Source organism: Folsomia candida, unplaced genomic scaffold, assembly GCF_002217175.1.
Source record: "Folsomia candida strain VU population unplaced genomic scaffold, ASM221717v1 Fcan01_Sc003, whole genome shotgun sequence".
Taxonomy (NCBI): domain Eukaryota; kingdom Metazoa; phylum Arthropoda; class Collembola; order Entomobryomorpha; family Isotomidae; genus Folsomia; species Folsomia candida.
The window spans coordinates 10,577,830-10,685,830 of NW_019091195.1; the positions used below are offsets into that span (position 1 = coordinate 10,577,830).

Consider the following 108,001-nt stretch of genomic DNA (forward strand, 5'->3'; position numbering starts at 1 on the left):
AATGTAATCCAAGTTTTTCTGTTGCATCAATCCAAGTAATAATAATGGTTCTGGATTGTTATGGGGTTTCAACCAGCAAAGAAATTGAAAACGAAATGTGATTGTAGGTGTCGTGGAGAATTTTTTTGTTCCGTTGTTGTTGTTGGTCTCTCTCTTACTGAGCGAGCCAACTTTATGGGGGAAAGTAGAGAAAGTCACTTTCCGTAATAGATTCTAAATTGGTTAGCAAGTTTTTGGGGTTGGAACATTGAAATGGGAGCTGCTGTGGAAAATGAGAATTTCTTTTGAGATGAATTATTTACTCGCATTTATCAACCCAACATCTTCCCCAATTTACCACTAACTTTGTCCTCTCTTGTAGGAGCAACTTCACAAATTGTGGTTACATGTTCCACGATGACTTTAGCCCTTCCCCACCTAAATTCTCAATTTTCTGAATTTTTCTCTGAATCACTACTTCGGGTTCACCTAACAAACTTTCGAAGCTTAATGGCAAAATAAGGATACCCAAAGAGTTGAAGATTTGCGGACTTTTATATCCTTTGGCTGCCGGAGTTTTGTGTATGTGTATACATGTATACATATTATGTCAGAAATATGTACATATAGTAAAAGTTGAGGAACATTTTTCAACATTTTCATGATATATATCCTCATGCTGTCTCATCTCACCCCCTGAACTCTTCGCCATTTATTCATTCCGATGAGTATAATCCTATATTATAATTATATATTACATATTATTATATATAACTAACTAACCAAACGGCGACTGTAATTTTTGTGGCAATTCTTATCTGTTTTTCCTCTTCCTTTGTGTTTCCAACACTTTAAGGCTGTTTTCAATTTTTTCCATAATGAAGTGTTGAGTAAGGAATACGAAATGGCTGATTACGTGGACTTTTCGGCTTGATTTCCATTTCCTTTTCACTATATTGGCCGTTAGAGTCCATTATCAAGTGAAATCAACTCAAATGGATAGGCTGGGTTTGGGAATCTGTAGAATTTAATTGTGCAGAAACAATCGTCCTCCTTTCGACTCCTTTTCTTGCCTCACCTTCTTCCTTCACAATGTCCCATACTCACTCGTCCAAGTGGAAAGAGTAACCAATGGTCCATTGTTTTCCAAAAGTTAAATACTTATTAAAGTTGACTCATGTAGAAAGACATGACTGATTCCGTGGTTGGGGGAGAGATGAGATCGGTCATTCTCGTGGTATAATTATTACGGAATAAGATTCCATCACCATTCACTTTATTGCACAAGTTGTTCCAGCAGAGCACTTCTTCCACCGTCAAAGCGATGTTCTCATGGTGAAAGAATTCTTACGTTGACAATGGAAGAACATTGTACATTATCACAGTTAGCAGTTGAAATGGAGGCTTTGAGGGAGCATGAGATGGATAGGAATCCAAGAGAAGGGAAGGAGGAGAGGGATAGACTGCGAAATCAAGCGAATCTTGGCTGCTGACATTTACAGGTCCCTTTTGTTTAACTGACTAGATAGGAATTCGACTGCCCACTTCAAGAAAAACTATCCTCAATATACTGAGAAAACACAGAATAAGAAAACATGCAAAAAGGACGTGCAAGTGGTGTTGTAAGATATTGGTGATGAGCATTGGACCTCAGAATTCCAAGGGAATGAGGTGGCAATGCAAAATGCGATGTGAATATGCGCTCTTTGGTACTTGTCAATGCTTCGGACATTTAGTCCTCTTTCCCAAATTGGTCGATGTCATCCTCTTGGGTTGAGGCACAGAATTAGAGGAGTAATACTATACTATCGGGTTGAGGATATACAACAATTCAGGGTGCTTTCTCAATGACGGAACAATACAATTGAGAAAAGGAATGTTCTCGACGGTCAAAATATGTAAAGAATGTTTCTTTGCGATGATGTCTGGCTACTAATGACATATAGTCATGTGACATATACATGTATATGTATACTTGTTAATATGAAATAGCTTTCCTCGTGTGTATGAATCTGTGTTGATATTATTATTGAGCATTATTCTGAATCAAAGTAATGCACCAAATTTCGAACGGAGTAACGATTGTTAACAAAATCCAGAAATCCAAGTAATACATCACACGTACGTATACGTTTTTGAACATTGTTCGCACTTATTATTAGTTCAAACTTTTGAGACTTTTCAGGCTGTGAACATACAAAGTAAAATATTTTCTTTGGATTTAATTCAAACAACTTGAGCAAAAGTATAGATTCGACAAGCTATTGGTTCTGGGGAGAAAAATGGATTAAGCTAAGCATGAATGAGATAAAGGTTGTTGGACTAAGGAAAGCTAAAGCTGATCTCAGCATATTTTCTCAGACAGAACTGAAGCTAAACTCGTGCTTGTCATCTCTCCGCCTTTCACCACCACCACGACGACGACGACCAACAATATCACCAGACCTACGCACATTTTCCCTTCGTTATTCTTTTAATAATAACCGTGGCAGAGGTTGACGACGATAGTTTGGCCGAGATCTATCGACATCAGATCAGACGTCGTGAGTAGGAGATGCAATAATACCTTTGAAGTTTCACTCTATTTTAGGCTCTACTCGCTTATTCCCTTGAGACACGGCTCATGTGATGTTAAAATGGGGCTGGTGAGATAACCATGCAGTGACAATGGCCATCAACACTCGGAAACTCTATATAATCCTTTCACAATCCATGGTTGACAGTGTTGACAGTAAACCAAATAATAAAGAGAAAGTCTTCATCGTCTCTTTATGCAATCATGATATCAAAGAGAATTTCAATATAAAGTAAAGTAAACAGAAATCAGACAAAATGGATTATGATGCAGAAATAATAATTTTATGGAGTGGAAACTTCAGGTCAAAATTGTTCACAAAGAAAGAGGGAGAAAAAAAAACTCTTCAAAGCCAATTCAATTTGAAAATGGCAACTTTGCAATACGAGAATTTCAACGGGAAGTGTGGGGTGTCGAGTTCTTTACGCTGTGTGGAGCCTTGCATCATATTTGCTATATCACAGGCTGAACATTATTTGAAGAATGATCTAAAAATGTGAAACCTTTTACAAAAATGAAGCAGCAACTACTGCGCAGAAAACATGACAGGAAGTGAACATTGGCACATACAAGAATTGAAATTATAAGAATTTATCAGGTGGACGTGGGAAGGTTGGGAAGAGGAAAGTCACCGGTGGTTGGCCAAATACGTCGAGTCTCACCGCGGATTCAGATGCGAGAATCATGCCACTACTGCCCTCTTATTACATATTCTCATGATGAGAATCTCATCGTCTCATAACTGGAAGGGGTTTGTGGCCAGTCTCACATAATTTTATGTACAAGCTGCGCAGTTAATTTTAAAAGTAACAGGTGTAAGAAATGATAGAAGATTAGGATGCAAATCTTACGAAGTCCCTGAAATATTACTTTCCATTTACACGATGAAATTGAGTTATAGACAGTCGGTATTCTGTGGGCAGCACTAGACTAACATTAGACTAGGTCTTCAGTCTCCTGGCAAACATAAAGGCTCTCGTGGCAGAGCAGAATTGCAAAATTGTCACTTTCTGTTGAGAGAAAATAGGTTTTGATTGGGATATCTATCTGCATTCCTATTATCTATGTGTGCACTGATTTGCAATTCCAGAAGAATGTGAGCCTACCGCTTAGGAGGAGAGCGTCACCACCTGCCCTTCACAGATCTCGATGCCCTTTGCATATGTGGCGGGGTCCTATGAGTGTACTAAAACCCTGAAGTGGTTTGACTCCATGGCCACATTTACGACCGCCACTCAAAGGGATGAAAACAACAAAAGTTACCAACTTCAAAAATCCACCAAAAATCCAATTTTGCGCGGATTTTGATAAAATTTGCATTTTTGTGATCCCAGATACTTGCCTGATAATATTCAATAGCAATCTCAACTTTTTTGAAATTTTCGAAATTTTCGAGCTGATTGATGAGCTGATTCGAAAAAATTCAAAATTTCAAAAAAGTTGGGATATCTAGTGGATATGATCACACAAGTATCTGGGATCACAAAAATGTAAATTTTATCAAAATCCGAGCAAAATTGGATTTTTGGTGACATTTAAAGTACATGAAAACAGGGCTTTTTCGTGTTTTTGGCGCCTTTGAGTGGGTGTGGCGGACGCAAATGTGGCCATGGAGTCAAATCACTTCAGGGTTTTAGTACACTCATAGGACCCTACCACATATCCAAAGGGCATCGAGATCTGTGAAGGGCAGGTGGTGAAGCTCCCCTCCTTAGTGCAGTGGAAGGAGAAAGCACTTAGTCAGGAGGAAGACGATATATTTTCAGTCTCGTAAATCTGCCCAACAAACCAGTTCAGTTTGTCATTTATGACGAATTGGTTTACTGAGATTTCTTTAAATTGAACCTCAATGGTTTATTTTATAACAAATATTCCAGTTGAAGGTGAAGTAGCAGTTTGTAATCTACTGAAAAACTACGTACATACGTATCTTACAATTACAATGCCAGGTTTATAATAAAATGGGAAACTTGGGCTACAATGGAAGGACAATCTAATCACCTATCTAAACAAAAAGAAGAAATCAATCTCAGATTCTCCGAGGTAAAATAATGTTCCATTGTTCCAACACCACCTTTCTTCTAGAAACCAATATCGCGAGAGTGGGAATGCGTTACGAGAGCAACACGAATTTGTTCCGGATTGGGAATCTCTGTGGATTTGGATGGTCAACTTAAGCCCAACCACCCTGGACGACAGAAAACATCCATACTTACACTTACATAAGTACACACACACTCTCATCTACTCTCACCTAGGCCAGAAAATCGGTTTACATAGTTCTCTCAGGCTATGTAGCAGCGGTAACGTAGGGAACGGTCCTTTCCTTCCGTCAAAGTCCCACTCACGATAACAGGGTGACAGAAAGCATATAACTATTATCGTCCAAGTCCAATATTTTCCTCTCTTTTCTTTCACGAAGGTTGCGAATTGTGGAGACCAAATCTAGACGAAAGTGTTTTGCTTGTATCGATTCTTTCATTGGTCTCACGTATGTAGCATGGGCCGATTCAACAGCTTGGTTGCTTTCCCGATCTCCATGTGTTCCATCCCATCCGCATGTATCACTTTTTCTTGTTACATCACATTTTCTTTTAAGTGCTTGCCTTCTTCTTTGTCGCCAGTGTTTTTGTGCTCATGTCCTCATAATGTAATGAGGCAGTGGCAGCTTATTGGTGGCGGTGGTTTGGTGTGGCAACACATTTCCGGTTTGAAAAGAGTTCGTAAGAAACGAGGGTCGAATAACACAAAGTACTTACAACCTTCCTCATTTTACCTTCTGCGCCCACAATTACTTTCGCTTTCACCACCACCCGAGTGCCCAGCAGTAAATTCTTGCTAGGCTTCCTCTCGACTTCAACTCAAGGAGATGAGAAGACTTTGGCTAGCGTCGGTGTTTTTTGTCATTTTTCCTGACCGGGAGTTAGTTGACGATTTATTGCTCTTTGTGTGTATGTACATGTGTACTGTATGCGTATATACTGGTCCATGTTCCAGTTTCTTGATGGCGAGGAGCTCGTAATGTTAAAATTAAAATCGTTAAAATGTACATCGCCAGTATACACTTTCTTAGGTTGCATGTCAAATCCAATTATATTGTAATCAAGAAAAAATTGTATGCAAAATATTGTTCATAAAATCACCTACTTAATTTTATTGTGTATTGATCCAATTATATGTAAGTATTTATCTTGTACGAATAAATTAAATCAAACTTGAACTCTGTATATATTAATTAATACATTAATTGAGATTATGGAACTAAATTCAATCATTATGTTCATCATTAAACGAGAATAACCTTTACAATAATCTGTGGTAGTAATGACTATGGTATTTGAAGCACTGTTGAGCAAGAATTCGTACAAGTTATTTCAAAATTTAGTAATCCTAACAGTAAGACCAGAAAAACTGACTCCGTGGAAGCTCTTGATGAAGAACCTGAAACAGATGAATTAAAGGCTGTTACATATGTACATCCTTATTTATCAGTATTCCATTCAACGCGAGGTGGATTTATGATAAATAATAAATTTGAATTGAACGTATACCATGCAATCGACGACATTAAAATATCAAATACATGAGTTTATTGGTATTTCAACTAATTAAGTTACTTCATAAAATAGAGGAATTTGCATATGTATTTTATGTCTCACCAGAACGCAAGAGCGTTTCCGTTCCCGTCAACCGTCGCGGGATAGGATGTATCATTGTAACGTTGGACTTTTTGTCGTAAACGTTTAACACCGTCGCATGACAATAAATTCGGACAGGTGTTACTTTCTCAGGAAGATTAAATGAGATACTGGACAGTGTGGTTTTCGTCAACGGATCTTTCTCATCTTTTCTCGTTTCAGTCTTCAAAACACTTCCATGATCCTGAAAAATATTATTGTTTTTTTGCATTCGATTAATTCAGGAGAATGATACCAAGTTATGCACCAAAGTCCATTGTGTTGTACACATATGTAACTTTTATATTTCCATGCAAGGAGTATAAAAACGATCCAGAATATTAATAATATAACACTGCATTAATAATGCTTCATTGAAATGTCGCAATATGGCCTATTGAATTAAGTTATAATACTTTTCATCAGATATGTACTTAGAAAATTTGAGCAGTAATTGGGACATGAGAAAAAATAGTTGATTTCCCAGTGAAGTCATGATCTTGATTGCTTCACGTCTCTGCGTTATGAGACGCTTTGATAAATGAGACATAGTTTTCTATTGTACTGAAGACTTGATGAGATACCTTGATATCGTTGATGTACCAGGTAATATTAGACGAGGGAAAGGATGGCGGACTTCGGCATTCGGCTGAGACCAGGTCTCCAGGGTGGTATTGAGGTCGGCTGTCCAGTCGCATTATTGGCGCACTCTCTCCAATCACTATATACATCATACTAATATAAAATAAAAGATTAATCCCGTCACAGACGACGTAGAATTAATCACGAAATATTGTCCCTCTCGATTTCTTAATTCCGTTCTGGATTTCTTAATTCCGTATCGGGAATCGAGCCACAAAGTTAGATGATGAAGTCATTTGATATGTTTTAATAGCAGCAATTTGATAAAGTGTGGTTCAATAGATGGAATTAATTGTTGCAAGAGTGTTAAATAATGCGCCATATTGACGCATTGTCAACTTTTCTTAGGTGATGCTATTTTTAAGAGTCAGTTTGACAAACCTCTTGTACAGTACAAGTTGAATATGAAATCCATCTAATTTACGGAAAGAATGAACAACGTTTGCTTAACTATGTGCTTGAAAATTTATATTCAAAGTTCAAAAGGCTTTGCGTATCATCGCTCCTGTCGATGCATACATCTCGTCTGATACCTTATGTAGTCCTCTTTCTATTCTTTGTCATTCTAGTCATTACGCATTACTGTCATCATACTTTTCTACGTATATAAATTCTTTATGACGACTTCCTCAAAAATAGGAAGTGTGATCCCACCGCAGCCAAGTCATTAGTATTTTGCTGCGAAAAGTGCGGAAAAAGTCTCCAGTAAAGATTGCTTTTTAGATCAAATGTGGCTTTCTTGGCTTTGTGGTTCCGATGCTCTGCTACTTACACTTGGCAACGCTACTGAAAATTACTAGATTGCGTAGTAACTTTCGTCTTTTGCTTTGAGATGTCGATATAAAATAAAATGTAATGAAAATTCATACCAATAACTCGTATTTCGCGTGAGTCGTCACGCGTCTCGAAAGGGAACTCTGCCGCAACGCTACATTTGTACAACCCCGACGTTTGAAAAGAAGCGTTTTTGAGGACGACGTCGTGGTCGTTGGAAATTGTCACCTATACAGACAAAAGGCATCACATAAATAAATATGACATAATGCTCCTCCATAAATCGATTCTTGGTGCAAGCAACGGAAGTGCAGGGGGTTTTGATTTTGATGGGTGAACTCTGCAACTATACCGTAGGAACATTATAGATTCGCCATAGCTTTGCTCGGAAACTCATAACTGCATTTTGTCAAGGTTAGGTGTAACTTTTTCTGTCATTTGGTATTTAGACCTTTCACATATGTACATATAACATATAAGAACCATTTAAACGGTTGCATTAAAATCCATGTAATTATGACACTGCGAAAAAATAAATTATCCAGAAGCGTAGCAGTAGAACCACTCAAGATCCAGATCGAAAAGAAGGGCATTATTGCATCTCTTTTCGGGGACAGCAGAGTTGGTCGTCGTTGCGATCGAGATGGTATGGGAAGAAACCTCCCAACGAATGATGATGCTGCATCTTGAGCAGAGTTGAATTCTAAAAGCCAACTTAATATATTATCGAAGAAGGTTTTATTGATACTCGATTTCTTTCTGCAAGACGCTTTTATACACAAGATTAATAGCCCAATAAATTTAAGTTGGGAAATATTTCTTTCAATTGTTCCTACGGATTCTGTGTACCACCTTTTCTGCACTTCTCTCATCCCAATCGTGGTGTGGCCATTCACTCGACTACTTACTACACGAAGCCTAAGTACATTGACAATACGAAGGAAGAGATATTTTCAAAGCTGACAACATTTTCCACCGTTGTTGTTAATTCCTCATTTTGGCAAGGACCTAGACCATTTCGGATCGCAGGGGATAAATATTTCTATGCATAAGAACACTAAATACGAGGCATAGACATAGGAGAAAGCAATTCTTACATCTACATAAACACCAGGAAGGTTGAAGGCCAAGGCTGGTGGTGTCTCTTTGGGGAGGAAGCGGAAAAATTCCTTGAATGGAGGGGGGCCTTTGTACCACTTTGTGGCATATAGAGTTTCTTTCTCCAGGTCGTAGTGGCAAGACAGACGGACGTCAGCCCCACGCCGGACATATTTTGGTGCTATGACCTCCACATGCTTTAGTCCAAGCAGTCCTGAAATAGCAAAATGACAATTACGAAATGTGAAATGTACAAAATAAGAGACAGAGATACATATGCACACACTGGCTTATATTTTGGAAAGTTTTAAAGCAAATAAGTTTGCATCTGAAAGATTTTCAACTGACTAATTGTATTCAAGAGAAACGATAGTCATCGTCATCGCCTACAATATGTAGTACATATTTGTGCACCATGCCCTAAGTAGCACAGTAGGGTCGTGTTAATTTTCAAAGGTAGGCACATCTCTTTGAGGCGTTGGTAACTATTTTAGATAAGTACAAGTATAGATGAGGAAAGATAAGTATAACCCTGGTTCACGTTGAAGCAATATTGAATACAGAGCGGTATGTCAGATTTTTAGCATGATGAATCGCACCTGTCACTCTTAATTCCTGGATTTGCATACTCGAGCTTGTCCTCCCCTCTTTTTACTACCTGCCGCATGTCATGAACCATTTAAATGTTCGAGAGGAAGTTGAGAGCGTCATGCCTGACAAATGCTCCATCTTCTCCCCCTCACCTCGAATTATTGGAACTCAACCAGAACCACTCTCGCCCCACTAAACTGCTTTTAAACCGACTGGGATTATATTTATGAATTGCTCCGTGATTTATTGACACTCTTTCCCCTTATTCTGCCCCTCAATTTGTGCCATCGCCATTCATACAAATTCCAACTAAAACCTCCGTCGACTGCGGTACACAAACACTCTAATTCATTTTTTGTGTGTAAAATATATGTCGAATCGACCTGAGCGCGTAGCCCATATTTTATGTATTCTAATTCTATCTCAATATTATGTAATCGAACGGAAAACGAAGTACAATATGCAAAATTAGACAATCCTAAAATATCAATGGGCTACAGTTTATCAATATTACCAGAGTCCATAATTATGGATATTCGAAATTTTCAATCATATTAGATCATATAATTGCACATACAGTTGGCAAAAAAATTGAAGGGACCTTTACGTATTTTTAAGTGCAATCTAATCTCTAAGTACACATGCATATGATCCACTGTTCAAATATAAACTTGTAGCGACATTCAGAACGTCATGTATGCTGTACTCCATTTCCTGATTCACTGCTCGTTTCTCACAAGTTTTAGTTGACAAAACCAGTATGAAATGAAGTATGAAAATAAATTAGGGACAAGGCCACAATGATTGACTCGAGCAAATTAATCAGAAGTTCCTGACTGTCGGTTTGTGATGTCTGAATCAGCTTCCGTTTAATTCTAGGTGTTATATAAAGTTAGGAAATTATTGCATCCAGAACATGGATAAGAAATATTTTAATAGAAACTTTGCTGATTTCTTTTATTTTGGTCAAATAAATACAATTGAAATTGTGAGAAAGTTGCGCAATCAATGGCTACAAAAATTTTAATTGGCTCAACCAGTTGGGCACATAAAAGGAAGTTGATAGTTAACACAAAAACACAACCATTCTCTTGTTAATTCTTATCAATAAAGCTATATTTCTATCACATAAATACTTATCAACTAAATATTTATTAACATTTGCACAAGAGAATCATGTAAAAATACCTCGGTGTAACGCCCGGACTTTGACAATAAGCTCACCTGGTATAATGTTGAGGGTGAATAAAGCTATTGTTAAAGCCACACATGATGGCAACCACTGATCACGACTCATATTGTTTCGCTAACTCGAGCAGATTTTTTGCACTGTGAACATTATAATTTTTCAGTTGATGACTTTCGACAGGCAGTGGAGTCGAGACACGTAATGGTAAAAAAATCGTAGTAGAGACACATGTGTATCCTATTCCTTTTCTGGATAATCAAAACTTTTTCCGGTCACGGTGGTGCACAAAGTTTGAGGAGGCAGTGCGAGCGAGTGAATGGTTATCTGCTGTCAAATTAAGGACGATTGTATGCAAAAATAGGAAAAAAGACGGGGAAAGTCAACTTGGATTTCTTGTAGCAGTGAAGCCGAGTTTGAGGTGGACTTCCGTCTCAGGTGACAAGCAGCTGTCCTCCACTGTCTTAAAAGAGTTTAAAACTTTTGTCGTACAACTTAACTCATTAAATGATAATTTCCTCCTTTTTCTCTTCACCCTGATGTCAAGTAAAGTCAAGTAAAGTGCTCATTTGTTCAATACACTTTTGTATTCACTTGGATTCTTTGTGAGCTTCTCTCTAAAAGTTTTAATTAGCTTCCCTTTGTGCCCTCTTTATTTTTATGCTAAGATGACGTCCAAAAGTCTTTCTTTGTTCGAAGGAGGAGAATTTATTATTATTCCACTTTTAGATTCCTTCCTCTTTGCCAGTCAACGATCCTGGTCCAATCCGAGTGTCGAAAATGACAGTTAAAAATATGACTTCAGCTGTGTCGCACACTACGACGCATATTTTTTAATGAAGTAAATGTTTCAGTTCCAGACATGAGAAGATGAATCATTTACACGTGTCTTGTAATAAAGTAGGACAGTCACGCTGTTCTCATTTTTATTCTCCTTAATTATGGATCACAGTTGAGCTATTTATTAGCAGAATCAGATTTATTGGGGAAAATGAGACGATGTGGTTATGACAGATACATTGTAATATTTTATTTGCCCTGTTGACTTGACATTGCAGATTATTCACTTTGTGATAACTATTCTAGGAACAAGTGTAAGTTAGTTATTTACAAATATTGATCCCTGCTTATTCATGAAAAAGTTCAATCTTCGTCGTAATGCGAATGACTGATTGTGAGTGAACCATATTTCTCTTCCAGTGAGACTGCCAATATTTTTATAGCACTGCGATAACTTGTGGGGCGAAAGGAGACGAGTGTGTGGATGATACAACTGAGGATGAGACAATACCACCAAGTCAGAGCTCTGTCGACAACTAACTCTCGGGTGAAAACTCTGCGATGAAGGTGCGTTTCGTTGGATTTGAGGAGACTATGCGCTGCAGGAGCAGTAGGAAACTGAGACTGACGATGAGACTGAACGAAATAACACGTTTTATGAGATTTTGGGATCGGGTCTTACACTTTTCATTCCTTCTTCTTTCGTGCTCTCGCTTTCTTCCTTGTTATGTATTCTCAAACTATACGACTTTCGACTGCTGTGGGTCGTCTTTTTGGGATGGATGTGATTGTCTGGTTGGGGAAAGTGCCGAGTGCTGATGGGGTGGTTAGAGGACGGAGGAGTGGCGATGATACGCTATAATTGGATTCCGGTATGTAGAAAGATCAACAGCGGGCGATGGCAGTTTGACTTCATGCCTAAACCCATTTTGTAGACCGAGTCTCAAAACTGACCCCCTCATTTAATGACTCTTATCTGACCGAATATAGGAACGCAATAGTCATAAATACTAATATCAGCACCATGGATGAAACCAATTCTGGAAAGCTTGATGTTTTCTCAATAAGGGTGGAAATACCCACCAGCTATTAACTTTTGAGATTCGGCCTTTTATCCCAACCTGATTTTTTACGATACGTCCTCTTTCGCCACAAACGGCATCATATTTTCATCCATCATGTGATTTGGTATTGAGTGGACATATATAGCCCTAGCATTATACATAAGTTATAGGGCTTAATATCAACTCACTTTGACGAAATATTTGTATACGTATGGAAGTAGGTGCACACTACATACTTACGTACATGACGTTTTAATGTGCTATTGTATTCATTTAATTAACTTTAAATAAGGTCGACAAAGATTGTCAGTGGAATTTTTAATTTTGAAATTGTAAAGTTTTATTTACTGAAATATTTCCCGGTTTATCACAATCTGATTTGTGTTTAGGACATGTTTTTAAAGGAAGTACTAATATTTTCTGTTCAAACTATTTGGGAAAAGGTTAAAAAAGTGTATCCTTAAATTATTTGGTAATTTTGTCATAACTTAAAACTCACTAAATTGTACATTGACGATTCTAAAAGTTGGGATTTAAATCCTTAAAATTTGCCCTAAGCAATAGCAGTTAAAAAAGTTGTTTCACAATACAAATATATATACGCTAATAAAATTGGCAAGATGAATATAATAAATTTAAAAGATTAATTTTTAGACTTTGAGTCATCCACTGGCTGTTTATAAGCTTCAGAAATCACAAAGTCAATGGCTTCAACTGCTGCTTTCTCTGCAGATGGATACTCAGCCTCTGCTTCCTGACTTTCTCCATCATCAAACTCGACACTCTTTTCGATTGTCTCAGTTTCGACTTGTTTCGATATTGGTGAAGGTGGCTCATTTTTTTCCACATCTCGTCGGATCTCTGTCTTTGTACGATTTTGAGCACTGGCCAAAGAAACTGTGTCCTTTCCCGTCCCTGTGTCGCAACTTCCGTTGGGATATCCAGCCATTTCTGTCTCATTGTGGCCGTGTTGCTCATCCACCAACTTCCCATTCCTAAAGTGCATCAAGCCTTTGTTGTGAAATCCTGATGCGGACACTTTGGAGTACTTCCGTTTGTTCTTGTTCTTGTTCTCCAACGAGAGTGCGTATGCTTTATCCGTCGTTCCGTTCAAAAGACAAATAGCGTAAATAAGAAATCCTAGACCCATCCAGACCGAGAAACGAATCCAAGTCATCCCGGAAAGTTTCATGATCAGATAAGTATTCGCCAATATGCTGAGGCCAGGGATTAAAGGAACACAAGGCACCTATGTATACCACGAATGCAAATTATGTGCATGCAATATTTATGTATCACTTTAATCACATATTATTTTTATGCAGTGATACTTTTTGCATGATGTTGAGCAAGACAAAACGTACCTTAAAGGAAATTTTAACCCTTGAAACTGGTTGTGATGCTAAAGAAATTAGAATCAAAATTAATGCAATGCCCAAAATTGCCAAAGCACACACAGGTCCAACACTGCCTTGAATAATTCGATCTTCAGCAAATATTGCAACAGCACAAAATGAGCCTGTGATTACACCTGAAATATATTTAAAATTATTACATATTAGGATAGTAATACATAAATATGTGTATGCTGTTCACTAACAATACATCGCCACTGCATAGTTTGTATAGGCAGAAGATAATTCAGTGGGACGCGTTGATCTCATCGAGTTGAAAATTTGTCCAAAATAGTTGCAAGACGTCATTTTAATTAGTGTTTGTGATGAATCTATAGTACAATCAATGTCGTCAGCGCCATCGACATCTTTCCGGTATCTGCAAAGACGCGTGTGTTAGACACAAAATAAAACGATGCATTTATAAAAGCATATTTACCTCAGGCAAAGAACGCACACAGCCACTAACGTATAAGCAGTCAAAGTTCCAATACTCATCATGTCAATGAGTGCCTGGAAATTATCAATTCAATATTTCACTTGGCGGACAACTAATAAAAACTAACTTAATAAAAAATGTATTACCTCCAGTCGAAAAATGGCAGCCATTAAACCTATAACGAATACATGTATGTGCATATGTGTTTATGTATCATTGGATTAATCTACTCGCATTATGAACCCTTCAATATCGCCTCACCTCCAAACGTGCCAGCTATCAGAGTTGCAATTAAGGGAGTATGAAATCTGTCAAAATATTGGATCGCTGATAATAAACTTTTTGTTTAACAAATATATAGTTTTCATTAAATTTACCTGGGATGGACTTTAGCCAAAAATTTGAATAAAACTCCATCGCTGGCCTTAAATGCATAAATCATATGAAAAAATCATAAATTTTCCAATATTACAATTTTACAAACCATTGCATAGATAACTCGTGGCATGGGGAACATTGCGCCCAGTAAACTAAAAAAAACAAGTAGAATATGTTCCTTTCTTGTTTATGTTCAATAATATATTAAACAAAATCATTAATTCACAGCCAAAATATACCTTGTCGATAACCCAAATAAGGCCCCTGCCGTTACAACCTAAGTCATAAACACCATTCTTAATATTTTTTGTACTATTTAATATTGGCTTATATGTATCAGTTACCCATTGTCCAAATGTAAAATCCACACGTAGGAAAGCCTGTGGCAATGGAGCTTCAGAGTCCTGCGTAAAAAGTATTTATAAAAACCTACGTAACAGGACCTCGAATTTAAGTTTAAATACTTAAATAATTGCAAACTTGAAAGTGATACCTGCAGGTAGTAGGGGACCATCATGGTCAGAACGACCGATATTCCAAAATACGCAAGGAAAATAAATAGCAAAGACTACAAAATAACAGAGGAAAATCATATGCATTTGTACATCAGTATTGGTTTAGATTACATACAAATATGATCGCAATTGGAATTGATCGCTGAGGGTTCTTGGCCTCCTACAAATACATTAAACCACAAAACAAGCGTATTTAGTCCCGTGCTCATATTATTATTTGGCAATTAAAAATTGGTAAAATTCTACCTCTCCAGTGGTGGCAATGCAATCGAACCCCACAAACCCATAAAAGCAGGTAGCTTTAAATGGAAATAAAGAAATAGTAATTAATATAGCTTGATAATCCTTGTGATCGTAAATTTGCACGAAACTGGACTAAAACTAACCAGCGCCTTTCATTCTGTAATTAACATAATCATTTTATTCATGCGTATTAGTTATGCTTTTAAAATTAACTTCCATACATTCCGTGAAAACCGAAGGGAGCGAAGCCCCCATCACCCACTTTCTCTGATGTCATATTTGCAGTTGAATTCAAAATGTCTTCTTTTCGCAAAGCCCAATTCTTCGGATCGGCTAAATTTGATTGTAATAAGTACAGATTATACTGCTTACACATACATACATACGTACATATACAGCCAGCCATACGCGGTCGAAAAATACGTCATCGAATTGTGTCAGTCAAAGAATATGATTAGCTTAATTTCGCACTCTAATACGTTTCATGCATTTCATAAGAAATATTAAAAAATCAAAAATTATCGCCACAAATTGTAGATTCCGCTAATATTATTTAATTACGCGTTTTTCGACCTGTATGACCACGAACGTAGACATATTTATGTCAAACCCACCATAGAAGGAGCCAGCAACAATCACAAATATTACAACCCCGAGATTAAGGGCTGTGAAGAAATTGTTGACAAAGGAGGATTCTTTAACTCCAAAAGACAGCAAGAGTGTAAGCACAATTGTAATGGAGAAAGCAAACGCATCAAAGTAGTCCGACAGAAATTCTACTTTAATTGGAACATATGCGTTGAATGCGTTGCTTAACTCGTGGTGAAATATTTGATCCACATAACCAGAGTAGCCTTTCGCCACGCTGGCAACTCCTGCAAAATAATTTCTAAACTGTATTAACTAAAATTTTGATATTCTCATCTGCAAATATTTATTATAAGTTTGTATGAAATTGAGACAATTCACGTATTCTTACCAATCACATATTCCATAATTAAGTTCCATCCCACAATAAATGCAATGACTATAAGTAGCAAAGCATGAAAACATACATAATAAATATATCATTTGCACTACACATGTTTCAAAAAAGTCTGTAAATCAGTGTATCACCAACTTACGCTCTCCAACGCATACATAACTGTATACGTACGCACTTCCTGGAAGCCAAAAAATAAATTAAAGAATTAAGGACACTTGATGACCAATTCGATACATTACTAGTTAAGACATCTTGCCTGCTTTGGGAACCCTGGCACCAAATTCAGCGTAGCACAGGCCTAAAAATGTCAATTACACCATTTAGGAATGAGACATTATCATAATGATAATCACTAAATAAAATAAAAATGTGTACGTGGTGCATATTATCATTACCAGCAAGAACCGAAGCTAATGCTGCAACAAAGAACGAAATGACCACCGCAGGACCCGCAGAATCCTTGGCCACACTGCCTGTACAAAGAACATCAATTGTTTTACTAAATTAACGAGTTTAACAGATTTGAAACTTTTTTCATAAATGTCCAGACCTGCGAGTACATAAACTCCGATGCCGAGTGTGCTTCCGATTCCCAAAAGTGTCTATAACATATTTGCATACATTGTGTACATTTAATTATAATTATAATTGTATAGTATTACCAGGTCAAGGGTTGAGAGAACCCTGTTTAGCTGGGTTGAATTTTCCTCACGGTCCACCAACTTTTTTCTCAAGAACTTTCCAAATAAATTCAACATTTTTGCAGATTCACTGGTAGCTTTTATTTACGAATTCATGACACTGTAAAATGCCGGACGAGGTAAGTGGAGATTGGAAGAAAGAACACCAAGACTTTGTATTTTAATGAGCAGGATGTCTCATTAGGTTATCAAGTTTGAGATGTTAGATTTTCTGAGAAAGATTTGTCTATTGTTTGCCGTCACTGTATTGTATTGAATTAGCCTTTCACATATGACACGCAAATAGTTGACTCCTCTGATGTGGCGTTTAAAATTTCAAGTCCATCCACAATACGCAAATGAGTTCACTTTCATATGAAACATGTAACGTATTCACTGCATAATATGAATTACCACTCACTAATGCAGAACACTGTCCAGGGATTCGTTTGTAAGTCAACTTCCTAATTGATTAACATATCTCGGCAATAATCTTTATACTACTGGCTACCGGTCATTAAAGTTCACTTAGCATCGGCTTGTGCACTTGTTCATTTGTTAATGTTTGGAATAATAACTGATGTGGCTCAATTGTCGCTCTCTGATTTTATACTTGACACAATGCAACTTCCAAGCGTTGAGTACCTATACAAAAATTGACAATGGAGGAATGTGCCATTAAGATCGAAGGTTTAATTGTGCAGAAAGAATTGTAGTATGTGCTTAAAGCTATTTAGGATTGTACAAAGATCCGACTTTATATAAATATTAGACTCAACTTTAGCATAGCTAAACTTCCAAACACAATTCCATGTATTCCCAATACTACTACTATGCACGAGATATAAGCAGATCCGGTAATTGACAAAACTAATTCATCTCGTGGTAAATACGACGAGTTGTGAATAATCCGTGTTCCAAGGAATGCGTTGTCTCAACCTGAGTTGCATACGTTTGAGCATAAAATGTAGCAAATCTTTCCATATATCCAATGTCGACGACATGTGTTTCCTTCCTGTAGATCAAGATCAAGCTTATTTAAAAATAAAATGCTTCTGCATGATTTTTGTTTTCTCTGTTCCAATCTTATGAAATTCCACCCAGTTTACAGCTTTATGCGAAATCAAGTGTAGGTTATTGAGCCGATGAGCTCATGATTATTGGCTGCTATAGATTCGATATTGGGCTACGGATGTACGATTGTGCCAAAGTCATGCACTTGAGCATAGTGAGCTTGAATTTTCGGATGACTGTCGCCGCCTCCAAGAATTATGCACATCAACCACTTCAACCGTATTAATGTGTGTGTATTTCCGTAATTTGCACTTTATTCCACACTCTTCATTTGGGTTGGATTTAATTTTAAGGAGATTCTTCCTTCCACATTTCTTTCACTTGCCTCTTGACTGGATATTTACGGTGGTCGTAAAACACCTCTGCAGACAGTTGTTGGGTTGCGACTTTAGTACACGGAGTACTATAATATATATACGTATGTACGTAGGTAGATACTAAATAGCACTGATCACGATGTGCTACTTGTCGCCCGCGTGCTTCCTCTTGATTAGCTGTGAATGAACTTTTCGACATTCAAGGATATTAAATTGACTTCGTTTCTATTATACTTAGACAATCTCCCATCGCTGGAAGAAATAAACTCGATCCAGATCGATTCGTACAATTTCAACGCTTGAAGGTCAGGCCAGTACGATTTTTGTGGTGAAAAATAGCTTGAATAGCATGGAATATTTTCCTTTATCATGGGGATTAGATTTTGAGGTTAATTGTATCCATCTACAGATTTTGTATACTTTTCATGCTGGGTTGTGAACATGAATTAATACAATTTATTATTGCAAATGAGTGCATGACATGTGCAGAATTCACAATAATGCATTGCAGCTTTTATTCACCGCATAGGTTATGCTAGCTCATCACCATCGTGTCATTATTTAGGTCAAACATGGGTGAATTGACGCGTGTTTTTGGCATGATTTTCTACTTGTGTATCCAAATGGAATAAATAAGTTGCACGGGTTATGAAACCAAGACTTTTGTGCACATTTAGAATAAGACTGGTATTACGCATATTTTTAATAGTTTCAGCCCACAGAAGGCTGAAATTCGGCATGAGTGATGGTTCAAACGGAGGTATAAATTCGGAATATGAAGCCAAACTTAAAATTTTTTCAACATTAAACTTTCCCACAAGATTCTGATGTTCCGGCCGAAAGAATGATCTTGGGACAAGACTTCCGGGATGAGATGAAGATTGTCCGGCCCCGGTCCTATCAGGACAACACTAATTAGAACAACCTCATTTGGAATAGCTAAGCTGTTCACAAAATACATTCCCTGATGTGACTCTGTTCTTTACTGCAACACTGTTCCAATCACGGTCACTCTGATTTCCAACCTTGTCGTCAGAATATACTCACAACATCATTCGTATACTCATGCGCTAGTTTTCTACATATTTAGTATGAACTTGTACACGAGTAGTAAAACATAAATACGGTTCGAAATAATTATCATTAATTCGTAATTATCGTGTGCCTTGAATACCTGAGTAACTAAACGATAAGTGATTCAAGATGATTTTCTCATTGTCTAATACGGCTCAATTGACTACGAAAGGAAATTCCGTACAAATGATTATTGTTTCTTATAATTGTTTAGACGGCTGTCATATAAGGTTAACAAGCACTATGTTTCATAAAAATCTAGAAAGCTATGTGTGTATTTATTACACAAGCATCAAACAAACAAAATTGCATTAATTCATATTTTCACTCATCAGGTAGAAAAGAAAAACAGTGTGGATGGTTCAAGTAATAATTAACAACAACGCAGAGTGATTTTATGCATGTTATTTACTAACATTGGTGGTAACAGTTGGATAGGAACATTTTCATTGTGGATTAACTTTAGCTTTACATTGTGCAAATTTTTGATAATATTCCGTCTGCAAAAGTTGCAAATCTCCGCAAGCTCCGGGTCCATTTTTGTGGATTCTTGCAAAATCTTCGCAATCAATAATCCCATCTTGGTTACAATCCTGCATAAATTACAGATTTTAACATTACATTCACATTATTACATCATGTCTTTGTCCAAACTTGTGCACAATTGTAAAAAATATTTTAAATAGAAAAATAATGCATGACATGTATTCATTAAATAACAAATGTAACGTCGATCTACCTTTGCATATTTTCGTGCATAGGATCTTACGCTCTCTGCCGCACAGTACAAATCGTTGGAACAATCACTGTAAGCTAATAAAGTAAAGGATTAATTTTTTGTTTTTTCCATGTATGATTTGATAACAACGAATGGAGCAAACTACCATTTGTGGGATTCGATCCTTTTATCATAAGTTTTCCAGCATCAGCCCAGAAAGGCCATGTTAAACTGGAAAAATGAGTAGCATATTAAAGTTTTATTATTTATTACGGAAGAGAAAAAATGCTCACAGAAATGGTCCACAAACACCCCCATCAGTACAACCTTTAAACGATAAAACAGTTTACTTTAATACTCGAAACTTTAAAATTTCTATTTACTAAAGTAATTTAATTTATGAATTGTGTTAGAAATATCCAAAAATACACATATGATGAGGTATTTTTCCAACTTTTTAAAATCACCTTGATTTTTATTGCATCCACTGCTTGCATGGCAAATGCAACCCAGACACTCGTCTGATATTTCTTGACCATCTCCTCCATTGATGAGCAAAACTATGAAAACTAGACTGCAGATCAGAGAAGCAAGTTGTTGATACATTTCCAAGAACCTCAATTTTTAAATCACTTGGAGAAATATTATTGACCACTTCACCAAACAAAATGTATCTCGTGAATGAATTCATGTGACGCATTTATGTGTACGCATCATCTCATCAGGAACAGCATGAATATGCTGCATTATTAGACTCCCAAAAATGGACAATTACTAAATTCTCAATGAGACTAACATATGTAATCGTCTTAAGAATTAGTAGTAGCTTGTTATTGTTGACGGTCTATAACGATATCAATGATGACTGTGCTTATGAAGACGAATTAGTCAAGGTGATAACAATAATAAGCCATAAATTTCATGATTCAGGTACTCGTCGTTTTTGTTCGTTCGTCTTATGCCACATTATTGCTGTGTCACTTTACATCAATTATTGGAGGATGATCTCATAATATAGGAATTAGGGATCCATCAAAATGCTTCCATTCTTTTTGTTTAGAGTAACATAATTGGTCCATCGAATTGAAAAAGGCATTTCCTAGCATTCATAGTTTTTCTTATCGAGGCAAATACCTAACCACGAAAAAAATTACTAACAAGGGAACCTTAAGTACTGTCACATCTCGATTTCCTTTCGGATGGTCTTAATTGATAGAAAATTGAGTGTAACTAAAACCTTGTCGTAGGACAAACGGTGCAAAATCACGTTTTTGTGAAATTTTTGGCGAAAGCTGCGCCAAACTTCCAATTTTTCCAATGCTTTTAACATAGGTAACAGCCTTCAGAATAATGAAATTAAGTTTATAAATTATATACCTGTCCGTAATTTCATGCTGATTACCAACATGCACAAAAATTCATGCAAACATTGGCCAACTTTTTCCAAATTGAGAAAATCTGCAAAATTTTCTAAATTTGAATTTCGTCGTTTTTTGAAATTTTAATATATAGGACGTCCTATATATGCCATATACATAGGACTACATATTTATATGTGCCATAGTGGAGGGACCCCAGAGGGTCCCTCCAAGATAAATTTTTTTCCAGTTTTCCAAGAAGCTTAAAATCTCGAACAAGGTATGGAAAAGTTATTTTGTTGAATATGTTAAAAGCTGGCGATATAAATTTCCAAATTTTTTTGGACTTGCAAAAACAAATAAACCCAACAATTTTGAAAAATACATAAAATACACTTAGCATTGATCATTATATCTTTTTTCATGAAAAATTGTGAGTTTCAATTTTTTTAAATTTTCGCCCATTTTGTTGCAATGAGATAAAAAATTATTTGAAAACTTTTTTGCAATGCTTAAATAAAACAAGTTTAAAATTTAAATTTTATTAAAATTTCAAAAAACGACGAAATTCAAATTTAGAAAATTTTGCAGATTTTCTCAGTTTGGAAAAAGTTGGCCAATGTTTGCATGAATTTTTGTGCATGTTGGTAATCAGCATGAAATTACGGACAGGTATATAATTTATAAACTTAATTTCATTATTCTGAAGGCTGTTACCTATGTTAAAAGCATTGGAAAAATTGGAAGTTTGGCGCAGCTTTCGCCAAAAATTTCACAAAAACGTGATTTTGCACCGTTTGTCCTACGACAAGGTTTTAGTTACACTCAATTTTCTATCAATTAAGACCATCCGAAAGGAAATCGAGATGTGACAGTACTTAAGGTTTCCTTGTAAGTATGCATTTACCAAAAACTTAAAAAACATAATAAAAAATTAAACTTTAAGCAAGGTCCCAAAAAATTGGAAATCTTAGTGAGGCAGTGCAGTCGCAACTAATAAGAAAAATTAGATTACATAATTTTTCCATTATCGCTCTCGGTACCGTTTTTACTGGATCCACTATAAATTTTGTTTAGTATACGCATGAATTTTTACATTTATTAAATTAATCGAGATTTGAAGAACACGTTTTTACTAGTAAACGAGAAGTTGAAGTTTTAGGTTTACAAAAAGTTTCAAATCTATTTCCGATAAATTAATTTGGATATCCTATTCGTATTATGATGACCAGACCTTTCAGGGGGGCCAAATGTTTTAATGCTACCAGTAAGAATGTTATCGAGAGCGGTGATACAAAAATTCTGCAATCTATGTGATTGCACTGCCTCACTAAGATTTCCCATTTTTGGGGGCCTTGTTTATTAACTGAAGTAAAAGTAACAATACCCATATAAACAAAGATTTATAGATTTTATGATGTCATAAACTCAGCACAACTAGGATCTGGAATCACGCATGTAGCAGCTAATGACTAATTAATGTTATAACACCCACTTATTTTCTACAAGATAAATGCTTCCTCCAATTACTCTTAGGTGATTATGTATAGTCGGTGCTCAAGACGTGTTCCAATTGTATAACTTCCAAGTACAAATGACTCATGCAATAATGGCTGTAAAATAAAATTGAAGTTGTCCAACAGGTTGCTAATTTGCAAACATGGGATCTTTGCATATGTATGTTTTTTGTATGAGGTTAGGGTTAGGCATACCTGGCTGGACTTGGACTCAGACGCTTGATAAAAAACAACTACTAACTAGAAATACCTTTAGTTCACCTTTATTATTTATATATTATTTGTGGTGCTATGTGTTTCACGCCCATGCCATAAAATATCAGTGGTAAGTAAGTGGTAACAAAGGGAATTAGAAATTACAAATAAATATAAAGTGAGTACATGTTGTGAACCGGATCCAATTCCAACTTTTTTGTAGCGTGCCTTAATTAATACAATATGTACATACATCATCATGGGCAATGATGATCGCCCATCTAAACAATAATTATCTTATGATGCATTGAGCTGGAGAACAGCATCATAACATTTTCTGAATCGTTTAAAAAAAGGCGTTGACGTGACCCTTTGGTTCGAACAGTCGTCTGCTCCCATGAGATGCGTCCTGCCCATGCTATATTTTTATAATTAATATGTAGTGCGAATTGTAATTAGCACGAGAACAAACTGAAGAAACTTACTCGTCGCAGTCAATTATCCCATCATTATTGCAGTCCTGCAAAATTAGACAGACAAACAGGATGTTATTAAAATTAAAAAGTGTCTTTGGTAGTAATTTGTATCCTGTGCTTGATAGTGAAATTATTCGATATTTGTAGCAAACTATACCACATTAGAATGAGAAAAACAGCGGAAATGAGAGTGAATAGATACACCCATATTTATGTATAATAAGCAGAATAATTTTGAATTGGCAAGGAATGATGAACAGAAGAAGAAGCTATTCAGCTACTGTATTTACATACATATGAATTATGTCCTTGGTTTGTAATAAAATCAGTAACAAGTAATTAGGAAGCAACTCAACATACATACATATTTATATTAAAAATGAAGTTGAAGTTTATGGCCACCCATGTGAGATAGATTTGCACACACTCGCAAAAAATCCATACCAAAAATTAGCAAAGTATTGCAACTTACCGTTTGATATCTTAGCATGTACGTGCGCACCGTCTGACGAAGAAAAATGATACACATTTTAAATAAAACTAGGTTTATAATCAATATGTCATGGTGTATCTGCATGTATTATGTAATGCATGCACGACGTGCATGTATGTACATTTATTTTACCTGTGCTGCACATATCGGATCGGTAGCACAAGCAAAGAACGCTAAAACATATATTTCCAATTACATTTATCGCAACGACAAATGATATGCAAAAATTGTAATACCTCCGTCTCTTGATGGCTCGTCAAATTTAATGGTGAGTTGACCTGCGTCAAGCCTACAATTTTAAACAAAATAATGTTTAGATCACAAGAATTCTTTTGTGTTGGTGCATTTGTACAGTCTCACCAGTATGGTTTGGAAATTAGAAACGGTCCACAATATTTATCACTGCTAATGCATCTGGTGGTCAAGTTGCAATTAGTAGATGCCTGAGATTTTAGTAGAAATTTAATAATGATAAATATATACCCATATGCACATATATATATAATTTAATAAATATTTGCCTGGCAAATGCAGGCTAAACAAGACTCGGTCATGGGATTTATTCCACGCTTTGAACCTAATCATGAAGACGATAAAAGTTAAATATGCAAACATACTGACTAATTAATGACGATATGAAAAAATGCCAAACACGAATTTTTACTTGAGTCTGGAAATTCGCTATTAAAAAAACCCTGCTCATTTCCAAAATCTTGTTGCGGAAATGATAACGCCACAAACATAAAGTTGGCTGCTACGAAGAATAAGAGGAAGGTGACGCTGTAAATCCTTTCCATGATGACACTTACTACCTGCAATATCTTTTAAAAAACTTGGCACAACTTTTAACGCGACGTCAAATTTTAAAATTTTCTCCGTTCCTTGTTGCACTATTTTGCACTACTTTATTAGGAAGCAACAGAGCAAAAGTGGTCTCATCCTCTTTCAATCAAGTTTACTACTGGGTACCACGCACTCATCACCAACACCTTATAATACTAGTACCACCAATCATTATTCCCAGACTCAGGAAAGAAACTACTTGTAACTTTACTAACGAAGTAAGTCCTATGTATCTTATGAGATAAATATGGAATGGGTAGTCGATCCAACTGCAGTTCATTTATACAGGTACCGAAAAATAACATGTTCAAGAAAATTGGTTTCGTCTGCTTCTGAAGTGTTATGTAAGTAAATAGTGGGTGCCAGTACCACTAGTATTAAGGAACGCCATCGTGCTTATTTGTGCTTGGTGATTATGAAATGAAAGAAATGAAGCAATAAAATTACCAGTTACTCTTCCTAACGAATTAAGAAGAACACACTTTTATTTCACAAGTTAAATGAACCAACTGCTGAAATTTCAAACAATAATGCTCAAATCTAAGCATATAAATGTTTAAATTTTATTGAACGCAGCAATGTCAACCGACTGAACCAAGTCTTCAAAGTTTTGGATGTCCTCGGTTAGTTGTTCAATCGAGATTTTGTCATCTTCAACGACACAGATAATCTGCAACTTTTTAATCCCATATCCGACCTCCACAAGCTTTGAAACTCCCCACACCTGTGAGATTTAAATGATACATACTGTACGAGTTCATTCAAAAAAGAGATAAATGCACTAGTTAAGTATGCATTATGTATGACGACTTACAAGGCCATCCATTGAAATTGATCTAACCAGTCGTTCCATTTCTTTCATGTCCGTTTCATCGTCCCAAGGTTTTACATCCAAGATCACACTGAAAAGATTATAGTAACTCAATAAGTTAATGCTCCAGACTTAAAGATTTAAAAGTAACTTGTATGTAAAGTAACCTGCTCTTGGCGATTGGGCCTGGACCTTTCTTTTGCTTTTTTTCCGCATATTCCGCAAGTCTTTGCTCCTTTACTTTCGCTGCCTCCGCGTCCTATAATAATAAGATAATAATTTTAACGACATAACCCCAACTGACTTTGTCAAGTCATAAATAAATAACAAACCTCTTCATCATCAGAAACGAAGAGGTCCACATCGTCATCATCATCTGCAGCAGCTGCAGCTTTTTTTGCAACATCTCCTGGGAATTTGTTCTTCAAATCGCCAAAACTTTTGATATGGTTATACCTTACAAGAGGAGCCATTATTAATTGTTAGTATTAAATAGTCACATAGAACGCATCATTATAATTTATGAAATATCATGAAACTAAAAAATGTCTTACCATCTCAGCACGTGGACGTACTCGGATGAGCTAGGTGAAGACTTAATTTGTTCGAAAACAGCCGTATCCGACTGGCTGGGCGAGTACCTGAAACAAATTCAGAAGTATATTAAATAAATTCCGTATTTTTTCAAGTTTTGTAATTTTAAGAACAATATATACCCGTCAATGTAGCTACGAGTTTTCAGATGATCGTTCAATTTTTTAAGGCCAGCAACACCAGACAGATCTCCGAAAGCCATTGTTCACTTCTAAAGATTTTTGGATCAGGAATTTCGAAAAATGTAGAAATTTGGAGAGAGCGAGATGGTAGCCGGTCGAAGTGTGTGAACGGAAAGGACGGTTTCATGGGGCGGACTGATCTCCGCGTGGTCTCCTTCCATCCATCCAAAAACCCAATCAGCACTTCACAGCCATCTTCACCTCAAAATCCCACTGCCTTCAAAACTATAAACTTTCAGATCTCAAAATTAACAACATTCTCGACTGGAAAGTGACAGTGCATTTGTTAAAAATTTAATTACAATTTAAAATTATTACTACGACTGTGAGAGGAACTCAATAACCTGAGTTTGCTGGCGTTCGCTCATTACGATTTTTGCTATAAAAGCAATAGGAAAATAGGTACGTTGTGCAAGCTAAATTCAATTTGATAATGAAAGTAAATAATGAATAATGTTATTTGTAGATTATTATTTTCCTAAGATTTTCACCTGCAAGTTTGTGCTTATAAATTATGATTAACATTTTCCAGTAATGGAGTGGTTGTAAGCGCTTGATTCACTATGATGATGGGTCCACCCACCGCAGGGGGACCGTACTTCCATCCTTCCCCTGCCTACCCTTCGCAGGAAAGTGCAAATGCGCTGCAAAGGGCGATCGAGTCGATGGAGGAAAAAGGTCTTCAAAATGATCCGCGATATGCTTCGCTTCTAACATTGAGGGCAAGATCAATGCATTCTCAAGATCAAGGATCTCAGTTTCGTGCGGTGAGTTGCTACTTTAGGAGGATTAACTTATTATTAAGTTTTGTTATTTATTTCTATTGTAAATATGTGATATGTAATCATTCATTAAATATATGTTAGCAGGTTGGAGTAACTGCTGCACAAGCACTGCTTTCCACAACAGCAAATGGTGCATTTAAAACAAATGTAAGGTTTCATCATTTTATTTAGCCAATAATAATAAATACGATTAATTAACTATACTTTAATTCTCCTATTTCAGTTTAGTCTTCCACAAATGCAGCAATTTAAGGCGCAAGTGATGGCTTACCGATTTTTATCTCGGAGTCAATTTTTACCTCTAAATGGGCAAATATTAGCGGCCGCTCAAGGCAAACGGTTTGACTCACCACCTACTCCATCGCCTGCAGCTCGCAATCCGGTTCAACAAATTGGTCAGTGGTTGTCTTTTAGTCTTTTCAAGAAAGTGATATGAATTAATTTCTCTTGTGTATTTTTTATGTTTTGTGTAGGAATTCAAAATGGTCCAACCACTACTACTTCAACATCAGCATCAGTTGCTACCGTACAGCCCCCTGTAACTAGTCCTCAAACGCATGGCGGTCAAGCTAAATCTCAAGCATTAGTAGCACCGGCTCAAAAGCAAAACCGTTTAACACCTCTGGAGAAACCGGCAGGTTTGGATCCAGTGTTGCTTTTAAATGAAAGAGAAAACAGGTAAAGAAGAATATTTTTTAATGCATAGGGTTTAGCGCACCTTGTGCCATTATTAACTAAAGCTGCTTATTATTATTTGTTTGAAGGTTGGCTTCGAAAATCGTATGTCGTCTCCAAGATTTATCAGATTTACCTACAAATATGACAGAAGACTTGCGATGCAAAGCACAAATTGGTATGCCAATGGGTTTTTGAAGCACGCAATATATAATATAGTATACACTTGTGGCGTGCACATGTTATTGATTTTATTGATGTATTTTTTACAGAGCTCCATGCACTGAGGCTTTTAAATTTTCAAAAACAACTTCGACAAGAAGTGGTGAGTTGTATGTCTAGGGATTCTACTCTTGATACATCGACAGAAATCAAAGCATATAAACGCACGAAACGTCAAGGGCTAAAGGAAGCAAGAGCAACAGAAAGATTGGAAAAACAGCAAAAGCAGGAAGCTGAAAAGAAACGTCGGCAAAAACATCAAGAGTTTTTAAATGCTGTTCTTATGCATGGTAAAGATATGCGTGAGTTCCACAAGAATAATCAACTGAAGACGAGTCGTCTCAATAAAGCCATGATGATTTATCATGCCGGTCAAGATCGAGAGCAGAAAAAAGAGCAAGAACGCATTGAAAAAGAAAGATTACGCCGGTTGATGGCAGAAGATGAGGAGGTACGTACCTTTATTTTCAGACGGGTTTTTACCATCTAAGAATATATACATGAGCCGAATTTGCACATTATTTATTATTTGTTTTATTTAGGGATATCGGAAACTTATTGATCAGAAGAAAGATAAGCGCCTGGCATTTCTACTTAGCCAAACTGATGAATACATTGGCAACTTGACTGAATTGGTACAGCAACACAAAACTGAGCAGCGTAGAAAGATCAAGGAACTACGTAAAAAGAAGGTATGGAATTTGATAAAAAATTGATAATAGTGTGCATATCAATTCGTACATGATGTCAATAAGTTCTGTACTTGAATATTTTGAATTGACGTAAACCTAATCTGTTGTAGAAGGAGAAAGCCATTGAGCCAACTGAAGGAGGCGACGATGAGAATTCTCAAATGTCTTCAATGGAAAAACGGGTTAGTGTTGTAGACAGAGAAACCGGAAAAATATTGTCCGGCGAAGATGCACCGACTTCGGGAGAACTTCAAATATGGTTGCAGTCTCATCCCGGATGGGAAGTTCAAGAAGAATCTGATGAATCTGGCGACGGTGAATCAGATGATGATCTTGACCCTTCGGCATTAGTCACAAGTATATTATTCTCATTATCCTTTTTGATGTATTACATGCATATTATATTTTATGCACTAAGCACTGCTTATTGTACAGATGTGAAACCACCTGTTGTGATCCTCCCTGAAAGAGATTCTGAGGAAATTGGAGAAGAAGTAGCAAAGGAAGTTATCCAGCAAGCTAAAGCTAAAGTTGAAGATGATGAATATAAACAGCAAGGAGAACAAAATTATTACACGTAAGTATTCAATGACCTTTGCTTAGAAGGTAGATCAAGTTTTATGATATTTTTAAATGGCAATAATGGCATCCGTTGTTTGATAGAATTGCCCACACTATTCACGAGCCGGTTACCGAGCAAGCCAACATGTTGATAAATGGAAACTTGAAAGAATACCAGATAAAAGTAAGTTTGTATATTACTTCCAAAATATATTTGCTCTAACTAATTAATTACTGCATTAGGGTTTGGAATGGCTTGTTTCGCTGTACAACAATAATCTCAACGGTATTTTAGCCGACGAAATGTGAGTGCAATTAAAAGCAATTTTTGCCATTTTTTGTATAATCAATACCGAGTTCTATTTTAGGGGATTGGGCAAAACGATACAAACGATAGGCTTATGTACTTATCTTATGGAACGCAAAAGGAACCTTGGACCGTATTTAATCATTGTTCCTCTTTCGTATGATTCAAATTATAAACTTCCAAAGATTTTCCATCATTGTTATTACCTTGTGTTGCTATAAAACTTGCAGAACTCTTTCTAATTGGGTCTTGGAATTTGAGAAGTGGGCGCCATCAGGTAACAAATTTGCATATAAACTTGTAAGCTAATTTCAAATCTAAAACTTAATATAACTTGGCATTTCAGTTCAAGTGGTAGCTTACAAAGGGTCCCCTCTACTTCGGCGACAAATTCAGACTCAGATGAAAGCCACGAGGTTTAACGTTCTCCTGACCACATACGAATACATCATTAAAGATAAAGGAATTTTGTCCAAAGTAAAATGTTTTTCTCAGTCTTTGTTTTTTTGTATAAGAAGTTGACATACACAATTTAGCACACTAATGATGATTATGTTTAATTTATTTTCTAGATTCGTTGGAAATACATGATTATTGATGAGGGTCATCGAATGAAGAACCATCACTGTAAACTGACTCAAATTTTGAACACTTACTATATTTCTGCTCATCGGCTTCTTTTGACTGGGACACCACTTCAAAACAAATTGCCTGAATTATGGGCTTTATTGAATTTCTTGTTACCCTCAATTTTCAAATCATCTTCCACTGTAAGAATAAATTTAGAGTTTAAAAGAATGTTACTGCATTAGTTGGACAGATGTGAGAATATATGTATGAATGTTTCTAACGTAAAGTTCGAGCAGTGGTTCAACGCTCCATTTGCCACAACAGGAGAAAAAGTTGAGCTGAACGAAGAAGAAACCATTCTCATTATTCGTCGTCTACATAAAGTTCTTCGACCCTTTTTGCTACGTCGACTCAAGAAGGAAGTAGAATCTCAATTGCCGAGCAAGGTTGAATACATTATCAAGTGTGAAATGTCAGCTCTGCAGCGAGTTCTGTATCGGTATGTATTAAATTTTTCTAACTAATATTAATCATAATATTTTTCTTTGCTATTAAAAGAAATAATGTTAACAATTTCTTGTCTAATGTTGTCGTATAGGCACATGCAGAATAAGGGTGTTATGTTAACCGATGGGTCTGAAAAGGGAAAGAATGGGAAAGGCAGTGCTAAAGCTTTGATGAACACGATTGTCCAGCTAAGAAAGTTGTGCAATCATCCATTCATGTTCAGTCATATTGAGGACCATTACATAGACCAACCAACCTACGCGTAAGTGAATTACTCTTTTGTTCAAACTGGATTTTCTTTCAAACGGATTAGTAATTAACTTGATTGGGTTAAATTATTCTTATGCTTTTAGAGAGGAACTTTTTCGAAGTAAGAAATGTCTGTTTATAAATGTCAAGCAAGTTAAAAAAACATATTTCCTATTGTGCACGGTTTGGGAGGACATTTTTCAAAATACAATTTATTGATAGCTTTCGGATCTTGGTCCTTGTTCATATTTATAATATTTTGTCTTCCTTTTCAACAGCTTCAGGAAAATTTGAATTACTGGATCGGTTGTTACCAAAGCTTAAGAATAGTGGACATCGTGTCTTACTTTTCTGTCAAATGACCCAGTTGATGAGTATTATGGAGGTAATGTTTTTCGTAATACTATGAATAATTATTATGCAATATTAATAATACTTATTCATAATAATAATTGCATTCAGGACTATTTTAAATTTCGAGAGTGGAAATACCTTCGACTAGATGGTGGAACAAAATCTGAAGATCGAGGGGACTTGCTCAAGAAATTCAATGCTCCTAACTCGGATATTTTCATATTCATCCTAAGCACACGGGCTGGTGGTTTAGGTCTTAATTTACAAACGGCCGACACTGTGTAAGTAAACGTAGTTGCTAACGTGCGTACTATTTTTTTAAAATATTCTATTTTGACTTGTTAGAATTTTATTCGATTCGGATTGGAACCCTCATCAGGTCAGACCTCGCTGTATCAACATAAGCGTTGCCCTCATCATTTGATTTTGTTTTTACTAATATATGAAAAATTACATGCTTTATTTTTCAGGACTTGCAAGCACAAGATCGTGCTCATCGAATTGGTCAGAGAAATGAAGTTCGAGTATTGCGGCTCATGACAGTGAATTCTGTGGAAGAAAGAATTTTAGCGGCCGCTCGTTATAAGTTAAACATGGACGAAAAGGTAATTTTTTTGTAAAAGTCAGCCTTATTTTACCAGTTTAAGTTTATTCTGATTGTTTTTTTTTGTGTAATTAGGTTATCCAAGCGGGAATGTTTGATCAAAAGTCTACTGGTTCGGAAAGAAAGGAATTCTTGCAAAGTATTCTTCAAAATGATGATGGTGACGACGAAGAAGAAAATGAAGCTCCTGACGATGAAACGATTAACTTTATGATTTCAAGAGGTTAGTGTTATTCTAATAGGCAGAATTTCAGAAGTGGAGTTTAAAATTTTATTAATTAAAATTTATTGTTAAACGGAACCCCAGCCCCAGAAGAACTTGAATTATTTACCAAAATGGATGCGGACAGAGAAAGAGAAGATCTTCAACGAGAAGAATCACGAAAGGGAAGACTGATGGTTGAATCAGAATTGCCAGAGTGGCTTCTACGGGCTGACGAAGCAGAAGCTGCTGGGGTATATTGTTATTATTAGTAAACTATTTTTAGGCCTGGTTTAAACCATATGTATATGACATTAATAATATTAATAATTTTACAAATAGAATAATAATGAAGATGAAGAAGATGACGAAGAATCCACTAGTGGGAAGAGGCGCATAAGACGGGAAGTTGATTATGGCGACTCATTGACAGGTTAGTATAGTCGGGATTTAAAAGTACTACACTATTAACTGGGACCATTCGCTAGTTAAATCAATTAGCTGCACAAAAACTTGAAATGCATGAAATTAAAAAAGACTCGTAAAAAATTGCAGAGAAGGAATGGTTAAAAGTCATTGGCGCCATGGAAGACGAAGGCGAAGAAGATGAAGATGCCAATAATGGAAAACGACGGAGAAGACGTAAACGTGGAAAGTATGACGAAGAGGAAAATCTCGACGATTCAACTAAAAAGTCTAAAAAGTCAAAATCGGAAGGGGAGTCTAGTCAAAAGAGAAATGACGAGGGCCTGAAAATGAAAATGCGGTGGCTGATGCAGATTGTTATAGATTATCAAGATAGGTATGTTCTAATTATTTATTAATAATAAATTATTATTCTTACATGTCATATGTTTCATTTTATATAATTTTGTAACTGAATTTATTTAAGTGAGGGTAGAGTCCTGAGTACACCATTCATGAAACTTCCTTCTCGCAAAGAACTACCTGGTAAGTTTACTGCTTTGTTACAATTGCTTTAAATTTGTGCATGCAAAATTAATTTGAGTAATTAATGGATTAAGGTTATTACGACATCATAAAGAAACCATTAGACATCAAAAAAATCATGTCTCGAGTGGAGGATGGAAAGGTTTTTTTAATGCCACTTTATAAATGTTACTATAAGATGTATTAGCCACTAAGATATTATTACAATTTTTATTTCCAGTATAATGACCTTAACGATTTTCAAAACGAATTTATGAATTTGTGCCAAAATGCTCAGCAATATAATGAGGTAAGATATAAAATTTTAGTAATTTTGCATATTACTAAAGATATTTACAATGTGAATAAGTATTTAATTAAACTGTATAATTATCTTATGGTTTTGATATTTTAGGATACGTCGCTGATATTTTCAGACTCAATCGTTTTACAGTCGGTATTTCTTAACGCCCGACAGCGTATTGAGCAAGAAATTCATATGGAAGAAAATGCTTTAGATCAGCGGGGGAACGGTATAATGCTATTACTTGTTTGTTAAATCTAATTGTTCTTGACTTGTTTCCCAAATTTTTTATCTCCGCTGAATTTTATAGACGAGGACGAAGAGGAAGAAGATCTCTCAGAAGCTGAGCCGGATAATGACACATCATTGAAAATGAAAATCAAGCTGAAAAAGAAAGTTGGTGGAGTTAGTACTGCAGAAGTTAGTCGCCCAAAACGGAAACGGCACAGCCGCCGCTACCAGGACGAAGAACCTGAACAAGACGAATATGAAGATGTATATCATTATCAAATTGAGTGATGCTTTTGTGGTGTAATCTTACTTATAGGTTGTGGTGGTGGTGGCCTGCTTTGACAACACTACATATTATTCAGTAGATGGCTTTTTGATTTTCAATTTGCTCTAAACAACACTTTGTATTGTATTTTACTATGTACATATTAACACAGCCTTATATCATCTCTTATATGATATTTATATTCCAGTACATTTTATTATTATTATTATTTTGTTTTAACAAGTTTGTACTTCTATGCATGCCAATTGAGTGTTGACCATTCGTATATTTTTTTCCTTTTTCACCTGATGTATTTTTTTGCAGAACAATTATTTTGTGCTATAAAAATTTGTTGTTTCTCTTATTTTTGTCATGTTTTTAATATTTTTATTGTTTGCATGGGTAACTATAACCTAGTTTGAGCCAAGTGCTTATCAATGGACATGCATGTATACAATATTTGTTCATACGAGAGGTTGTTGTATCGGATGATAACATAACGCAAGTTATGTAACTCATAATCCAGACCGTTGAATTATGTTGAATTAATTTATATTTAATTTCATGGAACGGCAGGATGACAACGGAAGTGGACGGTCATCCCGTAGCTCATCGCGAGGAGTTTCCTCGCCATCACCCGCTGCAGCCGTAGGAAGTCGACGAAGCTCCAGAATTTAGCTCCAATGTTATTCCAGGAAGAAAGTAGAAAAATAGAGCAGAGTTACATTCCAGAAGAATACTCATAACTTGTTCATAAGTTACGTTCTTCATTATTCCGTGAAATTTATATAACAAACATCATAATCTCAGTAATTAGCTTACTTACTATACCTATATAATAACGAGTCTGTAGATGCGTCGTTGTGTAGTTCTTCAGTCATTTCTCCCTAATATCCTTGTTTTCCGTAAATGCAATAAATGCAAGTAAAACTAAAATAATTTAATTGTTTAAGAAACTCATGAAAATAAATCAACAATTTTCATAAATACTTAAATGGGGAAAGTTGCGTCTATGTTGTGGTGTGACTTTGGGGCAAATGAGAACGTGGGAGAGATCGAATTCTCTGCCGAGTCAAATAAATTAAAAGTTGAAATTTTCCTAAAGTTTCCTAAACCCACATTTCCGAAAGAAGGTATAAATAAATTTTCAGTGTTTGAGCGAGTCACTTGAGCGTGGTGAAGATGATGCGGATGCCGGTGACCGCTGTGCTGCGGAAGGTGTCTCGTGTCCCAGCTGTAAACAATGCCAGAATCTGCGCCTTTTCCTCAGCTGCGCCCGAAAAAGTTGAAGTATTCATCGACGATAAGCCCGTGATGGTGGAGCCTGGAACAACGGTACTTCAGGTGAGTGGGTCTTGTGTGACTTATTTTTTGCTCGAGTAGTGGATAATTACTATTATTACATATGACAAAATAAAAATATACCGCAAACAAAAACAAAACTCTGTTTGACTTTGATTTAGGCTGCAGCACTCGCTGGTGTGGAAATTCCACGCTTTTGTTATCACGAACGGCTTTCAATTGCAGGAAACTGTCGAATGTGTCTAGTCGAAGTGGAAAAGTCTTTGAAGGTAGGAATGACTTCACTATTTGTTTTATACTTCCATTTAGTACGTGACATTTTGATATATTTAAATGAAATGGTAGCCCGTCGCCTCTTGTGCCATGCCAGGTAAGAAAAATAATCGTAATCTTTAGATTTTATTGCATAAAATATGTGACTAGTATAAATAATGATTGAATTATGCCAGTTATGAAGGGAATGCGAGTCAAGACCAACTCGGAATTCACAAGGAAAGCCCGAGAAGGAGTAATGGAGTTTCTGCTGGTGAACCACCCATTGGATTGCCCCATTTGTGACCAGGTATGGTTTAAAAATTGTCTTTATAGTTATAAATTGATGCTAAAAAATAGAATGGTTGATTTTTTAATTTAGGGTGGTGAATGCGATCTACAAGATCAATCAATGACATTTGGGTCAGACCGGTCTCGTTTTACGGATATTAACTTCTCTGGAAAACGGTACGCAACGGGCTTTTAATTAATTGAACGTAATTATATAGTGTTTTTTGATGAGTTTCCAGAGCTGTTGAAGATAAGAATGTTGGCCCACTCATTAAAACGATTATGACTCGATGTATTCATTGTACTCGGTGTATTCGTTTTGCATCCGAGGTTGCTGGTGTAGACGATTTTGGTACAACAGGTCGTGGTCAAGGTAAGACAAAGCACTATTGGAAAGAATATGTACTATTAATAATATGAATAAATAATAACTTTAATATGTTTTAAACCAAGATATGCAAGTTGGGACCTATGTAGAAAAAATGCTCATGTCTGAAATGTCGGGAAATATTATCGATTTGTGCCCCGTTGGAGCATTGACATCAAAACCGTATGCATTTATGGGTAAGAAATTATTAATTGGAAAGTCCACATATTTTATTTAGGCTTCATTACACAATTCCATTCACGGAAAAAAACTCGTCATTGAAGATGATTTATTTTGAATGAGGAACATTGGTAGTACTGGAGCTATCTGTAATTGATTCATTCTTTGATTCATTACTACTCATATGTAATTGATGTCATTACAAAAACATACGTGTTAACAGAATTGTACATTCCTTCAGTTGCACTTTTTCCTCTTAATCTGTGAAGAAATAGGCCGACTGTCGCTTGTGAGAGTGGTTGGCCGTATTTTACAAAATAATAATCACAAAAAATCTATTCATTGTTAGAATTAGAGTTATCGGACGACATGGTTGTTTTAATTCAGATATATTTATTCCTAGCTTTCGATACACACTAGTATCATCTTCAGGGACAATATTTGAAATCGAGAAAACAAGATTGATTTCACTCACAATGCTAATTATTGTTATTATTTAATTTCAGCCCGTCCATGGGAGACAAGAAAAACAGAGTCAATTGATGTTTTGGATGCGATTGGATCTAACATTGTGGTGTCTACTAGAACGGGAGAAGTTTTGAGAGTGATTCCTCGGCAAAATGATGTAACTAAATTAGTGCAATTATACTGATGATGAAAGGATTTCTGTGTTAATTTTTAAATGATTGTATTTTTATTGTAGGATGTTAACGAGGAATGGATATCTGACAAGAGTCGATTTGCCGTTGATGGATTGAAGAGGCAAAGGCTCACTGTTCCATTGTTGAAAAATAGTTCTGGACAACTGGAGCAGGTAGAGTGGGAAGATGCACTTGTGAGAGTTGCTCAGGCCCTCCGGTCTGGGAAGGGAAACCAGGTTGGAGCAATTGCTGGGGGATTGGTGGATGCTGAGGTCACTTTTACATTAAAATGTTACTCAATGTAAAACACACTTTAATAAAATTGTGTACTTCAGGCTTTAACTGCTTTGAAGGACGTACTGAATAGGCTTGATTCCGAACTTTTGTGTACTGAAGAAATATTTCCGTTGGATGGATCCGGAACTGATCTTCGATCAAACTACCTTTTGAATTCCAAAATAGCAGGAATTGAAGAAGCTGATATGGTTCTGCTGATTGGAACTAATCCACGATTTGAAGCCCCTCTTTTGAACACCAGATTACGAAAAAGTTGGATTAATAATGATTTAAAAGTAGCAATGATTGGTCCCAAGGTTGATCTTACCTACGAATATGAGGTATTTATCATCCCATAATCACAATCAAATGATCAGTAGAATTTGTTCCTCAGGTTGTCTTTACTTTAATTGTTGCAGCATCTGGGAGACAGTCCTAATGTTATTGATGCAGTCATAAATGGGAAAGACGCCTTCTCGAAAACTTTAAACAGTGCAAAAAAACCAATCATTATTGTTGGCTCAACCGCCCTTCAACGTTCGGATGCAGCTGTAATTTTGTCTAAAATTCAAAAACTCAGCTCATCGCTTCGAGCTAAAGGCCAGATTCCATCGGATTGGAGAGTTCTTAACGTGCTTCACCGCGTAGCTTCACAGGTTGCAGCTCTTGACATTGGTTACTCTGCTGGTGCACAGAAAATCAGGGATGCAAAACCAAAAGTGTTGTTTATGCTTGGTGCTGACGAGGGTGTAATTTCTCGAAGTGACTTGGCTAAAGACTGTTTTGTCATTTATCAGGGTAACCACAATATTACACGAGTATTTTTAATTATATATAGTTGTTCGTTTAATTGGCCAAATACTTAATTCATCTTAATGCATAGGACATCATGGAGACAGAGGAGCAGAGATAGCTGATGCAGTTCTTCCTGGTGCTGCATACACTGAGAAGCAAGCGACGTACGTTAATACAGAAGGTAGGAGTCAACAAACCACGTCAGCAGTTAATCCCCCTGGAATGGCGAGAGAAGATTGGAAAATTATCAGAGCGCTGTCTGAGGTATTTCAGTGTCAAACAGTTTATTTTAAATACTGACAAAAAATATTTTTTAGATCATGGGAATAACCCTTCCGTATGACGACCTTCATGAAATTCGCAAACGAATGAATGAAATATCTCCAAATTTAACACGATACGGAGATGCCGAAGACGCAAATTACTTTGCCCAAGCGACAGAGCTGGGAAATTTAATTAATAAACCTGCTGACTCGTCCCCCTTTAATGTTCCCATGAAACAGCTCGAAGATTTCTATATGACAGGTGGGTAAAATAAATTCTACACATTATTTCGTAAAGGTCACCTTATATTTACCTGATTTGTATTTGTTTTGGACAGATGCAATTTCTCGAGGTAAGTATATTTTAAAAATATTGAAATTGTATTAATATTACTGAGACTTGGTATACTGATTTTAATTGTGCAAATCTAAATAAAATCTTGCAAATATTATTTTTCAGCATCTCCAACTATGGCCAAGTGCATACAAGCAGTAAAGAAGCAACGAGAGTCCAAATATTAGCATTAGTCGTCATCTACGAAATAGTTAAATATCTTGATTTTAAATTATATAACCTGGTCTTTTCCTAAATTATTACACAATGAATTTATCGCCATATAAATTGGATTTACCATGCATGTGACGCAATAGTTGTTGCATAAAAACGTATAAAAATTAATAGAAAACGTCAATTTATTTGGATTTAGCCCACCATATGTCGTAGAAATTTATCAGTTATTCTGTAAATGAACATTGTATAGAACTTAAATAAAAGATATATAACATGTCCGCCGTTTTATTCAATTTTTAATTACATGATGTAATTGTGGCGTATTTAAAATCCGACACTGTTCTTGTGTTCTCTACAATATGCTAATAATATTCCCATTGGTGCTTTTCTACTTCAGCTATAATTTGAAGATAAAATATATATGACCCTTTACAATCTATTATTTTGCTGAGTCAGTAATATTTTATGCTTGTGTCCGATGACGGAAGGATTATTACCAACTTGTCCTGGGATAATATTCTTAATTGTCATCAACTTTCAGATTTATCTAGCATGAAAAATTTCAATTTTTTAGACCAATTTCAATAAGCAGTGTGAGAGTCACCCTCCTACTGGCAAATTTCTAAAAATTTCATTTATATTCGCAAGTCGTCCTTAATGACAAATTTAAGCCATTTCCAGATTTAAAAAAAAACTACTGTGGGTCACCCCATCGGGTATTTGGGGTTGATAATTTTTTAGATCGACGTCCCTTAGTTGCTTCCAAGTAATTAGCAACTTCTTGTACCAAATTTCAGCTTATGTTCATATGATTTTCAAAAATCGGTATGTGTCACCCCCTTGGGCCCTTCAGATGAAAATTGCATTTTAGTTGATGTTTTGACTTTATAAAATTACATTGAAATCTATGAGCATCATACACTTGCAGTAACAGCTTTCGCATTTATTAATTGTTTCTCTATTAAAATTACATGTTTTGGTTCACAGATATTTGCTTACTGTGGGAGAAATAATAGGAGTAGGAGACCAGTTAGTAGAAGGCAACAGCAATGTCCTCGTAGTCCAACCGTACAGCGATTGAGACTCAAGAGGTTCCGGCTTCGAGTTCGGATGGTGACATTCATATTTTTAGCAAAATATGTCCCTCATACTGACTGGTCGGCAACATCGCCAATTCCTACATTACGTAATACATACATATCTGGTACTATTTTAGTATAAACTAGTTTTCTAATTTATTTCGCACAAATTGTGGCATGTCATTCGGTACTTACAAATCTCAAAATTTACCAATTACAATCACTGTTGTACGAGATCTCTCTATAAATCATGACCTTGGCACAAGGCTCATCACAAACAAAGTGTTTTACATACCAAAGAAATAGTCTCCCCATCTTTCTTAACATGACCACTATCATGAACAAATATGTAAATAAACTATACCAATTCTCTAAACAACACTAGATATACACGTCGCTTGTAAAATTGTTTGGACTTTAACGTATGCAATGCATTATTGACTACTTTAAACGGGGAGTAGGTATAGGAATTTGTTTTCTATCTGGAACCCATTCACCTAATCTATGTATAATTTATAATCTAAGTATGAAAGCTATGTATTGCATTATACATTTTATTTTGGGTACTAGGTTTGCGTAAATAAAACCTAGATAACATTTTTATGATCCACACTACACACAGGTAGTTTATTCCTTTTCTGACGTGGAACAAATCACTCGATTGAATACAAAAGCATGTCAAGAAAAAGATTAATGAAAAGAAAGTTTTGTTCGTAGTTGAAAAGAAAGAAAGTCGATCGACATATTGAGACGGTATATGTGCAGGAACATTTTGTCGTCTTCTTGATACGGCAGTATGCTGTGCCGTCTATACTCGTACCAGAAAAATGGTACGAGTTGAGTTGCAGTGTTCACTAAGGAGAAAGTTGCAACCTGACTGAGCTTCTAGAATTGACCTTTCCATACTTAAAGGACACAACGTTTTCAAATCTTTGGAGGAGCTCAGCATTGTGCTGCCTCATTGTTGCCCGTGGATTGCTGTGACTTGCACGCATTTCATTTGTTAATGTCGGGAAGGAAGGTGGACTGACTGAATATTTTGCAAACAAACCTTGAGCGAAGAAGACTGATAAGGAATGATCGAAAATGATAAACAATTTCGTTCTAAATTATTCACCATCTCATTTCAATATAACTCTGGTACATACGTCTTGAAAGGGTGGGAAGCAATCAGTCATCTCATCCTGCTATGTACCACGATACGTGAAATACGGTCAGTGTGGCATTGAGTCTTTTAACATACTCTATTAATACATTTTACATGTATTTACCATTATTAGCAAATTAATATTTGACGAGTTATTATTAACCAAACTTGACGTCGACATTGTTCAAGGTAACTATTTCCATGTGTTTGTCCCCTCCCTAAGGAATTATTACAGAATTATTGAATCCTTTCATTTTCAACCTATATAAGCACTCTATTGCTGACTATCTATAGATCATACTGCACCTTGGAGAAATTGTGCATGTATTTATGTATAATCAAGGCTAATAATACTGAACCGTGTATTGAATTGAATGTATAATATAATATATTGCAGTAGGAGTAGTAGATTTGTTTCGTTACTGCTGAATTTGGCAAATAATTGCGATCGTTGGTATGACTGTTGACTGTGGGAAATCAGAACTGGGAGTCATTATTTTAATGAGAGTTCATCCATTTAATGTTTCATGTTGACCATTTTTACTTCGTCCACCTTTGACAACGCCAAGGGTCGATCAGATTTGGCTTGGATGTCTTCATCCCGAATGGTTCGAAGGCTGCCTTTCTTGAAGGAGGAAGAAGATGAGACGGCGGTGGTCGGAGCGACGGCGTCATGTCTGGAGAGACGACGAAAGGAGTGACACGACTGAGAAGTGGGGGGCGGTGTTGCCCTACGGAATCCGATATTTCCTCCACCACCGCTGTAATTTTTCGACATGGACAACGTGCTTCTTCCATGATCACTGGCTGCTCCGAATTCATGAGTTGGGTAGGCTTGATTCACCAAAAGTCTTGCACATCTAAAATAATGGTCAACTATTAGTTAGAAGAATAGCCTGAAATATTTGGGTGAAAGCTAACCACAAACTAATCTAATCTCATTACCAAAGTTTTATACTCTTCAATAAATTACACACAGCAAAACGCTTATGTTAAAGAATGGCAAAAGTTTTGGAATATTTCCTCAGGTCTGAAAATTCTTTTTTGAGAGTCGCTTATTTCATTGTCATTTATTTTTTATGCATTTCGACAAATTACGTCAAAATGATACACAAGTGTGAGTTCTTTCGAGACTACACAAGTAAATATTAATTGCCTTTTACCAGAGGGTCATATTATCTTAAAAGTAAATACTGTCCGCCTAATTTCTTTATTATTTATATGCTAAGCCACTTGATTAAACTATACTCGAATAAATAAATACAACCTCAGGCTATACAGCGCATCGAGAGAACGGTAGATTGGAGGATAGTGAAAAGTTGCCTTGAACCCTGGCATGAAGCATAAAATAAAAGTAATTCGCCGAGTTCTTTGTCGTGGCAGAGATGAAACTCCGATTGGCTTTACTTTGATAGGAGGCTGAAGGAATCGTAAAATGTATCCAAGTGAAAGCTTCCAAGCCTGACGTACACCTCAGGAGTGAGATAGCTTTTCACTCTTTCACCCCACACCAGGAACACACAGAATGGCTATCTTGAACCTCCTGTCCATTTATTTGAAGGAAAAATACACACGCAAAGTGCATTCGATGTTAGCAATGATGCTGATAACATACTCGCCGACTGTGTTGTCGTTAGTAAATCTATGTATTGCGTCTTTTCCTTACTCCTCCTGCCCCAAATGTACGTATCTCGTCTTGTTTAAAGTCATAATGAAACGACGACTCCCTATGAACCTAATTTTAGAGCGTATGATAAATGAAATTTGTAACCCTGTATATAGCGTGTACTGCATGTGTTGTCATTGTTGTTTTAAACCATCTGCTTCACTCCTTGAACGTACTTGAAAGTGTGTATCTCGCTGATGTAGTTAAAACATGATCGCGGTATCTAAATCCAATTTTTAATTACAATATTGTCCTAAAGCAAGTTTGTCGCAGTTGACAAGAGAAAGTCAGATTCAGGCAGTCATTTCCAGACGAATCTGCAGGCCAACTCTACGTTAGAAAACCTCGACATTAGTGCAAAGTACGCGTCATTTTATGTGTGATATTGAAATATTCTGCTATGGGAGAGAGTGAGAGAGAAAGGAGAAAGTTGGATTTGGGTCTGTTGGAATTGATTACCTTCTGTTCCCTCATCCACCCAAATTCTCAAAAGTTTCTCTTTCCAGTTACTAAGTTCACAGTTCCAGTTTGGCTCAATTTTTCCAATACATAGACACAGCTCACGTGATTTTTCATACACAAAGTCATATTTAAAAGAATCTTGTCTTTCAGCAGTAATTTTTGTGCAAACAAAGAGATTGTTGATGATGTTCATCACGTTATTCTTTTTTTATTTAGCATACGTGCAGTCCAATAAAGGCTTGAAAAAGCCGTGTTATGCCCCATGACATGCGCCACTATTTTCGGTCGTCTTCCATAATACTGGCGTTCCTAAAGGATAAAGGGTACTGTGTTGCATATGAGATTGGTTGGTTTGCTGGAGTTGTTGTGGGAGTTGGATGGATGATAAAAGCAACGAATCCCTCTGAAGGGAAACTGAGCGAGGAGAGAATTCACAAGGATAAGAAAAATCGATAAACTTGCCAAAATGTTACTAGCACAAATCGGGACAAAGAAAGGTTTTCGTGGAAAGCCTGTTTTTAAGGTTTAAGTGGATGTCTACTCTAAATATGTATGGATGAGAAAAGTAGTGCTAAAAGGTAGCGGATGAGTTACCTTCGTTCTTCCGTATCAGTGAAAAACACGTATGTACATAGGAATGTGGTCGGTTAAAATGGAAATATTATTTGACACTAGTTATATTTCACACGTCTAGAAACATACGGGATGTGTTACGTATTAAAAAACGCTATTATCAAATAGACACGCGATTATTATTAGCCTCATCCTTCCAAATTGCAAACATGATGAAAAATGTGAGAATATCAGTGAGCGACTAATACGAACCTTGATGGTTTGAGTGTTTGATAAAATTTTAATTTAAAGCATGTATCCCATGTCTAGAGCCAAACCCCGGAATTGAGATTACAGCACTTTCACATTAGAATTAAATGTTGCCCAGTTTTAGAGTGAGCTTCTTCTTAAAAGTTGAAGGAGATGGATCTCCAGAGACTTGAAGTTAAAAACAAAGCGCAATGAGGTTGAAATATTTATTCCCAGTTCACGCTATCCCAGTTTCATCTCCATTACGAAACGACGACGGGAAGAAGGAGGAGAAAGCAATCTTTAGCTCGTTCTTCTAATGCAACCCCTGCATTGAAAACTCACTCGCACTTGCCGGCTGGACGTATGCTTTTATCTTCCCCTTTTCCACACACATAATATTTACGCGTGTACTTGCACAGCAAATACCTGTCCATGCATGTTTGTCAATCATTTGCTGTCTCACATGAGCAGCATAAAGCAACCCCTAATGGTTATGACATCGTCGTATTTTAGTGTCCACTCTTCACCTCTTTTGTTTTTATTCGTGTTTATGTTTGATGTTCGTTACACGTGGTCCATATAATTTGAATACCTGAAGTTTCTTAATTTGTTGTAATCAGCAAATGAGAGTTGTTCTAACATGTTTCAAGATTTTGTAGACTGTTTCGTTCTTTCTATTGATGCACCACTTTGTGGAACAAAATTGGATGTGATTGGTGATTCATCGTGCCCATAATTGAAACTGGTTGAATGTTGAAACCGATTTATTTACTTGGTAAACGACATAAACTATGCTTCAGCAGCACCTTAAGAGTGCAGAGATACGTAAATTAAGTTTTTTAACTCACAAGGGAAGAAATAAGATTCACAACTCCGTACAAGTTCGCTGTCACGGTCAAAACTTTCACTGGTACTACAACACGTATAGAGCAAAGGTACTCCTATTCCATTTCCCTTCTCATGCTATAAAATAAGAGAAATAATTCTTACTTTATTCTCGTGCTGCCACTTCCGCTTCTCTGGGATCCAGCACTTCCTTTCCGCTCGTTCGCAATTTTTGATTTTCCGTTGCGAAACTCCCTTTGGAATTCTTGAATTAGAGAAAGTTTTCCCTTTCCCGTGACGTTCTGGTTATTTGTGGTGGTTACGGGGAGCTCGGAGCCATCCATGTTTTCTGGGGACTTGCACTTTGTTTGTTCTTCTTTGGGTTTACCTGATGGTGGTGGTGGAGGTGTAAACTTGGTAGAAATTCCAGAGCCTCGCGTAGGACTACGTGATGGAGAGGGGGACGATGTTCTGAGGGACAACAACAAATTAATGAGAGTGATAAATAAATTTCAGAAATATAAATCATAATGAGAATTTACTAAATAAGTCTGCCGTACTTCATAAATGAATACGTTTTTGCTGGAGATCAGAACATATAAATAAACAACGCAGCTTCCTATTACTTTTGACCCTAATTTCATTATCACCAAGTTATCAGCTTTTCATGATTCTGGCACACTGCTCACTCGGATTGGTATGTAATGCAGGGCTTTTCTTTTTGTAACTGTGGCGTGGCGTCTTATTGTTAGTCAGAAAGTACAAAACAACGTGCATTTAAAGGTGTTGTTTAATTTTCTCATAATTTATTCAACTCTGAGGCTCTAAGTCTCTTCCATAAGAAATCAGTTTTTCTAATTTTTTGTAAAAATGGCTCAATTCCAAGGGACTAGCTTCAACATGTAAAAATAATCATTTTGGATTCGGAATTTTTCTGCCTGCCCATTTCTGAACTTAACGACGTTTGGCTATGGGATCTGCGTTTCAAGATCCGGAATCAGGTACGAATTAAAATAGTGTTATTTTTTCTATGAGGCAAAATAGTGAGGCAAAATAAATTGATTATGAATTTTTTTTGCAGAATGGAAAAGATATATTCCATCCCCCACTTATAATGTTCCTGAGTCTCTGATACCAAGAACTTTTACCAGTGAATGGACGAAACCCGTACAAAAATACTCAAAACTATCTTATGTATTATCCTATGTATTAATTCTTCCTTATGTGTGTATTACTAGTTTTTTTATCTATCCAGTTCTTGTATTATTTGTGACCTTCTTTCATACCTTGCATAAATGAAATACCCATGTTTTTTCCTACTTGGTTCATTATTTAGCATATCATCGTATCATTATTTCTCGTCTCAGCATGCATTATTTTGAACTTTTCTCAGATTATTTACTCTATTTATTTCCTAACCATTATTCATTAGTTGGTCCATGTCATAATTCTCTAATCTAGTTTTTATATTAAATGATTTATATTAAACATCACTATCAAAATGTTTTGTAAACACATTCGCTTATTACCTGAGTGGTTGGTAGCCCTGTTTGGTGTAAGACCTCTTTTTGAGAGACGCGGAAGAAAAACTGGAAGCACAGGTTTTATATGAAGAGCCAGAGCTGCAAGAACTGGCAGAAGAGACTCCTGAAATTCCTATAGTTCATTTTTTCAAATTAATTTTTATAGAGCTTTAGAAATAATGAAAGGCATGCATAAATGGTATTAGTACCAGAAACTGCGGACATTGTAGATGAAACGGAATAGAGAGATGCCGAAGGAACGTGATACCACTGGCTTCCAATCGTATATTGTGACGCAGACGAGGGCAAAGGTCCGGTGCAGGCGTGTTTTAATCTAAGGATTTTTGCTCGGCAAACTACGCAACGAAGAGGCAAGAGACGTTGAGCTACCGCCATTTGAATCGTTTTTACAAAGCATTTCCTGCACACGACCCTGTGACCTGTCATATTGTAACATGTGAAACAATAACTTTTTGACCCTTTTCTCTAAAAACTGTTACAAATCACTTACCACATGGATATGTTTGCATTGTAGCCTTTGCGTTTACACATACGACGCACTGTGAACAAGAGAATAAAGGAAAGCGGAAACTGTCAGTAAGGAGCAGAGAAAACGTGCCAGTGAGTGAGTGGCTCTTGTATCTCTATTTTATTATATACACACATGTACATACATTCATAGTCACTAGTTAATAGATTGACATTTGCTTAGAATAATAGAATCAAGAGTGTGCAAACACAAGCGTCAATTTTAATCTAAAAAGCGTACCTCGTCATCCTGTGTATCAGCAGTTTCAGATTCATGTTCGTCCAGTTTTGAAAGCAGCTTGTCCTAAGATCATACAAAATATTTATTGTAAACATATGGATATACATTTTGTGCATAAATATACGTATCTTGTTTCTTGGTCGAAAATTATAAATATGTAACACACGCAGTCATACGTACACCTTCCAATAAATACTATATGCATTATACGTCAAGTGAATTGACATAACTTATTTTTAAAAGCTATTTACGAGGCCCTTATTGTTCTCAAGTAATCTCGCTGATTGCTTGCATAGCATCATCAAAAAACATACTCAAATAGGACCAGTACGTACAACCGATAATAAATTACAGACGCATCTTTTGGCGAATCAGATATATGCATATGTGCCTTCACTTTTACCTCCCAGGGTTATTATTACTCAACCTGGTTCAAATAGAAAAGCAATACACTCAACCACATGAATGCGTACCTGGCGAAGAAGGGCAATAAATGGTAACAAGGGAATGTGTTTACAAGGCATTCTGGCAATGGTGATCAGATTTGATGCAATAACTAGATTAGAGAATTACGACATGAACCTGCTAAACGTGTGCTTTCCGGATATTCTTTCCGTAAAGTGTTTCGCTACTGGTTTCGTCACGCAATGCCATCGTCTCCATGCATCCTCTTGCCAGGCCTCGTAAGTTTGCATCACCTCAACCGCACCTGCCCTTCTGCTCCAATAATTTGTTCACTCCACGACGGCTTTCACTGACCCATCGTCAAGTCACATAACTCTCGAGTTTCGTTCTTATGACTCAAGTTGCTAATCTGCTTCTCACATGGAATGGAGCTAATTTACACGGTACATGGTCTGGAGATTTCTTATGCTGCAAAGTGCAAATAATTCAGTTCAAACAGTAGAAACCTGCTGGAGTTGAAATAAATACGCAATCAACATATGCGGCACTCTTCCGCCAATCATTTTTCATTTTACAATGTTGCTGGACGTGCTGGAGTAATTTTGAATCGCATAATCGATCCTTCTGTTCATTAAAAGTGTTGGGCTGGTGGGTAATAATGAAAGTTGTGTGTTAATGTAGCAATCAGGATGTGGGGAAATTGGCCTTGGTCGCGCAGTGAGTGCCCTTGGTTGGTGGATGGATGGTTCCTATGCTTAGTTTCGGAGAATATGTATGTGTTCATGCTCAATAATAAAGGAAATAAATTCCTGAGAAAGGTAATGGCATAAAAACGTGTTGGTTCTCCCTCAGCATTTCTGAATGTCAAGGAATAATAGGCACCCACTGGGATAGCATAGCATTGATGAATAGCTACTTATACATAAAAATTTTCTGTCGAAAAATTATATGTACTCATATAACTATAAAAATAAGATATTGTACGACGCTGGTTGTAGTTTCGAACCAAGGTTAACAAAGCATTGTGCATTGTTCACAACGTATTGTTCATGTCTTTTCTCAAAAGTCAAAGAACAATATTCCATGATTCATCTCATCTATTTTATGTAGGTAAAATGGTGTTACAATTTACTACCTATTAAATTGAAATGTAGTTTATACATGTCAAAAGATATAAAGACATCTTAGGATTACATAAAATGAAAATGAGAACAAATTGTATGTACATATGTATATGCATCATCACTAAATGATTTCTTGTGTGGTCTCAATATTTTTCTAATACAAAGAACATATGTATGCACGTATTATCGTATTATTAGGATAAATTATCTTAATTGAGCATTGACCTAAGAATAATTTATGCATATACACAATAACAGTGTAACAATCACATCGTTGTAAACAAGCCCAAACGAGTTCAGGATGTAATGAGTGTAGCTTTCAATTCACATAATTATACGATTTAATGCCATGCAGTGACCGGAACCTATAATTTTCCAACTTGTTTCTTACTTTCACGAAAGGAAATGTGTGTTAATTCAATTGACGTAAAAATCCAATAAATTTCTCACGTTAAACAACAATGCACCTGCTCAGGTGTGCCATGTGCAACTCATTTCCGACGTAACAATCAGATGTAACCGCAGATGAGTGATTTTTGCGAGAGAAAGTAACTTTGGTTTTAAATACTTACTATTTTATGGTTCAGTTGAGCCAACTCTTTCTCCGTCACCTGCAGCAAATCATTTTCAAGATTATTGTATCTTTCCTCCCCACTAATCCTAAGTTTTATCAAGAGCAAGTAACCGGAACCACATGTGTGTTATTACAATGCTGCTCAGTTTTTTACATACCTTTCTCTTCTGCTGTTCTGCTTGAGCAGCTTTGTATTGAGTATATTTTTGTATGAGAAACATGGTTTTTGTTGTTGGTCTCTCCAGCTCAAACACCGTATCTCAATGGATATATGTAGTCGACTAACTTTTAAACAACTTTCAACGCTCTTCGTTGAACTTTTTTACATCCTGAATATGATGCTGGATTGTTGGGAATGTGAGAATTTTTAGATTTGTGTAACAAGAGCTAAATATCAAGGAAGTCGAGTATTGCTTTTTCAGGTATTTTAGGTGTTAGCGTAATGTGGGAGGTGGGTTGGGACATGCTAGTCGTCAGCACCAGGACGATGTGTCACACGGAAATCAAGCCGAGACAAGAGAGTTGAGCTGACAAGACGAATGTGGTCAAAGACGAAGGAAATGGGGAAGACTGAGATGCGTTGGACGAGAAGTCAGGGATTTTGTTGGAGAAAGTGAGTGAGAGCTGGAGCCGGAGGGAGAGAGTAGAATGGTAAGATGTGGGATTGGAAGTGACTGCGGATCGGTCCACCTCGCCCAAATCTCGGTCCGCCTCGGTCTGCTGGCTAGAGCGGTTTGAATGCCAGAGGAAAGAATAAGAAAGGCGAGGACGACGACGAAGAAGTCCACCAACCAACTTCCGCCAGTCCAAAAAAGAAAGCTCAGCTCCAGTTCCCAACAAAACTTGGAACTTGGTTCTCCAAATGGGACGAGTGAGATGATGAACCAAACCAGGGTCGTCTCCATGCCAACTTTCTCCAATGTTGGTGCGAGGCTTTCACCCGACTTTCCTACTGCTTTCACCGCAGTATAAGACAAGCGTAGCGAAGCTTTTAATTTTATGCAATTTTATGAACAGAGCAAAATTTGTTAAATGTATAGGAATTGTTTAAAGCATATTTTAAAAGTAGCTACTCATCCGAATTACACACAAATACTCAAAGGATGACATATTTTATTGATGGAGTAGATTGATTTAGTATAAACATGAACGCTTTTACAAGGAACTATATGTATAGTCTAGTAAAATTGTGTTTTTATTTCGATGACGTAGCACTTTCTCCTCTCGATGACGTCAAAGATGAGAGAGAAATGTGGAACAAAGCTGAAAGGTGTAAGTTCTGTGAGCTAAAAATAGAATCATCTCTTTTTTCAGATCAGACTGGTTGTGTAAATACAAATGCATAACAGTGAGAATTGTTTTTTTTAGAAATGATATAAATTTAGCGTTTATTTCAAATTTTTTACTGAGTGACTGTAAAAGGTTATTCAAAGTTACATTGTTCAGAATACAACGGAGTTGCGGAAGATATCATGATTTGTTCCCGTTTGTTACAATAAACTTCGATTACTATTTTTTATATATTTTAAATATGCAAGTATACCGAACTATTACTAAATATATAAAGCAGCAATCGATAAACACATATATGTAGCTAGATCATAAAGACAACCAGTGTCGAGTTCGGTTAAACACATATATTCATATGAGAAAAAGTGTATGTGGGATACAAATACTTTAACCACCAAAATACCACCTAAATACTTGTGAATTACATAAATCAGGTAGGCTACAATACTAGAGATTCAGGTATCCATAATATCATAACCGGATGAATCTGTTGTGCAGTTATCTTCATCAAACGTCTTTTGTCTTTTGCGAACATTCCATTGCAGACAATCGGCCAAAGAGTCAAACCAGTCGGAAATTTGGTCTAATTAGTAAACTTTATTTTCAACTAAACTTGAATTTGGTAATGTATAATTTTTTCACGCTCTACTCTACCTTGAGCACAGATGGAAGGAACGGGATATACAGAGGTGGTAACGGATAGTCTAAAATTGTATAAAAATATTCGTAATATATCCTTTAGGCCATTAAAATAAAGCGCTTTTAATAACTAGACTTACGCATCCCCATGATGTAACTCTTGCCTGTTTCGTCCATCGAAGGATACCCAAGCAGTATTACGGCTGTCAGGGGATATTTTTATCTGAGTTAAAATAGAAGAAAAAGTTATAAAAGTTATGCGTGTTCCTTAGATGCATGCAAGATTATCTATAGGATTTAATGAAATATCTAAACACAATAGTACCTTTAGTTCGACTCCAGCGGGTACCACAATCGGTCGGAAAGACAGAGAGTGAGGACATATCGGTGTGATCATAATGGCAGGAACTGATGGGTGGATCATAGACGCACCTGCAGCAACAGCTGTAGTGAAAATAAAAACAAAATTAATACGAACAGGGGGCAGGTTACACCCATAGTGTGGAATTTATAATTTACATGTGGGAAATGCATGACATTGTGATGCCGGCTTATTTCTTTTGTGACAGGTGATTTCATTTTAGTGCAGAGTATATATGCGTTGAATTTTTTGTAATTTCTAGCTATGTATTGCAATCCTTACAGCAAGAACTTTGGCAAAATACGCTATAACTTTTACCATGGGTGAGTGAAGAGTATATATACTTACCATATGCAGTGCTTCCAGTGGGGGTGGAAACAATAAGTCCATCTCCTTGAACTACTGTCACATGCTTGCCGTCAATAAATAAATCTACGTTGGACAAATATGGACTTGGTCCACGATCAACAACCACTTCGTTAAGCACGAGAAAGTTCATGGGTGAATTGTTAGATCTATTGTTAGACCCATTCGTTAGACTGGTATGAATTCCAATTCCGTTCTGGGAAACCTGTCCGTTACTGGTAATATGTCCAGTATCTGCAGTGGCATCAGTAGACTGTCGTCGTTTCAGAGTACATTTCAATCTACTTCTCAAGGTAAGGGCAGCGTTCCCCTCCAAGACGTTGGTTACTTTCTCTTCAAAGTTGTCAAAGAGGAACGGTGTTAAGAAACCCAATGATCCCAAATGGAATGCCATCACAGGTGGAACAGATTGCTGGAATTGAATTTTCCATTAAACAGTTAGGTACGATATACATATTGCATTGCTGAATGGCTTTAGGAAAAAATTTACCTGGAACAATGATGACGCATAGAGAAGAGTCCCATCACCTCCCAAGCAAATGATGAAGTCAATTTTATCAGTAAGGTCATCGCGACCTTCCTGCAATTACGATTATTTTCAATTGTTGCGTTCTAATGCCTCACAAGACAGACTGGTCAGTCATGAATAATCCGTTTTCTTACCCTGAAATACATTAACTTGTCCTGTAGTTCATCAAATTTTGAATTTCCTGTGACACTCTTGTCATCCTTAACGGCTTCTTCACAATACACCACCATGCGTTTGTTCTGGAAAAATAGAAAGTATAACATCTTTAGAAACCTTCCTCTCCTATAATAAGAGTCTTATTAGATATTAGAATCAGTTGTATTGTCATACATTTATAAGCCACTCAATCAAATGGACAAATGGGATGACGACTACAAAACAAATAAATGTTATAATAATGTTATAATGTGGCAATTTTAATTAGTGAATTGCATGTGTATATTATATGTGCGACGAAAATTCTGACAATGAGCAAATTCGTTTTCTCTTATATGTAAATATCTCTTACCTGCTACATCTCGGACCTTCTTTATAACAAGAACTGTCAGCGGGGTTTTGTACCAGGTCAACCTTTGATTACACGTTATTATTTACATTACTTATTGCAGCTTCATCTTTGCCTTAATTGTCAGTTATAAGTTAAGAATTAGTAAATTGTACCTTTGAAATGCAGGATCTTGATCTTGAACTTGCCTGTATAAAATAAACGCTTATTATTAATAATATTTCGAAATATCGCTCGGAATGGAAACTCATAGTCATGAAACTATTATCGAAATTGCGTACCACCGGGGCTGCTCGTATGCTAACACTTTCATGATGATGTGAAAACACGTGCAGTGGGTGAGATCAAATCAATTGTACTTTGAACAGATAGATAAATCTCAGTGAAGATTTAATGGGTTAAACCTTTGAACTATGTATATATTTACCAGTTTCCTCAACACTGCTCAAATGCTACAAATGGAAGGTTAAGACAATGGAATTGCTTATAACTGCTCGCATTCTGGGAGCATAGTTGCTTACGAGATAAACATATACTGACCAATGATGTCAGCTCAACGTCAGATTTTATACCACGTCTAACCAAGGGCCTTCCATGCACAAATATCAAATGGATGAGGAGGTTCCCATGAAATATTATGGTGCATTATTATTATGGAATCATCTTCACATCATATCCTCCTCTTAAAACGCTACATAATCTATTGTTGATATCATCACTTGTTGCTTCTAAACTAAACGGTGAGACAATTGGGTATTAATCACTGTCATAAATTATTTAACGACACATACTATTAAGTATTTCGACGATTAATAAAAAATCTCAACTAGCCCCAACCTCTTAAAATGGTATTCCTATCTATTTTAGCGTGTAACTTTACTAATTTATGTATCATAGGGAGAAAGTAAACATTTCTTTGTTTGTGGTGAACATGTATTGATTATGGGGATTTGTGTATGAGCTTCATATCAAACCTTTAATGCCAGAGACAGTATAGTGACTGATGGGTGGAGGGAGGAGACGACGGAATTCGATAGCTGTGAGTGAGACGGGCATTTCAACAAAGGAATGTAGTAGAAATTTCTTGCATTCTGAATAGTTGAGCGTGAACCCTTTGAAAAATGTGAATTGTACCCTACGGCAAATGGTCTGTGTGAACTGGGCACATTTAAAGAAATTATACTGATTTAAATGGGCTCATCGTTGAGTTGTTGTTGGTATAACTCGTAATAATAATAATAATAATAAAGGTGGATGGACCAACTATCATGACATTCCACTTCGCCCATTCATTCTTCAACATTGTTTTATGAGTACGACAACATTCCACTACTTTTCAATCACTCCCCAGTTGACTTGTATTCATTCTTTCGATCGTATGAATGTCAAACGTGTCAGGCAAAGGTGTACATCCTGTGCATCCTATACGAGCACATATCTGTACGTGTCTTCAAATAAAAATCTCCACTTCCCAAATAGAAACCTACAAACCCCACAATTATCTTTTAACCAAAAATTATTATAATTGATGGACAACATGAAACATTGTTACTTGTTTCACATACTAATCTCCCGCTACTACTATTATTGTTATTAACCGTTTCTTCTAATTAAAGCTGTCATTTTTATAACTTGTCAAATCTTTTCCATTTTTGTCTACAAAAGGAAGGCAACGCTATCTTCAAAATGTGATGTTTGCCTTGCAAAATAAATTAAAAAATGAGAAACGAACACAATGATGGGTGGCAATGAATTTCTTGCTTCAACACCTCATTTGCGTCAAAGTGCAAGATGATGTATATTTTAACTGGGATATATGTACGTAAAAGATTGCTGCTCATATTCACCAAAGCAGTGCAAACCTCATCGCAACGAAACTCCACTAAAATTACTCTGAGAGACTGACAAGGAAAAAATTTTGTTGAGTGTAGAAAGAATTATGCAACACGCAACTATAATGGAATTCTTGGTGCAATTATTACTACTTGAACAAACTAAAAAATTGGGGTCAACCGACAGGGTCTTTTCTGACGTCAGAGAGAGTATTATGTCGTAGTGAAGAATATCATATTCCTGCTAAAAGCAACATTTAATATTTAACAGGAGTCAATAAACAATAAACACAGAGTGTACTTATATACTGTACTCCAACCTCATAAATACTACACAACATCCTTTTCAAAAGAATACTATTTGCTTAAATTCAGTACATATTTCACCAAATGGCTAAACCGACGTGTTATTCTGAGCAGCCCCACAGAAGAGATTGATACAATCAATCTAGCATCAGAAAATAGTTAAAAGTTATGTTACTTACATTACCATTGCGGAATTCTTCATAATTCTCCCACATGGTCCAAATTGTTGAATTGGAGAGGGGGCATTCAGGGATCGTGTTCGTCTGTAAAAGTCAAAATTGATTAGTAAGCCATTTATCAGTATTTGGGTTCCGTGGTCAGTCAATGTAAATATATTTTACGGTAAGACCACAAGCAGTATACAATGGCATGCCATCAAAACAAAACTTCCGTAATAGCAATACAGCTTACTAAGAATTTAACACAGAACTTCGTGGAACATAAATAAGTAAACCCAAAAACCAATAATCAAATATATTGAGCTAGTCATAATTTCATTGAGAGTTTCGTTACTTTCGTTGATGCTTTGACAAACAATATGGAAAATTAAATAAGAACCACCTTTAACAACCACTACAAGTTCAGTTGTGGCATATGTATCTTTCAACTAAATGTTGCAACAAAAATTACACCATATTTGTAGTGGTCAAAATCGGGCAGAAAAAGTGAAAGTTGAAAAAATCTTCAATAAATGAAAAGGTTTTACAACTTTATAGCAATAGTGATATTATTAACTTTGGATAGTCATGTCATAACAATTGATATCATTTTAAAGCATGACAGTAAATCTAGGACCTTTCTCGTGTTATTGAAACACAAGAAGCTTTTACTCAATATTTTTGTTGAGAATTCTTACGGCCAAGTTCCTGATCGCTTTCTTCTTTCAATCAAGTCGTCGTCCTTTGTAGAAAGTAGAAAATCCTCTTCATCGCTAGTTAAACTGTTTTCCGAATCTCTAGCCTTGGCCAGCAACAACTTTTGTCTGGCAAAATGTCCAGTGGAAGAAGCCGTCGGAGAACCATGACCTGATGATAGGTTCAAGTGGGAGCCGTACAATGATGGCCGAGATTGAATTCCCATTTTGCCTGGTGCTTTGTTTTAAAAAAAGTTTGCCTCTGTTTACGAATTGGTTTTAGTTTTCATGCCTGCACACATGTAATCAGGCTACGTAGCTGGAAAAGGCTATTCAATTAATATGAACTCCGTTGCGACACATTATCCTCTGTCAACGCTTGGTGATGTGAATGAATGATGGTTGTATGCAGCACATTCTTGAAATCAACCAGCACTATGTTATGCATTGTTCAACAAACAGAGTGATTTCAGTTTGTTTTGGTATTCAACGGACAGGATGAGCAGCATCAACCAATAGCTTTCCGATATAGAAACACTAAATGACTACTGGGTTGATTACAATATGATGATGGGACATAGTAATTGTAATTCTAATGGGGTCAACAAAATTTGCTGGTCATACAATGCATGGTGATAAATGACGAATGGATTGCTCTGCTTAATTGTTTACCTGATGTAGCAACGCTAATTGCAACAAGTGATATGAAATGTAATACTGATGCAGAGAGAGACTCGTGAGATGACGATGAAAAGCTAAATATCATTCCATAATATGTTAAACATAACAACAGCGTAATAACGTGAACTGCTAATGTGGCTATAGACACAGGCTTATCCCATGTATTGCTCAATTCGGAGTCAACATTAAACCCATCTCAAATAAAGTAGGGTACAATTCAGTAGAAAAATGAGTCATGAGTACAAAGTTTAAGAGTATAAGCCATAAGCCACGTGAACTAATATGGGATTTTCCCATACTGATGATGAAAGTATGTATGTAGTATAAATTGTCAATATTCCAGACTGTTTGAGTGGAGACTTCTAAAACCTACGTTATATGCTCAAATATTAACAACACGTAAAGATTCAGGTCTCTTGTTGCACAGTAAATGTAAATATTATTGTACTCTCGCTCGACCTGTGTAAGTATTTCCGATTTTATCTACTACCATCGTTTGAAACTGATGTATTTCCTGCTAAATTTGATACCCTGCTATTTCCGCATGACACAACTTGTATATTTACGTGTATGTGTGAATTTATTATGGGTTAACTAGCCAGCATTTTCCAGATTTGAGTACCGATAGATGAATTAACTATGTATACACTGCTCGAAATAAAAAAATGGAACGGAATACTTATAAATGAGTTTGCACAAAAATTACCGTGGTGGTTGGTATGTAGTAATGGATACCCAGTAGCGTTTTGTGTTGAATGAAACTGCTTTATTTCTCCGATTCAAGCTTTTGTAGAAGGAACTTGGTAATAAAGCATGAAATTAGCAGAGTCGGAGAAACGGAGAAACGGGTATGTGATTGTGTTATTTGTTACCACACCGCAAGCACCAAGTCAAGAAGTCTATCCTGTAAAGAACAAACTACTGAACTGACTGAACATATTAGGAACCGCTTCTGCGTTTAATGAGGATATCAAACAGAGAACCAATCAATTGGAATTCATTATGTATGCATTCCGAAGGTCAGTTTTTTACCTGAACAGTTTGTCCATCAATTTTTCATGCATACTAATTTCTGTTTCAAATCATTTAGCGATCTAATCTTTATATTGTTCTACAGGTTTGTGTTTATAAGTACAATCATTCTCACGAGCGATTTTTTACGTCCGAGCTAGTCTTTGCAATACGTAATTAAGTAGATGCCTTTAGCCTTTTTGCATGCACTTTATGGAAGATATACGAGTTACATTGAAAGTCCATAAAATAATGACATTGGTGACTACTGTGGATTAAACTCACGTCCTCCACTTTTATTTGACTGGGTCTAGTAAAGTAGTAACGCCTGTAAGTATCGCCAGAGGAATTATGTTTGCATACACAATATATATATCAACTATAGAGTATCAACTATATATACATTAGTTGATACTCTAAAATTCGAAGATTGAGTAATTCGCAAAAAAGCCTGCTTTTACTCTTGAATATTTTCGAAATTTTGGAATTTCCTTGCTGATAATACTCCAAGCTGAAACCACATGCATAGTTATTTTACATTAGTACTCATAAGAGGTAAATTAAGGAAAAATAGTTATGTGAGAAACTAGATAACAATTATGATGGTCATAAAAGTGAGTGGTATCCTGGTATCACCTATCACTTTGTAGACGAATTCTTAGAACTCATAAGATTCGTGAAAAATAGGCAGCTTGTTATGACGCAGTTTGGAAAATTCTGCAACCAATTCTATTCGTATTATAACGATTTGTAAACAAAAAACAAGATTAATGTGTTCCGGAAAGACCTTCAATAATTCAATCCTTCCATTTGCCTTACAATAACCTGAAGTTGAATGCCCAACCATCCAAAGTTTGATTAATTAATTCAGGATCAATCAATTTATTGCGCTCCTCTCAATGACCAGAAGTCAGTGTAGCGCCGTGCATCATTAACTCTAAATGGGCTTTTGTAAAGCCTAAAATGACTTTTATAAACCACAGAGAAGTAAAATTTCCAATAAATTTTTCAAAATTGCATTTTATGAAATAAACGTAGCACGAAACTCTCAATGATTAAAAATAAGTTTATACCTATGAATTTAGTAAGCATCAACATACAAATACCACTAAGGCAATAACAGAATTTTTCTTGGAAATACCTGGTTGAAGCATTATCGTCCCCTCCACTGCGAGATGAAGATTTTTTATACATTAGAAACCCAAAGATATTTCCCATCACCAAACCCGCATCCCGAACAATGGCAAAGCATATAAGAACAATAAAGTATAGAAAGGATTACTACTAGATCATGATTACGATGATTCTTGTTTTCGCATTCACCAAATCATTATACGAAATACCTTTCTGTACATTGTAGTCATGAAATATACATACATATACATATATATATATATACGTACATATATATGTTCTTGTAAAAAATTGTATATGCATCATTGAGGAAAGCTCAATGAAGTATAGACAAAAGTGCTTCCAAATGGTTGATTGAATTGGAATTTCATCGGACGGGATAATTAAAAAATAAGCATAACTCCAGACAGCTTTTACTAACCTGAATGTTCTTCTCTTGTCGAATTTAGGCGGAATTCCCAGCGGAGCCAGCGTGCTGGCTCCAGAATCACGTTCTGAGGAGCTGACGGACAAATTCTCCGACGCTGAGATAAGAGCAGAAGTGGCACTGGACGCCAAGTTTGACTCCTTCTCCAGAAGTGTGGATATGGATGGAGAACCATTTTCTCCATTCTCACTCATCGTGAAATGATTAACTTTTCGGACTTCTGGCTGCTTTAATTTCAGGTTAACTTAAATAAACCCTGTAGGATTTTTGTTTCGCAATTTTTGGGTAGATTGAACTGCGCTGGATTTGCCACTGTTTCTGAAAAAATAATACGAATGCTGATGTCAATATTTCTCTGACTGCAGATTAGAAAAGCAGAACACAAAATAATAATTTTTTTTAGATTTGAACCCTATGTGAAGAGAGAGACGGTTCAAATTGTTGAGGCTGATGCTATTCAACAAGTAGGAATGAATTGAAACCAACTCCCCCGTCAAATACTCTTAGCCTAGCTTAGCTTTCAACTCTTGGTTTTGATTTTATCTACAAAGTATGCTTGAATCAACATATCTACGTTTGACTTTAAAGGTTATACTTACTTTGCAGTGCAGTAAGGCACAACTGGATCTATTAAAATTTTAAATGACTCATTTTATACTTCTAAGCCCCACCCTGGCATGCAATCCAATAAAGACAAACATGAACCTGACATGCAATTCGAGGTAATAATGTGGTCATGATCCTAGAGCAATTTGCAACAATACTTGGCTAAGGGACGTTATAATTCTTTCTTTCTGTCACTTTTGTTTTAGTAGTTAACGGTTTCTTTTGTCCTGAGGTTATAACAAATCTCAAACACGTTTCACATTCGACCATTATGCTCATAGGCACTAGGCAGACCCAAATAATATTGTCTCGTCTGCTGTACACTACTTGGCTGACAATAATGTGGTACATGAAAACTAATCCACAAGAAATATAACGCCGATTACTTTATATAACCACCTTTTGTCATATTTAACCAAACTTCTCCCTACAGCTTTGCATATTGCATAGCCCGAACCAGGGTTCAACATAATATATGCACTATTATGGTTTGATCATTAAAAGAAGAGACTGCCCGCAATAAGCTTTGCATGTAAAAAAAGTCTCTTATTTAAATGATCAAACGTTAGAAGGTCTTATTAATGTAACCAATTTTCAAAACCAAATGGAGTTTATATTTATCACCCTATTGGGCCACTCAAAATAACAATTTAGTTTTGCAAGAAAATATGACCAATGGTCCGAATTGAAGTCTTCTACGAGCATTACGCATCAATAACCCAACCAGATCGATGCTGACCGATCTTTACCTTACCAATATTTAGGCCCAAGTTCCAAGTTTAGTCGGATAAGTTTGAATGATATAATGGCTGATGGCAATGGCTACATAGCCTCTGATAAGGCACACGATAACCCGACACGTCTCAGATTTTAACCCGATTCTGACTAATAACGCCGCATAAATAAATAATTAGACTGGCGCATGACGGGTTCACAAATTGTAGAACCAAGAAATTTACTAGAATAAAGGTGCCGTATGGTATACAATTATACATGTATCACAGGATAAGCTGAAATTTTCAGCATCATTCGTGTGATGCTTTTGGGTATTTACAGCAGTACTATACCATGTTGTACTTTAAAATCAGTAACCAGACACGGAAAGTCATTATAATAATAATAATACGTATAACAAAATATTAAGTGTAAACACAAATAAAGAGCTTACACAACCACAAAAAAACTGCCTTGTGCATGTTTGTCATTTACAAGAATTATTTTCATCGTCAGAGTACTTTGTGATGTTTGTGAAGAAAATTACGCCTTCTATGAAATATTTTAGCTCGCTATGCATGTATTTATTTAATAGTCAATAAAACGGTGCTCATAATATTTATAAATGATGACATGATGAGGGTAAAGAGGAAAATGCTATTTTTATGTGGAAACCACAGTGAGAACAAATATATGTATATTACTATATTATAATTAATTATTATTATAATTGATAATAGGTGATGACTATTTAAACAGTCTAATTGCACATGTTAGACAGTAATTGGTAACTCCTCAAACTACATTTTTATTTTACAAATGACGGTCCAACGATAGTGACCGTCAAACTTAATAAACAGTAAGAGGATTGAATAACGAGGAGTCGCAAAGCTATTGGGGTCACGATTCATCGATCACTATAAATCGATTCGATTGATTGGCAGATAGAAAGGCAACTCAAATTTATGAACGTTTACGTCAAGCGTTATCATAGATGAAATACAAAACAGTAATTTAAATTGGTAGCTGCCTATTTAGCCCAAGGCGTATATGTAATTGGACCGAATGCAATCATCAACCAATATTCCGGTATAATTGATTGCGCAATAATGGCCTCAATTCATCTTAATATGCCAATTTCTGCTAAAACGCCTTGCATATTGAAAATGTTTTGCATACAGCCTACAGCCCCATAATTTCTTAAAATGCAAATTTTAAAATGCATGAGGTTTATAATCACATGAATTAACTAAATCGTTAAGTGCACTTAAATGCCATGGGTCTTTCTTACCTTAAGATGAACTCCGCAAATGTCTGTAGTAAATAAATTAGCATCGGTGTGGGCAGCCCAATCTAATTAATTAGCAGTTGAACACTTTAAAAGAAAGACAAACGGCCTGATATAAATCGTTGTCTCTCGATGACTAGCACAGAAAATACTTAATTATAATAATCAATTGAATGTTGATTGATCCGAGAACTAATTAATTAAGTCTTAATTAATTAATTAATTAAGTCCACTGTTGTGTGAATATCTAATATTGACGGAAATACTAATTGTGCGTTTGAATGTCATCTATCTCATACTCAACAACCATTCCCTCCTGACTACGACGTTATGTATTTACACGTTCTTGGACATGTCAGCTACTGCTGTTAACTAGAGACTAAAAGCTTTTGATATCAATGGATGTTCATATAAGTGACTTAAATTATTATTCAATTGACAACTGGGTCGAGTGGAGGAGAAAAGTTTGAATTTCCGAGTTGGGCTTTGGGACAAGTGGAGCTCGGCTGGCAACTTTCTCCACACTTCTTCCGCCTCTCTTTGCTTTCTCCGACCAAAACGGCCTTCTCTCATCCATTCTCTCTCGCCGTTTCCAATAACTCAGGTCATGCCTATTTTAAGATTGGCCAGAAAGAAAATTGAACTTGCTAAATGTAATCAAGCATCATAAATGTATTTATGAGAACAGTATGACATTTGAATACAGAAAAAGAACATGCCATCATGTTCTTTTAAAATCTTTTAGTACATATTAATGCAGAGCCATGATGAGTAGTCTATTTGCAAACACATTTTATCCTAAATCTTGTGTTTTAAATGAAATCACTGTGTCCTCAGATCCACATCATAGATTTCATGCATTTCAGTGTCTGAAATTCAGAATAGTGAATCTGATGTGGTTAATGTAAGTAAGAGCTAATTATTACGGATTAACGCATGCGGCGTCATATCCATATCATTCGATCAACTCTTTCTTATCTCCTTCCCAAAATGGTTTTATGGTCGTATTTGTTAGCATGAGAAGAATTTTTAGTATTGTTACGTGTAAAAAATAAGCTCGGTTGTTTTCGGTTTACTGATAAATATTATTATTTATTATATCAATCATAAAGTCACGCTGGGAATATCAAATGCTACATTAGCAGTGTGTGTCGAATTACTGACTTGTATAATTCCAGCTAAATTCTCATTCTTTCTAGACCCTGCTTGACTTATTCGTAATAATTCGTATTATTCTTATGCATAGTTTTACTGTTCTTACAACTACACTACATATTAAAAACATTGAAACATAAACATTATTTTACAAGAAGAGGTCGATAATATTTATGCCTTTGTCTTAAATTTAATTACAAACTTAATTTTTTACTCTATTCGAAAACGCATGTTCGACGACGAAGCTCGTCTCATGGGAGCCCGATGCAGTGAATGTGTTGAGTGGCAGATTGTTTATTCCGATCTCTGCAGTTTTTAACAATTCTGAATTTATTTATTTATTCACACTTCCGTCCAACTCTGAACTAAATATTGTATGCCACTCCTCTTTCGCTACAGTTAAAAAGTATTTAAGTATAGTGTAGTCACCTCAACAATCTCATCTATTCTCAAGAGTAAGAAGACATTTCTGAGTTCTGTTTATATCACATGAACGGGACAGACACATATGTAAATATAATTGCATACAAAATTCTAACTTTTTCGATTTATTAATCTTAGGTTATGTAATCTGTTAGATAGAGATTCTCAATATTGGTCAGAAAGAAGACAAATTGCTGGTGACACTATAGAACACAGGACTCCTGATTGAAGCATCAATTTACTAATCTCTAAAACCTCTCAAAAAGTTCGAAGCCATGAAGTTCGCCGAGCATTTAGTTGCACACGGTAATTACCGATAATTTTGTGCATACTTCTTTAATTTATATCCATTTATACTTTTTTTATTTCGAGTAGTAACACCTGAATGGAGAAAGCAGTATATTATGTATGAGGTAAATTTCAAATTCAATCAAATGCGTATAATTTTGCCTAAGATTATTTCCCAGACTTGTGCTAATTTCTAATTGGATCTTTATAGGAAATGAAAGCACTTCTATACAATTGTGTTGAGCAAGCACCATTATCTGAAGTGGTGGAGCCTGAAGTTGCAAGACGATACTACGCACAATTTGACGAACAGTTTTTCCATTTTTGTGAAAAGGAACTCCTCAAAATCAACACATTTTATAATGGTAACAAATTACACAGTATTGCATACTACGCTTTTACAATTTTATGACACCTCTAATGGTAATTATAGAAAAACTATCGGAAGCTACACGTAAATATGCAAACCTTCGCAGTGAACTGGACTCATTACGGACTGATAATGATGCGGATAGAGGTGGGCTCATGGGTGGTCTTCGAAAACGAAAAGAGAAGGCAGTACAGTTTTTCGGAGTTAAGAAAGAACCTATCAGAAAACTTCAAGATCTTAAGTTGGCTTTCAGTGAATTCTATTTGAGCTTAATTTTACTTCAAAATTATCAAAACTTAAACTATACGGGGTTCAGAAAAATATTGAAGAAACATGATAAGCTCATGAGCAACGATAATGGGGCTAAATGGAGGGACGACAAGGTCGTCACTGGTAAGCGTAAACTTGTTGACTAGGTCGTACGAAATGCATTGGTCAGACTCTGTAATGAATGACATTGTCCTAAATGTTTTACATATCGATGTTTTTTAAATGTAGCTGGATTTCACACTAACAAAGACATTGACAAACTGATAAATGATACTGAAAGTACTGTTACCCTTGAACTCGAAAGTGGAAATAGGTATTTCATTACTGGAATTAATCAGTGGCATATTAAAAACGAGTGGGTTTAATCTCTTTGATTGTTCTAGACAAAAAGCAATGAAGAGATTGCGTGTTCCACCATTAGGTAATTAATTAATAATTATTAATTATAATATACTAAAATAATTAATTAATTATTATAACTGTAATTACTTCGTCCAGGTGATCAGCAGTCTCCTTGGACTACTTTCAAAGTTAGTTGTTTCACTGGACCTTAAGCGTTATAATAATTTCTGTCAATTATATTTTATTGTGTGTTAGGTTGGACTTTTTTCTGGAGGTTTTATGGTTCTTCTTGTTGCAGTTGTTTTGTCAGCCATATTCCATAGAAGATCTGAAGATGATTTGAGAATCATCGTAAGACTCTACAGGGGACCACTGCTTTTGGTTGCATTTATTTTTCTTATGGGTGTCAACGTATATGGGTGGAGTAAGTAATTGGCTGATAATAATTATCCTACTTACTTAATTACTGATTTGTATTTATATAAATAGGGTCTTCTGGAGTAAATCATGTCCTAATATTCGAGCTTGATCCGCGCAACCATCTATCAGAACAGGTACGACATCAGCTAGCAGATGCAGTGGATATTCGAACCATTAGAACTATTAGTATTACTATTAGTATATCAAATAATTCCCTTTAATTTATCTTTACTTTGAACACTTATGATCCAGCATCTTATGGAGATGGCTGCCATTCTAGGTTAGATTTACTTTGTATTTCAATTTTTCTAATTTTCTGTGGGTGCTAATAGTGTATGTTATATACAGGAGTTGTTTGGGCGTTGAGCGTTCTAAGTTTTCTGTTTTCCAGGTATGTTCTTCTAAGCAATCTGGAAGTTATTAATTGACACAACCTAATTTATGGTTACCAATTTATTATAGTGCATTGAGCATTCCAAAATACGCAAACCCTTTGGTACTCGTTCTGATCCTTGTATTCTTTATGATAAATCCCACAAAGACATTTCGACACGAGGGTAAGAAACTTTTTCCCAAGATTATAATTTTTTGTCTATATTATGATACTTTATAATTTTTGCTCTACACAGCTCGCTTTTGGGTTCTGTCCGTTTTGGTAAGTAATTTCGTTTCGCTAAATAATCTGGATTAAATACCAAACAGTTAGCTAACTGTTTGGTTAATCAATGAACTATATTATTAGGGCCATATTGTTGCTGCTCCGTTTTTTCACGTTGGATTTGCAGATTTCTGGCTGGGTTAGATCCTTCAATTAATGATTTACTTTTTCGTAATCGAGTTCATATTACAATTCTTTGCTATTCTATATAGCGGATCAGCTAAACAGCTTGGTTCCTGTACTCCTGGATTTTCAGGTAATTCTCAATTTTAGACAAGCACTTCACAAACATTCATGACTTAAATGATTTGAAATCTTTTTGGATTTTCAGTATTTAATTTGTTTTTATGCAACATCAGAGGGGGATTTTGAACATGCTAATGGTAAATTAATATTCATTTATGTAGACAAAAATATAACATGATTTTCTTAATTGTTAGAAGCGGACAAGTGCATTGACCAGTCCTTTTATATCCGTCCCTTTGTCACAGCTTTACCGGCTTGGTTTCGCTTTGTGAGTCTGATGCAAAGAACAATCAAACAGGCTTTTATTTCAACAAATTATTATATTTTTCGGTACACTTGCATTATTTGTGTTCCTCAACAGGCACAATGTCTTCGACGTTACAGGGATAGCAAGGAAGCCTTTCCTCATTTGGTGAGTACTTATTATATTTAAACTCGTCAAACAATAATTACACTACAAAAATTATGTCACAGGCAAATGCTGGAAAGTATTCAACTACGTTTTTTGTCGTCCTATTCGCAACTTTGAATGTACATTATCGAACACGTGAGTATTTTGTATATTGAATTGTTAATGTCGCCATCTAAAATTTTGATTTTGACCATTTTTATATGTAGAACAAAATAGAATGGAATTGAATATATTTTTCTTCCTCTGGATTGCGGCATCTGTGATATCATCCTTGTATGGTTAGTTGTGCATTATCAAAAACAAAATATCAACCAGTGCATGTTCGGTCACGAGACGAAAAATAATTACATGATTATTTAAAAATCTAGCATACGTGTGGGATTTAAAAATGGATTGGGGTTTATTTGATAAAAATGCGGAGCATTGGTAAAATAATCTGTCCCTAACATTTTGAGTAAAAAGAAATTACTAATAATACTAATAGAATTTATTATTTGCAAGGTGTCTGCGTGAGGAGATTGTGTACTCATCCCCTGGTTATTACTACTTTGCGATGACAGAGGATCTACTGTTACGGTTTGGTTGGGCAATATCCCTCTCATTAACTGGTAATTTATTTTACTATGAAAAGGATTTCCCAAAATGGTCACTTAATTTTTAAAATGAAGAATTCTTTTTAAGAAATGGGTTTTGATTTTGGCGATACGATGGTCTCAATTTTGGCATTTCTTGAAGTGTTCAGAAGGTTAGTCCGTAGATATTAATATTTGAAAAATAATGGTTACGAAATTCATGTATTTATATAAACAAAACTCTTGTATTCATATATCTTAGATTTGTGTGGAATTTCTTTCGATTAGAAAACGAACATGTAAGTTGTCCGGTCTCTGAATATGTCACATTAGGTTAAATTTTTTGATGTTTAATTAATTTTTGACGACCTAAAATTGCGTATGCAGCTGAACAATTGTGGTAAATTTCGAGCTGTTCGAGATATATCTGTGGCTCCCTGTGATCAAACTGATCAGACCCAAATCATAAAAATGATGGACGAGGCAGACGGCGTTACGAATAGACGAACGAAAAAGAAAACTTCAAAAGGGCATAAGAAAAATGCAGATCAACGAATTTTGCTAGAAGGCGACACGACCGACGACCCGGATAATTAATTGTTACAAAACTTGTAGTATTATTATTTTACACATATATGTGCATATGTACATACACGTATAACTTTAACTGTGTACAACAGTAGTGATTATTTCTGGTCAACAAAATAGATAACTATTCATTGTATTGATGTTATATGTTTATTGCTGCTTGTGTATCAACATGTTGGTTCCGTTAATAAAATTATACCATTTTACACCGTTCCCATTGTTTATTTTATAATGCAGATATATGCTTATTTAATGGAAAACAATGTCACCATGATTTATATTTTATACAAAAGCACTATCAAACTCTTTGCATCGTTCTAGTAATGAACTAGAATTGTATTTAATGCCCCACAAAATCAGAAGTTGAGTTTCAGTACGACATATATCAGTCAAAATTATATCTGGGGCAATATTGCTCTCATTCTGCACTCTTTCCCAGTTACGATTATAGGTGTCTTCAAAACACGAAAATGTGTAAAATTGTTTCAAATGTGCAACCGTCATCTTGAGCTTGTCTTCTTCTGAACAGCAATTGAATGACGGCAACAGATCTGTATTCCCCTCAAAAATCAAACTAATTGTCAAAAGGTTTGGAATTATTGTATTCGGTGGATATGACTCTGTCCCTGGAAAAATACATATGACTTTAAAGAAACAGTGCTAATTGAGGATTAAGATATTTATACCTTGTAATAGTTTGTGATATGTGTTTCTCAAGGAAGTCTCAAATAAAAAGGCAGAGTTTGTATAGTTTCGTCTCAACTTCATCCAATCCACTGGACCATCCATCGAACTGAGTTTCGTGCAAGTGAGCCCTCTCATGATGGCAAATAATGAAAAGAAATTTCCCATTGAAATTTTCAGTTCTTGAGCAATTCCGACCCACTTGGAGATCATATCTTCTCGCACTTGTGCACCGAGCACAGTCACCGCTACGAAATGAGAAAACGTAAGGGATCTTTCAATGACGTGATTCCATCGGAATTCTGTTTCACTTAAAACATGTTCAGAAATTCTTTTCAATATTCTCTTGTTTGCTGTTGTAGTACTGGGATCCAGCTCAGAAGAAGCAGGTGATTCGTCCTCGTTATCATCTTCTTGAAGTAGCTCCTGTTTCAAAATTTTCATATCCAGGGACGTTATTGTTATTGCCATCACTCGGTCCGACACTTCCAAAATTCTCGAGTTGATTTGCTATTAAACAAAAAAACATTATGTGACCCATAAAACATTAAGCAACATAAATATACTCATTGATTGACAATAAACGTTAAAAATGTAATCTATTTTAATACCTCAATCACATTGGGATTCATCGTGACCTCTTCCATATTCATAGGGAGCAATATGCTGGAGAAAGTGGTCAGATCAAAGTTACTACTTCCGAGAGCGACATTACTCGAAGGTGGCTGAAGTGAGACGCATTTCAGATATTCGTCGAGATTTTTAATTTTGTCTGGAACATGTTGAAGATCTTCAAGCAGATTTTGTGGAGGTTTCAAATTCAATGCCACATTATTATACATTCCTTCCGGAACGAATGATTTTTCAATTAGCAGAGCTTCAACAGGAAGAACTTGTCTAGCAGCTTCTTGAGCGATAGATGCATACTCTGCATAATCCAGGGATTCAGGTAGATTAATCCTATCTTTCCTTGAGATTGGAACAACTCTTGTCCTTGGTTGACTGATGATAGCTCCAGAACGGTGTGAAATTGGCTCACGATTTCCAACATAATATGTGATTAAATCTTGTACGGTAGTAAAGCTCTCGTTCTCGAAACGATATCCAAGTTGTTCATAGATAGTGTTTGGTTGAAGAACTTCCTGTACGAGATTTACCATAGATTTTGAATTAAAATATACAACTTGCTTATCAAACCTCACCTTGTGGATAAGAAAATGCAGAACGGTTCCATTCCATTTTGTGCTAAGGACGTAGTCCCCGGACCTGGCAAAAGTGCTAGAATCTCGCACCAAAAATTCACCATCCTCTTCCAACAATATTTCCGCTAGATTCCTTGGCATATTTCCGTGATACCTATGATTTACAACATTTTTCTGATAGGTTATCATTTCGTTAAGTAATATAACAATAACCTTTAAATAATTACCAAGCATGAGCTCGTAAATCGTTGTTAGTCAAGCCAAGTTCCCACTCCAACAACTCCATGTCAGGTTTGCTGTAAATGCTAGTGTCCATAATTCGATAGGTATCAAATTAATTAGTGAGGAGTTAAATTTTTAGAAAATTGAAAGGTATATATTTATTTGTAACGTGTGACGATGGGGAAAAGTGGGTACAAAATACAATCGGGTAGGTTGGAAGCCTACCCTTCCTCCATGTGAAATGCAGCACCCGAATTTATTTTATCGATCCATACAGCAATTCACGAAGGGTGGTTTGGTCATTTCTCCCTTCCAAATGATGACCTTTTTCCCAGAAAGATGGAAGAAGGAGCTCTCTACTAAAATTTGTAAATGCTTGTAAATTTTCGTAAATTGTCGTACCCACATCAAAAAATATATTATTGGTATCTTATTGTATTTATCTATATAATTACAACTAACTACCTGCTAATCACAACATATTTTCTAGTCTATTTTGAAGGTTAAAAAAATCCACACAAGTCATTTCATGATACGAAACAAGCGTCAGCTCATTTGCATAGCATGTAGAATTATGAAAATGAGACTAGCAAGCAGCGAGTCACGTCTCATCTTGACTCAATCATCACCAGTAGTGGTTCAGTCAGTCAGTCGTCAGTCCTCGTTGGCCCTTTAATTTTGTAGTTTACACTGATTTTACTAAACGTTCACGTTGTTGATTTTACTTTCGCTGACAAAAAATATTGAAAAATTGTTTTAATTTCCAGAATTACTTAAATAAACAGACAGACTCTTCCGTTCTGTCCCGTTTTATTAACCAAATTAATTTTACTGATTTTGTGACATAACTTTGGAAAATAATATAGGAATATCCCCCTTCACAATAATCCAACTACAACTTGTTTAGGGCTTGTTCTATTCCATATCTCCCTATCTTTAAATTCAAAAGGTAAGAAAGAGTTCGTGTAAATTAATAGGTCTTAGGTGGGTAACTGATAAGGGTTGTTTGATTTCAATGTTGACAATTGTTTATTTTATGACCCAAGATGAGTTCTGACGATATCAACATTAGCGATTTATTGGAACTTATTGGAACCATTAATCACTCTAACTTTGACATAATTGTCCCGGAGATTGAAAGTATAGTCGCGGGTAAAGTAATTCCGGAGTTGAATCTAAGCATGGTAAGTTTGTCTAGAATTAATATTAAACAGTTACATAGAAGTAGGGATAAGTAATGGCAAATTTATTTCTATAGCTCGATGACCAGATGAGTAATCCAAAGGACTTTCCGGCTTCGATTAAAATACCCAACGGTATTGCCGAAGATATGACTGACCGAACGACCATGCCCTGCAACACGAATTTGGCGAAACTCGCAGCTGGTATGATGTCTTCGACCCTAATTTGCTGGGGAGTTATTCGTCGCCCTGATCGCAAATTAGCGTTTCAGTTTTTGTCGCTGGTATACAACAAATGACTAAATATTTGATTTTATAACAATTCATTTGTGCTGAACCGTGTTTTTACTATATTTTAGAGACGAAGTCCCAAGGCGTCGACATCAAAGCTAATGCCTACGGTCATAGTTAATTCCAAGAAGAAGACGAAGCAGGTCCACGCTCCACAACAACAATAGAAGACTACAAAGCTGACATAAGTAGACATTCCGAAGCAATCAAAATATAGATAATAATGCTAAATTATATAAGTAGTACTTATGTAGGTAATTATTCTTTTTACATGTGACAGATTAGAAATTAATTATTGTCTCTATACATGGTTTTTGTATGCATTAGTGTTAGCTGAATCAGTGTTAATTTAATCCAAGGACGGACCATATAAAATTTAATACATCTGATTTGTATAACTTTTATTCTTTTGTCCTCGATTGTTTTACTTGTTTTCTAATTTACCCAAGGAAAAGAAGTTATGCGATAAACGAGCGACCTGGTGGTTGGTGTGACTCGGCCTGTCTCTGATGGTGAAAGTTATGGATATAGTTTTTGTGATTGGATTTGAGACAGGGTTGTAAGGTCATTTTTCCATGTCCTGGCGTGAGGGTGTTTTACACATGAAATATTTCTCTTTGTGCACTTTGGTGCATGATGTTTGAAGAAAATTGAATTTGCTGGAAAGGAAGGGCTGGAAGGCTTTAGCATATTTATTTTACGTTCCGACACGGGAGCAAAGAGTCAAGTCGAGGAATCGTTCATATGCATGAAAAATATCCCCACGGATTGAATCCCACTGTATGAGTTGTTGGTGGTGGAATAGTGCCTGTAATAGGAAGGATAATCCTCATCTGCTTTCGTGTGGCTCTGACTCTGTCGGGTGAATGTGTTGCAAACGAAGGGACATTCACTTTTTTGAGCAGGATCTCGGATTATCGGTATTGCCTAATCTGTTGGGAGTCGTTTCCCTTTCTCCCTATTCCCCAGCTCTATCTTCTATCTCACTCTCTCTCTTCAATTGAATTTCCCAATGAATCCTAATGATTATCCATCCCGACCCCAAAATAAAGGGATCAAATCATCCCGACCCGACCACTATCTCATCTCTCATGTGATCTACTTTAAATAATCACGTAGTCCGCATTTCTCTTCTTCAAACTCTTTTTTATGCGATCCCTGCTCTCTTTCCAACTAATATCTATTCCGATCAGTGCCTTCTTCTTACACATCCATGTTCGTACGTCTGTAACCCCTTCCTTCCTAACTGCCCCATCGATACGCCCAATTTTCTACACCACCACCTAAACTTGGTCTCCTCTTCCGCAGAAAGTTGTTGGAGGCAGAAGAGCAATTCTTATTCATGGTTCTCATGTGGAGGGACCCATTCGACATTATATTACTCCCTGCTAGTCATTTCCTTCTCTTTATCTCTTTCTCCCTTTATCCACCACCAAATTGTTACATCTTGATCTCCAATCTCTCTCACCTCACCTCGTCCCTTGCTTTCTTTCCACATTTCCATCTTTGGTTTACGAACGGATGGATGGATGGGAAAAGTTCAGACTGAATGAATACTCCTGCATACATACTCGAGTCACATTACCACATTCAGCAATAAAATAGCAAATTTTCACTCTGAAAGTGAGAATTAGTCTTAAACTCCCCATCTCTCCTGGGATTCCTCCACTATCCTGCCGCCTGTGCCGTATATGCACAGAGTCGCGCAGCTCTAGCTAACTCGTTGAATATGGTTTCATTGAGGAAGATCTTCAGATGGTTAAAAATAAGCTGAAGGCATTTGTCAGTTGGATTGCAACAACTGGAGATATGAATACAACCAACCACCACGACTGCAAAATGGACTTGGTAGGTGGATCAGAGGAAAAGGACCAACTGTGTATCTAGCAAAGCAAACTGATGTGCTGGTGGTGGTGGCAGTGCGGCTCGTATTCACTTTCTTTCTCTGCTTCCCAAAGTGGCAGTGAGTGAGTACAGCTTTCAAGTGAAAGCTTATGCAGTGTAAATTGAATTTGGCCTTTTCACGTCCTTAGCATCTTTTCCCCTGTGTTTCCACATACTCAAATTCAATTTGTCTTTCTCTTTTCTTGGGATGTAAAATATGCAGGCAGTCAAAGCAGGACGACTTGACTCTCAGAAATTGTGCTTTCACACACGACTCCCACTGACTGACTACGTACGACTCGATGGATTCCTGTTTCACCAAATTTAATTCTCTCAACTGGCACTTTTCACTCCATTTAATTTGGACCAATCGTTTAATCGAGATCCTTGCAAGGGAGATATACTTTTATTGTTTAGCGTACATCAATTTTTGTGTGAACGTACTTTAGTTTCACCATTTTTGTCCACAATTTTTTCCCATCTACATCTCGACATTTATATGTATTTTCATGATGACAAATTAATACAACTTTGCTATTACAAATCTGGAGATGATAAAAAATATTTACAACATACGCGTATATATGTACGTGAGTACGTACATAAGCAGTCTGACAATATGAAGCAATCCCGTTAGTCGTCAGAATCCCCAAGGGAATTCTCACTTTGGCATTTCACAAACTGACCATTTTGTCATGTATAAATAGATGGAATCCCTTCGTCATTCGACTGAAAGAAGGAAACCCAATTCATACCCGCTTTTCACATATGACATAGGTACACATTTTCGGGACAGTTTTACAATTACTTTACACATTTTTTTGTGGGGGAATCTATTGTTTGAAAGCATGACATAATTTACTACAGACAGATTTTGTACGTCTCTGCCATAAAAACAGTTAAGCTTTTTATGCACATGCATATCCCAGTGCGTTCAAGAATAGACCAATTTTACATTGTTCTTTAAAATATAGTGCATGCTACACGAAATAGAAATCGTTGATAGCAGAGGAATAACAATCATTGGTTTTGAATTATTAAGAAGGTAGCACATGAAATTGATCTGGTCAGCAGCCGCTTAAGCTCAGTAGAGAAAGTCGTCGCGTGTGTAATTGATTTGGTGGAGGATGGTGAGTAGCAGCAGCAGCAGCAGCAACAGACCAGAGTCAACGTCCAACAGAGAAGATGCTCCACCAGGTTAAACGGATTGCATAGTTGAGTTGCTGGTAAGTCGACGAATAGAGAATCAGTTTGTGGAGCGAATCTATTATTATTGTAACGGGTTTTCAAAGCGGATCGAACCTATCGGATCCTGCCTCGCCAGAAGCAAACCTAATAGATGATGAGATTGGGCTACATCTGAATAATTAATGATGATGATGTGGGCCTGTGATCAGAAAAACGGCTCGTTGGGGATTAGCGTGACTCTGCTGACGACGATGATGGGCATGCAGTTCAGTAGGGAAGCAAAGACCATGACGTGGTATTTGAGAATTGGGTCCAGTTGGGGGGTTGGATTGGAATTTGGTCGGATTTCAGCTCAGTCAGTCCAGCAGCAGCTCCATTCAGTTCATGGGAAGAAATAAATGCTTAAAGGGATTGACATGCATCGTTCTACTTGTTGTTGTTGATATTTTTGCTCTCCAAGAACCTCTCGAGGGCTGATCGCATGCATGAAGCAGTCAAATAGCAGCCTTGTGCGTCCCTTCCTTCCCATCTGTCTGCCAGCAATTCGTTTTCTTTTGACCATTTAACGATTTGTCTTGAGGATTGGAAGAGAAAGTGGAAACAATCCAAAACCACAAGAAGGAGAGAAAATATGTACAAGTCAAGGGAGGAGGAAAATACTGCCTTTCTCCGGTCCGTCGGTTGGGATCTGGTTCCACGAATCCGTTCCTTCTCCTCTTCTTCTCGTTGTCTCTTCCTTTCAATTTAGATTTTCTTGGTCCTTTTCTTATGTCAAGAAAAGAAGGAATCTTGCCAGATGTTGATCTTCAAAGCTCAAACGTGTTTCCACGACTATGACTCTTGCTCTCTTTTCTGAGGAGCAGTCGAGTAGGAGGAAGGCTATATATAGGAAATTACGAAACCTCGAGCTACGCTAGCACTGCACTACGTCTTCCCTGGTAGGATTGGGCATTTGGCTTGATTTGTTCGTATTATCGAGTGCTAAGAAGGATTGGTTTTTTCTCCTTCTTTGGGCAACGGAGCAAAGTAAAGTGAAAGTGAAATGAAGGAAAGTGAAGATGAGAGGATGAGAGGATTTTCTGTCGTACACTTTCCCTGCTCCAAAATGTATGTGCTAGGTTTTGAGTTGAGAACTATATGATTATGGAGTGAAAAGCATATTAAAGCATCAGACATAGTACTTCATATAGGAATCGGATAGGCTTTAGCAGGACTGCGTTGGATAGTCCTATATACAAGCATACACATAATAACAACGTGATGCTGATGCTGTTGATGGTTATCCAGTGCTGGTCATCTTGAATTTCACATTTGAAGGGTGGAAGGAACTCTCAACTCTCAGAGGATATTAAGAGAGAGACTGATGGGTTTTTGCTCGTCCATCCCCAAGATTACCGGATGGATCCAGGATGTTTGCTTTCATGCTCTTCTACACCGCTACATATACCACAACCAACCAGGAAACTTCAGCTCAACCAGACCAATCCATCTTGGAATTGATTACAAGCAATCATTTTGATTTTTACAAATCGGATATAACATTTTCCTCGCGCATTCCCTCTTGATCTTCGTTCTCTCGTGTACACGTATACACGAGATATATAAGTCTAGTGCGGATATATATTTACATGTGCATGCACTCTCTGAGCTGCCCTTCCCACCTTTCACTTTCAAGAAGTGCTATCCGCAATGCTCTCAACACCGGTTGTATTTGATAAGTGGGCGTGTTACGTACATGACGAGAATGCCATGCATGCAGTGGCAATGGGCTGCCTGAGCAAACAGACAAGCTCAACTTTTGACTTGCTACCTTCAATCTTCTCCACTCCTATTACAATAATGTACTTTTTGACTTAATTTGTCTCATGTTGACTTTAGTTTGACTGCTCCCTGCAGTCAATCGGGACCGAGACGGGAGTACACACGTGTCAATTTAGGAATAATCCTACGTGATGCAATGATGGCTGTTTTTTGCAAAAATTGTGTGAAATCCACTATTTTATTCTTTATAAAGATTTAGAACCGTTTGTAACTAGATTTATTTATGTGTACCTCACATATAAATCTTCACGAAAGAAATTTATTCATTTAAGATTTGCTAGGTGAAAGTCTTTGACGTGCACATAATCTGATTAAACTTTGTTAATGATACTAAATGGATGGGTGAGCCCTGCCCAGTTTGAACCACTTGAGAGAGAGATGGCTTCAATCCTTGTTAAGAGTGTCTATAAACAGAGGAGAATGACGATGATGGTTAAGTTTAGATTAGTGTGTGTAAAGTGTAAACTGGTAAAAATTGATTTTGATTAAAGATCATCAATCGTTTCGAAAGTCTGGGAGGAATGGTCATGGGCTCGCAGAGAGAAGGAGAATGGCAATGATGGCAATTATTTTAATCAGATTCTCTACTGTCTGCGTGATTCCAGGGTTTAATGATCCAAATTTTAGGGCCAGTCCCCCTCGCTCCCTTCCTTCCACTGTTGACTGTGGTGCGGATTTCATATCCAGATATTTTTCCATGCATTCTTTCGCATAATTGCATGCCGACTAGCCCATAAATAACCCCAGCAGTGGCAGTGGCATTATTAAGAAAATCTTAAACACGTCTTGCCGAGGTTTCGACTCTCCTCTGGTTCCTCCAAAACTGTATTAATACCAACTCTTCTCAGACTGCGTACATCCATAGTGCAGAAGAGTAGTTTTATTTAATACCAACCATCATGGTCTCCTCTCTCGACCTCTTTCTCTCTCTTTCTCCGACACAATCCTAGCATTTCAACTCTTGTATTCCTTTATTTCTCCGAGATATTAAACACAGAGGACGGACAGCTTCAACTCAACAACAATCATTTACTTCGCAAGGAATTTATACGACCCATCCTTTTTCTATCAGTGCAATTCTTCCTCTGCGAGACTTGGGGAAAGCATCCGATTTCTTTGTTTTTATGGCTGGCTGGCTGGCTGTTTGCTCCTACTGCTGCTGTTGCTGTATGCATGTACAATGATATTGGACGATCTTGCCAATGTGCATGGTCAGAATGAATGAACACTAAAAGTTGAGCAGTTTGTCTCCCCACAACGAATATGTAGTAATCTATTCAAGCAAACATGTTTCGTCCAACATTAAAAATTCAATAATTAGTACTACGCGAAATCACCATCATCATTTCCTGCTGCACGTGAGCCTTTATGATTTCTCTCTCAGGTTTCGCCTCTTACCATGATTACTCCCTGTTTTACGACGAGTGCTTCTATTTGGTTTTCTCCACCACCGTCGTCGCCGTCCTCGCCTGTTTGCTCACCCACCTTCATTTCTTCATTTCCAATCCAATCATGCACACTTTACACACAATGTCTCCTCTAACTCCAATCCCTACACGTATGCATTCATGTATGTGTCAACAACACGAAATTAACTCGTTTCCGGAGGTCGATTTTATTCTATTAATGTCCGAGTACTTATCATCATAAACCAAGTTCTTCCAAATCAAATTCATCAGGTTGAACTTGCTCCCCGTGTCCCAGCATATGCCAAGCAGTGTTTAGGAGTAGATAGCTGCATACAAAAAGAGGGTGACGAGATATACTTTGTAGCTATCGTCCTCAATCCATAAACGCATGTTTATGGACTGAACCCCTCGTCGTCGTCGTCCACCAATTCAACAACTGTCATTAGTTCTCAGTTTCAGTGACTAACAAGGGTTGGCTCCCATTATTACGGAGGAGGAACATTTTGTAATAGATTTCTCTTATTGACTTTCACCCTTTCTTCCCACTCTCCTCCACAACCGAGTGACAAAAGGGTTACTACTTACGAGCTTAATCATCCACACGCTCAACTGTTGAATCGCGGTAGAATTTTGACTGCATTGCTGCTGATGTCCACTATTATTTATTCACTTGCCCAACCAGCCCTCAAATACCAAAATATTACCAACACCTACTCTGCAAAGGTTCATTCTGAGGAGATTAGAAACAAGAAAGCAAACTTTTGTTTTTTATACTCTCGAGATAATAAATGATGCTGGGATTGGGAGTTAATGATTAAAAAATGTGGAATTATGCAAGGAAAGGAGTGGGAAGAATTGATAAATGAATGGAGTGGATGCTAATGTAATTGGGAATTTCCCCACACTGCTTTCCCATTGTGCATACTTGCTCTTGTAGGCTGTACTGCTTGCTACGTACGAACGTAGATAATAAGAATATGAGCATTTATTCCATGGCAAGAATGGTATCTCTGGATGTGTAATGGCATTACGGTGAATTAGTAGTGACTCTCTCGCCTTGTATGGAATTTTGGCATTCAACCCTTTCCAGCATGATCGTAATACTGCGCGAGTAAAGTTGTTTCGCATGCCTGCTCCTCCGGCGAGAGATAGAGAGAGAGATGGTTATGCCTTGATTAATAATGCAATTTTTAATTTTTGGTGATTATATTTTAGGTGGCATGATGGCAGACGGGTCTAATGAAAAAATGGGAGTCTTCTTCTCCCAACTTCTCCGCCTGTCTGTCCATTCTGGTTTATTTAGTGCATTTTGTGACCATGATATTATTATGGCAAAACTACAAAAGTGAGGTAGTAACAAAAGCAGTACTAAATTATGGCGACGAGGCAGGCAGACCCTTTCGTAATAATATTTACCCGGACTTACTTAATGGATTCGACTAATTTTCAACATCCTTAATGAGACTATTAATATTTTATGAAGAGCTGCTCCACTTGTACCATTTTTACTACCATTACGCTCTGTTATTTCATTAAGTAAATTAGAAGCGACTTTTCATAATCCTCATTATTACACGGATAAAACTAACAAAATGAGTGAGAGGGATGGATGGATGGACATGGAAGGCAACTCTGTCTTCCTGCTAGATATTTCGCCCTTTGTTATGCACAGCCTGCCTGCCTTGTCGGGGCTACAACAACAACAAATAGATTCATGTAAATCCACCATCCTTCTTCTTTTCCTTCCTCTCGAGTTGGATAAATATCCAGTTGGATACCTGGTGGACTGGTTGCGAGGTTTGGGTCGCTGGGTGAGGCAGCTCATTGCATATTCACTCGGATAAATGAGCTGGGTCATGGAGAGAGGGCTTAACTTTTGTAACAGGGTAGCCCTTCTTCATTTGTCAAGAAGAAAGAAAGTTTGTAGGAAAGTTGAACGGAAAGGGAGGATGGTGTGACAGCCGAGAAAAGCATACCTGGAAATACACGGCTGCCACCACCCTCACCACTCGAAAGAGAGCGGAGAGAGTTTGAGGACACATAAATGAAACCTCTGCTGCAATCTACGTTATTCGGAGAGAGAGACTCTTTCCAGGATTTTATGGCTGCAGAGGCGGTTGAGCTTGTCTCAAAATAAAAGAAAGTTATACAAGTCCCACTGCGGATATCGAATTATGTTCAAGTTGAGAAACAAGCAAGTTTTAAGCAGAAAGTTATTATTTTATATGGAAATACGTGAGAGAACTGCAAAATAAGGGGAATAGCTTTCTTTTTCTCGACTCGCCTCCTCCTCAACCAGTCAGTTCGGATGGACGGGGAAGCATGCAATTGAGGCGGATCTTGCCTTTCTCTCTTTCCCCTTTAATGTGATGTAAATGCTCAAGATTCAATTCCACGATTCCTTCAATCCCTCGTGCCCTTCGTGAGTAGACGTTCAAATTCTACTACGAGAAGCTAATCCATGACACAATTTAAACACTTTAAAAGACATCAACTATAGAAATAATGTCCAAATTGCATTATTTATACTGATCTCATGGAGAATAAGATTACACAAATATATACTATGACACGACCAAAGGTACATATGTATATATGTGCATATGGCAAGCCCTAACTCAGATACTTAATAGTATCAAATAATTCTAATATTTTTAAATTGCATTTAAATATCTGTAAAAATATTAATAAAAGAAACTAATTACAGACATTGTTCATACGAATTCACTATCGGTCTAGATACCAGACCGATCCAGGTTGGTTCTTTCTTTCTCTGTCCCCACCAAACCTTCCCCACGATTTTACATATACATAAAATTTTTCTCCTCGCTCGTTCCATGATATGGGAGTCGTAAATGTTTAGTAATAGTGTCTCTCATCTGCTTTAATACGCAGTTACGAGAAAGATTAGACGGATGATATATTTACGATGACTTTAGCGAAACCACATTTAGCTTCGTTAATATTTAATGAGATCCATCGCTTTAGATGTAAACCAGATCAAGACATTTACTAGATTGGAAAACTCATCCCCTGCTCTCCCAAAAAAGAAACTTTTTTCTGACTTATTTAATTTCCTTCAACCGTGGTTGGCTTGCGGCTCAAAGGAGTGACAAACTAAATATGTGATTTTGACGATCTCGATTTCAAAGCGAAATTCAGTGAAGGATAAAACGCAAATTTTATTAATGATGTAATGCCAAATAAATTGAATATAAGATTATACACAGAATCAGTTTTGTTACACTCATTTTATGATTTTATTTCAAGGTAATTAGTCTTTGGCTTATGGATAAATAAACGTTGTTATACGTTTCAAGTGCAGGCATAAAAGATTTGCGACTGTGTAGTGCGGAATGACATTGAGATAATTAATTTGAATTATGAAGTGACACTATATTTATGGTTAGTTTAGTTTGTTGATTGAATGAACCAGAGAGAAGTGAGGTGTTACGGAATTGGTTGAGGGTTGGTGTGAAGATTGCTCAGAAAATTGGCTGAAACTCCGTTGTGTTGCGTCTCTCTAAAGGAATCAGTGACCCACCAACATGTTAGTTGACTGTCTTAAGCACAAATGCACAAGTCAATTCGGTTGAAAGGACGAATGGTAGTGTGTGTCTGCTGAATATGAATCTCAAATACCTGTGCCTTCGGAGGTCAACTTTTCGTTGAAAAGCGCGACCGCATAGGTCACACGCGAACGGCTTAAATCCAGTGTGTTTTCTTGAATGGGTGATTAAATTCGAGGATTGTGAAAACGCTTTTCCACAGGAAATGCACTTGAAAGGCTTTTCTCCTGCAAATATTAACAGCAAATTATTATTAGACTGCCAGACTGTGTAAGTAAAGGGCTTGAATCTGACCGTGTAAAGGGTTATATATATGAACAAGTATCTTCATTGGTATATATTTGTCACAGTCACAACCGATTATGTTTTAGATGGAAGCTGTGGAAATATTTTGTTAGCGACAGTTGGTGGTACAGTTGGTTAGTTGATTGGTATTTGGCAGAAATGGGCAACGAAAACGGATTTCGGTGAGTTTATCTAATTTCCTGAACTCTGTCAAGTGTTATTCCACTCCCTGTGCGTTTTATGGAGGAAAACACGCTTCTCTGGAGCAACACATCTCAATTCCCTTCTATTGACAATCTACCCTGGAAAGGGTAGATTGTGTGGAAATGGTTGAGTAAAAGTTAAGCAAAGTGAGTTAAGTCATTTAGTAGTCCACGGAGGTAATGGCCAAAAGGAGGATGAGGCAGGAGGATGGATGAGTGGAGACGGAGTGAGAAAAGAAAAGAAAAACAAAGTGAAAGTGTTAAAGTGAGCTACATGGCTTAATGAGATTTTCCTTCAGGTCTTATTTGCTCCTGAATGATTTTGCCAATCAAAACATTTGCTCTCAAAAATCTGCAATAGAATCAAAAGTTTGAGAAGATCGGGATTCTATTACAGTTTCACAAGCAGGGAAAACTTTCTTTCGGAGAAAGGTGTGGTTTTTGTTGTATGGCTTTCAAAGATTTTATTAATTTTGTCAGGTCTTGTGCTTCACCTCATCAATCCTTCTCCTTCTGATCTCTCTCTCTCTCTCTTGCTGCCTGCTTTGAGGAGGAATTAGAACTGTGCAAATTACCACAGCACAACAAAGTGTGGTGGCTCTTAACAAGATTGAAAGAAAGACAGTGTCGAGAGTGAAAGTTGAGCTTCTGGGGAGCCAGTCAATCAGGCTGATGAGAAAGGATGGATTCTCTTGCTCCTTGGAAATGAACATGGAAAACTAATGAACAATCTGCTTTAGAGATCCGATAAGAGTGCCAAAGGTTACACTGCTACTGGTCATGCGTATATAGTGTTATAAGTGATGCCTATAATACGTACATGATGATGGCATCGTAGAATTGATACTTATGTTTAAGAAAAGTCTCACGTCGCCCCATTGTGACAATAACGAAATCTTTTGATTTTATTATGACGAGAAATTGCGTGATGTGAAACAGCAATGACCATCACATATAATGATGATCATGATTTCATGGGAGGTTCATTTCTGGCTGGATTATTTTATCTGGGTTAACACGTGAGCTGGCGTTGGCGTTGCTTCTTTTTTTCTCTCTCTCTGCTGTCAAACCAGGGAATAGCAGGCATCTTCTGAATGAGGAATGAACTGGGATGGATGAAACATTGTCTTTATTAAATTAAGTTTTTGGAGCACGGAGCGAGGAAAAATGGGGAAATAAATAAATGGGACGAAAGTGGCAGTATCTGAATACGTTCATTTTTGTATCTATCAGAGATCAGATGATCAGGATGGATGGAAACATGATCTGTTAATCGAGAGGGCGGATAACCCCCACGGGACTTTCTAATTCTCTTAATTGTTGAGGCTTGCTCCTTGTGTCGTCCTTTCCCCAATCACATCCTTCCTTCCTTTCCTCGCTCCATCACCACCACCACCGCCGACCATCATCTCTTCATCATTCACAGCCAACATCTGGGCCATCAGCATCATCCACGTTTCAGTCAACCGAGACTAGTTCTCCGATGGTGTGTGGTGGTGTCCCCTCAGTTTAAGCCCGAAAATTAGAACCACTGCTTCATAATAACTGCCCTTTTCGTATGCATTTATTTCTCTCTCTCTATTATTCGGGATTTATCACTTGAAAGACCAACATTTTGGAACTCAACCCAATCACTGCACAGTCATACAATGCAATACATTTAGTTTATGAATCTATTGAGTATTGACTGTTGCTGTTGCGTGTGTGTGTGTGTGGACCTTTTCATGCCCTCACCCCTCCAACTTTGCTTTGCTTTCTCCCTTTGATCCCTTTGTACAAGGCATCCACAGGGAAAACTAAATAACTTATTCATTTATAACCACTCTCTTTGTCCAACTCAATCCCACCATGAAATTATTATCGCAATTACTATTTTCCTAATTTCATAAACCTCGTGGTAGCCGTGATTGACTCATGATAATAATAAAAGCAAGTCATTGTGCACTAAGGTTGTGTACTATCAACTCCCGGATGTAGATGCCATTTGGATATGTTGTAGTGTCCCAAGAATGAACAAGAACCCAGAAGTGGTTTAATGCCATGGCCACATTTGCGCCCGCCACACCCACTCAAAGGTGCCCAAAAATTGCTTTCACTCTGGCTTTCACCCATTCAAATCCACGCCAAAAATCCAATTTTACTCCGATTTTGAAATTTCTTTCAACATTATACTCCCAGATAGTTGTTTTCTTATATTCAACATCAAACTTAACTATTGGAATTTTTTAGCATTTTTAAAATTTGAAATTCCGAATGAGCATTGTTGTAGTAATTAACAACTCGAATTATCCATGCGAATTAATCATCGAAAAAGTTGAGTTTGAGGTTGGATATAAGAAAACAACTATCTGGGAGTATAATGGTGAAAGAAAATTCCGATTCGGAGTTAAATTGGATTTTTGGCGTGGATTTGAATGGGTGAAAGCCATAGTGAAAGCAATTTTTGGGCCCCTTTGAGTGGGTGTGGCGGGCGCAAATGTGGCCATGGCATCAAACCACTTCAGGGTTCTTGTTCATTCGTGGGACACTACAACATATCCAAAGGGCATCGAGATCTGGGAGTTGATAGTACACAACCTCCCCTCTTAAGAACTTCAAAAAGTTGAGTTTGATGTTGTCCAACATCAAACTCAACTTTTTGAAGCTCTTAGTATTTTTAAAATTTAAAATTCTGAATGGGCATTGTTGTAGAAATCAACAAAGCAAATTATTTCTGCAAGATAATCATCAAAAAATTGAGTTTGATGTAGGATATAAGAGAACAACTATCTGGGAGCATAATGGTGAAAGAAATTTAAAAATCGGAGTAAAATTGGATTTTTGGCGTGATTTTGAATGGGTGAAAGCTAGAGTGAAAGCGATTTTTGGGCACCTTTGAGTGGGTGTGGCGGGCGCAAATGTGGCCATGACATTAAACCACTTCAGGGTTCTTGTTCATTCTTGGGACACTACAACATATCCAAAGGGCATCGACATCCGGGAGTTGATAGTACAAAACCTCCCCTCCTAAAAGGAAACTATGCAGATTTTATACTCGTCTTGTTCTTACCTGTGTGAATGTACGTATGCTTCTTCATGTCCGACTTTTGGTGGAACCTCTTACCACAGTATGGACAGGGATAAGGACGAGTGTCCGAGTGAATCAGGAGGTGCGTGGAGAGCGTTGATGATCTTTTGAAAGTCTTTCCGCACTGGTTACAGGAAAAAACCTTCTCCACATTGTGCACAGCCCTGAAAGTTATGGAATACGACGCCATAAGACGATTTCCATATTGACAGGACTCGTGATCGGAAAGAGAGAAAAACCACCTTACATGCAGTAATACCTGTGTTGAGTGAGTGAGATTTCGTGGCCAAATGTCTTGTTGCATAAATGGCAGGCAAACGGTCGCTTCCCATTGTGTGATCTCCTATAGAATAATTGTATCCCATATAATTCACCTGTTTACAGCTATGTACATACGTATGTGTATAATGGCACTTTGATAATGTTATGCATGTATGTACATAGTACTCACAATCTAAGTATAAGTATAGGTAAACCTACGATGAATGCCAGATGCATATTTGCCTTTGTTGCTAATTACCTGGAATGCACCTCCAGTCCGTGCGGAGTGGAAAAAATTTTGTCACACTTGACGCAACTAAGAATATTAACAGTTACGTTATTTTTTCTATACATATAATAAACGATATAAATATATATAAGACCTAAAAATCCGATCCTCCGATCCTAGCCCGGGGCTGTGGTGATTGTGATGATTGTGATTGTGGTGGATCGTAGAACCTTTGGAGCCTGGAGGGTTAACAGATGTGGATGACGGAAGCCCATGATTTTTCCCCAGGATACTTCCAACATGTGACGAAAATGGCCCAGGTCCAAACTGGCCGTGACCACTGTGGTCACTCAGAGGTTTGTGAAAAAAGAGACTGTTATGGAACGGGAGCAGGAGGGCAGAGGAGTGTTGGGATGGATGGAAAAACAAGCCGGGGAACGGAAACGATGAGTGGAGATGGGCAGTTGTCAATGCGGAAGTTGATGACGAATTGTGAGGGCGACCGGGCACGTAATGAATTGGAGCATTTCCACCACCACCGCCGCCGACTAATGACGACAGAGAGGTTGAGAGTGTATTTGCACTGGATTTCGTGGTGGACAGAGACAAGGAGGAAGAATTGACATCTCTGCATGGGTCTGAGTCCGTTTGCTTCAGAATATCTTTCACCGACAAGACCTTGGGTTTCAAAAGTCTGTCGATTCCAAATTTTATTTCGGAAGGTGGTTTACTTAGAGGTGATTTTTCAGAGAATGGGATGGATCGATATGGTCTGAGTAGATCATCCTTGCTGTTGCTGGAGGACGATGATGACGAGATTGTGGTGCCGGATGAGAAGGACGAAGGTGAGCAGAATGACTTTGGGGATGAGAGGAGTGCAGAGGAAGAAGAAGATGACGGAGGAGAGGAGGCGACCGACGTGGGGGAAGAAAGGGGCCCGAAGGGTGGAGGCAGAAGTGGCAGAAGTTCGTTCCACGACTTGAGAGGGTGATTGCCATTTAGCCCTGAATACAGGAATCAAAACTGAACGTGGCCGAATAACACGTGCGCATAGTGTGCAAAATGTTGCCAACATCATTTTGTATAAATCATGAGTAGTAAAGTTAGAGAAAGTAGTGGAAAAATGTGTACGAATTTTCACGGCAAATACAGAATAATATTAATATCCTACATAATGTTTATTTAGTAACTTGCATAACTCACCTGCAGGCGACTTGAAGATACCATAAGATCCGGTAGTTGGTGCAACAACCTGTGGTAAAAGTAGGTAGGTTAGCCGAGTAGCAGACATGTCTTTCTCACTTTTGATGGGAAACCACACCGTTTGAAAAATTATTTTATTATGGGATTCACAAAATAAGAAACCGGTAATAACATAATCCTAAATATATACATATGTACATATGTATGTTGAATTTTTGTGCACGTAAATACGTGTGCGCTTATGCATGCAGAAATATTCATTTTTGTTACACCTTTTGAGGTTGGACAACAATAATTTTTTACTGCTATTTATGCATTATTAATCAAATTAAACCTCTACGGCTTAGTAATTCCACCATTTAACTGATGTTTAATTATATTTGCATACATGCATACTTACCCTGAATGCACTTCTATCACCACATTTTTGAAGAAGAGTCAAAATGTCAAAGTGGTGGTGTTCCGTTTCCTCCATCAGAGATTCTTTCACCGACTATTTCCTTCTACATAGAAATGTGCACCTACTTGTGTACCAATAATAATGATTGATAACTTGTTTCACTGAGAACGATAAAACTGAGAACGGTAAAAATCTAGTCAACTGGCGTTCACGATTTTGAAAATCTTAACAAATCTCAATTTTCGAGTTGAGCGGAAGAGAAAGTAGTGAAGAGAAAGCTTGACTGATTTGGAGACGGATGATGAGATGAGAAGAGTGCTGAAGTGGTGGTGGTGGTGTAATCGGCGGAGGAACTGTGGAGAGAGTATGATGAGGAGGACAATTGATGTGAAGGATTATAAAGAAGTGCGAGTGATGATCCTGGTCGAGGTTTATACGGGGGAAAGTTAGATTGGGTGAGAGTTAGTGGGTGTGCGTGGTTTAGGAAAGTCTAAAATCCGAGGAGCTCGCTTTTCCGGGATTTCAGCCGGTTTGCGCATTTCCAATCCTGAGTGGATGTTGTGTTGGATAAGGAAATCCCAATCCCGGACTCTCGACTCCACCTCCCCCTGATTTCTCCGCACTCCGAAGGCATCCCAAGCCCTGCCCTCCCTCAATCCAAGCACCTTCTTCTCCATCGTCCTTCCTTCCTCTCACTTGCTCCTCTCCTAAACCGAATTAATAAATTTCCTCTCTCTCTCTCTCAAGCGACTCCAACTCTTCGTCTCTTTAACCAAGTGGAGTGTACATTTATACGAAAGGCTCATCCTCACCGTGGCTGCTGGAATGTTGGCATTGGACTTTGTCCACAGATTTGCTTGTTTTTCTTCTTCCTCCTCCTCGTGGTGCTTATACCCATCTTGTCACCGGTTTATTAACAGGTTTCACACGTCAAACGATTCCATTCTGATTTTCATTATTGCCATGAAAAATTGAATATATGCACATTTCATAACACCAAATATGGTTTAGAATGCATAATAATGCTTACTATGCGTTCTAACTAACGCTGGAAAATAATAATAAAGCTAGAAAATCCTGACAATGCTAATGCACTGCATGGTTAAGGATGATGCCATTGCATTGCCAGAACATTGCAAGAACACATGTTTGACAAGTAATGTTCCCACAACTTGTCATAAATCTTTGAATTCCAGCACAAGTCCAATCAAAATGACTCTGCCTTTCACGCCCGAGAAAACTTTTTATTTTACATTCAGCAATACTTGCAACAAGGACGATGTGGTGAGACCAATCTTTTTTTAAGGATATCTCCCCGACGTGCCAAGTCCAAGTGAGTTGTTCATTTCAGCCGAGTTTCTCTTCTACATATCCGTGGCATCACCACGTCTGTCGGTCTCTTGCTTCCACTGACTGCAGGGCTGCCGCTGAGTTGAGGCAGAATAAATTGGATGGGAATGAGCTGGAACCTCATCCAGTTAAATTTTTCAATTGGAGACCAAAAAGACGATCAAAAAGCTGAAACCGCACAACGATTCAGATCAAAGGGATGCAAATCCGGGTTCCCAGCAAATTCCTTATCCCATCCGCCTCCGATGTCATGTTCTGTTATGTTACGACGTTACACACCATACCACGACCACATTTCCCTTGCTTTGCTTTCTCTCGTCCTCTCCCTTCCTCTCCTCATTCCACTTTATTTTGCATCAGTTCAGACGACTTTCCCTATCGGGCTTTCCTTCCTGCAGATTCCTTTGCTTGCTCGTCTTCAGCCATGCCATCCTGGCACCAATCGGGTTGAATCAAATTGAAATGTGCTCCTGGAAGGCTCAGCCAGACATCAGCAGCAGTCAGTCCCTGTTAAAGAAGTCCAGGATGGATGAGAAGATTGGTGAAGAAATTCATGCATGTTATGTGGAGTTCAGTTTAAGGCATCCAATTCAACCCGAGTCCAATCACTCGTTAAATAACAACACGGTCTCATGAATAATTCAATAGGATCCTTTTGACTTCTTACCGATTCGGTTGGATACTCTCTCTTATTCGCCTAAATGATTCCTAACCACTAAGCCCAATTTTAGTCTCAGGGGCCTTCGCTCGCTCTCCTCCTCTGCCAGCTCGTCTCCTTCTCAACCTGATTCTGACAATCTTACTATTCACTCTTTCAATTCTCGCTCGCTCTGGTTTTTTAAACTCCAAGTTTCTTTCTCTTTGTGAAATAGTTGGCCTTGAATCTTAGAAATTTGTAGAAATTATTTTTTAGACATAAAGCTTGAATATTTTTGCAACCTTTATATTTATTTAAATAAAAGTTGTTATGTATTTACGTATGAATAATTACAGCATGCCACAATGTCGGAAATTGTATTAAAAATAAAAATGTGAAATTTTATCATGGTAAGCAAATGCTATGCGATATTCCATTAGAACGGATTGATATCAAGTATCAAAGTCTGTCTGTACATAGTTTGCATTGTTTAATATTCAGACACAACTCACGTACTTGCGTATGTATTAGCTTCCGTGGTACTAAATACATGCAGTGCACACAATGGTGCTATATGCCTAACACGTAGGGCTGGCTGCGGATTACTGGAGTGAGATGAAGGATTTGTGGAGTTCAAAGTGTTCCGAGTATTACATTAGCGAGGATGAAATCCATTCTGAGAGTAATGATGACATGTTAATTACAAAGATTTGCTTTGTGGGGAGACAATGTCTGCTTTCTCTTCAGCAACGACTAACCAGACTCAGACCAAGTAAGTGTGGATCTGGATTATGTTGTACAGCATGTTCACTCAGGAGACAAGAGCAGACGCTATTCGCCATATCTAAACTACGAACACGGGAAATCTATTGTAATGACCCTGCACATAAAGAATGGATGAGCTTCCCTTGTTCAGAGGGAAAACAGAAGAGCTCTGTTCTAGTGTGCGGACAGGGATGATAATACTTAATGATGATGACGATGATGATGATGGGATGATGATCCTGCTGATGAAAATGTGTAATGGACTTCATCAGCATAACTCGCTATAATCATAACAACGGAGACATAGATTTGCAGTTAAATAAATACGCACTCTGTGGTTAACAAAACTTATGGGATGCTTGGAAAGAAGAAGAGAAAGTGGTTTTACTATACATAAAAAATAAAATAAACTTTAGAATTTGCGCGGGACTGTACCCACTAAAAGTGAATAATTGAATGTCCCAAAATCACGAAGCATTAGACGGTCCTCGTAAAAAGTTCAAGCAGTGGTCAGACAATTTGTACACGGAATGGATGGACTTGGCTGACGACCGCAGAGGAAATGATATCGCTTTCCCCAATAAAATAGACCTAAGAATTGCGTTCTCTGAGAAGAGTATTAAAGCCGAGATCTGCGGAATCCGGTATCCCATTACCAAGAAATGTCTGCTGACTGCACAACCCCACAATATGTGAACAGGGCTGGTCGCATCCTCATGTGTATGTTATTGTGTAATGATAAACTCGACCAATCGTTTCTCCCGACTGGATTTTGCTTTGTGGTGCTCACTATTATCATGCCTGCCTGAGCTCCCTTTTCCAGGCTGGAATAGTCACGCCGGGTTGTTTGTTGGTTCTCCATGAGACGGGAGGAAAGATTAAATCCCCCAAAAACTGTCTGTTGGCATCCCTTTGTGTGTGAGCCCAAACACCTGTTTTTCCTGTGGTCGACACAAAGATTTCTTTTCTCTAGCGGAAGCCGAGCCTATATATCTGTACGGCCCAATCTGTTTAATGTCCTCTTTGTGGTTGTTATTGCTCTTCTCGCCTTTCTCGTCTAATAAACACTCACTCGCTCCCTTGCTTTCTTCCAATCTGCACCACCACCACCCACACCCCAAAGCCATGTGGCAATCTGATACACACTTTTTTTTACGCCAATATTCTCACATGGTCCATCAGCATCCAAGATTCGGTGGGTTGAAGTCTGACTATTTAGATTCCTGCGGAAGATTCCACATCTGGGATAACTGGGCGAAATGTTCTCTGATCATATTATATACCGTGCAAAACAAGAGAGGGAGAAAGAGGGAGTGACGAAGAGGACAATGTTTGATTGATTGATTGTCCTTTGGATCATTTATCACATTACTGATTCCTCTTGTTTATGCTCATAGCCCTTCATATTCATAAAGCAAAGTGTTCCTTATTGCCTCTTTTTATTCAATTTTTCTCCAGATTGCAATGGTTGTGTATATCCACGCCACAGAATTATATTTAGAGACAGGGCAATAATCGTATTTATATCAAACCCTCTCGCATTTAACGCTGCTCAACACACATACATTGCATCATACATACACTTCTCCAGTCGTCATTTATTGTTGTTGCTGCAGGGAGAAAACTAGGGGACCGAGAAGAAATAATACACAACGACGTGCTCATTGTGTCCAATCTACATGGGTTTTTGTCATGTGTCCTTTAATGTACCGGAAAGTGATGAAAACAGTTTATTCTCCGTTTTAAATTATGTTTTTACAATCGATCTCCCTTTTGTGAGCACCGCACAATCCGGACAAACAATCCACAACTTGCTAACTGCTTAAATCAGCTGTTGTAAGCATTTTGATGATTCCTGAGTTCTTTTGTGTTTTATGTTGTTTCAACCTCCATTAGTGTACATATATTTGATATCAGATATAAAACTAATGAAGCTAAAAATATGTTGGAATTTTAACCTAATTTTTGAACAATAATATGTTAGCTTTCTGATACGTGCCCACAATAGATAACAATAATATCTAATAATGCAAATTAAAGAAAATAAATTACATCAAGATTTCTATACTTTTCTACAATAAATTAATGCCAAGTGCAGAAACTGTACAAAACTTCAAACTTCTCTCATACAGAATTTTTAGGGTCGGATTGCGAGCACAAAGAGAAAACGTTCTTTCCAGCCATGCAAGGAGTCTCTCTCTTCAACCAAAAAACTTCAACATCGCCCATTCAACTTATCACAATGGGTCCAGATGGCACGCTCTGTACGAACATTGTCGTTGTGGTATAACTTATTATCACTTCTTATCAGTGATAAATTGGGTTGCATCCTTGCATTATGTTGCATCAAATGCCAACTGACTTGCTGCTAATTCATGGAGGTGAAAACGAACAAAATCTAGATATTTGTCATTTGTACATATGCATTGGACACATTGTTTGGTTTATGGATAATCATAAAGCATTATTATACTCCAAAAATTAAGCAGAAAGTTTTTATCGTAATCTCAAAGAGAAAAATATAGGTTAGTCAAATAAGTGTTGATTCTGCATTACTGATGTGATGTGATAGTTATGTGTATTTAAATATAACTCAAGTCCATCATGTGCAATTTAAAAGAGACACATTAAGCCTTGTTTTACTAAATAGCTGTAAAATACGGGAACTGTTCACCAATTGGCGGAAGAAATTCATTTCAATGAAATTCATTTGACTCCATGTAGCTCTATAAATGCTGATAGTAAATCGTGTGAGAGAATTTGAAGCGGATGATGAACCGTTTTATCTGTGATTTGACGAATATTATTATTAGCCTTGCCAATAGTATTTGCTAACTCATAAACAAAACACTTTAGATTAATTAGCTTCCTTTTAAGTCTCAAATATAGGATGGCAAGCATTTATTTTGCGGATAATAACCAAGAAGACGTACAAATATCTAGCTTGTGCACAAATGAATATCATCACTCTAATTCAATTGGCTGAAGGTCGTTTCTTACAATTTGCAATGCCAATATTTAATTAGAAACTGTTGGATGCTGACTTATTGCCCCACCAATTGCTCAAACATTTGCAGACCAGGCAATCGTCTGAACTCTGACTTCATCGTTTAGCACATATAATTTATTTCACCAGCGCTTGTGTAGTTGTGTTGTGTGTTAACTTAATTCTACAGATATTTGTATGCGGACAAAACTAACATTCATTGATGTTTAAATAATTATCTTATTTATGGGAATTACATAGGGTGGGAATTGTTGGAGTATGGCGACGATATTTGATGAAAAGGATGGACGGAAACCCATAAATCTATTTATTTTCTCTATTCAAACGATACATTCTGGTACGATTTGCTCAATTCACGGTCAGCAAATATTTTGTCCTGTGTCATAAAATTTGATAAAATGAACGCTTTGGAGAGTGCGTATTATCGGGGCGGCTTTAAAAAAGTCAGAGTTTTAATCTGCTCCATAATGCATCAGTCTATGTATCACATCGCACACTGGTGACCTAGATCTCGCCACAATTCCAGCATGCACCAGCATCAGCCAATTTGCCTGTTTGCCCAACAATTTTTCTGCGTGGTGTGCCATACATTTGTCTGAACACACAGAATGAGAGCGACGATGCTGCTAAATATGATGGAATCATTTGTACTCCTGGCCCGGTCTGGATTATGTTTTTGAGATTGGGATCTGCTATTTGTCATCAGATCACTTGGGACTCATGGCTGTCATTTTGCCTTCATATTCCTCGGATTGAACTTATTTGATTGCAGTAAATATGTCATCGGTATTATCATCAAGTTGATTTTAACCCTCTCGAGAATCACTTAAATTATTACCCAAGATGTCGTACAAAACGATGACCCGTCGTATTTTACAAGGCTACACGAAATTGAATCATTCAGTCCATAATGTGCTAACCTAATATGAAGTGAATTAATATCGGTGATATTTTGCATGAAATTTGCATATCCCATCTCGCGTGATGACTTGTCAAAAATAACAAGATTGCGAAGACCTTGAAAACAAATTATAACTCGATTTATTTTCTTGAAATGTACTGCGGAAACCTTATCATAAAGTAAATGAGGTTTCAACCATATATGGCTGGCGATTTGGAAAAAAGCTTGCATGTTCTTTGGTTTGAATTAAGACCATAATTTATTTACCGAGGAATTTAATGTATGTGGACTTCAGAAGAGCTAGCGAAGAAGAGAAGAATTGTATCTACCGTTCGCCAACGACATGCAATGATTTGTACTGTCGTTGGTCTTATCTTTCCTAAATATGTGCAAATATATGCAATAATGACGTATGTCTGCTCTTAGGATTAGACTGAGGAGTATTCATCTATTTAATTTCATGCACATGTACAAGAAGCAATAAAACGTTGAATGTTCAAAATATTATTGAAATCGGATAATATTGGAGAACTGCATGCGTCAATAAATTAATAATTAACTCTTCCATTCAGCTGATTTTGCTCTTTATGTGCGACAACATGAAATCATGCATTGTGAGAAAGACTGAATGGTCAATCCTTCTGAGAAGCTATCTGATCAGTTCACGGACTGGTCTTCCTAGAATATGAAGTTAAAATGCGTCACAAGTAATCTGAATCTTACACAATAAAAGAAACAAGTTTTTGGAAAACAGTTTTGGACACGATACGTATGAGCCCTTTTTTCAAAATTAAACTTGACTTTGTTTGTTGGTTGGACATTATTTTCTGAGTCACCAATGAATAAATGTCTTATTTATAAGTATTCCTTGTACCCTTTATTAATTGAGCTTCAACGTGGAAAACAACCCAAACTCCAACCCTTTTTCATCTCATCCTCCAAATTTTATCACTTGTTGAATGGACAAAGGTCCAAAATATTTTCTATGTATGGCCTGATTCCAGACATGTCAATGTGAGACTTGTAGTTTTATCTTGCTATTTATGCTACGAATGAATAAGAACAGAAAGGATATTTTGAGGAATGCTTTGCTTGGAGTTTTTCTAGTTGGGGCTTTATTGGGTGTTTCAAAAATATCGCATATGTAGCTCCAAGTAACAACTTATGGTTAACTTCAAACTGAAATGGACGATACTTGAAACGATACGATGATGGTGATGATGATTGCTAAGTTTCATGACTGGATGGATACTCACATGACTCATTCTTGATCCCTTGAAAGATTTCACCCTCGTTGTTTGCTGCATTCCTTTACCCCTCCTGTGACTGGATCACGAACATATAATCCTGCCCAAAAGTTCTACAGATATTTTGTTCGACTGACCGAGAATATTTTTCCCAGGAAGACTGTGTCAACATTTAAATGTCAAGATCGAGATTGTTGTCTCTTCCTTAATAGGAACGACCACCTTAATCATTTCTTGCGCTGCGTGCAGTCTTGGGTTTTACCGAGCACAAGAATTTGATATACATAAGTGTGCATGTATTCCATACATTTGTACTCATAACATTATGATTTTCCGTGTGGAGGGCTACATACGTACACTTAAATAAGTGTCTCTATGTCAAAATTGTAGGATAAAGTCATTCACTTCAGAGTTCGATCACGGTCATGATGCAAGCTGTAACATGACAGAGGTCACGTACATACATATACAAATAGCCCGTGAACTCGGACACTGCCGAGGAAATGATGGTGACATTTTAAGGCAACTGAAATGATATTTTAGGAATTTGACTTATGTGCTAGTTGGGGGGATGCATAGCTTGACACGCTAGCTTTTGAAGCATCCACAATCAATGAGATGCTTTCTTCTTGTGAGCTTGATCTAAAGAATGTGCATATGGTTAACCATGAAATACATAATATATTATTTTACTAACGTATTAAAGATGCTCAAGTTGTACATAAGGTCTCATCAGACAATATAAATTGGTGAAATTAATCCCACCCAAAAAGCTGTTCCTTGTAATTAGCTCATGAATACAATTTCCATGCTAGCCTGGAGAACTGATCCAGGGAAGGAAACCATAATGCACATCGTTTTAAATATTTCAAACTCATTTTCACCCAAACATGGACATGCTATTATACGGAGTTAACCAGTTATCTTGGTCATCCTCATACCCAGTTACCAACACGTGTGGTCAGCCCATAATATTAAACCATGAAAAATGCATATAATAAGGGTTAGCCAGTGGACGACCAGGCTGAAACAAGTGTAGAATGTGTGTGCATAAGCACGTAAGAAGATGTAAGAATTGGTTGCAGGGGTGAAATCACGAGGTCCAAAGTGACGCTGAGCGATTTGGCAGCACTGTGAAGTATTTCCAAGCTCTAGGGGAAGTTTTTAATACACGTCGTGGATTAGAAATTGTGTCGAGAGGGACAAGCAACTTTTTCAGCAGGATCCTCCAACACTAAAGGAATCGAGGGATGACTGAAATGTATGTAATAATGTTCACCAATTCCAATCTCAAAAGCACAGAGTTACAACTGGCCAGGCACAGACAGTCTCATTATATGCACCTTAATTGAGAGACGATTTACACATTCGCAAATTTCTCCATACGTCAATAGTTAAAAAAGTGCATTCCTGAATGCGATAGTCCATCCAGTATTAGTCGATAGTCTGTAGTGAATCAGGGTTCTCAATTGGAACTAATAGGCTATAGAAAAATTCCAAAATTTTAAAGTGATTTGATCAAAAGTGCATCAGGAATCCCAAGGATTCTCTTTATTTTTTGTGTGTAAGTTGGTTTTAAATATATGTATTCCTTACCATCGACTAGAAAAACGTTGAATTATTACAAAACATTTCCTAAATTATACATTCACAATTGACCGGATATGCAAGTTGTTGGTGAAAACAATTGCATTTTTCGAGGTCGTCGGTTCTGTTAACGGAAACCAAATATTTGATAAGACTTCCTTAAGCTATTCATGTAAATATTAGGAGTTCAATATTTTGTCACACTCACACTATCCAATTACACTAAATGCTAAATTACAGACTTTTTTTAGAATACAAACTTATTTCCAATTTGCATACTTTCAGCAAGTGGCCCTTAAACCTCCGCCACCATGTTTGATGTGTTTGGATCAGTCAAGTCTCTTATGAAACTTGACTCGGTCTGCATCGACAACAATGTGTTTAGACTTCACTATAAACTGACGGTGGTCGTCCTGGTAGCTTTCTCCCTCCTCGTCACCTCTCGACAGTACATTGGTGACCCCATCGACTGCATCGTAGATTCCTCGGTGGGAGGCGACATTATGGACACCTACTGTTGGATCCACTCCACCTACACAATTCCCAGCAAACTCGGCGAAAAAATCGGTACGTTTTTCACCAGTCCTTTCTTAAGTCTTCGCCAGAAAATAGTAAGAGAAAGCAGAGATGCATTTAATACAAGGGTTCAATTCTTACGGGGTTTTGATAACAAATTCCTTCACCTCTGCGGAGATGAGTGTCCGTGTGGTTAGAGTAACCGTCCAAGAGCAACTGTTTCTCAGAATTTGCAAATTCCCCACTGCATGCAATCCCACTGTATGCCTGAAACCCGAGTTTTCTTACTCCGAGAAATATCCGACCCAACCCGGGGCGAACTTGTAGTCAAAAGTTTTTTTTAAGAAATTGCACGAGTTTATTGTTTCGAGTGAACACTAACAATATTGGAGATTTGTAATCAATAGTACTCTTGTGTATAATTTATTTTTTTGCATTTACAGGAGTAGCCGTTCCTCATCCTGGAGTAGCTGGACTTACGAGTAAAACTGATGAAGTACATAAGAATCCAAACATAAGATTTATTTCATGAATTATGTACATGACATGTGTATATGTAATAATCTTGATTAATTCTAGGTTCGTTACCACAAATACTACCAGTGTAAGTACAAAACTTAGCTATGTATTCATTGATTTCCATTAAAGTATGATGGCATTATTTGTATGTTTTATTATTTCATTAGGGGTGTGCTTTGTCCTGTTCTTCCAAGCGATGCTCTTCTATGTCCCTCGTTATTTATGGAAGACGTGGGAAGGGGGTAGGATGAAGATGTTAGTAATGGATCTCAATTGTCCCATTGTTGACGAAGACAACAAGTGCGGACGAAAGAAGTTGATTTTGGACTACTTCATCTCAAACATCAAAAACCATAATTTCTACGCCTTCCGGTTCTTCTTTTGTGAAGTGTTAAACTTCATAAATGTCGTTGGCCAAATTTTTTTTATGGACATGTTCCTGGGGTACGAGTTCACCACGTATGGCAGCCAAGTCCTTGCTTTCACTGAGAAGGACCCCCTCAACAGAGAAGACCCCATGGCCAAGGTGTGTAAATTCAGTATTTTTCCTTCTTGTAATGCTCATTAGCTTATGTAGAAATCCAATTTAACAAGTGTGGTTGTTCTTGCCAGGTGTTCCCCAAAGTCACCAAATGCACATTCAACAAATATGGTCCCGGAGGGAATATCATACCCTATGATGGGTTGTGCGTACTACCTTTGAACGTAAATTCAAATTACAAAATTCAAGGTCTCTAAAATTGTAAACATTTTACACATTTGCCGAATAGATCGTGAACGAGAAGATCTACGTCTTCCTCTGGTTCTGGTTTATCATTGTTGCTGCAATTTCTGGAGTGTCTCTCATATATCGGCTGCTGACCGTGTTTGGACCACAGGTACGAATGTATTTGCTCCGCGCAAAGTCTCGACTCTCAGAACCTCGTCAGATTGATGTCATTGCCCAGAAATGCCAGATTGGAGACTGGTTTGTACTTTACCAATTAGGGAAGAATATGGATCCCTTAATTTACCGTGAACTTATTCAAGACCTCGCCCAACGTCTACAAGGGCGTGACACGGTCTAAAAAGATAAAGTGCGTAGTGAGCAAACGTTTAAAGCAATCATCATCACCATCATGCATTCATTTCTCATGTGCCGCGTGCTTTTTCATCCCTGCCAAAAAACTTATTATCTATTCTCTCATGGACATCTTGACCATGGTTAAAATTTCATTCCAGACTAAACAAATTTTATAATTTTAAACTTTTCCCCTTCCCGACCTGTGGTTTTCCACAACAAAATAGCCAAGCCCCATTGATATCATGTTCCGCATTTTCTATTTATGTACACACAAAAGTTTTGTCTTTTCATGAGTCTCTCTCATGATGAAATTCGTCTCCTCTCCGCAGTCTTCTCGATTACAAACTGAGTCTGAGAACGTTTTGATAAGAACCACAGTGTGCAGTAGAATTGACTATTTACAGTGCCTTTAACGTAAATATTGGACTGGACAATGACAAATATTATCATCGACAGCTATGTAGCTACTACACACTTAACTACTTTTGGACATTGCAGCTCGATCGTGTTCAATAACTCGAATAATAATAATAAATATTAATTACTCCACATCACGCATATATTCCAAGCATGTAGTCGTATTTTTATAAAAGCGTCGCTTTTTATGTAAACGGCATTCGTAGAAGGGACCAATTAATAATAATTTAGTAAAATGCAAAAAAATGTGACAACTTGGACTGGGGAAATCTGAAACTTGTAGGTTTATTGTGCATTTATATTATGATGGCATTTGACATTTAACGATACGATAGATGGTAGTTTTAGTCAAGGAGATACTCCAAATCATATTGCTGTGTTTCATACAATAATAATAATTATTATAATTAGCTAAACCTTGTTACTTATTAAATATGTCGTCGTTGTTTGTTGAGTTATTATTTCATTTCTAGCGCATGCCTAGAAATAAGGTTAATCGTGAAGTTTTGTGTATTTAAGTGGTTTTCAAGTAGTGTAGCAGTCGGTGGCTTGGGCTTGGTGTGTGGTATGCAAATGAAACCATTATTTATGAGTAACCTGTTAAAGATATTACGAAAATTGCTGCCTGAATAGAAGTCTGGATTTAAATAGAGTGATTTTCCTTGTTGAAGTAAAAGATTCGATTATATTGAGTTTCAGCTACACATTATATAAATTACATCGTTGTTGCAATAGTTGTACATTATAAAGTATTTTGTTAAACATCATGTGAAAGGTGTTGAATACAATAAAATCAAAAAGTTACTTTCTACATACACCCAACTTTGTTCGACTTACTCAAATCTGTTTGCGTATTGCATCACGCCAAAATTCGGCATATCCATACACACTCATTCATTCAACCTAAATTCTTGGACGTAGACATCACTTGCCTTTCGGTAATTTCCACTTCTTCGCAACGGAATACATACACAAGTACAAATAATGTGAATCAGCAGAATGCTTGGTAATAACCAGTTAGTCACGTGTTGATTTCCACTTGTTGAGCCAGGAAGTGCATTTTTCCATCATTACCTGCATCGTCTACGTCACGTATATACATGATCATTAACTTCCTTTCATCCAGTCATGAAGCTCTTGACTCATATCATATCTCTCCGCAAAAAGGGTGCAGAATTTACTGGACAAAATATATTATCCTCATGACATAATTAAATGACGTCCATCATAAACTAGACAGGCACTCCAAATCTCATTTGCTTGGATGTCTAGTTTTTGCAATTTGTGATACATTTCAGCAGATAGTCACATTCTTACATCATATGCAGATGGCCAAAATGAAGGAGGTTTTGTCTATACATTTTTACATGCATTGCAAAATTCTCAAAAGCTATTTACATTTTCTTGTACAAATGTTGAGGAACAAACATTAGTACGGGAGGCGACATTATGGACACCTACTGTTGGATCCACTCCACCTACACAATTCCCAGCAAACTCGGCGAAAAAATCGGTACGTTTTTCACCAGTCCTTTCTTAAGTCTTCGCCAGAAAATAGTAAGAGAAAGCAGAGATGCATTTAATACAAGGGTTCAATTCTTACGGGGTTTTGATAACAAATTCCTTCACCTCTGCGGAGATGAGTGTCCGTGTGGTTAGAGTAACCGTCCAAGAGCAACTGTTTCTCAGAATTTGCAAATTCCCCACTGCATGCAATCCCACTGTATGCCTGAAACCCGAGTTTTCTTACTCCGAGAAATATCCGACCCAACCCGGGGCGAACTTGTAGTCAAAAGTTTTTTTTAAGAAATTGCACGAGTTTATTGTTTCGAGTGAACACTAACAATATTGGAGATTTGTAATCAATAGTACTCTTGTGTATAATTTATTTTTTTGCATTTACAGGAGTAGCCGTTCCTCATCCTGGAGTAGCTGGACTTACGAGTAAAACTGATGAAGTACATAAGAATCCAAACATAAGATTTATTTCATGAATTATGTACATGACATGTGTATATGTAATAATCTTGATTAATTCTAGGTTCGTTACCACAAATACTACCAGTGTAAGTACAAAACTTAGCTATGTATTCATTGATTTCCATTAAAGTATGATGGCATTATTTGTATGTTTTATTATTTCATTAGGGGTGTGCTTTGTCCTGTTCTTCCAAGCGATGCTCTTCTATGTCCCTCGTTATTTATGGAAGACGTGGGAAGGGGGTAGGATGAAGATGTTAGTAATGGATCTCAATTGTCCCATTGTTGACGAAGACAACAAGTGCGGACGAAAGAAGTTGATTTTGGACTACTTCATCTCAAACATCAAAAACCATAATTTCTACGCCTTCCGGTTCTTCTTTTGTGAAGTGTTAAACTTCATAAATGTCGTTGGCCAAATTTTTTTTATGGACATGTTCCTGGGGTACGAGTTCACCACGTATGGCAGCCAAGTCCTTGCTTTCACTGAGAAGGACCCCCTCAACAGAGAAGACCCCATGGCCAAGGTGTGTAAATTCAGTATTTTTCCTTCTTGTAATGCTCATTAGCTTATGTAGAAATCCAATTTAACAAGTGTGGTTGTTCTTGCCAGGTGTTCCCCAAAGTCACCAAATGCACATTCAACAAATATGGTCCCGGAGGGAATATCATACCCTATGATGGGTTGTGCGTACTACCTTTGAACGTAAATTCAAATTACAAAATTCAAGGTCTCTAAAATTGTAAACATTTTACACATTTGCCGATTTACACATCTGCAAGGGCTGGCTGACCCTTCTTGTGACGTTTTTGAAGGGATAGCCGATCAGATGTAAATCATACTACGCATTTTAGTCCTCTATTTGAAGGGGTCACTCACGCTTTCCCTTGAAAGTTACGCAGTCACCTCCTCGTCACAAAGGCAGAATAGTTAACCCTTTTTCAAGCATGCATGCAAGTGTCCCTTCACTTCCTGCTTGATCTTTCTTTATGCGATTATCCAGAGATTATCCGATTATCCGATTTTGTGAACGAGAAGATCTACGTCTTCCTCTGGTTCTGGTTTATCATTGTTGCTGCAATTTCTGGAGTGTCTCTCATATATCGGCTGCTGACCGTGTTTGGACCACAGGTACGAATGTATTTGCTCCGCGCAAAGTCTCGACTCTCAGAACCTCGTCAGATTGATGTCATTGCCCAGAAATGCCAGATTGGAGACTGGTTTGTACTTTACCAATTAGGGAAGAATATGGATCCCTTAATTTACCGTGAACTTATTCAAGACCTCGCCCAACGACTGGAAGGACGCGAAACAGTTTAATTTATATATGTGCATTTTTTATGTGTCGAGTTTTTCCATGCTTTTCGTTAAATGGGCATCTTGATTATGATGAAAATTTCATTCTAGACAAAATAAATCATACTTTGATGTAAATAAATTATACTTTTCATATTCTATTATAAGAACAACAGTTGTATTGAGTAGAGTTGATTTTTTGCAATGTCGTTAGCGTGAATATATCGGTAGGACTGAACAATGACAAATATTCTCATAGACAGCTACACACATGACTATTTGTAGACATTGCAGCTCGATCGTGTTCAATAACCAGAAAAATAATATAATAATAATTGCTTCACATCACATACATACATACTCTAAGCATGTAGTTGCGCTTTAAAAAAAAACGCGTCGCTGTTTATAAAAGGTTTATGCTAAAGAGATAAACTTATAATTAAATTTGTTAATAAAAACCATTTTTATTATTTAATTTAAACGAAGTTACTGACAATATTCTTTGTTTAACATCTAAAATACACTTCAAACCGAGTCATATATTAAGTAACGGTCCACCTCCCCATCGGCACATCAGCAGCCGCAAATAGGAAGTCATTAAATTATAGGACTATTGACTTACATTACTATTAAATTGTATTTGCAGTATCGGTTTTTATTAAATGGCGTTTGCATTGGCATTTTTGCATGAATACTCTGTCCAAATCTTGTACAGAATATTCAAAGACATTAGATATTAAACAAGGAGAGGTATGATATTACTTGCATCTTAATATGACAGGTTGATATGTAGAGTTACAATTGTGCGTACTGGATTATCATTGCTTATTGAGACGTCATATGGCAATCAAAACGAAATATGTAGCACTTTGCATGACGACCTTAAATAGCCCGAAAAGATTAACTAAAAATAAGAAACGTTCGCCGAATGTAGCCATTGTATTTAAAATTAAGATTTAGTAGCCTAACTAGATTTCACTCTATTTCTATTATCGTCCAGTGTCACGATTTTGATAATAAACTGCATTGGTGCATACTTTCTAAGATTTGTGAATTATATGTATTCTCAATCAGTTGATACTGCTATTCAAGTCTTAGGTTTTAAATGTAGGTCAGGTATTCGGTCAAAGTTGGACAGACTTATTACAGAAATACAATTATAGAAGTTGGATATTTTGAAGCCGATTTTTAAAAAGGATATCGAACTGAAATTTAGCCCCGAGGTTGATAATGCATACTAGTTGAAGAATATCAAGTTAAATTGAAATACACATCATCTTGTCGAATAGGGTGACCCTTCCCGTTTTTTTAAATTGTTCCATTAATCTGTAATTTTGCATGTATGTAGTTTACAACTTCTAACGATAGAAGTGGAAGGGAACTTGGGAATTTTTCAACTAAAGAGACTGGGGTTCTAGTTAATTATTTGAAGATTATATCATGTAAATATTTGTCCGTTAACATATATTTTCAATAAGGACCTGACAGCCAACTGGGGTTTTATGATAATACTGACATATTGTGGACCTGTCTTTGCTGATTACACAATTTAGGTTTACGCTGCTATTGTATTCACATATCACTAACAGTTCAGAGATGGAGAATTATGCGCAAGGCTCGATTTCACAGTTTTGATGGTGAAAATGTGTGGAGAGGTGGAGTGAGAGGTTGAGAATTCCTAAGAGAGTAAGAGTGAGAGACAAATTAAAAATGGGAACTCCGATACAAGCTCGGTCAAAGAATTATTACCGAGTCGTATAAGGGCCACATTTTTGTACAATATATTTATTATGAGATCATGCGTGCATTGAAATTTTTGACGATCTGTCCATTAGCGAAGGTACCCTTATACATAATTTATCTTATTATGATTCTCCCGTTATAAGTATCATGAGGTGAGCAATTATTTGTGTTCATATTAACTTTTTTACGCAATATTTTTAACACTCGTTGCTTAATGTGCAAACTCAGGAGGAGAGGTCGTCACTGTGATAATGACCAATCTTGATGCCCTTAGGATATGTGGTAGTACCCTATGAGAGAACAAAAAGTCTCACGGGGTTTGATGCCATGGCCACATTTGCGCCCGCCACACCCCTTTGAAGGCGCGCCCCATGCTAAACTAGCTTCACTAAAACCTTCACAAAAAATCCAATTTTGCTCGGATTTTCATAATTCTTACATATTCTTGATCCCAGATAGTTGCTTTATCATATCCGACACTAATCTCAACTTTTTTGAAATCTTCAATTTTTCAAGCCAGACCACTGCCCAGGAAACTTTTGAAAATTTCAAAAAATTTCGAAAAGTAGTTTTGCTATTTAATATGATCAAGCAACTATCTGGGATCAAGAATATGTAAGAATTATGAAAATCCGAGCAAAATTGGATTTTTGGTGAAGGTTTTAGTGCAGCTAGTTTAGCATGGGGCGCGCCTTCAAAGGGGTGTGGCGGGCGCAAATGTGGCCATGGCATCAAACCCCGTGAGACGTTTTGTTCTCTCATAGGGTACTACCACATATCCTAAGGGCATCAAGATTGGTCATTATCACAGTGACGACCTGTCCTCCTCAGTTGGTTCCCACGGAATGATCTTGTGTTGCTGGATCATTACACTGGGGGACCTCAGTCATGTCTCAAATATTTCGCTTAGGTCGCTTCACAGATCACGTTATAGTGTGTATTTATTTTATTGATGAGCGGTGGTGGTGGCTTCCAGCCAATCACATCACTAGACGGACTTTTCCTACAACGTGATCTGTGAAGCGACCTAAGCGAAATATTTGAGACATGACTGAGGTCCCCCACTACAAGTGTCCGCTTCTGCCTCTCCTCGCTCACTTCGTCAACAATCTTCGTCCACTTCACATCACTACTTTTCTCGCTCCTGCCTCCTCCGCTCCTCTCCTCCCGAGAAAATAAAATTTCACGGAAACTTTCCACACTTTCTACTCCACCACCCGAACCTCATCGGATATCAAAGTAAGTACTTCAAATTTCTAGTTTGGGGTTTCTTTTTTGAAAAAATTGCAAATTTTTTCTCGCAAAAACCAACCAGTCTCAAATATAAATGGAGAAGTTTAGTTAGAGTTGGGTGGTCCGGAGTTATCTAAAAAGTAAAATCCGATCATTGGTTTTTAGTTTGGAGTTTTTTTTTAAGTTTTGACTTTTTTTACTGTGATTTATGAGACTGGTTGAAATTCTGCTTGCTTGCCGTTGAATCTTGGAGAGGATCTGGACGCCCTCTGGGAGTCGGTGGGTACAAAATTGTGGAAGCGTGGTCAGTCGTTGTCTGCTTGCTTAACTGACGACGGCTTCACTCACTCGCCTTGCAACTTTACTCGTGTGAACCTAACTTTTTTTATTTCCAGTTCTTTCAAGCCACAGACAAATTCCTGAAGAAGGTGAGTGATGCAATTTTAGTTTCGTTTTTAGGATGAAATGGAGGGTTTTAATTTAATTTTTATAGGAAGGTATTTTTTGTGAGAATGATTGATTTTCTTGCTTGAGAGATTTAATTATTTTCTGGATGTGGTTCTTTCTTGCTTAGATGGCGGATAGAATTAGACAACTGACACAAGACGTGGATAAGCTGTCGGTCAGCCGAATGTCGTCGCCCGTGAAGAAGCGACCGAATCTTCCTCTCATGCCGGCTCGACCAAACCGGGTCAAAAGAGAGCCACCACTGAATGTCAGCAAGATCTCAATTCTGGCAAATCATTACCCTGTAAGTGCTATAAAACAGTTGGAATTTTGGGTTATTTTGGTGTTTTTTGTTTCTCAACTCAAATTAATTTGTTGATAAATTAAATTCTAGGTGAAGTTCGAGAAGGCGTTCCCTCCCGTTTTATTTCATTATGATGTCAACATCAATAACGCTGACATCATTTCTTCCGATCCAAAAGCTGCTGCAGCCGCAAAAAAGAGGAAGGATGCACAGGCTTTGAAGGCAGAAAAGGAAGGACGGGAGCTTGCCGGACTCCCGGATCGGGTGTTGCCGGTCATTTGGAAGGAATTTCAGCTGCAGTTTAAGAAGACGTTAAAATATGCAACACCGTTCGACGGCAAGAAAAACGTCTACACTGCGAGACGACTTGAACTTAGCAACGGAGACGCTTATAGTGCGACATTTGAAATGGATGATCCCGATGATCCTGACAAACGCAGAAAGTTTAGAGTTGAGCTGAAGCGTAAGTGAATAGTAAATTTCATTTTTATAATGTCGCCTTTTGTCGTGTTCATAAGATTTCATTGATTGATGAAATATTGTGTAATCTATTTTGCAATTTCTTCTTTCAAAATTAAGCATATCCTGAGTTTATTTTTTCTTATTAATTTCATAGTCGTGGCCCAAGTGACGACCAACTCCGTCATGGAATTTCTTGGCTCCGGCAAGGAAAATGGAATGGCGGTCGTGCAACCGCAAGATGTCATCCAAGGACTGGACGTCGCGCTTCGACATGCCCCTGCATCACACTTCATCAGCTGCAATAGGAGTTTTTTCAATCCGCATCTAGACAAGCCCCTCTCGTTGAGCACACAGCTCGAACTTCTCCATGGGCATTACCAGTCGTTGTGTCTTGGATCGTAGAACACTGCAACATTGAATATTGATCGTAAGAGACCCATTTAAGTAATTAATGGAGGTTGATTCTTTTAGTAATTTTAGTTCTTATTTCACAGTGGCTACCAAGGCTTTTTACAAACAGACTTCTCTGGAAGAGTTCGTTCGAAGCGCGTGCAAATTGGGCCCAAAGGATTCGCTGGACCTCGAAGCTTGGGACAAGCCATCAATTGACATGGCTTCAGAGGCTCTGAAAGGTAACTGCTTTATTTCTGCATTCATTGACAATGATGGAACGCAATCTTAAGTATTTTGTTTTGTGTGTATTTAGGGAAGCTGATCAAGTACGGAACTGGAGCTTGTAACAAAGGTGTTTACGAAAAATTCCACCAGTTCAACGGAATCCCTGCATATAGCCAATTGATCATTCGACTTCTCTCTTCAAATGGGGCCCATCTTGCCAAGAGGACCAAAATTGAGGGCAATGTGACGCAGAGGGGCTATATGATAATGATGGAACGTCCTTGCTGCTTCGTGGCTGTGAAGGGTAAGTAACCTTTACAGGGGATTACGCCTACTTGGCGCTGAAGACATCACGGGATCCTCTTGGAACGGTGTTTCATGGCAGGTACGTAAAAATGGACGTTTTTGTCATTTCAGGGGATTCATCCATCCGGATGCAGAAAACATCAAGGGTTCCACAATCCGGGGGGGTTCATTCGGATTGTGTTCAAAGTGGCTTGCTGGTTAGGGGGAAACTAAGTATCCAAGTTTAGTACACATTTCGAAAGTTTAAAGCCTGTCCTTTGGTTCTCTAGTTAGAACTCTACTGGACATCAGGGCTTTTTAGGAGTATTAATGTGGAAACAATTTGAGACGTCTTCCCGCAGAGCCACAGCTAATTCGGATTTAAACCGGGACACCGTGATTGCAGGCTAATTGGTCACGGCAAAATTCCCAGGGTTGGTAGGTGTTTTGGCATAAGCTTTTGGTTTTTAAAACGACAAATACATCTGATAGACATGGACCACACCAAAATACATTATACGACACAAAGTGTACATACATATATATACATACATATAAATAAAGATACACATAGACAGATACATACATAATACATATTCAAATATGATTCTTTAATACATAATACATATTCAAACATGATTCTTTAATGCATACACATATTATCACAATATCATTGATGTTGTCTGTTAGATTTCCAATAAATGGCTCACAAAACCAGTGCGCGGCAGGTTTCCGTCAGCACGGAGCGTCGGACATTGAGATTTTGTGGGTCTGCATTGTCTTCTTTAAATAATGCGTAAACATATTATAAGGTATCATAAATGTCATACTTACATCATTTAATATTACTTCGTACTTAAAGGCTCACAAAC

At 37.1% G+C, this 108,001-nt stretch overlaps 14 protein-coding genes and 1 long non-coding RNA gene across 28 annotated transcripts; 6 read left to right on the forward strand and 9 right to left on the reverse strand.

The window, feature by feature from the left end:
- Window positions 1–5,582: 5,582 nt before the first annotated feature.
- Window positions 5,583–11,937, reverse strand: LOC110847813. The gene is made up of 6 exons (XM_022094819.2): window positions 10,561–11,937; window positions 8,745–8,959; window positions 7,743–7,875; window positions 6,816–6,952; window positions 6,214–6,436; window positions 5,583–5,995 (listed from the first exon to the last, which is right to left on the reverse strand). Exons 1-6 carry the CDS (start codon window positions 10,631–10,633, stop codon window positions 5,883–5,885), a joined length of 894 nt encoding a protein of 297 aa, XP_021950511.1. The 5' UTR covers window positions 10,634–11,937; the 3' UTR covers window positions 5,583–5,882.
- A 744-nt stretch (window positions 11,938–12,681) lies between these two features.
- LOC110846026 (high affinity cationic amino acid transporter 1) lies at window positions 12,682–18,441 on the reverse strand. Of its 2 annotated transcripts, none has more exons than XM_022092626.2 (22): window positions 16,983–18,441; window positions 16,871–16,922; window positions 16,716–16,793; window positions 16,577–16,618; window positions 16,460–16,498; window positions 16,315–16,362; window positions 15,950–16,210; window positions 15,557–15,668; window positions 15,479–15,492; window positions 15,339–15,391; window positions 15,208–15,252; window positions 15,071–15,145; window positions 14,922–14,981; window positions 14,817–14,854; window positions 14,684–14,729; window positions 14,577–14,623; window positions 14,461–14,507; window positions 14,346–14,374; window positions 14,200–14,273; window positions 13,967–14,139; window positions 13,731–13,897; window positions 12,682–13,615 (listed from the first exon to the last, which is right to left on the reverse strand). In XM_022092626.2, exons 1-22 carry the CDS (start codon window positions 17,076–17,078, stop codon window positions 13,010–13,012), a joined length of 2,202 nt encoding a protein of 733 aa, XP_021948318.1. In that variant the 5' UTR covers window positions 17,079–18,441; the 3' UTR covers window positions 12,682–13,009. The 2 variants fall into 2 exon arrangements, with proteins under 2 accessions (XP_021948318.1, XP_035706060.1); XM_035850167.1 differs by having other exon boundaries at window positions 16,716–16,789; window positions 16,983–17,071.
- A 1,413-nt stretch (window positions 18,442–19,854) lies between these two features.
- On the reverse strand, window positions 19,855–21,352 carry LOC110845824 (lysozyme). The gene is made up of 5 exons (XM_022092341.2): window positions 20,651–21,352; window positions 20,477–20,510; window positions 20,350–20,414; window positions 20,205–20,278; window positions 19,855–20,058 (listed from the first exon to the last, which is right to left on the reverse strand). Exons 1-5 carry the CDS (start codon window positions 20,787–20,789, stop codon window positions 19,912–19,914), a joined length of 459 nt encoding a protein of 152 aa, XP_021948033.1. The 5' UTR covers window positions 20,790–21,352; the 3' UTR covers window positions 19,855–19,911.
- A 1,947-nt stretch (window positions 21,353–23,299) lies between these two features.
- On the reverse strand, window positions 23,300–25,213 carry LOC110845823 (lysozyme). The gene is made up of 8 exons (XM_022092339.2): window positions 24,887–25,213; window positions 24,744–24,799; window positions 24,583–24,665; window positions 24,459–24,511; window positions 24,355–24,395; window positions 24,202–24,234; window positions 23,739–23,773; window positions 23,300–23,671 (listed from the first exon to the last, which is right to left on the reverse strand). Exons 1-8 carry the CDS (start codon window positions 25,017–25,019, stop codon window positions 23,551–23,553), a joined length of 555 nt encoding a protein of 184 aa, XP_021948031.1. The 5' UTR covers window positions 25,020–25,213; the 3' UTR covers window positions 23,300–23,550.
- Window positions 25,214–25,508: 295 nt separating this feature from the next.
- LOC110846166 (probable elongation factor 1-beta) lies at window positions 25,509–26,788 on the reverse strand. Its single transcript, XM_022092817.2, has 6 exons — window positions 26,593–26,788; window positions 26,431–26,517; window positions 26,209–26,332; window positions 26,044–26,135; window positions 25,880–25,967; window positions 25,509–25,789 (listed from the first exon to the last, which is right to left on the reverse strand). The coding sequence occupies exons 1-6, from the start codon at window positions 26,670–26,672 to the stop codon at window positions 25,622–25,624; spliced, it is 639 nt and encodes a 212-aa protein (XP_021948509.1). The 5' UTR covers window positions 26,673–26,788; the 3' UTR covers window positions 25,509–25,621.
- A 122-nt stretch (window positions 26,789–26,910) lies between these two features.
- Window positions 26,911–35,049, forward strand: LOC110847794 (ATP-dependent helicase brm). Of its 2 annotated transcripts, none has more exons than XM_022094788.2 (33): window positions 26,911–27,054; window positions 27,185–27,419; window positions 27,519–27,584; window positions 27,661–27,832; window positions 27,911–28,115; window positions 28,202–28,290; window positions 28,385–28,785; window positions 28,877–29,026; window positions 29,137–29,383; window positions 29,462–29,603; window positions 29,690–29,771; window positions 29,831–29,892; window positions 29,956–30,051; window positions 30,125–30,171; window positions 30,241–30,371; window positions 30,467–30,664; window positions 30,752–30,963; window positions 31,063–31,233; window positions 31,325–31,341; window positions 31,499–31,605; window positions 31,683–31,855; window positions 31,920–31,953; window positions 32,045–32,179; window positions 32,254–32,401; window positions 32,486–32,634; window positions 32,723–32,813; window positions 32,936–33,182; window positions 33,273–33,331; window positions 33,406–33,473; window positions 33,552–33,620; window positions 33,726–33,843; window positions 33,925–34,109; window positions 34,687–35,049. In XM_022094788.2, the coding sequence occupies exons 2-33, from the start codon at window positions 27,216–27,218 to the stop codon at window positions 34,786–34,788; spliced, it is 4,377 nt and encodes a 1,458-aa protein (XP_021950480.1). In that variant the 5' UTR covers window positions 26,911–27,054; window positions 27,185–27,215; the 3' UTR covers window positions 34,789–35,049. The 2 variants fall into 2 exon arrangements, with proteins under 2 accessions (XP_021950480.1, XP_021950482.1); XM_022094790.2 differs by having other exon boundaries at window positions 27,522–27,584.
- A 97-nt stretch (window positions 35,050–35,146) lies between these two features.
- Window positions 35,147–39,266, forward strand: LOC110847795 (NADH-ubiquinone oxidoreductase 75 kDa subunit, mitochondrial). 2 transcript variants are annotated; one of them, XM_022094791.2, is made up of 15 exons: window positions 35,147–35,454; window positions 35,574–35,681; window positions 35,758–35,782; window positions 35,862–35,974; window positions 36,047–36,132; window positions 36,195–36,328; window positions 36,409–36,519; window positions 37,009–37,127; window positions 37,206–37,415; window positions 37,479–37,760; window positions 37,839–38,217; window positions 38,303–38,478; window positions 38,532–38,739; window positions 38,816–38,830; window positions 38,938–39,266. In XM_022094791.2, exons 1-15 carry the CDS (start codon window positions 35,293–35,295, stop codon window positions 38,997–38,999), a joined length of 2,190 nt encoding a protein of 729 aa, XP_021950483.1. In that variant the 5' UTR covers window positions 35,147–35,292; the 3' UTR covers window positions 39,000–39,266. The 2 variants fall into 2 exon arrangements, with proteins under 2 accessions (XP_021950483.1, XP_021950484.1); XM_022094792.2 differs by having other exon boundaries at window positions 35,758–35,775; window positions 35,855–35,974.
- A 639-nt stretch (window positions 39,267–39,905) lies between these two features.
- Window positions 39,906–50,083, reverse strand: LOC110846968. Its single transcript, XM_022093805.2, has 8 exons — window positions 49,525–50,083; window positions 49,365–49,403; window positions 47,264–47,326; window positions 47,006–47,054; window positions 46,704–46,934; window positions 46,501–46,627; window positions 45,137–45,442; window positions 39,906–42,074 (listed from the first exon to the last, which is right to left on the reverse strand). The coding sequence occupies exons 1-8, from the start codon at window positions 49,585–49,587 to the stop codon at window positions 41,732–41,734; spliced, it is 1,221 nt and encodes a 406-aa protein (XP_021949497.1). The 5' UTR covers window positions 49,588–50,083; the 3' UTR covers window positions 39,906–41,731.
- LOC118434962 lies at window positions 44,998–46,158 on the forward strand. Its single transcript, XR_004834405.1, has 3 exons — window positions 44,998–45,081; window positions 45,858–45,972; window positions 46,053–46,158. It is a non-coding gene; the product is annotated as an uncharacterized LOC118434962 (long non-coding RNA).
- A 636-nt stretch (window positions 50,084–50,719) lies between the features above and the next one.
- LOC110845869 (NAD kinase) lies at window positions 50,720–62,373 on the reverse strand. 7 transcript variants are annotated; one of them, XM_022092395.2, is made up of 14 exons: window positions 61,912–62,373; window positions 59,295–59,618; window positions 58,881–58,907; window positions 55,374–55,457; window positions 53,212–53,244; window positions 53,060–53,121; window positions 52,882–52,922; window positions 52,686–52,790; window positions 52,513–52,602; window positions 52,005–52,434; window positions 51,621–51,739; window positions 51,436–51,518; window positions 51,311–51,360; window positions 50,720–51,239 (listed from the first exon to the last, which is right to left on the reverse strand). In XM_022092395.2, the coding sequence occupies exons 2-14, from the start codon at window positions 59,492–59,494 to the stop codon at window positions 51,112–51,114; spliced, it is 1,452 nt and encodes a 483-aa protein (XP_021948087.1). In that variant the 5' UTR covers window positions 59,495–59,618; window positions 61,912–62,373; the 3' UTR covers window positions 50,720–51,111. The 7 variants fall into 7 exon arrangements, with proteins under 7 accessions (XP_021948087.1, XP_035704806.1, XP_021948089.1 ...); XM_035848913.1 differs by lacking the exon at window positions 61,912–62,373 and adding an exon at window positions 59,900–59,916; XM_022092397.2 differs by lacking the exons at window positions 58,881–58,907; window positions 59,295–59,618; window positions 61,912–62,373 and adding exons at window positions 56,051–56,285; window positions 57,435–57,726.
- Window positions 62,374–63,045: 672 nt separating this feature from the next.
- On the forward strand, window positions 63,046–67,865 carry LOC110845803 (xenotropic and polytropic retrovirus receptor 1). The gene is made up of 26 exons (XM_022092314.2): window positions 63,046–63,518; window positions 63,625–63,792; window positions 63,862–63,899; window positions 63,986–64,139; window positions 64,208–64,537; window positions 64,643–64,727; window positions 64,798–64,835; window positions 64,913–64,944; window positions 65,012–65,180; window positions 65,246–65,310; window positions 65,429–65,456; window positions 65,525–65,567; window positions 65,639–65,733; window positions 65,806–65,831; window positions 65,919–65,973; window positions 66,047–66,090; window positions 66,166–66,217; window positions 66,275–66,348; window positions 66,442–66,492; window positions 66,555–66,627; window positions 66,699–66,770; window positions 66,861–66,918; window positions 66,994–67,100; window positions 67,174–67,237; window positions 67,327–67,363; window positions 67,452–67,865. The coding sequence occupies exons 2-26, from the start codon at window positions 63,762–63,764 to the stop codon at window positions 67,659–67,661; spliced, it is 2,031 nt and encodes a 676-aa protein (XP_021948006.1). The 5' UTR covers window positions 63,046–63,518; window positions 63,625–63,761; the 3' UTR covers window positions 67,662–67,865.
- LOC110846969 (breast cancer anti-estrogen resistance protein 3 homolog) lies at window positions 67,658–70,325 on the reverse strand. The gene is made up of 7 exons (XM_022093806.2): window positions 70,226–70,325; window positions 69,986–70,119; window positions 69,766–69,843; window positions 69,539–69,692; window positions 68,948–69,478; window positions 68,339–68,846; window positions 67,658–68,278 (listed from the first exon to the last, which is right to left on the reverse strand). The coding sequence occupies exons 2-7, from the start codon at window positions 69,994–69,996 to the stop codon at window positions 67,935–67,937; spliced, it is 1,626 nt and encodes a 541-aa protein (XP_021949498.2). The 5' UTR covers window positions 69,997–70,119; window positions 70,226–70,325; the 3' UTR covers window positions 67,658–67,934.
- Window positions 70,326–70,434: 109 nt separating this feature from the next.
- LOC110845804 lies at window positions 70,435–71,636 on the forward strand. The gene is made up of 4 exons (XM_022092315.2): window positions 70,435–70,709; window positions 70,807–70,944; window positions 71,019–71,225; window positions 71,301–71,636. Exons 2-4 carry the CDS (start codon window positions 70,807–70,809, stop codon window positions 71,397–71,399), a joined length of 444 nt encoding a protein of 147 aa, XP_021948007.1. The 5' UTR covers window positions 70,435–70,709; the 3' UTR covers window positions 71,400–71,636.
- A 9,130-nt stretch (window positions 71,637–80,766) lies between these two features.
- LOC110846970 (zinc finger protein Gfi-1) lies at window positions 80,767–87,369 on the reverse strand. 5 transcript variants are annotated; one of them, XM_035850326.1, is made up of 8 exons: window positions 86,752–87,369; window positions 86,352–86,400; window positions 85,303–86,152; window positions 85,179–85,235; window positions 84,906–85,001; window positions 84,641–84,822; window positions 81,177–81,330; window positions 80,767–81,097 (listed from the first exon to the last, which is right to left on the reverse strand). In XM_035850326.1, exons 1-8 carry the CDS (start codon window positions 86,824–86,826, stop codon window positions 81,067–81,069), a joined length of 1,494 nt encoding a protein of 497 aa, XP_035706219.1. In that variant the 5' UTR covers window positions 86,827–87,369; the 3' UTR covers window positions 80,767–81,066. The 5 variants fall into 5 exon arrangements, with proteins under 5 accessions (XP_035706219.1, XP_035706216.1, XP_035706217.1 ...); XM_035850323.1 differs by having other exon boundaries at window positions 80,767–81,093; window positions 86,752–87,368; XM_035850324.1 differs by having other exon boundaries at window positions 80,767–81,093; window positions 84,918–85,001; window positions 86,752–87,367.
- An 8,574-nt stretch (window positions 87,370–95,943) lies between these two features.
- LOC110845415 (innexin inx2) lies at window positions 95,944–99,582 on the forward strand. The gene is made up of 7 exons (XM_022091808.2): window positions 95,944–96,222; window positions 96,531–96,812; window positions 97,205–97,257; window positions 97,341–97,365; window positions 97,448–97,806; window positions 97,893–97,985; window positions 98,051–99,582. Exons 2-7 carry the CDS (start codon window positions 96,557–96,559, stop codon window positions 98,345–98,347), a joined length of 1,083 nt encoding a protein of 360 aa, XP_021947500.1. The 5' UTR covers window positions 95,944–96,222; window positions 96,531–96,556; the 3' UTR covers window positions 98,348–99,582.
- The last annotated feature ends 8,419 nt before the right edge of the window (window positions 99,583–108,001 follow it).

Coding starts and splice junctions, on each gene's coding strand:
- LOC110847813 (XM_022094819.2), bottom strand. CDS start 10,633: ATGAGTCGTGATCAGTGGTTGCCATCATGTGTGGCTTTAACAATAGCT. Junction 6,953..7,742: donor ACGCGAAATACGAGTTATTG/GTATGAATTTTC, acceptor TGATGTATATAG/TGATTGGAGAGAGTGCGCCA. Junction 5,996..6,213: donor GGAAACGCTCTTGCGTTCTG/GTGAGACATAAA, acceptor CATCTGTTTCAG/GTTCTTCATCAAGAGCTTCC.
- LOC110846026 (XM_022092626.2), bottom strand. CDS start 17,078: ATGTTGAATTTATTTGGAAAGTTCTTGAGAAAAAAGTTGGTGGACCGT. Junction 16,499..16,576: donor TGCCAGGGTTCCCAAAGCAG/GCAAGATGTCTT, acceptor TTTGGCTTCCAG/GAAGTGCGTACGTATACAGT. Junction 14,274..14,345: donor CTGCCATTTTTCGACTGGAG/GTAATACATTTT, acceptor GATAATTTCCAG/GCACTCATTGACATGATGAG.
- LOC110845824 (XM_022092341.2), bottom strand. CDS start 20,789: ATGTATCAACAACTTGCTTCTCTGATCTGCAGTCTAGTTTTCATAGTT. Junction 20,511..20,650: donor TGGATGCAATAAAAATCAAG/GTGATTTTAAAA, acceptor TATCGTTTAAAG/GTTGTACTGATGGGGGTGTT. Junction 20,279..20,349: donor AGGATCGAATCCCACAAATG/GTAGTTTGCTCC, acceptor TTACTTTATTAG/CTTACAGTGATTGTTCCAAC.
- LOC110845823 (XM_022092339.2), bottom strand. CDS start 25,019: ATGGAAAGGATTTACAGCGTCACCTTCCTCTTATTCTTCGTAGCAGCC. Junction 23,774..24,201: donor ACATGCTAAGATATCAAACG/GTAAGTTGCAAT, acceptor CTAATTTTGCAG/GACTGCAATAATGATGGGAT. Junction 23,672..23,738: donor GGGATAATTGACTGCGACGA/GTAAGTTTCTTC, acceptor ATAAAAATATAG/CATGGGCAGGACGCATCTCA.
- LOC110846166 (XM_022092817.2), bottom strand. CDS start 26,672: ATGGCTTTCGGAGATCTGTCTGGTGTTGCTGGCCTTAAAAAATTGAAC. Junction 26,136..26,208: donor TCGTTTCTGATGATGAAGAG/GTTTGTTATTTA, acceptor TTATTATTATAG/GACGCGGAGGCAGCGAAAGT. Junction 25,968..26,043: donor GGCCCAATCGCCAAGAGCAG/GTTACTTTACAT, acceptor TAATCTTTTCAG/TGTGATCTTGGATGTAAAAC.
- LOC110847794 (XM_022094788.2), top strand. CDS start 27,216: ATGATGATGGGTCCACCCACCGCAGGGGGACCGTACTTCCATCCTTCC. Junction 28,786..28,876: donor TGATGGCAGAAGATGAGGAG/GTACGTACCTTT, acceptor TGTTTTATTTAG/GGATATCGGAAACTTATTGA. Junction 30,665..30,751: donor TTTTCAAATCATCTTCCACT/GTAAGAATAAAT, acceptor TCTAACGTAAAG/TTCGAGCAGTGGTTCAACGC.
- LOC110847795 (XM_022094791.2), top strand. CDS start 35,293: ATGATGCGGATGCCGGTGACCGCTGTGCTGCGGAAGGTGTCTCGTGTC. Junction 37,128..37,205: donor TGATTCCTCGGCAAAATGAT/GTAACTAAATTA, acceptor TTTTTATTGTAG/GATGTTAACGAGGAATGGAT. Junction 38,479..38,531: donor TTATCAGAGCGCTGTCTGAG/GTATTTCAGTGT, acceptor AATATTTTTTAG/ATCATGGGAATAACCCTTCC.
- LOC110846968 (XM_022093805.2), bottom strand. CDS start 49,587: ATGTTTCTCATACAAAAATATACTCAATACAAAGCTGCTCAAGCAGAA. Junction 47,327..49,364: donor CTCAACTGAACCATAAAATA/GTAAGTATTTAA, acceptor GTATGATCTTAG/GACAAGCTGCTTTCAAAACT. Junction 46,935..47,005: donor AATGCAAACATATCCATGTG/GTAAGTGATTTG, acceptor ACAATATGACAG/GTCACAGGGTCGTGTGCAGG.
- LOC110845869 (XM_022092395.2), bottom strand. CDS start 59,494: ATGAGTGAGAATGGAGAAAATGGTTCTCCATCCATATCCACACTTCTG. Junction 51,519..51,620: donor CCGCTGGAGTCGAACTAAAG/GTACTATTGTGT, acceptor ATTTTAACTCAG/ATAAAAATATCCCCTGACAG. Junction 51,240..51,310: donor TCCTTCCATCTGTGCTCAAG/GTAGAGTAGAGC, acceptor TTTACTAATTAG/ACCAAATTTCCGACTGGTTT.
- LOC110845803 (XM_022092314.2), top strand. CDS start 63,762: ATGAAGTTCGCCGAGCATTTAGTTGCACACG. Junction 65,457..65,524: donor GGAGATGGCTGCCATTCTAG/GTTAGATTTACT, acceptor TGTTATATACAG/GAGTTGTTTGGGCGTTGAGC. Junction 65,734..65,805: donor AAAGACATTTCGACACGAGG/GTAAGAAACTTT, acceptor TGCTCTACACAG/CTCGCTTTTGGGTTCTGTCC.
- LOC110846969 (XM_022093806.2), bottom strand. Junction 69,693..69,765: donor GATTTACGAGCTCATGCTTG/GTAATTATTTAA, acceptor TGTAAATCATAG/GTATCACGGAAATATGCCAA. Junction 68,279..68,338: donor ATATCACAAACTATTACAAG/GTATAAATATCT, acceptor GTATTTTTCCAG/GGACAGAGTCATATCCACCG.
- LOC110845804 (XM_022092315.2), top strand. CDS start 70,807: ATGAGTTCTGACGATATCAACATTAGCGATTTATTGGAACTTATTGGA. Junction 70,945..71,018: donor CGGAGTTGAATCTAAGCATG/GTAAGTTTGTCT, acceptor TTATTTCTATAG/CTCGATGACCAGATGAGTAA. Junction 71,226..71,300: donor CGTTTCAGTTTTTGTCGCTG/GTATACAACAAA, acceptor ACTATATTTTAG/AGACGAAGTCCCAAGGCGTC.
- LOC110846970 (XM_035850323.1), bottom strand. CDS start 86,826: ATGGAGGAAACGGAACACCACCACTTTGACATTTTGACTCTTCTTCAA. Junction 85,236..85,302: donor TCGGAGGATCGGATTTTTAG/GTCTTATATATA, acceptor TAATATTCTTAG/TTGCGTCAAGTGTGACAAAA. Junction 85,002..85,178: donor GGACTGGAGGTGCATTCCAG/GTAATTAGCAAC, acceptor ATTATTCTATAG/GAGATCACACAATGGGAAGC.
- LOC110845415 (XM_022091808.2), top strand. CDS start 96,557: ATGTTTGATGTGTTTGGATCAGTCAAGTCTCTTATGAAACTTGACTCG. Junction 97,807..97,892: donor GAGAAGACCCCATGGCCAAG/GTGTGTAAATTC, acceptor TGTTCTTGCCAG/GTGTTCCCCAAAGTCACCAA. Junction 97,986..98,050: donor TGTGCGTACTACCTTTGAAC/GTAAATTCAAAT, acceptor TTTGCCGAATAG/ATCGTGAACGAGAAGATCTA.